At 42.1% G+C, this 144,179-nt stretch overlaps 1 protein-coding gene across 2 annotated transcripts; it reads right to left on the bottom strand.

The window, feature by feature from the left end:
- Nucleotides 1-98,514: 98,514 nt before the first annotated feature.
- LONRF2 (LON peptidase N-terminal domain and ring finger 2) lies at nucleotides 98,515-132,254 on the bottom strand. 2 transcript variants are annotated; one of them, XM_041757298.1, is made up of 12 exons: nucleotides 131,555-132,254; nucleotides 122,223-122,341; nucleotides 116,986-117,108; nucleotides 114,657-114,815; nucleotides 113,907-114,132; nucleotides 113,416-113,515; nucleotides 113,026-113,140; nucleotides 109,416-109,537; nucleotides 107,999-108,157; nucleotides 104,721-104,883; nucleotides 102,110-102,259; nucleotides 98,515-100,289 (listed from the first exon to the last, which is right to left on the bottom strand). In XM_041757298.1, the coding sequence occupies exons 1-12, from the start codon at nucleotides 132,216-132,218 to the stop codon at nucleotides 100,095-100,097; spliced, it is 2,295 nt and encodes a 764-aa protein (XP_041613232.1). In that variant the 5' UTR covers nucleotides 132,219-132,254; the 3' UTR covers nucleotides 98,515-100,094. The 2 variants fall into 2 exon arrangements, with proteins under 2 accessions (XP_041613232.1, XP_041613233.1); XM_041757299.1 differs by having other exon boundaries at nucleotides 113,907-114,108.
- Between the last annotated feature and the right edge of the window lie 11,925 nt (nucleotides 132,255-144,179).

Here is a 144,179-nt window from a genome sequence, read left to right as displayed (position 1 = left end):
GATTTGGTTCCTGGGGGTGGAAGGGAGTGGGATGGGGCTGTTTTTGCAAGGAGCATTTGCTGCATGTATCACACAGCCTGTTAGACTGGAGGTTGGGGAGGTGAGCTGCTGGCATACTCTCCAGCTAGTGATGTCAACATCTTCTGGGTCTGAGACATTCTGGACTCTGCTTATCACTAAATCCAGCACACATGAGGAGACCTCTGGACTACAGACAACCTGAGCTGCAATACTTTTCTTCCATTCCAATTTTGGTGCCCTGATGCAGAAATATATGGGTGGAGCTCTCAAACCACAGTAACCTGAGGGTATTGTCAAGGGGATGTGGGTCTACTGAACCCTCAGTCTATTTCCCCTTCTTTCCCCCAACACATATGTAAAGTCTTTCTAGATTCTTGGCTGGGTTCTGTGGTTCCTCATGATGTGTGTCCTTTGGAAACTTTCACCTCTGAAGTCAGGAGCCTTCCTCTTCCCTGGTCACTTTCTCCCGCCCCATGCCTCTGCCCACTGGCCAGTGACATGGTGTGGCCCTTGTGCAACTTTAGATTTTACCATGACTTGACCTCCCTTGTTAGTGAAGTCTACGTAGTCACACCTCTGACTGCCAATGTTGGGCGCACCTCCTTTACTCTACCTGATCCCAGCCATACCACTTGGTAAGGCAAGGGCTCTCCATCTAATTGACTGATTAAAAAAAAAAAAATTAATCCTTAAATAGGAAGACTTCGAGCTTTACAGTGACTGACTCTTGTGCTACAGCTCTTCTTTATCTTCCATATCAGTATTGTTATCTCCCTTCCCTGCCACTTGGGCCTTCTTTAAATTCTTTATGGGCTGAGTTCAAGATGATCTCCTCTCATCTGTGCTGACTGGGTATCAAAATTGGCCTTTTCAGGCCCTCAATGGGCACTTTGCTGCCATCCTGTTTCTCCCAGGAAAGCTGGGGGGAAGCCCTTTCCTTCCCATCCCATCTGTATTGGAGGACCTCAGTTCTAGGGTTGCCATGACACCCAGGCTCCTATAAACCTCTTTCCACTTGGGGAACCTCGATACATTGTGTTGGACAAATATGCTGTCCTTTAAACTTATCCTGTAGATTTAACTTCAGACCAAGAAAAATATGGAGTTTTGAGCTCAAATGTATTAAAGGGATTTATGCGTGACTAAAAATAGAGAAAAATTCATTACATTCTTTTCTTGTAAGAAGCTGGATTTACTTTGCCAAATGTGTCTCAGAAAGTGCATGGTGTTGTTTTTTTTTTTTTTTTCTGTCAATAGTTATATTTGCTGCCATTCCCAGCAGGGCAGACTGTCCATTAAATAATCACAATATAAGGGAATCCTCAATAAAATACAATTTTAGCTCAGGGGGACATAGGTATGCCTTGCTTTAAAGAATAGAGATGTTCTTCAAAGTGACTTTTCGGTAAAGCAACTAAGAAATACCAGAAATGCACCAGAAGGGAAATAAAAAATGTGGCTCAGACTCCAGACAAGGAGGGGGGTTGCTGGCGGGAGGCAGGAGCAGGAGCCTGGGGGATGGGCACAGCTTGGCCTCAGCCCGGCTGGGGAAGGAAGTCTGCTACTCCTTGGCTGGAACTGCCTGTGGCCCCAGGAAGCCGAGACCACGCCTGCCCAAGGGGGCCACTGCCAGCAAAGCCAGGAGCTCTCAGCTCCTTCCCCCTCCTCCGCCTGCCTGCTTTGCACCATTATCAGCCCCAGGCAGAAACAGTGAGATGGGAGTCCGCCCTGCAGATGATCCTGGAGCCAATAGGAAAACAGCCTTTGCTTCATGGACAATTTACGGCAGCTGTCTGAAGCACGGTTGCTTCTCTGATGCAAGGTACAATGGGTACAGCTCCGAGGAAGGCATTTTATGTACTCGAGATGTTCTGTGCCTAGTTTGAAAAGCGCACAAATTGCTTATATAACCCAGATGTCAGCTGGGATCTCACTAACCTTGGAGTTGAGGTCACCTTAGCTCCCAAATCCTCCGAGGCCTGCCTCTGACTCCTGAACACCCCCAGATTTTCTCTCGGTCTGGGTCCTAAATGCCTCATCTGCATGTTCTCAGTCTTCGAGTGGGGTCAGATGGAAGCTCCTGGTGGGTCCCCCAGTGGAATCCACTTACGCAGAAGTAACATGAGCTGCCAAGAGGGACTGACTGGAGGTAGGGGTTGGAACACAGTTGGGGGGTTATATCATACACTTCACTGCTCACAATTTCAAAACCTCCCCTTACAAGATGTCCTTCGAGGGTAATGAAAATGTTCTGGAACTAGATACAGGCAATGGTTTCACAACATTGTGTACTAAATGCTACTTTAAAGCAGTTCGTGGTCTGTTCTGTGTATTTCATCCTACTAGAAAACAAAAACTCGACACCTCCCGTCCAGACCTCTCCTCCAGCAGAGCCCAGGCTCCCTCCCCTCAGTCCTCTGCCCCTCTCCCAGGCTGGCTAGCCCTCCCCTCTGTCTGGGGTGCCCACAAATGCCTGCACAAATGCCTCAAGGGCTTCAGCTTTATGGGCCTGGCCATAAACTGATCCACCTTCTGTAAAGGTCAGAGGAAAAGTGATATTTCTGTCTGTTCCATGGACTCAAGTGAGGAGGGGTGAGGAGCAGGTGATGTGCACGGGAAGACTTCTATTTTTTTTTTCCTTTTTAAAAATTTATTCACTCATGAGAGACACACAGAGAGAGAGAGATACAGGCAGAGGGAGAAGCAGGCTCCATGCAGGAAGCCTGATGTGGGACTTGATCCTGGGTCTCCAGGATCACGCCCTGGGCTGAAGGTGGTGCTAAACCACTGAGCCCCCCAGGCTGCCCAAGACTTCTATTTTAATGAGCCAGTAGCAACTGTGGCATCCCATCCCCTATATAACTGGGTCCCCATAAATAGGTTATACAGGTCCCCCCGCCCTACATAATTCCTCAAGCTTTCAGAGAGTAGACATAGGTCAGTGGTCAGGTGCAGGAACTCTGGAACTAGAACATACTGATCAGGAGACTGCCTTTGCCTCTTCCTTGCTCCACGGCCTTGGCTGACTGCTCAGCCTCTGTGCACTTTAGTCCCTTCACCTCTAAATGGGGATCATAACAGTATTTGCCTCGTCAGGCCATTGAAAGTGCTAGGTCATGAGAAGTGGCCAGCATGTAGTGAGTGACAGTAACAGTGAATGTTAGAGATCACAGTTCATGCCACCTCAGAGTATAGCCAGTAGACTTAGTCGTGTGGCCTTTTGGCTTGGCATTCCTGTAGTATTCGAAGCATATCGACCTTTATTCTTAGCATTCCCAGGGAACCTGCCTAATGTGGGCTCAGAAATCAGGGTTCCTGGGACTGCAAAGAGTAGGTGGAGAGTAGGTGGCTTGAGGTCCCTGTGCCTAGGCAAATGTGTGTTACAACTCAACTGGAATTTGCATGCTTATATTTATATTAATTACAGTTTACAAAACACTTCCACAATAATTTTCTCACTTGTTTTCACAACCACCACAGGAAGCAGATTTCATCCCCATCTTTAGAGATGAGAAAGCTGAGATTTGAAAAGGTTAGGTGACTTGTCTATTGTCACACAGCAAAGAGTGGAGCCAAGAGTCAAAAGCAAGGTTCTGATTCCTGTGTGATCTCCCAGGCAGGAGCTCTGTCCACAAAACCAAGGTCTTCCCCAGCTGAGCACTGCCTCGTGGCCAGCACTGGGCTGATGGTTTGTGGGAATAATAAAAGGAAGAGAGACACATATCCTGCCCCAGGGAGCTTAGTTTACTTGGGGACAGTCAAAGTGCTGTAGTTCCCTATCCAAATGGCCACCAACATATCTTTCTTAAAGCTCCATGGCATTTTGGAATGAATTAGTTTATTTTCTTCAAAACAAAATAATTCACAAATTATTGAACAAAATTATTTTGTTTTCTTCAAGGGCATGTTGTGATGTTGAGCTGTGCTCTCTGGTGAGCAGCATATGTCTGCAGTGAGAAAAAGGCTATGGCCGACTCTCAGCGTGATGAGGGAGGGAGCCCAGTAGAGAGGAGCCTTGTCCTTGGTAGAGTCAGGGGACCGGTCTCTGAACCACAGCTCAGTTTCCTCATCTGTCAAATGGGAATTGCCAGGGTACCTACCTCATGGGGTTCTTTTGAAAATTAAAAGAGAAGATGACAGATATTTAGCACAGTGACCATCATTATCATCCCCTCGAACAAGCTCTGTGCTACACATTGACCATCTTCAGTAATAGGCAAATTCAACATTAGCTGATCCTATGTTTTGTGCGATGATTGTGTCCCATGGGATTAACTGCAATTCACTCCCCAGAACTGGATGTCCTTTATTCTTTTGTATGCATCTTTACACAGACTAGAAATCTACAGAGCACTAAAAACCCCACCATAATGAATGGCAGATATAAAAATTATACCCTGAGAGTATTTTTCAACCTCAGCCACAGAAGAAATTCAGGCGAGAAAAATTCAATCACAAGACTTGTTTTTTTTAACATCTACTATTTCAGGTAAATGTCAGATTGGGGAATAGTCTTTAATTATAGTTTTTAATAAGTTTGCCTGACCTCTGTTTCATATACATGTATAGGAAGTTTTTATAAAAGCTACTAGAATACAATAAAATAGATGAAGAATGACATATTTCTTTTAAGAAAGGTTTTGAAGATTATGTAAGGAGTGACGATCTCCTCGCATTTTATTTATTATCCATATGTTTTCCAAACAAAAACAAAAACAACTGAAATAAGAAGATACCCATTAGTGGGTGCTCCTCAAACAAACACTGCAGGTAAACCACTTTTATGTGCAACGGCAAGTTAGATCAGTCACCGTTTTCAATAAAACTGATTAACAACTAAGTGTGAGCAAAATAGGGAAGTGAGTAATCAGGTGGAATTTATGTTATTCTAAAGCTGGAATAAAAGTCTATGGCATGGAAAAAAGCCTTTGGGGGCTTGGCCAAGTCCTTAAATAATCGGAAGGCTGAGCAGAGTGGCTGCTCTCAGGCATCAGCGTCCAGTTGCACAGACAGACGCTATTAAAAATTAACAAAATAGTTTGAGATTACTATTTTAAGCGTTATGATTCGGCAAACGGCAAATACCTCGCTGAACAGATGACTGGTTTTGGTTCTTAATAGCCAGTTGTAAAGGAAATGGACCACAACAGGCTCTCAGACATAGACGCAGCAGTCAGTGCAGGGACCGAGGCTGGAGGTCCATGTACGTGGAAGGATCAGCTATTCCCTGGGAGCAAGTGGGAAAAGCCAAGTCTTATTCCCCATCAATTGTTGAGCATTTTCTAGCAAATTAAGGATAAGTCTGGATGGAACTGGGTGGGTTGGAGTGGGTGCGAATGGGGATGGTCTCCATTGGAGTGGGTCTTAGGCATGCAGGAAGCTCACTAATAGGAGACTATTTAAGGCATTATTCAATAGTTTGAGGATGTAGGGGCAGGGCTTAAGACCATTGTATTAATCATGCTTTTGTTTTTGGTTTTTTTTTTAAGATTTTATTTATTTATTCATGAGAGACACATAGAGAGAAGCAGAGACACAGGCAGAGGGAGAAGCAGGCTCCATGCAGGGAGCCCCATGCAGTACTCCATCCCACGACCCCAGGATCACGACCTGAGCCAAAGGCAGATGCTCAACCACTAAGCCACCCAGATACCCCTAATCATGTTTTTTCTGTATTTCAGATGCTTTGATACCCTGGGACCTGGATGAGTCTGGAGAGAATGCCCTTCCTCAGGGTGAGACAATTCCTGGGCTGTGAGCAAGCCTTTTATATGAAAACTAACCTATCCAGAGCCTTTACCTCCAACCACCTCCTCTTACAGGCTCTTACACTTAAGACCACTAACCCCTTGCCCAAACAATAATTCCAGGGCCAACTCCCAGACTAGAATATAGCCCCGGTGGCCAAGAGCCTCTTGAAATTATTCAAACAACCAATCCAAAACTTGCTTATTCAGTTTACCTTGCCTCACCTGTTCCTTCTAATAGGAACCACAATAAAGGCTCTTGCCCACCTACATTTTCCCCCTCACTCCCTCCTCCTCCTGACCCACTCAGGCTTCCTCATGTGGTCCTACATAGCATGGCATGCCCCCTCCTCTCAGGAACAGAAATGAACTGCCTTTTTAAGGGGTCTCCTGACATGTTGGCCTCACCATACCTGAATAATAATAAAATCTTCATTTTAGAACAGTCCTGTCAAAAATCTCTGACATCAGAGTAGCCCCACAAAATGTCACGTACCCAGAAAAGGCAAGGGCTGAGAAGGTGAGTTTGAGCTTCATAATGCAGAGCCTCACATGCCTGCATGAGTAATGATTCCATCAGTCCATTGGCAGTGGGGAACCTCAGCAAACCCCTCAGCAAAAGGGAATGATCGTAGCTATACCTGAGACAGATAAATCTGGCCTCAGACTGACGGACTCACTGTGGAGGCAGGGAGACTGGTGAGGATCCCGGAGCAGCTGCCTAGACAAAAGGGCTGGGCCCAGGGAGGGAGTAAAAAGGTCACCATAGATCAGAAAGGGCAAGATTTGCCAGCTAATGGAGCATGGTGAGTAGAAGAAGAAAATGACCCAGAGCTTCCAAATGTTGGCCTCTCAACACAGAGGTTAACAAAAGCAGAGGAGGAGTGATGAAAAGATGTGAAGTTTGGAAGTAGGAGATCACTGACTTTTCAAAAAGATTTTTAGGGCAGCCCAGGGGTCTCCGCGGTTTAGCGCCACCTTCAGTCCAGGGCCTGATCCTGGAGACCTGAGATTGAGTCCCATGTCAGGCTCCTGGCATGGAGCCTGCTTCTCCCTCTGCCTGTGTCTCTGCCTCTCTCTCCCTGTGTGTCTCTCATGAATAAATAAATAAAATCTTTTAAAAAATAAAAATGAAAAGATTTTAAAAATTTATTTTAGATAGAGAGAAAGAGAGAGAGAATGAGCAAGGGGGGGGGGGGACGAAAGGGGCGGGGCGGGAAGAATGTAAAGTAGCGTCTTGCTGAGCATGGAGCCCGACATGGGGCTCCTGGAGGGCCTCAATCTCACAATCCTGAGATCATGACCTGGGCCAAAATCAAGAGTCAGATGCTTAACCAACTAAGTCAGCCAGGTGCCCAGATAACTGGCTTCTTCATTCCTTCTTCATTCAGGGCGCTAGTAATCATCACGGGTGCCTTCACCCAAGAAGTATTTATTTGCTGAGTGCCTCCCACACCCTGTCCTAAGTGCTGAGAGGGAAGGTGCAAACACACAGGACCTGCACAGAGCTTGTATCCCAGTGGGGAAGATGTTTCAAAGCACCTTGTTTTTTCTTTAAAGGGCCTTATAACTCAGGACTTGCAGGCCAAAGACTCACCCATGAGCCCTTCCCAGGCACTTGCTGTTCATTTCACCCCTGAACACACGCTCATCTTCCTCATCCATGTCATTCACGTGGACATGAAGATGGCATCGGGGCTTTTATTGGACAACCCGGAGTCAGTTACAACTAACTTGAAAATCCACATTTATTTATTTTTCTCTTCAGCTAATCAAATAAGTGTTAAGAAAAAGAGATGGAGTCACATGGGTACCAGATGTGTGTGAGTGAGTGGCCCCGCACAGGGAGAGCAAGTCCTCAGTGGTCCCCCCCCTTTCCTGGCCGAGGGCCATCTCACCTAACCGGAGGACCCCTCCCCTCATTCACATGGTGCATGCTCTTGCTTTTGTTTCCCTTCTGCCTATGGAATCATCATTTTGTTTCTGATTCCTTCTCTGACCCAGAACCTGGTGGTACAGACCAATCACAGCAAAACCGCAGGTTAGGAACAGAGAATTGCACTCAGGCAAAACCACGCAAAGCAGGCCGACAATAGCATGAGAGCTCTTCCAACTGTCCATCTCACCTCTGCTTTCCCATGTCTTCCACCAGCTGTGGATAAAAACTGCAGTATTTGTCTGTCTTACTCAGCCTGGGCTGCTATAACTAATAGCAGTTTAAACAACAGACATTTATTTCTCAGTTTAGGAAGCTGACTGACAAGTCCAAGATCAAGACGCCTAGCCGGCCAGTTTGTTTCCTGGCGACAACCTATTTCCTGGCTTGCAGATGGCTGCCTTCTTGTTGTGTTGGATCCTCACAGGACAGAGAGGGAGATTGTCTCCCTCCTTTGTCTTATAAAGCACTAATCCCATCACGAGGGCTCCACCCTGGTGACCTACTCACCTCCTAAAGGCCCCACCTCCTAATACCATCACACTGGGTATTAGGGCTTTGACGTAGGAATTTTGGAAAGACATGAACATTGAGTCCATACTACCTTCATTGGCCAAAGTGACATAAATGGGTCTTCCAGATTGTCTCATTAGAAATGAATTTGGGTAGATTAAAGATTAAAAAAAAAAAAAAGCCAAGGAGAACCTAAAAGTTTTTCATCACTTAATAATGCCAATTTTATCATCACTTAGCATAACTCCTTTCTGACAATTTTATCATCACTTACAATAACTTCCATTAGGGTAATAAGGCATTAAGTAGATGTTGATTGCAAGTAATCTGGTTACATTCACTAATTATATGGAGACTGATTTTTTTTTCCTGTTTAAAATGTAATTTTAAAACATCACTATTTCCTAAAAACAAGACATATCAAAGTAAGGAGACACACAGGCTGTAGAGATAGAAAATGAGATTTTTGTGTATTTGGCAAGTGCCTGATGATAAGATGAACATAAATGAAGGGTTCCTCTTCAGAAATAAAGAATGTAAATGGCTTGCTCTAGTTGATTTACTCTCACCTTCTTTCCCTTGGGGTCAAATTAATTTGTTTACTGTGGAAAAGCCATTTTCTACAGCTGAATATGTTGATGCTCAAATGCCATCTCATGGAATGTGGATCTCCCCTGAACACAGAATCTTTGTAGAGATTAAGTATAAATTGCCAGGCTCTGAATTTTATGAGTCTTCCATAGCTGGAGTGCTAGTTTAAGTAAGGGGTAGAGAGGCTTTGGATATATTGTATTATTATTTAGGGCTGCTATAAAGTTTTGTAAGGCTGTCCATTATAACTCTGGCTTTCAGGGGGCTGTTGTAACTCAATAGAAATACTGATACTACCATTCTACTGCTACCCCTACTCCAACAACTACTAGCAAATTGTTACAATCCTGGCATGTATGAACTAGATTAAATTATTTGTTTCCAATTGATAAAGCATTCTTTAGTTATTTTCAGATTTATAACATTATAAATGTCTATAAATGTCCTGAGCATCCAAACAAGAGCTGAATTGTCAGAGCTGTGCATTTTGGTTCTTCTGGAACTGAACATGATTTTCTTTACTTCACAGACATTTTTTGAACCTATTTCTCATTAATATGTTTAGGTCTTTTTAGCTTAGAAAGAGTAAGAAACAACTCAGATTTCAATATAAAAATGACAATGACAATTTGTTCTGTGCAGTGTTTTCAACTACTTAAAAACAATTTTATTTTCTTATTCTCTCTTTAAGAGATTAGGAGACCATGTGTTGTTACACTTTGTAGATTAGGCAGCTATTTGCCCCATTTTACAGATAAGGAAGTGAGGTTTAGAGAGACCACATGGCTTGTTCAAGGTCATGTGTCTACAATAAGATTAGAAGGATCCAGGTGTCATAAACAACAACCTTTGTACCAGAAGCATGAAATGACTATAATGGAAAGTGTACATTATTCTAGTCACGAATTTAAAAAAAAAAACAAAAAACAAAAAACCCAACACTTTCATCACAATCTCTCTGAAAACTAGTCTTACATAAGCCCACAATGATTAGTGCTAGATCTGGCCAGCTTGGGCCAAAGCAAAGGGCTTAGCTCGTTGTACAGTGTCTATTTTTTGCGTAGTTACCATCTGATGAATGTGAAGAGATGACTGAGACAGGCAAACTGTGCTGCCCCAATGCTTGGTGCATGGGACACCAGCTCTACCCCCGCCCTCCAATGTTTTGAAGGCCATCTACTCACTGAATCTGAGCCAAGAGGTACCTTTCAAAAAGTTTAGTGACTCTGGTTTTCTTTTCTAAAAGCAGTTAAAGGTGGGTATAAGTTCTGTCTCACAGAATGCTTCCAAAAAGCAAGTAAATAGTCTAGAACAATTCAAAACCTAAAGTCCACTAAGATCTGAGCTAGTATATATCTTTTTCAGATTTTATTTATTTATTTTGAAAGAGAGTGAGAGATAGCATGAGAGTAGGGTGAGGGCCAAAGGGAGAAACAGACTACCCACTGAGCAGGGAGCCCGTTGCAGGGCTTGATCCTGGGACTCTAGGATCATGACCTGAGCCACAGGCAGACACCTAACGGACTGAGCCACCAAGGCACCCCAAGCTCATATATTCTGATTACAAACTGCTACCCCAAGGACATATTAATTTCCCATCAACATCCTGCTCCTACACTTGATATTTTATTTGGGGAAGAAAAGGTCAAGAAAATTTAGGTCCAAAAGTTTCTAGTCCAAGAAGGTCAAGAAACGAAATAGGGTTTTTCTTTAATTGCAGTCTCTTCCATCTATATGTACACCTTATAATTAGAATCCTAGAAACCTAAGTCCCCAGGCAGATCCAGAGCCTAAAGAAGCAAAATTTCTTTATATATTGCTAGGAAGAATGCTCTTGGTCTGAATTTTAAGATGCTTTCTGCCGTAATATTCTCCTCCTTTAGAATGCAATTCTCATTTCTTAAACTATATAGATAGGAACCGCTTGGCTTCCTTAAAGGTAAAATCACTCAGGTGAGTTCTTTTTTCTTGCTACATGTTGTCTTTGGTAGTTTAAAGGTTGTGGCAACACCCCCACCATCGTATTTATTGGGTGTCCTTTGCAAGGGTTCATATGAACCAATATGAACCCAGCAGTCCCAACACTGATGACAATCTTTATATTAACAAGAACATGGGTCTAATTATTCTAAATTCTGCTAAAATAAAGCCCAAATGTTCAATTCTCCATGTGTTCCTCTTAATTAAAAATGAAATGAAAGAGAAAAAGAAACCATCAAAATTATATAAATAAAAGCAGATGGAATGCAGCATTGGAAGCTCTCTTTTATAATAACATTCCTTTTAATAAAATTCATTGGTTAATTTGGTTGATAAAAGCAGCGTTAAAATTAAATAAGAATTAACATACACTCGGGTAAATATTTGTAGTTTCCTTCGTGTGCTACCATGATAAAGGTAATTTAGCTTAAAAGCAGTCATCATCTTTCTTCATAACTGATAAAGCATTACTAATTGTGTGTGTTAATATGGTACAATATGGGATTGAATAGAGATTTTATCTTAATAACATCTCCATTAAATTAAAGACAGTGTTGTATGACAGGAAAGATAAGCCTGTTTATTCTGAACTAGCACATCAAAAGAACAACTGTGGGAGCTGGTGCAGTAGCTCACATTTTCTATACAATTCAAACTGGCAATGTTACATTTATAGTCCCTGTTGTAAACATCGTGTTTTTTTTTTTTTTTTGAGGAATAATCTACAGATAATGTTTCATTGAGAAAAGTAATATGTTAATTATGGTGCAAAAGATATCTATCTTTTCCTTCCTGTGTCTGATAGGATATTTCTTTTTTTTTTTTTTTTTTTTTTTTTTTTTTTTTTTTTTTTATGATAGTCACAGAGAGAGAGAGGCAGAGACACAGGCTGAGGAAGAAGCAGGCTCCATGCACCGGGAGCCTGATGTGGGATTCGATCCCGGGTCTCCAGGATCGCGCCCTGGGCCAAAGGCAGGCGCCAAACCGTTGCGCCACCCAGGGATCCCTGATAGGATATTTCTATAAACAAAATGCTAGGTAGAAAATGACCCAATTCTGTTGCGATGAAATAATCTTCCTTTTCAGATATTTCACCAATCCTGAGCCCCTGTTAGCATGACATGAGTGGCCAGGGTTTGCTACAAAGAGAACTCTCAAGCTTGTAAGGACTGAATAGTAGTGATTTAATTGTAAGAATGCTAGTGTCATGGTTCTAGTTCTTTCCTCCAGACCCCTAGAGGGCTGTCACTGATGTGGTTAGAATGTGCAAGACTGCACTTTTGTTCCATGGTACTCTTAGCTGTGTCCCTGCCAGGTTGGAAGGGCAGGATGCTCTGGAGACTGCTAGCCAGCTCAAAGCCTGAGAAGGTCAGCATCCTTTTCCACATGGGCCTGAGCAGGTTCACCCTGATAAACACATCACTGCCACACCACTGCCTGCCCTGGAGGACCAGTAGACATTTTGAATCTCGGCTATTTTGTCTGTTAATGTGTTTGTTTTCAAAAGCACATGCCACAAACTGTCGACTCAGAGGCTATGGATTTGCTATGGAAGGTGAGACCTTGTACTCTGCTATGTGGACATGCTCCCATGTCACCTTGTTGCTTCTGGGGGCAGATAACCTAGCCTCCAACACCTGTGCAGAGCCTTGGAAGACATATCTTTTTACTGCTGAATTTGAGGACACACATCACACAGACGAGTCTCATGCGAGATGGCATGAGTGTGAACAGCCAGAGTAGATATCAAGTACTGGCTAAGGAAGTAAGCAGTTTGGGAATAATTACAAACCTCTTCCAAAATATGCTGTTCAAAAAATCAGTCTGCAAAGTAGATGCCAACCCTATTTTTATACCAACCCGGCTGAATTCTTAAAGCCCAGCAAAAAAGAAAATCATAGTTTAACATAAAATGGGAGATGTAATAAATAATGAACTGCACTAACAGCTTAGCATCATAAGGAGACAGATGGAAAACTTCTCTCCCGAGATCGCTGCTTCCAGAATTAGAGAAAAGGGCTTCTGGACGTGTTCAGGGTGGATAGTTCAAGCCGGAATTTCAATGAAGTGAGAATACTTTTTAGTATAACGCAAGATTTTCATATCTCCCTTTCAGAAAACACAGAAATTATGGCATTCATCTGCTTCACCCAGGACATGAAAGGCAAAACAGTGAATCTCAGGCTTTTCTAGAATGTTGGATTCAATTAAACACAGGAAGATGCTGCTGGGCTTTGTTTCCTACAGAAGTGTTACGATGCCATCATCTGTCCAGGAAAAGAAAGGAACACCCATCCATATGTAAAAGTTATCAGAAAACTGGTGCATTGGGAATAAAAGAATTATTTCCATGAGAAAAGCACAGCCAGCCATTGGCTTATAATGGGCTAAAAGGCCAATGACCCTTTCTCAGAGACTCCCAAGCCCTGGTGTCCAAGACCCACAGCTGCAGCTGAGTCAGCACAGTGCAGATCAAAGAGCAGGGGTGAGGCTGGGCAATGTTGACCAGCTATTTCTGCTCTGGATCACCTGCGAGTGCCACAGATTCAGTTCATTTTCATCGCCATCCTAGGAAACAGGCCCATGCACATAGGGACACACCAATGCACAAGTAATCTTGGGGAAGCTCATTTACCACAAATCCTGGTCTATCCAGCTCTCTAGAATCCCTCCTTCCCTAGACACCATCTTCACTGAGGTTATTTGACTATACTTCTTTTTGAAAGGCGCACGAGATATGCCTGGGTGGCTCAGCAGTTGGGCTTCTGCCTTTGGCTCAGGGCGTGATCCTGGGATGACTGGATTGAGTCCCACATTGGGCTCTCTGCATGGAGCCTGCTTCACCCTTTGCCTGTGTCTCTGCCTCTCACTGTGTCTCTCATGAATAAATAAATAAAATCTTAAAAAAAAAAGGAAGGGTGCACAAGTGCCTCTGGCATCCATCTACTGGTCAGGAAACTCTATGTCTGGGCTCAGCTCCCTTTGCCTCAATTCCAATGACAAAAGGGATTCTTCTTAGATTTTCACTTCTCAGTTGTTTCAAATGACCTCTGCTGGTATCATCATCATCTTGCCAGTAAGGCTTTCCTATTAGAATGGCTCTAAGAAGTCTTCAAGAGCAAAATTTGCATAATAGTGTATCAAAAAATACTCTGATTGGTGTTTGGGGACCATCCAGAGCATGTCTGGCAGAGGATGGCTTCCCCTGGGAGACCTGAGCCAGTAGGTGGCCTGAACCTTCCCCATAATTATAGGCCATTGCATTAAATAGCCCAATTCTGCAAAACCCAACTGACTCTTTATAAAAACCATGCATTTAAAAACAATGAATGAATACTCTTTTCTCTTTGAAACATTGAAAATAATGGGGTGTTCCAGCCTCAGATGAACTTTTCAACCCGTGACCCTTAAACACAAATGAATAGTAGCATGGACAGTCAAGGAAAACTCAAGTTCAAAATGTCAGAAAATAGGAAATCAGAATAAGATTAATTTACCTCTTAACTGCAGGAAAGGATAGGAAATGATGAGATCAAAGGCATGTTTTTCAAAACCATGGCAGCTTGCTTCTTCAAAACCGGCAAGGGAGTGCAAGACTCCAGCAAGATGGGGCTACAGTCCTATGTAATGCAACTGTGTGATCATGGGCCTGTAATCATGGACCTCCAGTCACCTTTATTATATGGTGGTGGTTAGAAATAGGTCATAGGTCCTGCTCAATCTCAAAGGGAGACTATCATAAAAAGCAAGAACATAAGAAGTAAGAATCATGGGGACCACCTATGTGTCTGTCTGCCGTAAGATACCATTACCAAATTCAGGAAGTTTAGTATTGCTACTGTCCTGCTCAGTGTCAGTTTATCCCATTGGTGGTGATTTGAACTCTGATCATTTGGTGGAGAAAGCATCTTCTAGATTTCTCATCTGTAGTAAATTTACCAATGTTCCCTCTGTAATTATTAAGTCATAGCCTGTTATTCATCAAATTTTCACCCAATAATTTTAACAAAATTGGTGATTCTTTGCCTGCATCAATAATTACCATGATTTTTGCAAGATGGTGGCTTTGTAAATTCCATCATTCTTTCCACTTTTATTAGTTGGCATTATTCTGCTGTAAGAAAGAACTTGCCCTCTTCCCTATATGTATGTGGGTAGGTATGTAGGTTTGTATGTGGTTATGTATTTATATAGGTACAGACTCATGGATTCCAATTATCTTAAGGGTTTAAAATTTATTACCGTCCTTACTTATTCTGATGCTCAAACTATCCAAGATTTAGTCAGCCTTTGAACACTTTCAAGGTGGCTCCTGTTTCCTGAGTCCTTTTAACATGTCCCCTTACTTTTTGGCATAACAAGATGATGGTTCATTGTGTACTTTCCTGCCTCAGCCCTAGAATCAGTCATTTTTCCAAGGAGTCTTGGTTCCTTGTGTCAGAGAATGGCATTTAGAAACCAAGACCAGTGTGCATGAGTCTTTAAACAAAGATGTGGGCAACAGAACTTAGGCCACTGCAGTGGATGGGACAATGTATGGCAGCTGTATTGTAGGTTCTTTAGAGGCTGAGAGGCCAACTGTAGGCAGAGTTTCTCCTAAATGCCTGGTGTTTAAAACGATCCTAGACCCTTAATAGTTCCTCTATAAATACCTAGTTGGTTGATTCATTCACTCATTGACATATTTATTGTTCAATAATAAAGCCAAAGTTAGCTTATTAGATGCCTTTTCACGGACTTTTCTAATAGGTAAAATAAAGTGCAAGCACAGCTTGGAGATCATACAGGCCATTTGGTTAATGAGGTCTCTTCGACTTGAGCGAGGGGCCTGCCATCTCGGGTTCACACACTTGGCCAGCAGCAGAGCCAGGCCTGGACTCCAGCCCTCACAGCTCAGAGCCCACTACATCATATAGCTTTCACCAGGACCATTTGTAATAAGATGCCAAAAAGAATCCTTGCCTCTTAACAGAAGAGGCTTTCCAAAGCTTTACTCATGACTTCCCTAGTGTGGCTTGGCCTGGGAACCATGCATTCCGCCCAAGCCCACACCGGCATGCTTTCCCAGGACCACGACTCACAGGTTTTACTACAAGCCTTTCAGCTCCATGTTGCCAGATGGTGGCTCTGGGTTAGCAGTCACACCCTGCTACAGGCTCTGTAAATTCTGAGCATGCACACTACTGACTCCAGGCCAATCTGTAAGCTTCTTGACCATTGAGACTATCAGCAGGACACTATGTTCTAGAGGCTGCAGTGATGCAGGGAGGGGCAAGGTCCCCATCCTCCAGGTCCCCTGAAGTCCTCAGTGTCTATTTCACAGTAAGGTAAGCAGCCTTACTCCTTGCTCATTAAAAAAATAATAAATACAATGTCCTAAAGAGCTCATTGCAAGTGTAGCTGACGGGTTACTGAAACCTTGCTCAATGCCCAATCTCTTGCACACTTCCTCTATAATCATCACCACCACCTTGCAAAGAAGCTATAGTTATCTTCCATTTTTCAGTGGGAAATCATGGCACAAAAGAGATAAGCAGTGTTACCTCAAATCTCACTCAGGGTGTGGAAGTGAGAGAGCTAGAGCTGCACCCCGACCCACTGACCCTGAAGAAAGAATTTCTCCTCTGCTGGGACTCCAAGGATATTGACAGACCAAAAGGCTGAGGGGAAGGGGGTTGTGCACTCCTTCTGCTCCCATCATCCCATTGTTTTCCTGCTCCCATCACTTGGGTTGGCGTGTGTTCTTAGGGTAGGGGCATTCTCCTGGCCCTTCACAGACTTCCTTCCTCCCCCAGCAGCCAGCCCTGGACGGCTCCTCAGGCAGGGCCTTGGGCTTCCCGCTGGCCAGCAGAGGCATCTTCACTGGCTTCTTGCCTCCCTAAAAGGACTTAGTTCCAGTTCTCAGCTTTTAAATCCCAGAAAATCTTCTGGCAGGGCTAGCTCATAAGTGTCCCTAGCTTGGCTGGAGGCAACAGTAAGCCACACCAGAGGTTTCCCTCTGCACGCTTTGCTTTGGAGTTTTGCCTGGGGCTGCTTTCTAAAGGAAGGCTTTAGAGTGTAGACATGAGCTTTGCGCTGTAGCAGATGTTTTTTGGCATCTTTCCTGGGAAACACCTCTGGGACTATACCTAGGGTGGAAATAGAAATTAAACTCGGGACTTAACTCAGGAACGTTCATCTGAAACTCTGTGAACAGGCAATAATTTCCACTTGTGGGACCAACAGTCATATAAGAACATTTCAATGATTCAAAATAGGGCAGACACCAGTGTTTCCAATTGTGATTACAAGGTTATGGAGTTAGATCTGGAATCCCACACTAGTTCTACTCATTAGTAGACCTAGGACCTCGGGCAGTTACTTAGCCTGATGAGAAACTAAATGTTATCCCCTCCCAAGAGCTAGTCTTTCCTGAATTAGTGAAGCTTAAGGTTTTACAAGTTTTGTGTATCATTTATTTGCAAAGGCACCCTCAAATTGCATGAGGTCCAAAGATGTGGATTCTTTTCTGCTCCTTTTTATGGGCCAGCTACTTGTTTGAAGGGACAGTCCCTTCTTCTTCCCTGAAGATGAAGTGCTAGCAGTAGAATTGAAAGCACTCTGGAACCTGAAGCCCAAGGCAGAGGCTCAGACTCTTTGGAATGGAAACACCACTGACAGACTGGCCTTCAGGCCTTTGTTCCAGCTCCTGCCTCTCTGTCTATCTGTCTGGAGCTCTTGAAACCATGTAGGTGAAAGTGCTTGGAATAGAAAAGGCCTATTCAAATGTCAGAGGTAAATAGGCCCTGCCTTTTCCAGACCCTGAGCCTTAGCATAGCAGATCCCCACCTCGTACACATTGGAATCAGGGGAGAGCTTTGGAGAAATACAAATAAATATCTGGGCTCTACCCCAAGCCAGTTAAGTCAGAGTCCCTGGGGGTGAGGCTAAGGTATTGGCACTCTTTTTAGGTTCCTCAGATGATGCTACTGTGGGAACCACTGCCTTAGGAAGCCATCCTGGGCCTCCCAGGTCTTGTGCTTCTAGAATATTAATCCTGGAATACTAATCTTTGCCATTCATTCAATGCTAAGCATTTGCTTTCTTGTAATGCCATTTGCTGTTTTATTTCTCCTTCCCAGGGTAGGTGGTGAGTACCTTCACACCCTCTCTATCTACCCCCAAAGAGCACTCCTCTGGCTCTGGACATTTAAGCAAATTGTGGGCAGGAGCCGGTGGCTAACTGCCTACTGTACACGCAGGTACAGCTAATCTCACTGGAAGATACGAGGATAGTAACCACTTGTTCGGCCTTTTGTGTGCTAGGAGATTCCATGCTAGGAGCCCCACAAGAAATCTGCCAAGGAAAGAGCTTTTAAGCCCCATTTTTATAGGCAAGCAGGGGTGAGAATCAGAGAGGGGCAACACCTGACCTGGGGTCACAGGGCTACCCAGTGCTGGACCTGGATGCCTGCACTGGTCTGTGTGCTTTTCTCTGAGCATGTACCCTGACTATGGTCTCATTGAAGTAAGGACAGATCAGAGAGATGTTTGGGTGCAAGCCTGCAGGGCAGCTCAAGAGGTGACTAAGAGAACTGTAAAACTGACATTTGAATTTTTCACTGTTCGAGTTCCTGATATGATTCATACTCATTTTGTGTGGCCAGGCTTAGAACTGAATGACTAGCTCAGCTATAAAATTTGGGTGCTTTCCTGAGTTCCTGCTGAAATAAATTAATAATAAGGTGACCTATAAATATTTAATAGTCGATTAGAGGTTTTTCCTTTTTTGGATCGGAATCAACATCCTTTGATAATTGCATTTGAATGTTGCAAATAATCTCTGACCCTCATGCTTTTCAATATAACCTGTGTAAATTACCTCTTCAAAAAAAAATCTATTTGGAGTAAAAGGCCTGGCAGGAAATATGAACAGCAAAACCATTCAAACCTGGAGGTCATTTCATTCTGATGATGTGAGGACAGCCTGCTGGGCCAAAAAAGAGGTAAGCTGTGGGTGCTGACATTCCTTCAAACAAGGGTTGAATTTGTGAAAGGTTTATGTCCAGGCTGGTCCCTGTCATTTTTCTTTATGCCCAGAAAGGCAACCACCAAATTCCACACTGGCCTCAGACAACTGGGCACTTTCTGCCTTTTCATACATGTTGCTGGAGCCAGGAATATAAGGTCCACCTTCCAAGGCAGTTGTTCTCCCTCATGGTTGGAAGGATAATCCTGGAGCTTGTTAAAAATGTAGTCCAGTGGGTCTGATTCAGTGGGTCTGAGCAGGGGCCAAGGCAGGGCTCAGGAGCCTGCCATATTAGTGAGCATCCCACACTACTCAGGGCTGGGAATCATGTTTTGTGAACTGCAGACTCGCCGTCACAGATTTAGGACACCTCAAAAGTCATTCAGTCCAGCCTCCTCCTTTTTGTCTGATCCCCCATCCCAGCCCCCTATCAAGGATCCTCTGTGCTCTTCTCTGGGCTCCTAGGATCAATACCTGCGTGGAAGGGCAAAGCAGGGCAGGGCAGGAGAAAGGACTGAGTAGGGTGGGAAGCTGGGCTCCGAGGCAGTCTCAATGAAGGCCTTAGCCAGCCCCACAGGGAGCCCTGGAGCAGGGATGGCTCTTTTGAGGTGTCCCAGGTCTGGCGAGAGAACAGACCTGAACCTTTGTAGTGCTGCACTAATTAGTTGTTATTCCTAAAGAGGGCTGACAGCCCAGGGCCATCTTCTAGCAGTGCTCTGGCACTTTGTTCCTGAAGGGGATCTGTGTGGCCCCTCATGGTACCCACCAAAGTTCTCATGACAACCAGCTCTCATCCCCGTCCACAACTCTTCACAACTAAATACTAGAACCTCTTCTGTGTGCAAGGGACCATTCAGCCGAGGAAACCCATAGCCCTTCCCCTGGCGTCATATCTGCACTGAAGGCATACAGGTGTCCAAGCTGGGCCCTGTCATTTTCCTTTATGCCCACAAAAGCAAGCTCCAAATCCCACACTGGCCTCAGATGACTCAGCACTTTCCGCCACGTTGTACCTGTTGCTGGAGCCAAGAGCATAAAGGCCACCGGTAAGGTTCTCCCATGTAATGGTCACCCAAATGTTTGAAGGCAGTGACCTTCGTACGAGGCCAAAGCTACAGTGTGCCACATGTAGTCCTGTGGGCTTCTCCAAGGTCACTGTTATGACTATCATCCACTGAAAAAATTTCTGTATGTCAGGCCCTCTGCTGAGAAAGTTTCCAGGTACTTAACCCTCACTGCAAACCCATGAAGTAGAATCTACAAAATCTTTATTCTTGTTTTACAGATAAAGAGATTTTGAGTTGCTCAGAGAAACGAAGTAAGTTGCCTGATGGCCCCATGCAGTGGGTGGTGGGGCCTGAAGGCAAACTTGGGCCCATCTGACCTGCTGCTCATCAGCGTTAGAAATATTCACTTGGAAAGCTGGGTCTTGGGTCCCATCTGTGTAAGGGAGACCAGGTACAGAGAAGCAAGCACTCCTTCTGGAACTGGCCTTAGAGGAACCCTGTATCAGCCATCCTGATGTCAGAGAGTCTGCTAACATGCAGAGTCCTCTCTGTAATCTTATGTGCATCTTCATTGGAAGGGCTTGGCCATTCCCTCCCTGACATCCTCACACACCAGGCTTTCCTAAGCAGAAGAGGGTTTTCAGGGAATCTGCCAGATATTACATCAACCAGCCTAAATATTCCTCATTTTACTGATGAAGAAATTGAGGAAATGAAGTCACAAAGCCAAGATTACATGATTTGTTCTTTTCCACCCCTTGGAAGTCTGACTCTTTTCAGGTATATATTTTAAAAATACCCAGATGCTTCAATAAAAACAATGCCATACATATCTCTTTGTTTTCCAGAACAGCTTTCCTCTAACTTGAAAATTTTAATAAAGGCAGACAGGAAACCCCAAGATCACAGAAAGCCTAATTAGCAGGCATGGAGGGGACATCCTTCCCCTCCATCTGGTATCCTCATCACCAGAGTCCTAACTGGGACTAACCTGAGTCCACCCAGGTTTCACCTCGGGGCTCCAATGTACAGAGGTGTAGGGATTCTAAATTGCATTGCTAAATGACCACAGAGCCCAGTTCATCCCTTAGTGGCACGCCTCAAACTCAATGCACTCCTCTCTAGGTTCAGAGGCCCCCTGGAGGCCACCCTGCCCCCTTGCCAGCCAAAGGAAAAGGATGGAGGTGACCAGGGACTCCTGAGATGAGGGTGTGGTTTGTATTTGCTCATGAAGGCTTAAGAGGTTCTGTTTCATCCAAGTGCCTGTGCTGGGGACCCTGTGTGTCTCAAGGCTGCTGCTTATCAGGAGGAGGACCTGGACAGGCATGCACTTCCTTCTTTTATTTCTCCCATCCTACGCCACTGCATGCCACCCACTACAACAAATGCAGTTGCTTGCTCAGCCACCAAACCCCTGTGTAACAGAAGCACACACAATTCCGATTCTTGCAGCTTCAATATCAACTGAGCCCTTAGGTAGGCAATGACCTACATAGTGTTTAATATGGAAATATAAGAAATTTTATCTTAAAAAAAAATCCCTGACCCACTTTCGGGCCACTGACACAGGTACTCCTGGGTAAGCCAGATTCCTGTTGACTCTGAATAGCACAAATGCTAATATCATTAGCGTTTCTCCTAGGACTGATAGTAATTCAATCAAAGCCCCTCCCAGCAAGGGCCAGTTCTGAAACATGCCTTAATTCACTTGTCAGAACATGGCTCTGTTGCATCTAGGGCCTGAATTAAACAGCAAATTCTCGAACACAGGCTCGTGGCATAACGATTTTATACATCCTTCACAGGATGTGGTCTTTTGGGGCAAAAAGTGGCTGAAGCATTCTAGTGATGAATTCATAAAAGGAATACTGTCGTTTTTCTTTCCCTTCATTTTCCAGTCGATCTAAAAAACTCCTTTAAAAGTATTTTTTTTAAAGAACTATTAAGTTGTATTAAGGAGTACTAGCTATAATTTAAAATCTTTGGAGAACAGTAGAGTAGGCTCTTTCCACATCACTGTAATTGAAAGAGCACATGATCTCGAGTTCAGAGACCTGGGTTTAAGTCCTGACTCTGCCCTGAATGGCAGGGTGGCCTTGGGTGGCCATTACATTTTATGTTCTACTTTCGTCCCCTGAAAATGGGAATCACATTCATGCTTCTTTACTGACTTATTTATAAAGACCAAATGAGATCAAGCACATACTTTATCAACTATAAAACTTTATCCAAGGATAAGGGATCTTCCTTTATTTTTTATTCATTAGTAGAAAGGTCAAAGTGAACACTGAGTATCAAGTTTGTTTTTATCATACTTTGCTTCCCAGTTTATTTTTTAGTCCTCGGAGACAGCCAATCTCTTTCCATTTTCATCTCTGCATTTAAGCATAAAATGAATCATAAACTCATTCATACTAAGGTATAAATGTCTTTTAAAAAACATTTTTGGGGGAATCCCTGGGTGGCTCAGCAGTTTAGCGCCTGCCTTTGGCCCAGGGCGTGATCCTGGAGTCCCGGGATCGAGTCCTGCATCAGGCTCCCGGCATGGAGCCTGCTTCTCCCTCTGCCTGTGTCTCTGCCTCTCTGTCTCTCTCATGAATAAATAAATAAAATCCTTAAAAATAAATAAATAAAATGAAATAAAAAATAAACATTTTTCTTAGTCACAGGAATCAAGACTTTATACTGGTAAAATAATTTGGGGGTAGTGAGGCATACTGGATTCTCCAAATTCTACTGATAGGTAATTGCATGCTTGTGAATATTTAAGGACATAGCTATGGGTGACAAGATTATGATCTGAAAGTTTTCACAAGAACACAGAGTAACTCTCACAATCTTTGAACCTATCCCACCTCACACCCGCTAAAAATATCACCTTACTGGTGCCACTTGCTGCTGTGGTCTTGACTGAGGCTCCTGACCCTAATGTTAACATTCAAACTCTGAAAAAAATATTTGGAAGCTTTTCTTTTTTTTTTTTTTTTTTTTTTGGAAGCTTTTCTTTTTGATGCTACTACAAATGGAATTATTTTCAGAATTTTAGTTTTAGGTTGTTTATTGCAAGTGTCTACAAATAACAACTGATTTTTACAGATTGATCTTTTATCCTGCAACCTTGCTGAACTCATTAGCTTTCATGACCTTTTAGTGGACTCCTTAGGGTTTCCTATATACAACATCATGTCATCTACAAATAGACATGTTTAACTTCTTCCTTTCCAATCTGATGCCTTTTATTTCTTTTTCTTGCCCAATTGTCTTGACTAGAACCTCTAGTACAACGTTGAATAGAAGTGGTATAAGCGAGCATCCTTGTCTTTCTCCCTGATCTCAGGGGGGAGATCATTCAGTCTTTTACCAAGTATGATGTTTGTGGGGGTTTCTTATAGATGCCCTTCATCGGGTTGAAGAAGTTCTCATCTTATTCTAGTTTGCCAAATGTTTTTATAGTAAAAGGGTGTTGAATTTTGTCAGATGTATTCCTCACCTCCATTGATATGTCAGGAGGTTTTGTCCTTTATTCTATTAATACGATATATGACATCAATCAAATTTTGGATGATAAATCAACCTTGCATTCCTATGATAAGCCATAGTATAGAATCCTTTTTTATATGTTGCTGGATTTGATCAGCTAGTATTTTGTTGAAGACTTTTGCATCTGTATTCTGAAGATGTATTGATCTGTAACTTTCTTTTCTTGTGATATCACAGTCTGGTTTTGATATTAGGATTATACAGGCCTCATAGAATGAGTTGGGAAGTGTTCCTTCCTTTTCTGCTTTTTGGAAGAGCTCATTAAGAATTGGCATTAATTCTTCTTCAAATGTTTGGTAGAATTTATTTTACCAGGGAAGCCATTTGGGCATGGGTAGTTTTCTCTTTACTAATCCAATCCTTCTGCATGTCATAGGTCTGAATATTCAGGTTTCCTTGTTCCTTTTTTCTCAATTTGGGAGCTCTTAAAAAAAAATCAAGTCATCCCTCAGAGACTTCACAGAGTTGATACTTGCAACTGAGTCCTTTTCTTTCTTCAAAGTAACTAGATTGTAGTCTCAGCATCTAGAAACTTTTCAACTTAAAATAGTGTTTTTTTTTCTTCAGCAAGTTTAACTCCTTGAACCATTTGATCCAAAATACAGTCTTGTGAATGAGCATGTGCATATCTTTTCCAAATCGTTTATAATGAGCATATATTTCTTCTGTCTCAACTAAATAAACACATAAAGAAAAGCACCACGGTTCTCTGAGGCTTCATTTGCATACATTTGCATACCATTCCATCAATGCCATCCACCTTTTCTTTTAAAAAGTATGATGAAATTAATTCCCATTATTTTGTAGCCCAATATGAAATGTAGCAGGTATTAACTGAAATACCCTTATAGCTCTCCTTTAAATCTGGAAAGGCTGGGTGACATTACATGGCTCAGCCCTTGGGAAAAGCATATAGAAATGCTCTTATTTTCTATTCCTCTTGGATAGCCTAGCAGTCTCTGGAGAGTTATCATCAACAAAAAGAACCCCTCCTAACCCATAGCCCCAGAGCCCTTCAGAGTCATCACTATGGATCCAGTTCCTTGCAATTTTTTTTCCAGTCCAGCTTGGCTGCAAGGAAGTTACACTTTCCTTGACTTCTTCATTTTTTTTGCCCTGAGAGGCATTTTAATTTTTATTACTAATCATCACCTGGAAATGGAATGAAGGCATAAAGCCAATACATATGGAGAAGTTGCAAGATTCAAGAAATCCAACCAAGTTGGATTGACTTCCTTCCTTCCCGGGTCCCAGGGGCTCTTAGTTTTTATTTGTTTTCCATCTTTATTCCTGAGAGAAGAGCTTGTCAAACTGCCCCAAATAATTAGATTCCCCTTGTCTTTCAGGCATAATGGCCTCTTCCTTCATGCAGTCTGCAAAGGTAGAAAGAGAACTGCACAAGAGGAGTAAACAGCTGTCATGTCTTCCTCCCTGGGCAGAGCCACCATCACCTCCAGTCTGGGGGTCTCCAGGAGCTTTCTTGCTGCTTAACCTGCTTCTGCCCTCAGCCCCTACACCTATCTTCATCACAGGAGCCAGTGCTCTTGTTAAAATATAAGTCAGATCCTGTTGTTGCTCTGCTAAGATTAGCCCAACTGCTTCCTGTCTCAGAATAAAAGCCAGCCTTTACTGTGTTCTGTGAGGCTCTCCCTGATGTGGCTCCCCACCTGTCTTTCTGCTCTCACATCTTTCCACTCTCTAACCTCTCCACCTGCTTCAATTTCTCCCTAAACATATCACGCCATTTGCTATTCTCTCTGCCTGGAACAGTCTTCCTCCAGATAGTCACAGGTTCACGTTGTCTTCAAGTTTTTAGACAAACATTACATTCAAAGCGAGTCTGTTCTCAACCACTCTATTTAAAATTTAACTTTCACTCTTACCCTTAAAACTTCTGTCCTCTTAATTTCTTTACATTTTACTTATCAATTCTGTTATTGTTTTTTTCCCCTGTAGACTGTGAGCTACATGAGGGCAGAAGTTTTGCTATTTCTTCACTGAAGGGGTCAGGCATTGAGTGACATCTTTTACCACTGTCTGACATGCTGCCACTCAGTCATACCTAAAGACCTGGTTAATCCTGTAACAGGGTTTCTCCTGGGTTTATTTAACTAGCTGCATGAGGCCAGGGCCACCATATTGGCCGGACAACTTCAAGGGAAATTTTTTCTCCTTATTTCCGAGAGTAGGGAAATAACAAAATTCCCTGCCCAGACTATTACCACCTTTCCTTTTAAAAAGCATGATTCCCGAAAGATGCTTTAGCAAAGTTCAGGCTTTCCTGAATCAAGTTAATAAATTACTTTGGAGTTAACCATTAAGGTCATTCATTTTCCAAATTATCTCCCTTCTTAAAATCTCCTAGGGTTTAAGCTTCTTTAAAGGGATTGCTCTGATTCACCTAAAAATGGGAATATGGAAGAAGCAATGTTCATGAAGATCACAATAGATCCTTTATATTTTTGCCTCTTTCTTGACCAGGCTTAGATTCTCATGGGACCTATCATTTCCTTTGCCGGTATCACTCCACTGACAGCTCTAGTTAAGGTCCCTACTGACATCCCCAACCAAACCTAACTCTCAGTACCTAGCCCTCATCTTATTCACCATCTCTTCCTTGAAACATTTTATTTACCTAGTTTCCAGAAAACCAACCTCTCTCCTCTCTCCTTTTACTTCAATGTGCCTTCTTGGACTCTTAGTTGATTTTTTTTTTTTACCAATCCAAACTGGAGTGCCCAAAGCTTGGTTCTAAGGTCTCTGCTTCCCTCTTTCTACACCCACTCCCTGTTAGGAATCATTACTTCTAATTGTTCATGACCACTGAATTTATACTTCCTGCCCAGGACTCTTCCAGGAGTGGCAGACTCATGGCCAACTGCCTACTTGATATCTGCCTCTAGATGACACACCTTCTCAGTCTTACCCATCCAAATACAACTCTGACAGTTTTTTGAATCATCCTTGACTTCTCTCTTTCTCTCACATGTCACAATCAACCATCAGTCAATGCTCCAGATTGTCTAAAATCCAACTAGTTTTTTCACCATTACATCATAGCCTAACCCAGAATATTGCAATGGCCTGACTTGTCTCTTCTTGCTTCCTCTTTGCCTGTCTATAATTTATTCTCTATTCAGTAGCCAGAGTGGACCTTTACAAAATATAAAAGGTCTATCATCTACATCATTCACTTCTATGCTCCAGGTCCTACAATGGCTTTCCATATTATTTATAGTAAAATCTGGTTGCTGGCACTCTCTATGACTTCATCTCTCCTCATCCTCTCCTAACATGCTACATACCAGCCATGTTTGCCTCCTTGACCTTTTTCTAATACCTGCCTCAGGTCCTTTGCATTTGCTATACTCTCTAACTGGTATACTTTCTGCCAGACATCTGCCGGGCTGCTCCCCTACTTCTTCCTGTCTCATTAGTCAGAACTTCTCTAAAACACTGTAAAATAGCATAATTCCACCTACCTAGCCCCCCTCTATTCCTCTTACCCTGTTTACTTTTCTTCATAGTACTTTGGTCCTGCTGACATATCATATGCTTATCTGTTTAGAGTCTCTCTTATGTACCTGTAGGGGAATGTAAGCTCCTTGAAAGTAATCCCTTTGTCTGACTGGTGCACTGCTATATGAACAGTGACTAACAACATAGAAGCCACCCTTTTAACATCTTCTGCATGAATAAAATAATTAATTTATAATAGACGTAAATTACTTGTGTCCAACAGCAGAAAAATGATTACGTAAATCACAGTTTTACTTCTCAATGGAATTTTACATAGTCAATAAAATTGATGGAATCACTCACAGGTATTACCCAAAGGACATGAACAATTTTCAGAAAGACTCCAAATTGTTAACAGACACACAGGGGAAAAGTATTATCCACCTAGCAAGCAAGGAAAAGCAATTTAAAAGAACTACAGGATACCATTTTCCCGTTACTAAATTAACACATGTTTCTCTTTAAACGAATACCGCCAGATTCTGGAAAGGCTTTCCGGTGCTCTTCTAGGGAATATAAATTTAAAGAACACCTTTGGAAAAAAAATTGTACAAAAATGCATAATATTACATCAAGATGTTCATTCTTTTTCATCTGGTAATTCTTTTGGGAGTATTGCATAAGAACATAATAAATACTATGGAAATATATGTATTTATCAAATAATATATATCAGATAACATGTCAGATAATATATCAGATATATGTATCAGATAGTCTGCATGTCTCATGGTTAAGAAAATGATGTATCTACTCTATTGAACATTATAAAGTTGCTAAAATGATATTTAATAAGGGCTTTTTATTGACTTGGAAAAATGTTTACAATATAATATGATACTAAATTTTAAAACATCAGCCCTGGAGAAGACATTAGGTTATCTAGATAAGGAGTGAAATCATCCACAGAGACTCTATAGGAAACTGGAGAATTTTTACTTTTGCTCAAAATTACTGATTTGATATTTTCTATTTGTGTTTCCAAAAGCTAAATTAGGGATGCCTGAGTGGCTCAATGGTTGAGCATCTGCCTTCAGCTCAGGGCGCGATTCTGGGGTCCCGGGATTGAGTCCTGGGATTGAGTCCCACATCGTGCTTCCTGCATGGAGCCTATGTCTCTGCCTCTCTCTCTGTGTCTCTCATGAGTAAATAAATAAAATCCTTTAAAAAAAAGTTAAGTGTATATTCACATAATGTTTTGCCTGAGCTCTTTTTAGTTACAAATAAAAGATAATGTACTCCCTACTGCTATGCTTCTCCATTAGTACTACATATAAATATTTGTTAATCATGTCAGAGGTTTCATGCTTAATTTTTAAATTGTAAAGAATTATTAGCACTTTAGTAAGTAATAATATTTCACATCTATAAATGAACATTGAAATATATAAACTTTGATTTTTTTTATAATATACCTATTTAAAGTATTACCTCCAGGAAAAGCCTCATCTAGAACAAGTTCTCTCTTTTTAGGATTGATAACTGATTGTTGTGTGTATGGGCTGTTGGAATCAGTGGTATTTGGAAGGCAGCTATGCTTACCACTATACCACCAACACTGGAATCAATCGTATTTGGAAGGGGAGGAGCGACAAAGGCATGTTTTATCATATGTTCTTATTTCCTACCACTTAGAATCCAGCAGGAATTGAAGGGACAACAGAGTTGCCGGGTAGCCAGAAGGAATCCCAAAATTATAGATACTAAACTTTGTTTAGTTTGTTCTCTATTGTTTGTTCTTTGTTCTCTATTGCACACACACCCCTGTACACCGAGCCCGGCTTCAGTTCATCCAAAAAAGTGAATGGATCACTGACTTTTAAAAAAACAATTTTAAAATTTTGACATAATTTTAGATTCACTTCAAAGTCACACAGAAAGATGCCTTCATTGAGTTTCCTCCAGTGGTAAATTCTGCAATACTATAGTAGAATGCCACAGTCAAGGTATTGATGTTGATACACTCCAATCTTATTCAGATTGCCCAGTTTTACATGTACTCGTGTGTTTTGTGTGTGTGTTGAGTTCTATGCAATTTTATCAGACATGTAGGTTCATGTTTTCACTACCAAAGTCAAGACACAGAACAGCTCCCTCACCACAAGGATCCCATTATTGATCTGTTATAGACACACCCACTTCCTTCCCCTGACTCAACTGTCCCTAACCTCTAGCAACCACTAGTCTGTTTTCCATTTCTAATTTTTTTCTTTTCAACAAAATTCTATAAATGGAATTATATAATGTGTAACATTTTGAGATTTGCTTTTTTTTTTCCCACTCAGATCCAAGGGATTCATCTGAGTTCCTGTATTTATCAATATTTGGGTACTATTTATGTAGTAGTATTTTATGGCATGGATGCACCATGGTTTATTTAACCACTCACCCACTGAGGGGCTTTGGGTTATTTTTAGTACTTGGCTGTTATAAAGAACGCTGCTACAAACATCCATGAGAAGGTTCCTCTTTGAGCATAAATTTTCATTTTGCTGGGGTAAATGTCTGAGTGCAATTGCTAGATCATATAGTAACTGCATGTTTAGTTGTATAAGAAACTGCCAAACTATTTTCTAGCGTGACTGGACCATTTTATATTCTCACCAGCAATGTATGAATGATCCAGTTTCTCCACATTCTTACTGGCATTTGGCGGTGTTACTATCTTTAATTTTAGCCGTTTGGATAGGTTTGTAGTAGTGTTAATTTGCATTTTCCTGAAAGTCAATGATGTTGAACATCTTTTCGTGTTTTTTTTTTTTTTCATCTGTATATCTTTTGGTGAAATATCTTTTCAGGTCTTTTACTCACTTTCTGATTGAATTTACTTATTTATTGCTATCGAAGGTTTTGGTGGTTTTGTTTTTTGTTTTTTGTTTTGTTTTGTTTTTAGTAGATTTAATTTTTTTCAGAGCAGTTTTAGGTTCATAGAAGTTTGAGAAGAAAGTACATAGTTCCCATATACCTCTGTCCCTACTGACTCACAGACTCCCTCACTATCACCCTCCACTGCAGTGGTACATTTGTTACAATCCATGAGCCTACACTGACACATTATCATCCAAGGTCCATGGCTTACATTAGGGATCACTCTTGGTGTTGTACATTCTATGGATTTGAATAAATGTATACTGACCTGTATCTACCACTGTAGTATCATACAGAAAAATTTCACTGCCCTAAAAATCTTCTTGAGCTCTGCCTATCAATCCCTCATCTACCTTAACTTCTGGCAACTACTGATCTTTCTACTATCTCCACAGTTGTACCTTTTTAGAATGCCATATAGTTGGAATCATACACTATGTAGCCTTTCCAAATTGGTTCCTTTCACTTAGTAATATGCATCTAGAGGTTCCTCCATGTCTTTTCATGATTTGATAGTTCATTGCTTTTTATTTTATTTTTTTTAAGATTTTATTTATTTATTCATGAGAGCCAGAGAGAGAGAGAGAGAGAGAGAGAGAGAGGCAGAGACACAGGCAGAGGGAGAAGCAGGCTCCATGCAGGGAGCCCGACGGGGGACTGGATCCTGGGACTCCAGGATCGCGCCCTGGACCAAAGGCAGGCGCTAAAACGCTGAGCCACCAGGGATCCCCAGTTCATTGCTTTTTAGTGCTGAATACTATTCCATTGTCTGGTTGAGCCATAATTTATTTATCTATTAACCTACTAAAGGACTATTTGGTTGTTTCCAAGTTTTGGCAATTATCAGTGAAGCTCCTATAAACATCTGTATGCAAGTTTTTGCATGGATGTAAGTTTCCAATTCATTTGGGTAAATACCAAGGAGTAGGATTGCTGGAACATATGGTAAGAGTATGTTTAACTTTCTAAGAAGTTGCCAAGCTGTCTTCTAAGGTGGCTGTACCAGTTTGCATTCCCATCAACAATGAATGATACTTCTGTCATTCTACTTCCTCACCAGCATTAGGTATAGTCAATGATTTGGATTTTGACCATTCTCTAGGTGTGTGATAATATCTCACTGTTGTTTTAATTTGCAATTCTCTGATGACATATTATGTAGAGCATCTTTTCATATGCTTACTTGCCATCTGTGTATTTTCTTTGGTGAGGTATCTGTTCAGGTCTTTGCCCATTTTTTATTCAGTTGCTTATTTTCTTATCATTAGGTTTTAAGAGTTCTTTGTATGTTTTGGATAATGGTATTTTATCAAATGTGAATTTCACAAATATTCTCTCCCAGTCTGTGGCTTGTCTTCTCACTCTCTTGACACTATTGAATTTTGAGATACTACTGTTTCATTGGATGTGTGGTTTGGAAATATTTTCTCCCAGTCTGTAGTTTTTTTTTTTTTTCATCCTCTTCATTGGGTCTTTCATAGAACAAAAGTTTTTAATTTTGATGACTCACCTTATCAATTGGACTATACTTTTGGTGTCAAGTCTAAAGAACCCTGCTTGGTGTAGGTCCAAAATATTTTCTCTTCAATGTCAGAGGCAACCAAAGAAGAGTATGGAAAAAAAGAAAGATAAACTGAAAGGTAGAAAGAGAAAGATAAACTTATTAGAGACTGAGAACTAAGAGAGCAACAGGCTATGTATTTTCTTTTGTTTTTTTTTTTTCCACATCCCTCCACCCACTAGGAAAAAATGACTCAAGTCCATGTTTCAGATCATTCTTCCCTTGGACTGAAGAAAAGACCCGTCTAACTGTGCTGAGAGGGAGGGTCAGGAGCCCTGGTGACAAAACATGGCCAGAAGAAGTGCTTTTTCCCCTACAGACTTGAGAAGCAACTCCTCTATTGAAAGACACTGGGAAGCTTAACCGTACTGGCAAGAGGGATCTTGCTATAGGAAGGCTTGAGTCCAGGAATTCTCTCTATCTTCAGGGTTTGAGATTCCTTTCTCCCACCCAGAATCACCAGGTGGCAAGGTGGCATCAGTGAGGGGGATCCTGCCCAGAAAGCATGCTTTATTTCTAGGGTTTGGAGGTTCCTTCTGTAATCTAGAGGCATTTAGTGAAATATTCCCTCTGGCAGCACCACGAGGGACCACTGAGAGCCTCAACAGCATCAGAGAAACCAAATAGATCAAAATAGCACCATGAAGACTGAAAAAATTAAATGGTCTTTGTAATCACAGACCACAAAAAGTAGCCTGGATGCTAAACATAAAATGATAGTCTGCAAATAATATCTAAAAATTCCAAGATACAATAAAAAAAATTACCAGGTACACCATAAGCCAGGAAAATCACAACCTGAGTAAAAAGAGACAATCAACTGATGCCAATACTAAGAATCAGATGTTGGAATTATTTAACAAGGATTTCAAAGCAGTCATTATAAAAACGCTTCAGCGATCAATTACAAATTCTGTTGACACAAATGAAAAAATAAAAATATCTCAGCAAAGAAACAGAAGCTATGAAAAAGAACCAGTGGGAAATTACAGAACTGAAAAATCCAATATTTAACCCAAATGCATATAAATAAATATAAATCCAAAAGAATTTTTTAAAGTAGTAGAGCTTAATAGTAGAGTGAAGATGCAAGAAGATATAATCAGTAAACTTGAGGAAATATAGATTTTTTTCAACAGAGAGAAAAATAATCGAAAAAGAAGGAACAAGTGAAGCTTCAAAGACCTGTATGACAATAACAAAAGATCCAAAATTTGTAACATCAGAGTCCCAGAGAAGAGGAGAAATATCATGGCTGAAAGATAATTCAAAGAAACAATGGAGGAAAACTCCCCAAATTTGGCAAAGGACATCAACCTACAAATTCAAAAAGCTGAGTGAATTTCCAAACAGGACATATCCAAAAAGATCCATGCTAAGACATACTATAATTAAGCTTTTGAAAAATAAAGACAAAAAAAACTTGAAAACAGCCAGAGATGACATATTACCTACAGGGGAACACGTTTGTATGATATATTGTGGATTTGTTTTCATCTGAAACCATAGAAGAAAGTGGCAAATTTTTCAAGTGCTAAAAAAAAAAAAAGAATTGCCAACCACAAATTCTCTATCTGGCAAAGTATACCTCAGGAATAAAGAGAAAATAAACATAAAATCTGACACTAGAATACAAAAAGTATTTGCAGTTAGCTTACCTACCCTTAAAGAATGGTTGAAGCAAGGTACCTGGGTGGCTCAGTCAGTTAAGTGACCAACTCTTGATTTTGGCTCAGGTCATGATCTCAGGGTAGTGAGATTAAGTCCCATGTTAGGCTCCACACTGAGTGTGGAGCCTCCCCAGGATTCTACCCTTCTTTCCCCTCTCCCCCAGCTTGCAGGTGTTCTCTCTTACTCTAAAATAAATAAATAAATCTTTTAAAAAGATGGTTGAAGCAATTTCTTAAAACAGAAGGTAAAAATAAAAGAAAGAACTTGGACTATCAGGAAGGCAGAAAAAGCAATGGAAAGAGAACATATAAGGGTATATAAGATAGACTACCCTTCTCCATATGAGTTTCATAAATCATAGTTGATTATGGAAATAAAAATGACACCATATGATACTTAAGTCAATATGGGGAAGATAGGGACCTCAATGGAAGTAGGGTTTCCACATTGCACTTTGAATAGTAAAATGTTGATAATAGTACACTACGATAAGTCACATAAGCTTCACCAGAAGCAAAGAGGCACATTACACTACAATAAAAGGATCAGTCTACTGGGAAAAAAATAATGATTCTAAAGAGTACACACACACCAAATAACAGAGATCCATGGGGATCCCTGGGTGGCGCAGCGGTTTGGTGCCTGCCTTTGGACCGGGGCGCGATCCTGGAGACCCGGGATCGAATCCCACGTCGGGCTCCCGGTGCATGGAGCCTGCTTCTCCCTCCGCCTGTGTCTCTGCCTCTCTCTCTCTCTCTGTGACTATCATAAATAAATAAAAATTAAAAAAAAAAAAAAACAGAGATCCATGAAGCAAGTGCTGAAGGGAAAAATTGACAAATCCACAGCCATAGTTGGAGTCTTCAACACTTTCCTGTCTTCAACACTTTCCTCTCAGTAACTGATAGAATTTCTAGAATGCAAATCAGCAAGAATAGAGAAGATCTAAACTATGCAGTCAGCCAATGTAACCTAATTGACACATATAGAATATTCCATTTCATGACAGCAAACTTTTTTTTTTTTTCACGTGCTCATGGAACATTTACCAAGACCTACCATATCCTGGGCCAAAAACAAACCTCAAAAAATTTAAAGGCATTAAAATTTTACAGGTTACATTCTCTGACCATAATGAAATCAAATTAGAACTCAATAAGATAAAGAAAACAGGAAAAATATCTAAACAGTTGTAAATTAAACAACACACTTTTAAACAATTTATTGGTCAAAAAAGAAGCCTCACAGAAAAATTTAAGATATACATAGATCTGCATGAAAGCACCTCTTGTGTTGGTAAATTGAACACCAACAAAAAATAAATTTATTATAAAAAAATAAATAAAAAAATAAAGCACCTCTTGAAAATAGTTTTTATTATGTAGTTATAAAATAAGTTCAATATATTTTATTATGTAATTTAAACACTAGATTGTCAGTACATACCCCATTATCTTTTTAAATCAAAATTGTAGAATACTGCTTTGACTGCCACACTTTTAGGAGGATATAGGTTGGTTTTGCAATGTATTTCTTAAAAAAAAATATAGGATAACTGATAAGAGAACCAATCTCCTATTTCACATATCCCCCAGACTGTTAGTGTGGGTCAGGGAGCATATGGTTGGAGAAAGAAGCAAGAAGCTCCTCTTCTTCTGCTCAGTTTCTAAAAGTTAAGGTAACTTCTTGCAGGGCCTTTCTCTTCTCCGTGTCATACTCTCTCCTCAAGTGATATCATCCAGTTCCACAACTATAAATATTGTCCCTGTGACAATAATTCTCAATTAGGCAACTCTGGCTCTAGACTCCAGACTCATTCATCAAACCGCAAACCTGCCATGTCCACCTGGATGTCTAGTTGTCACCTTGCCCATCTCTAACAGGACTCTTGACTTTACTTCAAATCTGCTTTCCTCAAGTCTTCTCCCGAAATCAGCACCCTCACTCACCCATTCAAGTCAGAACCCCAGCAGCCAATCTGGGCTCCTCCTTTTGCCTCATACCCCTAATATACATCCATGACACACATCAGCAAGCTCCACAGACCCAACTGCCTGAACATTCCTCTCCTCTCCATCTCTGCCACCATCTTGCTCATCTAGATGACTGCAACGACTTCCTACCTGCTCTCTTTGTTTCTGGTCTTCTCTCACTATGATTCATTCTCCACGTGGAAGGAAATCATTTTTAAAAATATAAATCAGATTATGCTACCCCCTGCTCACAGATTTCTAGTGACTTCCCATCACCCTTAACATTTGTTTGCTTATCTACAGCATCTCCTCCAAATAGAATATGTATTTTATGGGAGACAAAAATCTCTCTGTCTTATTCACTGCAGTATTTTCAAGACCTAACACGGGACTCCGTAAATATCTGTTGAACGAACAAATAAACGAACAGAGTTTGAAGACGGCAACAGCAGCCATAATCATGAAACAAATTGTCTTGGGAATCTAGATCAGAGTACACAGATATGACTCTGTTATAAATGCATATTATCTGATCACAACAATGAAAAAAGCATGTGTGTACAGAAGACTAGTTGAAACAAAGAAAAATGTTAAAATGTCATCTTTAGGTGGTGGTTCATGGATACTTTTCTTCCTCCTTCAAATTTTCTTCTCTAAAATTAGCATGAATAATTATATACTGGAGAGAACTTAAATGAGTGTTATTTGCTTAAGTCACCCATTGGGGCCTTTCTTCCTCAAGTTTAATTATTCAGTGTCTCACCATTTTATCTTCTTACCCCTCAATCATCTTTTAGGCCCTTTGCAACACACTCTCTCCTCATCAATCACAACCCTCAACAAGTTCTCATTCATATTATAGTTCACAATATTTTGTGTAGGCATGAAAATTTAAGGAAAGGAATTTTTCCTTTCCTAGAAGGTGTCAGAGAGCCAGTGTGCTCAAAAATGTTAATAAAGTCCTCATTTTAGGAATGGCTTCTAAAGAGAGCTGCAACGGTTCTAATGGGGTATAAAATCTGGCAATTAATTCCTGAAAGAATGCCTGAGAAACTCTAATGAGCTTTGCATATGTTTCCTCTTTTTATAAGTGGGATTGAATGAGTTATGTTATTCACACTTTTCAAGTGTGAATCTTAGCTAAAGTAGGTTTAATTATGTTTAGCCCAAGTACTATGAAAGCAACATGGAACTTAAAAACTAATCTTCACAAATTAAAGAAATGTACGTGGTGCAATAAATGTGAACATTTTTCTTTTTTTTAAAAAAAAAAAAGTCAGATATAGTTGCAAGTACATGAGTATATCCAGTTTTGTCTTCCATCAGGCAGTGACCCTAACGAGGGTGGTGACATGCTAATTTCAGGAATATGTGTCTGAGATAAGAAACATAGAACATGTTTCATAAAAAGTTTCACTTGGGGCAGAGGTCTAAGCTGGCTTTGGGGGTGGTCTTATGGCCACCTGGACAAGTCAGGTTTCTTGCCATTTCTGGAACTGGCTCATTTCCAGGCCTCATTAGATGAGGTTAAATTAGAGCCAGTGAGAGGGAGGGCAGATCAAACTGTCTGGGGAATCTGGACAAAGTGGGCCCCCAAGCACACCAGAGCCCTCAGATCCAAAATAGAGTTAGAACTCATCCACCCCACAGCTTCTTTGTCATCACCACTGGTATCCACCACAGGTGAAGTTTGCTGGGATTGGCTAGCTGCTGACTGAAGATAAGATCTGGTCTCTGCTCTCAAGAATTTTAGTCTTCTTGTGGAGGTAGGACCCACAGCTGACAAAGGAAACGAGTCAGCACATGCCGAATGCTGAGATGAGAAGTCATTCAATAGGTCGGAGGTGGGGAACGAACTGTACAGGACACTTGGCAGTGGTCTAGCGGGGCTGACTCTCCATGCCCATGCTCCTTCCCACTAGTTTAACCTGATATGGGACATCATCCTTTGAATGCTTGTTGGAACGGCTGCCTGACTGGCTGGAGAAAAGACACCTTCATATGAAACAGAACCACCCTTAGTGCTCCCATCCCCTCTACTGTCATTCCCATTTGTGGCAAAGCACCAGAAAGCATCTTAGTGATGAGCTATAAAGCTGGTTTAGTGTCTTGTAGCTGGGCTAACAGAAGCAGGAGGTAGTACCTCTAGCCTGAGAGTCATTTAATCTCTGTTTTGGACTGTAGGGTATGAATTTGAATCAGATTTGCCTTTCTGATGAGGCTTTGCTGAAGCTTCTATTAAAAATTCACAGGCAGTTCCCATATATGTTCCCAACATTCACATATATATGTTAAGGGATGAGAAAAGAGGTACTCTTTTTCCCTCAAGAAGCAGGTACTGGCCAGGAGGAAGAAACCAGACCTTGCCTGGGAAGCCCCTGTCACAGCTTTCCTGAGGAGATAATCCAGATATGCAAATTAAGCTACAATGACTTGTTTCATTTATCAGATTGGCTCTGCTAAATATGGGCTGATGAAGTTCAGCATTGGTGAGGGTGTAGGAAATAAATGGGTGCTTTGGGCATTTTGGTGGTACAAGTGTAACTCTGTATATCTTTTTCTTGCAACTTAGCAGTATCTACTGAAATGTTTAAAGTTGATGCTTTTTAAAAAAGATTTTACTTATTAACTTGAGAGAGAGTGAGTGAGAAAGTGAAAGAGCATGAGCAGTGCGGAGGGAGTAGAGGGAGAAACAGACTCCCTGCTGAGCAGGGAGTCCCAGGCCGGTATGGTCCCAGGACTCTGGGTTTGTGACCTGAACCAAAGGCAGATGCTTAACCGATTGAGCCACCCAGGGGCCCCTAAAGTTGATACTTTTGAACCACTTTTTCTACTTCTAAGATCTATGTCTCCAAAACCCTTCTGTAAGTGCTCAAAGTACTCAATATGTTCCTTATGGCTTTGTCTAAAAATGCAAAAGTATTACAAACATGTAAATAACCCAAATGAACTCCAAAGAAGATTAAATAAATATTGGGACATCCACATAGTGGAATACTATACATGACTTAAGAATGCATTAGATTTCTCTGTACTGATGTGGAAAGTGAAACATGCAAGCTCCAGGGCAGCATTAATGATATGAGTTCATATCCAAAATAATCAACATCAAGAGTTAATATTAGTGTAAAAAAGAAGATGGAGAATTTTGTACCAATTTTTGACAGCATGTCTCTAGAAGTGAGATTATGTACCTTCTGTTACAGTTTGGAATTTTACATAAATATGCCCATTTATTCAGAAAAGAAAGAAGTGAAGCCCATCTTAGAGTAGTTCTGAAACTTAGTTCCATTCAATGAATATTTGCAGGAATTATTCATAACATTTGTAAACATGTGGGCATATGAAGTGATACTTCATAGAGGCTTTAGGACACTAATTCCCAGTGTGAATAAACAAGGAGAGATATGGGCAAGTCTATGTAGCAAGGTTTATTTAGATCCCCACATCAAGAATTGCACTTGTTGTGGGTCTTTGAACAAGTAATTTTTAAGTCTCTTCAAGTCTTAGTTTCCTTATCGGTAACTTGCAGATGGGCAAAGTGTCCTTTAAAGGTCTAGTTGAGAAGGACTCAGCAGACAGGTAAGTGGAGGGTGGGCAAATGATTCCTCCTAGCAATGGCAGCTACGTGCTGCTCATGTTACTCAGACCAGTGAGAGCTGAGAGACCTCCTCTAAGTTAGCTAAACACAGAGCTTTCTAGCATAACCTCAGTGGCCTTTTCCACTCCAGTACTTTCTCTCTTATTCATCCCAGGCCTTCTGATTCCCCATCTACTCTGATTGAAGAAAATTCAAGAGACAGAAACACACACACACACACACACACACACACACACACACGCACGCACAGAGACAGAGAGAAACAGAGAAATGTGTTAGGAAGAAAAAATATAAAGGAGAAAGGAACTGAGTCATTAGGAAGGAGGGCAGTTAAGATGAGTTACTAGAGGCGTAAATCACACAAACAAAAGTTTGTAAAACAAACCAAGGCCCAACGAGGTGATGACTGACACACAGCTCCAGAGCCCCACGTTCCAGGCCACCCTGGAGGGCCTACTCCACAACGTGGCCATTGATGCAGCCCAGGTGTGCACAGCCTTGGCCACTCTCATTTCCCCTTCCTGCCCATGGCCCCCCTGTTGTTCAGGAAGCTGTGCGGTCCTGGTTGTGCATGCAGAACTCCACAGCAGCTCAGGAGCCCTGGGAGCCAGGGGCTCCAGGCCCATTCTCACTGTAAGAACAGCATTTGTAGCAGAGACAAGTTCACAGCCACTGAGTGAACCTGGAACAGTCTTGCAGAGCTCACACTTTTACTGCCAGCCAGGGCTGGACCCAGAGAGTGATGCAGTCAACGACATTAGAGCCATTGTAATGGATGTTGTAGACATTCTGTGCCAGCCTGACCCTCATCACAACTCCATGAGGCAGGCATTACAATGTGCATTGAATGGATGAGGAGGTCATGGCTGGTCAGAGAGATCAGATGTCCAAAGTCATCCAGCCAGAAAGAAACTGGGTCAGGGCTCAAACTCTGATCCACCTGGCTCCTCTTGCTCTCATATTGCTGCCTTTGATTTTTGGCTCTTTCCAGGCATGTCTCCCATCCCTTCCTGTGTCCCACATCATTCTCTTATACTTATGAGCCAACCACTAAGAAAGCTGGACCTGCCCAAAGCAGGCTTTCTCCATCTATCTTTGTTTGTGATGTCCTTTTGCATACGTTAGAAGGTTAATCTTAATTAGTATTCAAAAATCAATTAGAAACCTAAGCGATAATTATAAAGCAATCACACTACAATGTCACACTGTTTCCCAAAACCTAAAAGAGCATCTCTGATCATATCAGATTCAGCCCCACATCCCTGTGTGAGTGGGACCATCCACACTCCAAACTCCCTCAGTCTACACTGAGGAAGTGGAGCCTGCCTAACCTTACCTCCTACATCTCAGCCCTTACTCACTGCAGATGATGCTGGCTCTCAGCACAGCTCATGGTCCCACCAACCCAACCCCTTTTGAGACACAGCAGGGCGATAGAATGAACACATAGTTTTGTAAAAATCCACACACTGGGGGTGGGTGAGTGGCTCAATCAGTTAAGTGTTTGCTTTTGGCTCAGGTTATGATCCCAGGAAGTCTGCTTCTCCCTCTCTGCCTCTCCTCCCACTTTCATTCACTCTCTTTCTCAAATAAATTTTTAAAAAATCTTTTTTTTTTTTTATGATAGTCACACAGAGAGAGAGAGAGGGGCAGAGACACAGGCAGAGGGAGAAGCAGGCTCCATGCACCAGGAGCCCGACGTGGGATTCGATCCCGGGTCTCCAGGATCGCGCCCCGGGCCAAAGGCAGGCGCCAAACCACTGCGCCACCCAGGGATCCCCTAAAAAATCTTTTTAATTTTTTAAAAAATATTTTATCTATTTATTCATGAGAGACATGGAGAGAGAGGCAGAGATGTAGGCCGAGGGAGAAGCAGGCTCCCTGTGGGGAGCCTGATGTAGAACTTGATTCCAGGACCCCGGGATCACACCGTAAGTCAAAGGAAGACACTCAACCACTGAACCTCTGGCCCACCCCCCCGCCAAAATCTTTTTTAAAAATCCACATGCTGGTCAGAATTTGGCAATGAAGGTTTCAGCCACACAATTTGAGAGCCAATGTGCTAAAGAGTTAAATGAGAGCAATTTTTTCTACCTCTTTTGGGCATAACTACCTCTGGGTGAGATCCCTGAAGATTAAGTCATCTTCAAGACGTAAATGAACAAGACTCTAAGACTGTTTCAGACACCCATGGGGAAAGGCTTGGGATCAAGCAAGGAGAGGCCATGGAGAAGAGGGGGTGGGTGGAGGGGGCTTCTCAGTCACTTAAATCATGTGGCATAGGCAGACCTCTTCATAACCCTTATAAGTTGAAGTGTGCTGCCCCCATTCATGGTAAAGCCCCCAGTTCCTAAGAATGTGAATTTATTTGGAAATAGATTCCTTGCTGACATAATTACTTTAGATGAAGACATACTGGAGTACAATGGGCCTTAGTCCAATATGACTGGTGTTCCTATAAAATAGGGAAAATTGGAAACAGACACAGATACAAGGAGAACGTCATGTGAACATGAAGATGGTCACCTACAAGCCAAGGAGAGGCCTGGAGCAGATTCTTCCCTCAGAGTCTCAGAAAGTATCAACCCTGCAGACACCTAGATTTCAGACTTCCAGCCTCCACAGCTGTGAGAGAACATATTTCTCTGGTTTGAGCAGCCCAGTTTGGGGTAATTTGTTCTGGCAGTCCTACAAACTGAAATACAACAGCTCAATTTCAAAGCTCTGCTAAGAAAACCTACACAGTAGACCACAGTTCTCAGGTATAAAGCTACGCACTAAAATACACCAAAGGCAGGGGCACCTGGGTGGCTCAGTTGGTTAAGTGTCTGATTCTTGATTTTGCCTCAGGTCAGGATCCCAGATTTGTGAGACCAATCCCCAAGTTGGGAATCCATGCTCAGTGGGGAGTCTGCTTGATATTCTCTCTCTCCCTCTCCCTCTGCTCATGCTTTCTCTCTCTCTCTCTCTCTCTCTCTCTCTCTCTTTCTCTCTCAAATAAATAAATCTTTAAATCTCTCTCTCTCTCAAATAAATAAATCTTTAAAATACAATAAGGGCAGAGTTATGTGCTTTCAACCCAAAATAGGACCATGGGCCTTCCATGACATTTCCCTCACTTCTTAGGAAGGCTTCCAAGAACCATCTATACATCAAGAGTAGCATTATGTCACCTACAGGAGAGATCTGAGTCTTAAGTGACATATTTTAAATAAAAACAAAAAGACAGGTTGCTGATACCTGAAGCATAAAGTCTCAAATATTAGATGAGATAATTAGATTGAGTGTATATGGGTCATAGTTAGCCATGTTTCAGTCCTCCATATAAATGCCAATTAAAAATCTATACATCTGGCAAAATGATCTAATTTTTCCACTTACCATTCTTACGTTTTTATACCATACTGAAAACAATAATTCTTTAGAAAATGGGCTTCAAAACAAAAGGAATCAAACCAAGATGTTCTTTGTTTAAGGAATGCATCCTGAATTAGGGCCATGAGAACATTCACAATTTTGTGGCCATTTTGTACAATAGGATTTACCTTGATGACTTCATAAAACTTTGTGCTATAATTTTACCCAGAGACATTTTAATTCTTCTGCAATCTGATATGCATGTTGCTGGCTGAAAGGATAAACATGAATTCCTTTTTTGTATTTTTTCCATCACTGGTACATGTTATCCAACACCTGACAGGCTGTCAGGACACGAGCTCACTAAAAATTGAGGCTAGTGTTTAATTTGCTTCATGAAGCACAAGTATGGCACAGAGCCACACACATGGACACCGCATATTTCATTCATTCATTCAACAAACAAGCCCTCTGTTACTGGGCTGGGCTGTATGATGAAGAATCCTGCAGGACCGAATAAACAAATCCAAGAAGTAGAGCTATTTTTCTATCTATGCAGATGTAGTCTACATATGTGTAGATTCACCTCCTCATTTAAGATTATTTGGGAACACACCCAACAGGCCAGTTTTCTTTTTGTTCTTTGAGAGCCCTGCAAGGTCTGGTACGATGGCCATGGTACACAATCAGGGCTTGTCGGCTCTTTCATCAGGTTCCTGACCCTAGGACAGAAAGAACTGTAATACGGAACGTCTTTCCTAGTTTACTGCTTTTGACTAAAATAATAATATTCGCTCTGACATAATGACTGTACCAATTAGACTTAGGCAAATAAAAAATTCTGATGGAATAAATTTAGATGTGGGAATGGAAACCTCTCCAGAGGTCCCCGCAGTAATCATCTGTATTCTTCTGGGGGCTGGGAGACAGGCATAGGGCAGGCCTGAAGTCCATGGGGAGGCCCCAGCTTCACTGAGGAGAGGGCCTCCAAACTCCTCGCTGGGCAATCCACCTCCCTTCCTGTTTGCACCCCCAGCACAACCTGCTGGAGAGGGGAGGTTAACAAGGGTTACTGAACACCAGGACCTGGGCAGCAAGAAGCACCCGAATGATCTTTAGGCTGAAGCTTCCAGACTCTTGCCTTGAATCGGAAGCCCTGAGGGCAGGGTCTCAATCCATCCAGGTGTGCACACAGCAAATATATACTGAATGAAAGAATGGCTAGATCTAATTTCACGGACATTAAAATAAAAACCATCCTTACAACAGCTCAGGTCCTTCCTCCAGGTGTTTGCACACACTGGAGTTTCCTCCAGTGCAATGCTCTTTGTCTATTAGACCTAGAGTGGGATACAAGGCTGTTGTCACAGTCTCTTAGGGCACTGAGTTACAAATCAATAGAGGTCAGGCATTTTCTGGAGTGACTTTAAAAGCAAACAAAATAAAAATGGAGACTCCATAGAAAGTAATCTTGAGTAATTGCTTAAAAAAATACAAACGTCATTCCACTATGTCCAACAGAAACAAGTGCTTATTCTGTTTTGTTTTTCCAAATGAAACTCCCAGCCCCACTGAAAAATCCTTTTTATCCCAGCTGCTGCCTATGAGGATGAGCAAGGCAAGCTGTGCATCCGTGGAGGACACTTGGAAAACTGTAGCCCCTCCCTGGGGATGTTATTAGTGTCTGGGGTTCTTGTAAAGACAGGGAGACATGAGAATCTGATTACTATTCAGATCAGCAGCGAGGCCCAGGCTGTCTGGAACTGACATCTCCAGGTAAATAAAAGGGCATTTACTGTAGACTACGCATGTTCTTGTGTCCCGCCTTAGGAAAAGTGCATGCCTGCACCCACAGCATTCATAGCCATCTTGTGGAAAATGTCTCTAGCCCCCCAGATGCAGGGGTACACTTTGTGCACAATGCAATTTATTATTTTATGTCATTTAGCACTTCTTCTACCCCCAACACCAGACACCTGGCCCATTTGGACTCTAGCACTAGGTGGGGATTGGTACTTGCCTGGGGTCTCTTTCTTGGTTCCTCTCTTCATATCCAAGTATGTGACACTGTCCACTTGTCAAAACTGACTCGTATCAAGCAACAACAGTAAAGCCATTGGCCTTGTGGCTTGAATGAGTTGACGACTTCATTGTAATTGCTAACAGTCATTGACATCTTCCTCTGTGCCAGGGACTGTGCTTAATATCCACTATGTTACAACGACCCCATGACATTATTATCCTCATCTCCGGGGTTAAGGAAACCTGAGCACAGGAAGGGTAAGTCACCTACCCAGGTCACACAACCAGTAACTGAGGTAGCCAGGACTCCAGTCTGGTTTGTTTCTGACTCCAAGGCCAAGCTTGTCACTGCTCTAGCATTGGGGAGGACAAAGCATCTGAAACTGCAGGCTGCAGGTTGGGTTCTTTCATCCCTCCTCCACCCCCACCCCCCATAAGAGTTCGAGCAATCCATCAAGCTGTATAAAGTGGTTTCTCAATCACACACAAATTTGATTTTCCCTAAGTATCAACCCAACTTTATCTAAAAACCCATCTTAAAGTTAACTTGCAGCCGAGGGGCTGGGGTGACGCGGGTGTTCAGGGCCTCTCGGGAACGTCTGTGGTAAGTCTACACCCGCCATATAAATCTTGTCCAGGAAAAGAAAAGAAGCTGGGTTGTGCAGGGTAGAGTTACTCCAGCTGCCTGGACCCCCTGCTCCCAGACTGGGGAGATCAGAAGGGAGCCAGGCCAATTTGATTGCAGGCCCAGAAAGCCGTGTTTGAAGCGAACCCTCTCAAGTTTCCAAGGAGGGAAGGTTTGCTGGGGAGCTGGGAGCGTGGACCGAGGAAGGAATTCCAGGCTCTGTGGCTCCTTAGAGAAGCCGAGGACGGCACACTGGATAAGGAACCAGTCTCCTTTCTACCTCAGATAAGATCGACGCCTCTGTCTCTGAAGGTGGTATGAATACTCTGCCGGTTCTAAAGGAGCTAGTGCTGTTCTTTTCCTACAGGGAGAGTCAGAAGAGACAGGGACTTCCCCAAGGCAGGATGACCCCAAGGTTATAAACCCAAGGAGGGAGGTCCCACGGGGGCCTCTGGGGAGATGGGTCGGGCTCCAGCTCTGCAGCAAGGCTGCTAGAGCAGCTCTCTTACTCACTATGTAATCACATTTAATAAAAAAAATGACTATTGTACAATAAAGACTGCATTTTCATAGATCTGTTTGTGAGATCAAGCGGTATGCCTGAAAATATGAAATATGCATCAAAATCTATTACAGCCTCCTCTGGGCACTTTATATAAATCTTTACCTGTGAGAACATTTCAGAGATAGAATCTAGACTCTACGGAACACCCAAAGCTTTTCTTCTGCTGCAGTGAGATATCAGCATAACGTTTTTAAAAATTCAAGTTAACCTTTGGGATTCACATGCCCTGCATCGTCCCCCTAAGAAACAGGTTTCGGTTCACATGAACAATGACTGCACTTGCCCTGCCTCACCTGGCAGGCACCAGCCAAGCTTTGTGCGCCCACAGCGCCCCCTAGCACCAGTGACTACAGCTGGCTCCTCACTGCTTCCCTGCTTTCTTGGGGGGGGGGGGGGGGCGGTCCATATACACCACACACCTCTCTCCACTGTGGCCCTTGGGTCTTTAAGCATACAGTAAATAATTATCTAGAACTAGTTAACTTCTCATGGACATTCTCCATCTCACATGCCCATCCATCTTCTCTAGAACCTCTTCCTCCTCATTCTCCTGCAACTCTGAGTTTCTGTATTAGAAAATCTCTATCCACTTTCTAATCCTCTCTCCCTTCTATTTGGGAACCAAATAGTAACCAAAATTAGGGGCGAACGACATAAAAGTAGTGTTGATAATCCGAGTGCATCCAGGGAAGGGACACGTCTACATTTGCCATGGAGGTAAATGCAGTGACACACTAGTGCTGTTTCTAAAGCTCTGAAAAGTACCCAGAAGCACCTGTCAATCTCCATGAGTCTCTAACTACCTCATTCTATCTCACCAAGGAAACCTGCTTTCCTCAAGCACTAACATGCCAGACAACTTCAAAAATACTATTTTACTCACTATGATTATTTTTCTGTTGTCTTCCATAGTAAAAGCCTTGAGGTTACATTTCCCTGTGCAATGAGTTCATCCAGATTGCAGTTTGTTTGTGAGCTGGCCCACAGGGTCAGGCCACCACTTATTTGTAATGCTTTCAATGGAGAAGTGTGGTCAGAATGCCACCGATCACCCTATACTGATCAGGCCCGTGGCTATGAGGGGGCCACCTTTTGTGCATCACCTCTCCTCCCGTCAGCCTCACCTCTTACAGCCACTGCTGTAGAAACCAGGACCCCGCAGGTTGCAACCAGTTTCCCACAGGTCTGAACTGCCAGCTTCTTCCCTTACCACACATTACATTACATGGAGAACCAGGTAGGAATGTGGCTTCTTAGAGTGACATTTTATAAGCATGACTGGTGGCTCCTCTGGATGCTCGAACCAAAGACATATTTGTGACAAATCCTGTAAGAGCTTCAATGAACATGGGTTCCATAAGGACTCTAAAGGACCAGCTGCTCTTTGCTCTAGAATGTGCATTAGTTTCTTACACAGTTAACTTAAACATAGTCACATAAAACTATCTGTAGGTAATATAAAAAGATTCTGATATTAATTTTCAATTCCTCATGCATGAGAACCTCTTTAGCCTCATGTGGAGAAAATACTGTATCTGCTCTGGGCTTGTCCAGATTTCTTGGCTTTTTTCATTGGCCAGTCCTGTATTTTCTCTTCTCTGGATTTTGCTTGTCCTACAAAGTTTGTGTTAGGATGTCATTTCTAGGATCCAGTACAAAGCTGAGCCACAGTGGTTTTATTGGCAGGACTGTAAAAAAAGGCTTCATTCTATGCAGTACTCTGCAAAGTGCCTTCCTCTGTTTGGAGTGTCCATGCTGGTACCCTCTCTACAGCCTGTAGAGCCCTGGGCTTGCCCAGAGTCTGATGATCTCTGGTCCCTGCTCTGTGAGCTGACCTGTTGCTGAGACTAGAGGGGAGAGCCATCCTTGTCTCTGCAGAGAAGAGGCACTTCCTGACGGGTATGAGCTGAAAGGGGGCTCACAGGGCAGAAAGAGTGTCCTCTCACTTCCTGAACTCAAAACACCCTTCCCTGAGCAGCACTGTGGGCTCACTAACTACTTCCTGTCTGAAGCAGTGTGAGCTACAAGAAGGTGGAGCACCCCAGTCGGCTGTGTGTGGTTGGGTGCTCAGACCTCTGGGAAGCAGGTGAATGTGACCTGTTGGAAAGGATGTGAGGTGCCGACAGAAGGGAATAAAATAGGGAGGAAGCTGGCAATCCTTCTTGGCTCTGGAAAGAGCCTTTTGCCCAGGTGTTAGAAAATGTGACAGGGTGGGAAAAGGAAAGCAAATGCTGGACAGGCTTGGCCCTGTTATAAATGTTCTAGTTCCTCTGGCTAGAAAAGAGTATAAGATGTGAATTATCTTACTTCAGGAAGAGAAAACCCCAAAGGCAAAACTTCAGTCAGAGACCCTGCCTGGACGAGGCAGGATGCCTTCCTAACTTCTTCTCTCCTCACTTCTGGAAAGCATGGCTTGGAGTTTCCTAATAGCCACAGGACTGGCTTAGCCCCCAGGTTCTCTGGGAGACCCTGTCTGAGGCCTGACGGGGATCACCAGGCCACTTCCCCCCATATAGAGGCAGGATGGTGGCTGCAGAGTGCCACCTAGAGGCAGCAGTGGCTAAATATTCAGAGGGACTCGGGCCACAGCAAGCACCAAGCCAAATGCGGTCCACTCTCCCCACCTTCATTCCCCAGCCTTGAGCCCCCAGCCCTCAATCCCCAGCCCTGGACAGGCTCAGGCACAGCCAGGGCCTCTCGCTCCCAAAGCCCCAAGGGCAATCTGGACCCAGGGAGAGGCCAGCAGACGCCAGAGCTCTGTCAGCTTCCCTTGGATTTGAGGGTTTTGTTCTTTTCTTCACATTTAGTCTCACCAAATGTATTCTAACCCTACAGACTCAAAGAAATCAGAGGGAATGTTTATTTTTATAAACTAAGTCAGCTCAGAAGACGTGTAAAGCACATACTTCCTGGCCCAAACGCTGTTCCTTCCCTTGATTCTTCTTTTAAAGAATCTACTTTGTACCCAGCTAGGAGTGTGTCTTATTAGTTCCCACCGTAACCGGGGCTGGCTTAGAAAACACTGTTTTTAAAATCTGAAACACCACCCCTACTTCTTAGAGTTCCCAGACTCCTTTTAAATCTGGTGGGCCCTCTGCCCAGAAGACATTTAATGCACCCGTACCCAAGCTAATTTAGCCATAGTCTCTAGGGTGTGTGAATCACTCCTCTCCCCAGTCCATCTATGGATGGATTAAAAATCCCTCTGTATCTGTCCTATGCCTGGGGACAAATCTCATACTGCAACTGGTCCTGCAGGGGTGGTTCTAAGATTTTTTAAAATGCCTTATTCTCCTCTGAAAGTCTAAGGCCACAGAATCTTGGCCTTTTCACATGCTATTCCTCTGTCCAGAACTCCCCACCACCCCTAGTATCCAGCTATCCATAGCTGCATAACAAATCACCCCAAAACTCAATGGGTTAAGTCAATAGCTTGTTAGTTTTTTTTGACAATTCTACGGGTGACCAAACTCTTTTGGGCAATTCTTACTCTGTTACAGTCAGATAATGGCTGAGGCTAGAATCATCAAAAGGCTCCTTTACTCACGTGCCTAGGACTGCTGGGATGGCTGGAAAAGCCAGGGGCTGATTGGGTATCTCCTTCCATGCTGCTCTTTTATGAGGCTAGCTGGTCTTCCTCACAGCATGGCAGTCTCAGTAATTGTACTTTTTTTTTTTTTAAAGATTTTATTTATTTATATATTTATGGTAGAGAGAGAGAGAGAGAGAGAGAGAGGCAGAGACACAGGAGGAGGGAGAAGCAGGCTCCATGCAGGGAGCCCGATGTGGGACTCGATCCCAGGACTCTAGGATTGCGCGCTGGGCCAAAAGCAGGCGCTAAACCACTGAGCCACCCAGGGATCCCCCTCAGTAATTGTACTTCTTACATGGCACCTGCCTTTCCCCCGGACAAATGTTCTAAAAGATCTAGGTAGAAGCTGAAGGCTTCTTACGACCTAGCTCAGAAGATCCAGAACATCACTTCTGCCACATTTTATAGGTCAAGCTAAGGCCAGTTCAGATTCAAGGAGAGAAGAATTAGACCCCACATATCAGGGCGAGGAGGAATAAAGAATTTGTGACCATTTAAACCACCTACCCTGTTTGTCTGGCCAAATACTACTGGATGCTTTCAGCTTCATATTAATGCCATGCTCTTTGGGAAGTCTTTTCTAACCCCCTAGACTAGGTTAATCATTTTTTTTGTACATGCTTCTATAGTGCACGCTCTCTCTCTCACACACACACACACACCTTTTTCATATTTTCACAATATTTATCTTACCCATAGACTAAATTCCTCAAGGGTACAGGCCATGTCTTTTATTCTCTACTGGTCGCAGGCACTTAAACAATGTCTGGCATCATGTTCCACTTCAGAATTGAACTAAATTGATGTTAGGTTTTCAGTTGATTAAGGAAAGGAACACAGAGAGATTTGCAGGAAGGTTGAAACTAACTTAGGTGTGTCTTCATGCAGCTCCCTCTCCCTGTAGCCCTACTTGTCGTCAGTTTGATCATGCCCATCCTTGAACTCTCTAAAAGAAAGGCCTTCATGTTTCAGGACCCTGACAGTCATGTAGTTTGAGCCCTGGAATGTGGGGGCGGACTTAGAACTTTGGATGGGGCAGATCATAGGGGTGTATCTACACCTAGAAGGAATCTGGCCTCCCAGGCAGCATGTGGCAGTTGCTGTGTGGGCACAGACAAGAGGTGGTCAGTCATTGAGCCCAGCTGTCAGGTCAGCAGGCTCTGCGCAGTCACAGGTGTCCTGACAGCTGGGCAGAGCCCCCAAACGGGTAATTTAGAGCAGATCCTCATCAGAAATTGCATCTTAAAAAAAAAAAAAAGAAATTGCATCTTGAGGGGCCTTAGGGTCAGCAGATGGTGAGACCTCATCTCTCAGTTGCTCAGCCAGGGGGTGGCTCTTTGGAACTCCAGGCTCTGGGAGTCCCTACTCTTAGAGAGACTGGAGCTCTAAATGGGGCACTGAAACAGAGCCAGGGGCACAGGATACAAGCCAGGCAGCCATTTTCCACCAACAAGGTATGAGGGAGGGCTTGGGCATGAGGCAGATCCAGGCCCCCAGTCAATACCACACGTCAGGAAGAACAACTTTTTTGTTTAAATACCTCCTGCTAAGCCCTGGCTGCACATTTGTGGTAGCCACTGTAGCCTTTGCCAAACATTTTTGCTTTCCACCTTCTGAGGACACGGTAGGGCTGTATTTCCTGTCCCCCTTGTGGTTGGATGGAGTCATGTGACCAGTCTAACGAGTCATGAGAGCCAGTGACATGTGTTCCTTCTGCCAGAGCCTGGAATTACTTGGTGTAAGACCCTGGGAGATCTCCTTCACCAACCCTGGAGACGGCTGCCCCAACCAGGCTGGGTTTCTGAGTCACTTAGGATGAACAGCAAGCCCTTGCCTCCCATAATACCTGTGTAGCTGGAAGGGCATAAAAATCTGTCTTAAGTACCTGAGACTTTACAGCTATTTGTTGCTATAGAACAAACTGGCCTGAAGTTTCTCACTTTGTCTGTAAATCAAAATCATCAAGGGTTTTTAAAAAAGTCCTAATGCCCACTCCCATGCCAGAAATTCTGATTTCACTGGTACTAGTATGCTGGGAATCAGGACTTTTTTAAAACTGAACTTTTTGTTTTGGAAAATTTTACATTTATAGGAAATTTGAGAAAGTAATAGAGTTCCTATATGCTCCTCACAGAAGATACCCATTCAAATGAAGGTTTTTGTTTTTTGTTGTTTGTGCAACAATTTGTAAGTACTATTTACACCAATGTTTCCCAGAGTTAAAGAATCTTAGCAGAATTTACATCTGGTGCTGCTGCTAGAATTCTCTCTGCCTATCCCCAACCCCCTATACTGCCGCTCTGGAGCTCAGTCCTTCTCTCGACATCCAGAAAATATGAAAGGTGGAGAAAGTATATTCTCAAGGCACTGTCAGCTCAGGATCTACCCCCGAGGCAGGGGTGAACCCAAGACACTGAGGTGACTATTTTCTTTCTAGGACCAGGAAGAAAACTCTAATCTGATTTGAGGTGTGTGTGTGTGTATGTGTGTGTGTGTGTGTGTGTGAGAGAGAGAGAGAGAGAGAGAGAGAGAGAGAGAATACATGAGCACCTGTGAGCATGTGAAAGTATGTGTGAGTGTGTGCAAACTGTGAGTGTATATAAATCCAGGTGAATGTGTGTGGTTGAGAGTAAGTGTGCAAGTGTGTGTGAATGTGGTATATAAATTTGAGATGGTGTGTGTGAATGAATGTGAGTGTGCATGAATGGGAATGGGCATGAAACGCTGTGAGCAGGGGGGCAGGCACAGGTCCCAGTGACACGAGCCCCCCAGCCATCCTCATTCCTCATACCATCTCGAACTCCCAGCTGACTGTGTCTGCTCCAAACTCACAGGAAGGGGGGACCAGGGTGCAGTGTGTGGCACATTGCCAAACCTTGTCTCTCGCCCCCTCCTGAGAACCGGGGTGCAGCACAAAACAGTCAAATATTTTCCTCTTCTGTCATCACTAACTATAGCTCCACAAGTTCTCAGATCGCTGTGCTAGCTCATTGCCATAATTAGCAATTTTCTGATATCATACTAACACTAGTTAATTATTCCCCCAGAGACAAAGCAAATTCATGGGATGCCGAGGTTAAGTGGATAAATTCTGCTCCAGAGAGAAGCACAAGCACTTGTTGTAGGTTAGTCATACTGCAGTGTGGTCTCAGAAAGGGCTCAGTGACCTGGAGCGGGGCCATGGATGAGGACCTGCAGGAAGCCTGGGTGGTTGTTACACTGGTGTCCACTGGCCCTGCTCCCCCTCCACCTCACAAACACTGGAAAATTTGGGAGCCTTCACTGATGTTGTGACTAGCCCACCACAGCCTGGCCTGGGGCCCTGGTGTGAAGAAGGAAGTTTGTCATCACCACCTTCCTCAAGCTGCCTATGCACCCCAGTGTCACTCACCCTGTGTTCCAGAAAAATTAACCTATCCTCATCTTACCCTTAGGGCCCTGCTTTGTGTCTGCTTCTCCCCTCGGGGACACAGACCTTAACAACAAGGCAGCTTGTGATCCCCTTCTGCAGGCAGGGCTTCCTGAAGGGGTCTTAGATGCTGAGGAGGGGCAAGAAGAGAGGGGTGTAGGCACAGCTGTGGCTCCTGGGGCACGGGAGCAGTGCCACTTCTCCTCCCCAGGGACACTGAAAAAGAGAACTGAGAGTTCTCGAGGGCACATCATTACGTGGGACACACCACAAGCCCTTCAAAGGTCCATTCAGTGAAAAGAAGTAAAGCCACCCACAAGGCTATTTTTGCCTGTTATTCTATTGACTGAGGCAGACATTGGGTTTTCTTGCCTATATTACTCAAATAACAACCCCAGTGGTGTCTTCCTTTCATAAGTGAGAAAGTCCCTTCTTGGTGGAAAATTTAGGCTTGAGATCTTTTACCTGGGGCTTCTTCTCAATTCCCAAAACACAGTGGGGGCTGCAGGGTGTCGTTACAGTGTGTCCAGGGCAGTCCCTGGCTGCCCCTAGCAAAGGGCTTTGTGAGATCCTCACAAATCTCACAAGGTGAGAGAGGCCTTGTTGGACTATAGTTCGATATGTTCTATGGGCCTAGGCACCTGGCTGCCCAGGGACAGTCTCCGATGACACTTCTTGTCCTGGACCAGTAGCTTTCCCTAGACAGTCTCCATCTAGATAAAAACTATGATCACCCTACTTTGTAAATAAGATTAGGCCCAGCACCATCTCCTTGGCCTCAGTCTGAAGCATCTCCATCCCTGTTGGTGAGGGGTAAGCTTGCTTCCTGAAGCTCTGGAAAAACCAGAGGAAGGGGAGGTAGAGTGAAGAGGTACTGCTAGAGGGAACCAGCTGCCCTGTCCACGTGTAGAGACTTAAAAGGCTTGTGCTGCACACCCAGGTCTGTTAAAATCCAGCCCAACTCTTTAAGTGCCTCCAGTGTCCTGAAGCCTTTCTGCATGTCTTCGACCAGAGGTATCCTCTCTCTTTGAACCCTTAGATCCACCCCGAGCATCTTTTACCTCCTTTAGCACATTCCTTCTGACATGTTGGAGAGCAGCATTGAGCAAGGCTCAGGAGTATATTAGCCTCAGCTCAAGTCCCAGCTCTAACACAGAGTAGCTCTGTGACCTTGGGCAAGTCACTTCACTGCCATAGGCCTCAGTTTCCCCATCTGTAAAATGAGAATAAGAGAGGCAGCCTCATAGAGAGGAGTAAATGAGTGAATACATGTGATACACTTGGAGCAGAGTCTAACACCTCTAAGCATTAGCTATTAAGTACTACATCTTACCTTCCTTTCTAGACTGTGAGCATTCTTCCTTTAGGTAGCAAAATTCAAAGTGATTTGTTGAGTAACGATTACATGCCAGGTACTTTCACAATCATTGTGTCACCAATCCTGGAGCCAACTCTGGTTGCTGGGGGTTACTGATCACTAGTCACTCCCCTTTTATAGGTGGAGAAGAAGAGGTTCAGAGAGGTTAATTAATTAGCCCCGGACACAGAGCTTAGTAATGAAAAGATCAGAGATAATTTAGAACACAGGTCCTTCCTCCAGCTTGTCAAACAATAACCCTCCATCTCCCTCCACAAAAATCTCACAATAACAAATAAGTCTTTGTTCCAACATACACTGCGGTTTAGCTACAGAGGTTTACAAAATATGACATTTAAAATCAGTTGTGCTCTTCAAGAAAAGTCAAATGGGTTCCAGGCATCAATTTAAGAGAAGGACAATCATTTACACGGGCCAGGAAGCATTAAGAGCTTCAGCCAAAATCAATATGTTCCTGCTCCCTATACTCTTTCCTGAATATGTGCCAGGGTCTGCTCACGGACTTGACTTCTGGATTGAAGAAAAGATGCTCAAACAAGGTTTGTCATTTGCAGACAGAGCAAGTGAATGTTGTTTCCAGGTATAAGATTTATTTCTGAAAAGAGGAAGTATCACCAGCCTCTCCTGGCCTCTGTCACTTCCCCTCTTGGGGCCTCAACATCCTCCTTTGCACAATGGGACTGTATTGGGGCTTCTCTAGGACCCCAGCCGTTCTGTGACTCAGTTCTGAGGGGTCTCTGAGTCACATATCTTAGATGCTTCAGGTTACATCTGCTTTCTAGAAGGTTTGCCTGAGCAAGTAGTATAGTAGGTTGAGTGGTGGCTCCTCCAGGATATGTCCACATCCTTATCCCCAGGACCTGTGAATATGACTTTAAAAAAAAAAGTCTTTGCGGAGGAACTTAATTTAAGGATTTTGAGGTGAGATCATTCTGGATTACCTAAGTGAGTCCTAAATCTAATGACAAGCATGTCTTTTAGGAGACACACAGAGGAGACACACAGACACATAGCAGAGAATCCCATGTGAAGACAGAGGCAGAGACCTGGGTGAGATGTGGCCACAAGTCAAGGAAGGCCAACCACCGCCAGAAGCTGAAAGAGGCCGAGAACACATTCTCTCCTATTGCCTCCAAGAGGAGCCCAGCCCCACAACCCCTAGAATTTGCCCTCCTGGCATCCAGAACTGTGAAAGAATAAATTCCTGTTGTTTTAAGCCACTCATTTTGTGGTAATTTGTTCTGGTAGCCATTCAGGAAACAAATATAAATAGTTTTATATGAACACAAAGTGGCGATACAGATGTTCACTTTTAAAGCACAAGTTGGCTTCATCTGTAAATGTTTCTAAAAGAAACTATTCAGTGGAATTACTGTGACTGAAATCAAGATTAGCCCCCGTCTGTTAGAACACCTGAAAATTATTTCCAGTGAAAGGAAGAGGTGCCTGGGAAACTGGCTGGACAAACCCCTCCGGCTGGTGGGGTACTTCACACCTTTACCAAATGTTTCCTTTTTTGGGCCATTCTGCTGATAGGACATTCTCATCATTGAATATCTCTTTATCATGTCAGAGACAGATAGGCACCAGGGAGCCTAAAAACCACCCATCCCATGTCCAATTTGGTACCCACAGCATAATGGGGTCTCCTTGGCAGCTGCATCTAGAGTCTGGATGTTGCTCTGTAAAGACCTTCAATCAATTTTTTTTTTTTTTGGAGACAAACAAAATCACAGTTATTTGCTGTAGGAATAGCTGACAGCACTGTTATAACAACAATATCTCCCCCCACGGCGGACGGTACATGATCCAGGAGTGCACAGTGGCTTTAAAATGTTGCTCCAAACCAAACAGTCAATAGGCCCATCTGATCCTTCTCTTATACAGTCTGGTTCATTTTTCTCACTGTGCTCCCCGGAGGGTCCATCTCCAGTCCCACAGCCTGCCTTGCATCCAGCCACAACCACTCAAATGGAGAGAACAGAGGCCCAGGGTGAGTGTCCTCAATTTCCTCGGCTCCCTCCACCTGGCAAACAGTCCTTCCTTCCTCCCTTCCTGGCAGAGGAATGTTCCTCTCCCCAAAGTCTAATCTCCCTCCCAGGTTCTGGGTCCCATCTGCTCCTCCTCAGGATCTCTGTTTCACCCTTAGCCAGTAATCGCTCCCTCTCTACAGTGCCTTCCCCTGGGACAGAAACACAATGGATAGACACTCTCTTACATGAAGAAACTATCTGTACCAAGGGCATACAGTCAGCTCGGAGAAGAAAGTAGTATGATCAATAGCACATGAAATGATCCTCAACCTCACCAGAAGCGGGGGAATGCAAATTAAAACCACAGCGAGGCACCATTTCAATCACGTCAGATCACCTGAAATTAAAAGCAATGCCCAGTGCTGGTAAATAATGTTAATCATAGGTTTGTTTAGTACAGAAATGGAAAAAACCTAAATGTACACCAGAGGGGGATGGATCTGTATATTGAGGCACAGTCACACAATATGAATTCTCCACAAAGCTGAGCATGGCAGCGTGTTGCCGAGGGAAATGTACAGGACAATGGGGAAGGTGGTCTAGGTTTGAGGACACGTGCTTGGTACAGGCTACTTTCTTTTGTTTTACTGAAGAACAGCAAACAGTGCAAAAGATGTGCCCAAGTTTGAGGACAAAGTGAATGGTCAAAGGAACCTCACCTTCAATGGTCTCAGTACCCTGCACAGAATACAGAGTTGACCAGGCTAGAGAAGGAGAAGGTCAGATCCTAGCACTCACTTCTGGAGTGTGTGAGTGTGTGTGAGTGTGTGTGTGTGTGTGTGTATGTGCATGCGAATGCATGCGAGGGAAGCAAGCTAGAGCTGAAACAGTAGAAACTCCTCAGCTGCTGGATCATTCGGTGACAAGACAAGCCATGGGCCTGTCTCTTCTCTCTGGCTGGCCTCCTGAGACTATCTGTTCCTCCTGGCCAACTCTTCACCCCGGTCAGGCTTCACTCCAGCCCAGTCAGGCTCTGCCCACCGCCTCATGAGGGCTGCTCTAACCCAAGCCTTCGGTGACCTTCTGTGTCAAGAGTCCACAGACCCTGTCCAGTCCTGCATGACTGGAGTTCTCTTGATACAATTGATCCCTCCTCTTTCCTAAAACCTTCTCAAGGTCTGGAGGGTGCAAACCTCCTCAGGCTCCCTGCTTACCTTTCTTCAATATCCTTCCCAGTTTCCCCCTCTCTTTTCTTCTCCCGGCGCGGTCCTCTGCCCAGCCTCAGACTCCCCTGGTGTAATATCATGAGGATTTTTGTATGTTAACTTGACTAGGACACAGGGTGTCCAGACATTTGGTCAAACATTATTCTCAGTGCATGTGTGAGGGTGTTTCTGGATCCAATTAGCATTTGAATCGGTAGACTTGAGTAAAGCAGATTGCCATCCCCAGTGTAGGTGTAGGTGGGCATCGTCCAAACATTTGAAGGCCTGTATCAAACAGATAGCAGAGGCAGGGAGAATTTGTCCCTATACTAAGTGACTGCTTAAGCTGAGACATCAGTCTTCTTCTGCTCTTGGACTCAGACTTATACCAACAACTCTCCTAGTTCTCAGGTCTTTGGACTTGGGTTGCATCATACCACTCAGCCATCTTGATCCTCCAGCTTTCAGACAGCAGATTAGGAGATTTTTCAGCCTCTATAATTGCATAAGCCAATTATATATATATATTTTTTTTCCTGGAGATCACTAATACAAGTAGTCAGTAAAATATGGATTCTTCAGCCCTGTCCCAGACCTAATGAATCAGAATTTTGGAGGACCCCAGGAATCTGCACCTTATAGGCACCATGGGGGGGCGGGGAGTGAGGGGAAAGTTCTTGTTCTTCTGTGAATGAGAACACCTGCTCTTCTCTGAGATTTGTGGCCAGCAGAGAGCTTTCATGGCCTTTTTTGGCCAGCAGGATCATAGGTCCCTCATTCCCTCTTCCTCCTTCCCCTCAAAGACAGTAGAATGAGAACCTTCAGAAAAACAGCCTCTGGGTTTGGCCTGGGCAGGCCAGCCCCCAGTGGGGGTCTGCAGAGCAGGCTCTACATTCAAGCGGGTTCTCTCCAGTGGAAAGGAAACAAATGGCTTATCTCCGAAACTAAAGTACTGCAGCAACTCCCAGAAAGACTGCTTTCTTATGGTTTAATAGAATCTGTCGTGATTAAAATCAACCTTCCAGGAATGCTCAACCCAGTAGTAACTATCAAAATGTGAGGCATATCCTTCCATGTTGGTTCTTAGTGTTTGGTTTACCAAGGGTAATGTTGTCACTTCTCCTGAATGATGTCACATGCTCACAGGTGAGACCACCACCCACAGGCTTATGATACCCACATCCAGACCGACAGGCCAGGTTTTCCTCCTAATGTCCAGGCCGTATTTCTGATGCTCCCTAGATACCCTCCACCTGGATGCCTTTCACTCAGCACATCCAGAACCACTTCATCATTTCCCTCCGTACTTCCTCTACTTCCTTCCTCTTCCCTAGTCCTTACCTTAGTTAATGGCAACAGTGCTCACCTAGCTGTTCAAGTTAAAAATTCTGCTGTTATACTCCCTCCTCCTCTCCCTTACTTCCCACAATCAGCCGGTTATGGCTCTTCTCTGAGGCTATTTCCTCATTACTGCTTCCTTCCTCCCTATCCCCTTATCACGGCCTCTCTTGGTTTGGGCCCCATCACTTTCTGCCTGGACTTCTATAAGAAAGGAGAGGGCTTTTAGAGCTTATAGGGAAATTCAGAGTTCTAGAGTCAGACTAACGTAGGTTCAAATCCCTGCTTTGCTATCTACTAGCTGAGTGACTTTAGGTAAGTCATTCATCTGCTCTAAATCACAACAGTTTCCTTGTGTGTAATAAGGAGTAATGATGTCTATCTCATAGGGTTCTAATGAGGATCAAATGAGGTCATGCTTAGCACAGTGACTGCACAGTGTACTTATTCAGTGAATATTAGCTCTCAATTAGTATCAATTTTGGTGGATAGACAAGGCCTTCCGTGACCTTTCAGGCTCTGTCTGTGCCCTCATACATTTTCCTCATGCTTTTTTTTTTTTTAAGATTTTATTTATTTATTCATGATAGACACACAGAGAGAGAGAGAGGCAGAGACACAGGCAGAGGGAGAAGCAGGCTCCACGCAGGGAGCCCGACACAGACTCGATCCCAGGACTCCAGGATCACGCCCTGGGCCAAAGGCAGGCGCTAAACTGCTGAGCCACCCAGGGATCCCCTTCTCATGCTTTTCTCTCTGCCTGGAATGTTCCTTCTTTTGTCCATCAAGTTAACCCATGCTTATACTTCAAAAGTGAGCTTGGGTGTCACTTCTCTGTGACAAGTCAGTAACTTGAAATCACCCATAGTGGGAGTACTTAACACTCAGGAAATTGGCAAATACTGTGAACCAAGGATTGGTTTATTATTCTGATGATTGTCTAGACTTGACAAAGTGATGAAGAAAAAGTTAACAATGAAGATTAAACTTAAAAGTGTGTTGAGCCTTTTGCTATTACAACTGCAAAATTGTTCCTCTAGTATTTGAAAACTATTATCTAATTTAGCAAAGAAGTTGCTCACATTGACAAGTGAACTTCCAATATACGTCTTTGTTGTTTCACCTTCTTATTAATATAAACAAATATAGGGGCACCTGGGTGGCTTAACAGGTGAAGCATCTGACTTGATTTCAGCTCAGGTCATGATCTCAGTGTTATGAGATCAAGCCCCGAGTCACGCTCTGCATTCAGTATGGCATCTGCTTGAGATTCTCTCTCTCCCTCTGCCCCTTTTCCCCACCCTGACATGCTCCTCTTGTGCTTTTTTTTTTTTTTTTTTTCTTTCTCTGACAGAGACAGAGGCAGAGGGAGAAGCAGGCTCTGTGCAGGGAGCCCGACATGGGACTCGATCCGGGGTCTCCAGGATCACACCCTGGGCTGAAAGCAGGTGCTAAGCCGCTGAGCCACCCGGGCTGCCCAGCTATATATAATTTACAATAAAGAATATTATATGTTTTATCATTGTAAGTTCTGTGCTACATATCCTTTATATCAGTAAATTCTATAACCAACTTATTTATGTGCCCTTAGGGAGCCAGCAGTTGATCCTTGAGCCCGCAGGGCTGCGGCGGCCGCTCTGCGCCCCTGCCCTGTCGGAGCTCGGAGCTCGCAGCGCAGAATGGAGGATGCGGAGGTGGCGCTGTCACGAGGGGAGACCTGTAGGTCACGAGACAGGTAGGAGCGGTCTGGGTCTGCCGCAGGAAGCCCGGAAGTGAGCCCAGCCGCCAGGCCTTGTTCCTGGCCGCACGCGTTCCTCCCGCGCCTGTGAACTCTGAATTGAGGGGAAACGCAGGGACCGCGGGGACCCTGGAGTCCGCGCATCTTGGGCTCACCCTCGTCAGGTGCCCGTCCGCTCGCTCCGCCGCGTGTTCTGCGGCCCCGGGACGGACCCGAGCCAGGTCCGAGGCCCAGGGAGGAATCTCCCAGACCCCCCGCAGCGAGCGGCGGGGGGGGGGGGGGGGGGAACCTCCTCTGCCTCTGTCAAGGGTTCTCCCCAAAGGAGGGCGTAGGGCCCTCTCCCCGGGGTAGGGGGGAGGCGTGGGACAGGGACAGGGGTGGGGGTGGGGGGGAGGCGCGGGACAGGGGTGGGGGTGGGGGGGAGGGGGGAGGCGTGGGACAGGGACAGGGGTGGGGGTGGGGGGGAGGCGCGGGACAGGGACAGGGGTGGGGGGGAGGTGGGACAGGGGTGGGGGTGGGGGGGAGGCGCGGGACAGGGACAGGGGTGGGGGGGAGGTGGGACAGGGGTGGGGGTGGGGGGGAGGCGCGGGACAGGGACAGGGGTGGGGGGGAGGTGGGACAGGGGTGGGGGTGGGGGGGAGGCGCGGGACAGGGACAGGGGTGGGGGTGGGGGGGAGGCGCGGGACAGGGACAGGGGTGGGGGGGAGGGGGGAGGCGCGGGACAGGGACAGGGCTGCGCGGGAGCCACGGGGAGGGCCGGGCGGGGCTCCCCTCCCGCAGCTCGGGCGTGAGCCTCCTGGGCCCCGCCCCCGCCGGTCCACGTTGCGGGAGGAGGTGGCCAGGCCAGGCTTCGTGGGCGCATAAGGGCCGGGACGAGGGCCCCGGGAGCCGCTGGGGTGCGTCCTGCACGGCTGCCGGGGGGCGGGAGGCGGGCCGCCTGCAGGGGCGAGGGCGGCGAGGCACGACCGGACTGTCCCGTGGGGGCCAGCAGGCCTGGGTCGCGTGGTCCCGCCGGCTCCGCGAGCCCTCGCCACGCAGGTCGCCAGGCTCGGGCCGGCCTCGCTTTCCTCCTCCTCCTCCTCCTCCTCCCCCTCCCCCTCCTCCCCCTCCTCCCCCTCCTCCTCCTCCCCCTCCTCCCCCCCCCACGAAGGGGAGCTGAGGCCAGGCACGCGTTGGGGCCGGGGCCCTTTCCGGCCCAGCGCCGACCCGACCCCGACCCGGCGCCCTCCACACCGGGTCCTTTACCAGAACCAAGGAGCGTTGGCCTGGAAGGGAGCGGGCCCCGCCGACGTGGGACAGCAGGGACAGCAGGGACAGCAGGGACAGCAGGGACCAGGCCGCGGTGGGCAGAGGAGCGGGGAGCCGGTGACCGGCCCGTGACCCGCTGGGGACCGGCCTCCCGAAGGCCCTTCTGGGCCCTTGGCTGCCTGTGACTGATGGGTGGGGCGGTGACAGGGGGCAAGCACCTCTTCGCTCAGCAGCTCCTCCTCTGCCTTCCAAAGGCCGCATTCCCCTCCTGCTGCAGACATGGGCAGAATTGCCCCCCCCCCCCAGGTGGCTGCACGCAGGTGGCACGGAGACCTAAGTGACACGTGCCTGCTGACTGGGGGATGATCCTATTGAAATAATAAAAAGCAGACAAAACACTGCCAAGCGACTAACGTGTTCTGAGTGGACACATCTCTAGAGTCATTTTCTCACCGGGGCAGGGCTGCCAGGTGTGCCCTCTGGTGGGGGAGCCCCTCCACACCCGTGGCTATTGAACGGGAAAGGTGGCCCCCAAACTGAGACGGGGGCTGCCTTTAAACCCCACCCTGGATTTCCAAGAGAATAGAAAAGGCGAATAGGGATCTCTGGGTGGCGTAGCGGTTTGGCGCCTGCCTTTGGCCCAGGGCATGATCCTGGAGACCCGGGATCGAATCCCACGTCGGGCTCCCGGTGCATGGAGCCTGCTTCTCCCTCTGCCTGTGTCTCTGCCTCTCTCTCTGTGTGTGTGTGACTATCATAAATAAATAAAAATGTTTAAAAAAGGCAAATAGCCCATTAATCACTTCATATGGAATTAACATTAGGTATTGAATTAACATGCTAGTTTAATCATTACGTATTGAATTAACATGCTAGTTTAAATAAAATATTGTTAACATTTATATCTCAGCTGTTTCTTTTTTTCTTTTTTTTTTTAAGATTATTTATTTATGATAGACAGAGAGAGAGAGAGAGGGGCAGAGACACAGGCAGAGGGAGAAGCAGGCTCCATGCACCACCGGGAGCCTGACGTGGAACTCGATCCGGGACTCCAGGATCGCGCCCTGGGCTAAAGGCAGGCACCAAACCGCTGAGCCACCCAGGGATCCCCAGCTGTTTCATTTCATTGTTGAAAATAGGACACTAGATCACCAGTGTGACTCGAATACGTGGCTAACATTATACTTCGATTGTTTTGAGGGAATATCTACCTATATATATCTAAGGGAATCCAGGTTTTTAAAAAACAACCAAAATCACAAACACTTGGCTTCCATGACTCAGTTATTCCAAGGGTTTCCTACCAAGGGTGGTGGGAGTGGCTGCTCTGGCGTGGGCAGTAAGGGATGGGATGTCTGTAGAGAATTTAAAAACAATAAAACTCAACCAAAAGTCAGTCTGCTTTTTATTATCACCGAGTTGCTACTATAAACAACTTCAGGGTTGAATAGCACCTTCTTGCCCGGGGGGGAATGGCTCCTACAGCCCCCCACCCTTCAGATGCACACTGACTCCCCCACCTTAGTTTCTCATTAACTCCCGCCTCACCCCAGGTGCCCACTGACCACCGCACCCCAGGTGCACGCTGACTTCCCCTGACCCCAGGCGTCCACCAATCCCACCCCCAAAATGCCTTCATTGCCCCCACCATGGGCTTGGTGCTACACTAAGCACCCTGGGGCTGCAAAAAGCATAGAATTTAGGAAAGGCTCCTGTATTAGGGTTCTCCAGAGAAACAGAATCAATAAGATGTGTAGAAATAGAAAAGGATTTATTATAAGGAATTGGCTCATGCGATCATGGAGGTTGGCAGCTCCCAAATCTGCTGACCCAATGCCCCTGTTCCAAGTCCAAAGGCCAGCAGCTGTGTAGAACCAGGAAGATGCCCCATTTCAAAGGCTAGCAGGTTGGAGGAATTCTCTTTTACTTGGAGGCTCCATCTTTTCTTCTCTTCAGGCCTGCAACTGACTGGTGGAGGCCCACCCACATTATGGAGGTAGTCTCAAAGGCTACCAGTTCAAACACTAATCTCACCCAAAATACTCTCAACTCACCCAAAATAATGTTTGGCCAAATATCTGGGCACCATGGCCCAGCCGAGTTGACACATAAAATTAACCTTCACAGCTCCTCACAGGCTAGCCCCAGGGAAGAGGTAGGAAAAGGAAGAGTCTACTGTATCTGGGCTCCAGCGCTTAGCTGCCCCACTGCATGCTGCACAGTCCTGAGCAGCTCATTTGGCCTCTCTGTGCCCATGTCCCCTTCAATGCACTGGGGACAGTGATCATATCCATCCGGAGGCAACACATGTGTAAAGTGCTCAGGCCCATGCCTGGCATCCTCGGTGCCACCATTGTTAGTCTTCTAGTGTGGCTGGGACTATGACCAGAGGAGCTGGGAGCAAAGAAAGAGAGGTAACCAGGGAGGCCCCTCAGGGGAGGGGGAGATTCTGATTAAGCTCATGATCACTTCCTGTGGCTTTGCAGCTCCTTTCATTGCATTTTAGCTTTTGGATCCAGGGCCCTTTGAAGGTAGATTTTCATCAGCTTGCAAAAATGTGTCCAAAACCTGCTTTTTCCTGGCTTAAGTGCACACATGTGCGTCAGATACCCAGGAGGCCTGGAACCACTTCCTCTGCAAGGCACAGGCATTCCTTATGCTCCTGCACCTCCTGGGTCCTAGGTTCTTCGAAACCCTGTATTTAGATGCTGAGCCTGGCTCATCCCCCTACTCCCCCCAACCCCGACCCCTGCCCCATCCTTTAATCTGAACTCCTCCTAGCTGAGTGTCTGAAGTGAATCAATAGTGCTGCTGTGTGGGAGAACTGAGGCTAAAAATAGGCACCTTTTCATGGCAGGAGAAAGCAGAGTCTTTAGTAACCAGGACCTCAGGAAAAACGGAGGGAGTGACCCAGACCCTGGGGGCCTCAGGTAGATGAGCAATCATGGGTCCATTATGTACTTACTGCACATAGGGTACCCGGTGGGGCCTTCTCGCTTTTCTCATGGCTCAGAGAGAAGGGAATCTCCCATACTATCTCACACCAGGGGTGGGGGCGGGGCTCATCTGACTGGTAAGAACTTGAATCCACTGGGTCCCATCCACTGGGGAGCACTACGCTCCCTTCCCATCTCCTACTCTTGGATCCATGCTCATTGTGCCCTCAGGGGCCCAGGGCCAGTTTTCCCTGCAGAGGAGAGGAGCTGGGACTTCTTTCTCAGCTGTCCTTCCACCCACAAGGCAGTGTGTTAAGGAAACAGAGTAGGCAAATGGGATGGCTTTAGTGCAGGTTCAGAACCATCTTCCTCTTTCTTGCTGCCTGCCACAGCCTTTCTCTGGCACTGGGGTCCTTCCAGTTGTAGGCACCCCACATTATCGTGCTGAAACACTACTCTGGGTGTAGTGTAGCTGAAAAAGACAGATTCAGAGGGGCCCAGGAGAGGCCAATGTCCTCCACTCCAGCGTGGGTGACTACAACAATATCAGTGCTTTGTTCCCAGAGTGGCTGGTAAAACTTTGGTATTTATGTCCTCCAGTTGAAGCTCTGGAGGTCTGTCAGAGTTGATTGTAATCTAAGCCCATGTATTAAGCACTCCCAGGGAGCAAAGAGTGACCTGGACAGGAGTCCATCTCAGCAATGTATGGGCCTGGCTTGGGACCCTCACCCAGGAGCTTGCATTCACTTTTTTTTTTAAGATTTTATTTATTAATGAGAGACACAGAGAGAGAGGCAGAGACACAGGCAGAGGGAGAAGCAGGCTCCCTGCAGGGAGCCCAATGTGGGACTCGATCCCACGCCCTGAGTCCAAGGCAGACGCTCAACCAGTGAGCCACCCCGGTGCCCGAGCTTGCACTCAATTTAACGAGGACATGGTAAGTGCCATGAGGCAGGTGTGAAATGTGTGCTTGGAGCTGAATTTTATGCAGAGGATACCGAGAACGATCTCCCCATTCCCTACGCTGAGCTCTTTGAGGAGAAGGATGGACAGAGTGACAGGGCCGAGATGTTCAGGTGGGCCCACACAGGTTCCTTAGCACCCAGATGAGGGCAAGTATGTCTCTGGGGTCTGGCCAACCCCTCACCCCAGGCAGTGGGCATGGGGGCTGTGGGAGGAAATTCGGAAGGAGGAAGGGGGCCCCTGGGGTAGGCACCCAGATTTGGATTTCACGGACTAGTCACATTCCAGAAATATCTGGGGAGGTAGGCCTAGGGTTGCTAACTTTTTCATTTCACCAAATAAGGAGGTTAAAATAGAAAACTACCATCGATTATCAGCAATGCTTCATGAGGGAAAGGGCATTTTCAACACCAAAATGTAGTAACAATTTTCTAAAATAGAATAAAGGGCTATGTTTCCTTTGAAAAGTGTGTGTAGGGGGGTGCCTGAGTGGCACAGTCACTTGGGCATCAAACTTCTGAATTCAGCTCAGGTCATGATCTCAGGGTACTTGAGTTTGATCCCTGCACTGGGCTCCATGCTCAGCAAGGAGTCTGCTTGGGATTCTCTCCCTCTCCCTCTGTTCTCCACCTTCCCCCCCAGCTCATGCTCTTTCTAAGAAAAAAAGAAAGAAAAGTGTGTGTGTGTATTAATATATAATTATATATAGCTAGTATAATTGTATATAACATATAATTATACATAACTATATTATACATTTATTATGTTTTATTTATAATATTTTTTATCCCTCTTTTCCTCTTTTGCATGCATTTATAATGGTATCTATTTTTTTCTTATTTACTTATTCTGCAATAAACACCCTCCTGGCACTTGGAAAACTCACAAGAACACTCAGTAGTGCTGGGACATATTTTCACTTCATTTATAGAGTCATGGTTTACAAGATCTGCTGTATCATCTATTCTGAGTAGACGTACTTTTGGCTCTGTTTAGGAACATTCCACTTGTAAACTCCATCAGATTGTGCTCAACTTGTATTTATTTAGAACACCTGAGATGGTCACCAGCACCTGCACCTGGTCAGAACCACCTGTCCCTGTGGCCATGTCTGTCTAGACTCCCTCGATCCAGCCAGTGGAGAGTGAGGCTCCAGCTTCACATGGCCACACCCCAGCAGGTATGTTCATAGTGATCACCGCCATGAAACAAACAGGGCCTCAGCTAGCTTCCTGAGTGGATGATGCATTGCTCCACAAGCCACCTCGGTATATTGAAAAGTGATCCACCTAAGTCAGTGACTGGTACTAAATCCCAGCACTGTACCCAACCCAGAAAAGCATATGATGAGATGAGGAATTTGGAATCAGATTTTGCAAAAGGGCAAGGGCAGATGCCCAAGAGCAGTTGGACATCTCCTGCAGTGTTACCAGGCCACAGCTGTGGCTGGGGAGGCAGGGTTCCACACTACAGGCTGCAAAGCTTAGGGGCTCAGCTTCCAGGGCATGGTTTTTTGGGTTTTTTTTTCCCCAGACATCACTGATCTTCATGAACTCTCTTCCTGGATTGCTTGGTGAATACAATAAAGCTGTAAATGGAAGACACTTGCAGTTGGAAGAGCAAATGAGTGAATAAAGAGAGTGAATAAAGAGCAATTGGCACCAAGAAAGTGCCCACAAAGTATCTCCCCAAGGTCTGGGGTAAATCCAGGGGAGTCAGGGCCTGCCCTGCACAGAGCAAGTACACTCAACCCACTTCTACCTGTGGTTCTTCGCACCAGCCCACCACTGCCCTCTCCCTAGTCTTCCCTGCCCTGAGCCCCCAAGACATGAAGCCAGAATGAAGGCTGTCACCAAACAAGTGTAGGAGCTCCTGGAAGGGCTTTGCTCTCAGGACTTCTGGTGGCTGGAACCTCTGATGCAGGATGACTGGCTCAGGGAGATGGAGGAGGATTGACTGTCTGGTTTGCTGCTTGTGCATAGTCACAGCTAGACGCCTTGTTCCGTGCTGAATGCTTCACGTATGTTCCTGCATCAGATCCTCACAGCAACACCAGAAAGCAGGTACTATTCTCATCCCGATTTTACAGGGGAAAACTCAGGTACAAGGAGGTTAAGAAGCTGTCCTGAGTGTGCCTCCCAAGTGCAACAGTCATGCCTGTGCTTTGATTCATCATAGTCACTGCCTCCCAAAATGACATGGAAATTTTGAACCCCCAGCGTCTCAGATCTCCTTGATCTGATAATGTGAGGAGGATGTTCAGTTGACAGGAGTACCTGGGTAATTTGAGAGGTGTAGACATGCTCAGTCACAATAAGTTGTCCTATAATTACTGTCTCCTCAGATCTTCATGCAGCCCAGTGGGCAGAGAGCTGGGGTGAGGAGTCCATGGGGGGCAGGGGTCACCCTAGCTGGGCTGCAAAGGCTGCTCCCCCACTTAACCAGGTGTGTGAATGCAGGCCAGGTCACTTCTCTGAGCCTCTCTTCTCTCCTGGGTAAAGTGGGATAACGTTTCTGAGAACCTCGTGGTTTGTTAGGAGAAGCCAGTAAGTTGGTGTAGAACAGTGGCTGGCATCCAGAAAGTGCCCGCAAATGTCAGCCGCTGGGGCTGTTTTTGTTGGCTTGTTATCATTACTGCTATTATTCCTTGTGCAACCAACAGTGACCATTACCATTAGCCATTTAAACAGTGTCAGAAGGCCACAAAATATCCCAGCATCCACATCTAGCCCTGCGGTTACTATTTTCTCTTTTTTAGGATTCTTAAGGAAGCATGCATTGTTGCAGGTGGAAATCGGGGAGGGAACTTCATTACTCACTTTATGGGACCAGGAGAAATGGGTGTGCCTGGCTAGCCCTTCGCTATTCCCTGCTAGGTGCCAGGCCGGGGGGCTGAAAGATGCAGGAGCAATGCCTGGAGTCTGATGAGGGGCAGGGGAAAGGGTGGGGGCTGGGATGCCAAACAGGAAAGAGCCACTTAGGAGAATGACACCAGAAGCACATCTGCCAGCACAAGGATGGCGGGAGCATGGGCACTGTGCCCACACTTCCTTTGTATCAGTGCTTCTCAGACTTTATTTACATTGATGTCACCTGCAGGGCTTGTTAAGGCCCCACTTGCAGGTTTCCACCTGTTTCTGATACTTAGGTCTGGGTAGGGCCCAAGATTTCGCCTGTCTGGCAAATTCCCAGGCGGTGCTGGTGTTGCCGATCTGGGAATGTACCTGGAGAACTACTGCTTCAAACCAATGATCTTCAAATGTTTTAAAGCCAGGGAACCCTTTGATCAAATGAAATCTCTTAGGTGCAAAAATAAGGAGCAAGGTGATGGCATGGGGTCAGGGGTGCCCTGCTAGACACTTCCTAAGGCACGATTCAAACCGACTAGAAATTCTCAAATTCACTTTTGGCTTTAGGCCAGCCACCAGAGAAGGACCAGTCCAGGCCTCGTGTTGTGAACCCTGAAAATAGCTGGTTACAAATTGCATGGTACTTGGGGTTGGCTGTCCCAACAACCCTGTGTTTTAACAGCCTTCCAGATGCTTCTGAACTTGTGGAAGTTTGAGAACCACTGGCCCACACCACTTGCGGTGATGTTAGTTACTTGGGGATGGCTCTACCTCTGCGTCATTCTAGAGAAGAGACCCAGCTGTCCTGAGCTCCCTGTCTGCTGCTCCTCCACCTGCCCCTCCCAGAACACTGCAAACGCATCCAAACGTATGTCTGAACCCACCACCCTCTCCCCCAGCCTGTCTGCTTCCTGCGCTCCCTACTTTGGGAGCAACATGGTCATGTTGATTGCTCACCCTGTGCCCAGCTCAGACAGGAGCTCTATGCACATTAACTCCAAACCAAGGTATATATTAGATTTCTCACTTTATAAGTAAGAAAATAAAGATTCCAGGAAGTGAAGCATCTCACCCAAGGTCACCCAGCCAGCATGAGATTCAAACCTATGTCTGGAGCTGGCATAGCAATTGTTTTACACCACCACACCACCTGTTCTTTTCCGCCAAAACCAATCACCCAGCAGACAAAACTAGACACTCACATCAGGACGCTTTACAAAGGCTTTGGCCTTGATTTATTTTAGTGGGCATTTGACCTCTTTAGAGAAAAGACTTACAGCTTTTATCAGCTGTGAGACAAAAAAAGATCACAAAGGAATTCCAAAATCCCATAACAATGAACATAAAAAAAGAGTAATATTCCACAAGCCTGTTTTCTAAACTAAGACTTTAGGAGAGGCTCAAATGTGTCTTGGTCAGTTCAGCTTTGCAGAAAGGGAGCATCTTCATCCCTTCCAAGGGCAGCTCCTTTCTTAAATTCAGCTGTGTCTGATAGGCCCCTCACTGCTGTCCCTTCATTCCTGAGTGTGCAGTGACCCCACGTGGCCATTTCCCAGTGCAACCACTTGCTGATAGTTCATTATTTTAAAAAATCATCAGATTGATGTCTTTTGTTAGAGAAGGCAGGCAAAACAAGCAGCTCTGAGTGATAGGCTGAACTTGTGGGAAAAAATGTCCTTCCAGCCAGCTGACCACAAGATCCTTAGAGCTCAGGAAGTGGGCTCGAGCATCCCCTTAAGGCAGTATTTGAAAGACAGCAACACAGTGATACAGTGATCAGGACAGCTAACCCCAAGTCCATTTCCACCCTCTCTGCACCTGCCCCTGGCTCCTTCCTCCACAGCACCACCAGCCCTCCCCTGCTCCCCAAGCCAACCTGCTGCATCCTAGAGGAAGATGAAAGCAGGCAGGCACAACCAGGAAACTGCTCTGGCATAACCTCCAGACTTAGGAAGTGGAGATGGGGGCCTATGATGTGAGAGTTGGGAAGGCCCGTGGGGGTGATCTAAGCTCCCCTTTATTTAATAAATAAAAGTAAGGGCCAGAAGTCTTAGAAAGTCTCTCCTTAAAGGCACCCAGCAAGGATTTGCATATGGCTACTAACACAGGTCAAGTCATGGTGATTTAAAGAAGGTAGGGGTTGTTTTCTCTCATATTGAGGCAGGGAAACAGAAAGGGACTCCATTTTTAGAAAGGCTCAATCTCTGCTGTTTTTCTGCTGGGCCCTATTTACTCATGTTCTATGTTTTGTATCTGAATAAACCAAAGAAGCCATGTTCCCATTTCAAGGGGGAAGCAAGCAAGTTAATCACTTTCTGAGTTTTGTCCTAGGCCCTTCAACATTTGATAAACATCTAAGAAGAGCTGGATCCCAAACATTATCCGGGATATCAGTTTCAAACAAAACTTGGCTGATACTTGCACCCATACCCCCTGCCGTTGATGATTTGTGAAATAACACCTATCATTCACTTGTCACTTGCCTTTGATGGGACCCTACCCTGGATTCCTGAAGGAACACATACCCTGGACCCCTTTCCAATGTAAACCCCTAATCAGTGACCAGGAGACTCATTCTTCTGAGTCTCTTAGACATTATGTCTGATACATCTTATCATCAAACAATAAATTCTGTTTTCACTTTCTCCAACTTACATCTCATTTCTATCCTGTGCAAAGCCAAGACCCTCTTGGCTGGTCCTTCAGGAACCCCCTCTGGGTCTTCAGACTCAGCCTAAGTCAATATTAACTAAAGTCCCTCTGAGGTAGGTGGCCCAGATGCTATATCATCTGAGACCACAGCTCTTCTACCCTCTGCTTCATCAGCCCTGAAGAATAAATTCCATCCACAAGGTTACATTGTGATCACAATATGGTTGCTAGAGACTCACCTGTTGATTCTGAGTTCCATGCAGAAAAAAGAAAAGAGCAAGAGAAAAAACTCTCTTGCCAGAGTTGAAAAGCTCCTTTTAAATAGCTTTTCCCATTTTCCAATAACTTCCCTTATTTCTTATTTGGCCATCCCTCTCTGTAAAAAGAGGTTTGGAATTGTAGTTTTGTAAGCTGGGCACATTGCTAAGAAAGAAAGGGCAGAGGCGCCTGGTGGCTCAGTTAAGCGCCTGCCTCTTGATTTTGGTCATGATCCTCGGGTCCTGGGATCCAGCTCTGTGTTGGGCTCCACACTCAGCATGGAGTCGCGTAAGGATTATCCCTCTCCCTCTGCTCCTCCACCTGGTCACTCTCTCTCTCTTTCTAACATAAATAAATAAATCTTTAAGAAAAAGAAAGGACAGGGAGAATGAAGACACAGACAACTAGAAGCTTCCTCTGTAACTAGTGGTGATTACAATGCCTACTATTTCTTTAGTGTCTACTGCGTTTACATGCACTGTCTCATTTACCCGCAGAGTAACCTGCCAGAATCTGTTATTCTACTTCACAGGGGAGAAAAACGAAGCTGAGCGAGGTTGTCCCCTGCACTACGGCCAGTGAGAGATGGGACAAAATCTGAACCTGGATCTTACTCCAAATTTCACACTCTTGAAACTGTGCATCATAGGGTTGATGAGGTTGAAACCAGCACAAAGTTTAAAGCTTGTTTTTCAGAGAATTGTTCCCCCTAATCAGCTACGGTGTCTTTCCAGACCCCACTAACAAGTCCGCCAGCTGTCTCTGCAGAATCCTGGACTCAAGGTCAGCTGATAATGGTTCCAGCCTGGCAACAGGCAAGGCCCCCGTGTTCCTTACCCAAGATAACAAGCCCAGGATCCCATCCAGGTCCTTGAAGAATGCCCATGGCCTCTGTGCTTGTTCTAAGAGAAACTCTTGATGTCAGCAGCTGAATTCCACCTTATTCTGACTCAAGTCTCCACCCCAAAGTGAACATGGGATGCATGTTGACTTTATGTTTGCTCAATGCGCATGCTCCATCCTTCCTCGTGATTAATCATAAGCTTTCCCGCTCTTCTCATCAATACCTATTCAATCTCCTACCCTGAATTTCCCCTTTAAAAAAGCCCACTCCTTAACCCAGAACCCAAGAGATGGTCTTTGGACGTCAGTCCGCCATCTCCCCAGTTTGCTGGCCTCCTGAATAAAGCAATTTTCCTCTCAACCAACACTTGTCTCTGGAGTATTGGTTTTTGAGCAGTGAGCAGCTGAACTCGGGTTTCGGTAACAGTCCTAACATTACAGCACCAGGAGCAGGGGAAGAACCGCAGGACTCCTCCAGGTATTTTACCATAAGGGCTCCATACCAAAGCTGCTCCCTGAGCATTTATCACTGATCTATCCTTGGGAGTTATCATTGGTCCCTCATGGTAAGTGGTGAGAAACAACACTAAAACATTCTTTTTCAGGAGTAGGACCTTTCTGCGCCACCGCCCCTGTTGTAAAGGGCAGAGCGTTCAATGCAACAGTCTGGTCTAAATAAGCAAGTTTGCCCACGTGCATTTCTCCCAGACCCTTCCTCTGTTTTCTGCCTGGCTGCTGACCTTGTAATCGCAGTGAAATCTTCCACAGGTCTCTTGACTATTTCGGTTTGAAGTCTGTCATCTTTTACTATTTGCGTACTTGAGTCCAGAATTGTAAAAAAATCATTGAAATGTAGAAAATAGACCAATCCTTTTGGTTGTAAAAAAGGCTCTTGGCTTCAGAACAGAACTCCTTCCAGGGTTCCTTTAACTGGAGGTCTCCCGTATTTTTGAGTATACAATATTTTTAGGTATTAACTAGCTGGCAAAATCGCCTACGGACAGAGAAACTTAAAACGAGATTGTGTGACACACTGCCAAGTAACGATCATACGGGAATCACGAGACAGCACAGTATAGATCAGTGGGAAAATGGAGTTGCATTTATAACCAGAATTTTCCCACTAGTCTCTCCTATAAAGCAAAGTCCAACTCTGCCTAGGATTTCTGATAATGAAGAGAAATGTTGACAGTCGGGCCTCTGGAAGCACTCTGCTCCACGATCAATTGCCTGGGCAATGGTGTTTGTGCTTTGTTCTCCTAAAGCCATTTGTCATGGGATCCCACTTTAGGCTTTTATTATTTGGGTGAAGTTCTTTGGAAAACCATCAGACACAGGCAGCAGGCCCGTTGGGAATCCCTGCGGGCAGCACACTCAAGCATTGGCAGGACCGCAGCACGTCCAGCAGATGGCGCAAAACATCTCTTGTCCTTCCGAGGGGATGGTTCCCGAACCTGGCTGCTTCCTCCCTCCTTCCCTCCCTCCTGTTTTCTCCATCCCTTCTCTGTCCCTCCCTTTCTCCTTTTATTCATTGATTCATCAAATATCTATGAAAGCTTAAAGCTGGGCTCTGTGCAAGATAGTGGGGAAATGCATTAGGACAAGGTCCTTGTCTTTGAGGAGCCCAGGGCATATGAAGAAAAATACAACAGACAATTGAGGCTGACAGGTTGCTAAGGGAGTAGCGTCATCCTTGAGCTTAGCCTATAGGTTTTGCAGTTAGACCTGCCTTGTCTGTCTTCAAGTCCCAACTGCATGCTTACTGTGACTTTGTGCAAGTGCCTTAATCTCTCAAAGCCTCAGTCTCCTTCTCCACAGAATGGGGACACAGTAGATCACCCCATGAGGTTTCCATACCGTTGGAGTACATGAGTTGATATGAAACACTTAACACATAAAAATCCCCAAAATGTTATTTAACACATGTAACTCATTCTTTCATGCACGCATTTATTCCATAGGCATTTGTCATACGTAGCCACGTTAAAAAGACCATCCTTGTTTTGAGAGGCACGTTATAGGTCGAAGGAACCCTTTGTGCTCTGGGGAGTTGTGCTTATGTGGATACTTGTTCAACATATTTCTGAATTCCTTCCCCAGTGAAAGAGTAAAAATCTGCCAAAACTAAAATTGTAAAATCAGCTTACTGTAAAGAGAAAAAAGCAGCCCCGATGTTAGCCAGGCTTGGGAGGACAGACTCAGAGCCAGTGGCAGGGTTCCAGGAAATAGCACTTCTCCCAAAGGTCAGGCTGCAGCAGGAAAATACCACCATGACCGCCTCTTTGAGTGACCAGTGCCTTCTAACCCCTGATGTCACAGACCCATTTTGCTCCTTTTCTCCTTTACTAGGGACACCAAAACACAGAACCACTGTCGCTTGGGAGGGCACCATACATTGAGCTAATCTAGTCCATATCTCCTCCTCCTGCCCCAGAAGCAGCAGCCAGCGCACCACTGACCCATTTCCAGGAGTATCCTTGGGCTAGTAATTGTGTTTGCTCACAGATGGTGGCACAGATGCCTCAGGCCAGACCCCATTCCCCCTTCCCTTAGGTTGATGACTATTCCCTCCAGGCCCAGTGACGGTAGGGCAATCCACCAGTGGAATGGGCTCTGGGGCAGATGATACCTGTGCAGTCTTAAACATGGGTTTGAGGGCATGCCAATGTTCCATTTTTGGGACCTGGGCCAACTAGTGAGTCTGGCCCTTTGCAGCCTGTGGGGCTGCTAATTCTGGCTCAGTGGCTGGTGGCTCAGTTGTTTGGCCAGGCAGTGCTAACTGCCCTTCTGAGGCACAGAGTGTGTCCCCAGTGCCATATTAGGGCATAACGGTCTATGGGATATCAGGGCCCTCAGTCTCCTTGAGTACACAGGGGTGAGAGATGCGGCCCCTTCCTGGCCAGGCGGAACATTGGGGCCTCTGTCTCATCATCTAGAAGTGAAGCACAGCATGCATGGTGCTGGGGTGAGAGCCCCTACTTCAAGACTGGGAGGAAGAAGAAAAGTGGGTCCCAAGAAAGGAAATCTGGCATGAGTATCCAGGAGGACAAGTTGTGAGTGTGATGAAATGTGTGGGCCCCCCACGTGCACAGCCCTGCCCCTCTCCTCCTCCTCCAGGCCTGGCACCGTGTAGATGCCTGAGCAACATCCCTCCCCTGCTGTCCACCCCACTTATTGAGTGCCAACCATATGCCAGGCGCTCATTCCACAGATTCTGTTCTTAGTCTCCTAGATCCTGCCCTGCATGGCATAGCTGGTGCTCCAGCCTTTGGAGACCATGTTTTCTGGCTCTGTGTTAAGAGCAGGGGCTGATGTCAAGTTAATCAGATGAAGTGATCTTGCTGAAACTGAGGTCAGGCCAGAGGCAAGGATCTGGGAGGCCTGAATTAGCCTGTGGCCATAGCATTTCACTGTACTACTCTGGGTTGAAGCGTGAGGTTGGGCTCCAGCAAGGAGTTCCAAATTTTGAGTTGTAGCCCTCCCCTAGCCATTCAGAACTACGTTTCACATGACAACCTACGCCATGCTGAGAACTATAGCACGTGTTCTTACTGTGTGCAGTGAGTTCTGCAGTTTTCTATTTTATTTTGTTTTATTTCGTTGCTTTGAAATGATGTTCACAACCCACTAAATTGACATCACAACACACTAACGACCCTGGGCTACCTGTCAGTGATGCTCCACAATGAACTGATGCCTGCCTTGTGCCAATGGCTCCACGTTTCCATTGGCTAAAGTGCCCCAGATCCAATGGAGCTCTAGGAGGGGCATTTTTGGTTACACAGGGGCTTAGGATCCCTTTCTTCCCACTAATCTGGGTGTGGTAATTTCCAGGGAAAACTCAGAATCCTCAAGTGGTTTCAAGAGAGCACTGAGCTGGGGGGCTTTCTGCCCAGCCTAAGGCCTTCTTCCCACCAGCAGGATATGGGGACCTAGACACTACTGGACCTGGGTTAGTCACTTAGCTGGGGTGAACACCTAAGAGTGACTTGTCCCTGAGCTCCTTTTCCTCTTGGCTTTACTGATGCATCTTGCCCTGACTCGGGTTGAGGCATCACAGTGCGCTTTGCTAGCTCATCTCCTGTGGGCTCTGCAGCTCTCCCCTCACTAATATGCACAGAAATGGCTCAATATGGCACATGTTAAGGAATAGTCCAGTAACATAATTTATTTGGGTGCTATATTTTGCTTTTATGTAACTTGATTCATGTGTTGACTTCAATTGCAGCAGCTACCTAGGGCCTGGGGGCCTCTCAGGGCCTGTTCTCCTGTAAACAGTGGCTAGGGATAGGCAGGGGTCCTGCTTTGTCTGGAGGTGGGCTGCAGGAAGAGAGCACCATAGAGCCAGCTCTGGGTACAAACCAGGTATCCCCAATCTAAGTCCCCCCTCCCTTCCTGTAGCTCCAAGGCCTTGGCTCCAGTCAGTCACATTGGTTGTACTCTTCTGGAAAACAAAACACCAAAAAAAAAAAAAAAAAAAAAAAACCATTACATTCCCCAGGAGCAATCTAATAGCCCTGGTTGTGAGCTGAGCTTTTAAGGGTCTGCTGTTTCTTTCCAGGGCTTGTTTATGCTAATTGCTAGGCTCTGCTCCTCAGGCTCCTACTGGAAATAAGACCTTTTCACAAAAATGCATTTCTGAAAGTCCTGAAGTGGTGAAGAAGCAAAGGAAGAGTGATCTGGAAACAGAGCCTGGACCTGCTCTCCTGTGCTGCCGCCCCTGTGTTGGTTCCATCCCTGGGAAGCCTGAGCATTTAGCATCTACCCATAGCTTTATCGTCTGTCTGGGGGGAGTTGCTGACACTGTTGCTGCAAGGGGAAGAAATCTGCTGCCTGTTTCTGTTTCCTGTGCAAGCCTCTCCATTTCTTTTTTTCCCCTTCTTTCTGAAACAACGAACTGTTTCTGTTTTTTTCCAAAGTCAGCTTCTAAGGTTTCATAAGGAATACAGAGCTCTGACAATGCCAGGCAGTGTATCTCTGGGGCAGTCCTAGGTTTGAAAAGCCAAGGAAGTAAGAAGTCCCTTTTTCTTTGACAGAGCTGTCTCACCCTTCCTGCAAAAGGGATTGGCAAAGGGGGTGGGCCAGGCCCTGGAAAGAGCCTTTCTGGAGTATATGGGTTTCCTGCTGCTGGTGGCGCAAATGACCACAAGTTAGTTATCTTTTGGTTCTTTTGGAGGTCTTTTATCTTTTATCTTTTGGAGGTCAAAAGTCTGACACAGGTCTCACTGGGCCCATATCGAGGTGTCCTCAGGGCTGCCTTCATTCTGGAGCATCTGGGGGGGAAAATCCATTTTTCCAACTTCAGGTTTGCCCTTGCCAGGCTGCCCACATTCTGTGCCTCGATTCTCTTTCATTTTCAACGCCCACAACTGCATCACTCTGACTTCTGCTTCTGTCATCCCATCTCCTCCTCTGACTTTCCTGCCTCCCTCTCTCACACTTTTAAGGACCCTTATGATTATATTGGGCCCGCTCAGATAAGCCAGATAGTCTCCTCTCAGAATCTTTAATTCATTCAAGTCTGCAAAGTCCCTTAGGTATGTAAGTTAACATATGCACGGGTCTTGAAATGAGGACCTGGACATCTATAGGGGCTCATTATTTTGCCTACCTCATGGGGTCTCAACAGCCTGTGGGCACTTAGCCAGGCACTGCCTTTCAGGGTGCCACCAATGAGAAGCATGGGAACCTGAGTAAGGCTTTCTTGCATGGCTCAGTCTGGGTTTGGAGGAATTGTTGTTACCAAGAGAAGTCCATCCAGTCCTTGCCTTGCACCCTTATTCTGTCCCTCTCTGCTGACAGCCCCATACTTCTGATTTGGTCACAGACACAGGCTTTTGTCCTTAACACATTCTGCAGCCAGTGTGTTTCCCTGCTGGGAGTGATGCTGCAGTCTGGGTTCTGGGAAACGGACTCCAGATGGGCTGTGGTGTGCATAACGTTTATTAAGGAATGTACCCGGAATCAACACCTGCAGAAGGCAAAGGAAAGCAGACCGAAGTGGGCAGAGAGAGAAGCCGAACCCAATGACAGCCTGGGTTGACTCCCCTGGAGAGCTCTGGAGCCGGAATGATCCTTGAGAGATGTCCAAGTCTAGCAGAGAGGGCCAGGACTTTGCACCTCCAAATTGGTCAGTCATGGGATGTAGGCTCCTTGGGAAGTCTCTGCACCTGAGACAATTCTGGAAGGGTCAGAGGGCTGTAGGCCACATGCTGCCAATGTGCTCAGCCACTACAGGGACTAGTCTCCACAGAAAGGGGTCTGGGCAGCACATCACAATGCTCACTACAGCCCAAACCTAGTGCCTGTCAGACATAATGTGTATGGGAAGCAGATCCTTCAGGATTCTGGTGGGCCTCTTTTCCTGGAGGAAACTTCAAACAAGATCAGTAGGATGCTCTCCAGCTCCTGCCTCTGTTGCTCGTCTCAGGCCTCAGCTGATGAGCACCATCTCCCCACTGCACCATTCATTCCATTTCATTCTCCCTCATCTAAGTGAGCACCTCTGCTGGCCTCAGTGCCTTAACCAGACCCTCATCTCTGAGAAGTATGCACCCCTGCTCTACACACCCTTCTTAGGCTTGGGTTGCTGCATTTTTCCCATCTTCAATTGAAACTGAGCAAAGGAGTGCCAAGGGGCACCTACATGGATCACCCAGGTTTCACACACAGTCCTCCCTTCCCCAGTGTGCAACAGACTTGCCTCCTCCTTCCGAGGTCAACTACCCCCCAAACAGGATGGGGACTCTCTTCCTACTTGCTAGTCACTTTGACGTGTCTAGATGCAACTGCAGTTTGTAATCCAGCAAGTCTGATCGTGTTCCCAGGCAGAAATCTGCCTTTGGGAACCAAGACATCTGAACCTACAGAGCTCAAAACGAGGCTATGGGAAGTACAGATGCTCCAGGTGGCTCACTGGGAGTCACGGTAAGCAGCCCTTGGTTCCCAGACCTCTGTATTCTTCCTCCTGGGAACACAGTCCTGCATAAGGGGGCTGGATCCAATGTGTATCCTGCATCCTGGGGGATGGCATCCCGTTCTTGTAAAGCAGGGCCTCTGAGATGGCACTATTCCTTAACAGGCCATAGCAAGTCACCATCAGTGGCTCAGTATGTGATAGGAACCCATGGCCACAGGCCACTCCTGCCTTTTTGCCATGAAGAGGATCTCTTGAGCTTCCATGATATGTGACTCCCCATGCTGTGAATCAAACACTCCCTACACACGTTAATAGTGGTTCTGTTGGTGGGAAAGGTAAATTGATACCCAGAGTGTCTATTTCTGTCAGAGAAAATTACTGGCCCTTTCAGGGTAAAAGGGGTCTGATGTAGTCAGCATGCTGCCAAGTCTCCTGGAGGGATGAGGACATGTCACAGACTCGGCTTGTGTCTTGGCTTGTGTCTCTGTAGATGGCAGATTGGACATTTGGTAGCAGCAGTAGCTACATCAGCTTTGATAAGTGGAAGCCCATGCTGCCAGGCCTGTCCACAGCCTCCATCCCTGCCACCATGTCAGCACTAGGATGATCAGTGTCAGAGCCTGGCTGCATCATTTTGTCCCCCCTGGAAGCTCAGAGCTTCTACTGGGTGAATGCTCTGCAGTTAACACTAACAGGTGACATGAGTCTCCTCACCCTCTGCCCACCTTCCCCATATGCCCACCCACATGCCTCTAGCAGACCCTGTCCCACACCTTCCAATCGTCTTCCTTCCAGGATCTTGAAGCCAGACAAGCCACTTGTCACTGCCTGTTGAGTCCATATATATTCCAATTTTGGCCCACTTTTCTTTTCACCCAAAATGGACAACCAGGTGCCCTGCCCCAAATCTGCCCATTGAGAGGTTCTCCCCTCCCTATGCTTTTTTTTCTTAAAGATTTTATTTATTTATTCATAATTGACATAGAGAGAGAGAGAGAGAGGCAGAGACACAGGCAGAGAGAGAGAAGGCTCCATGCCAGGAACCCGACGTGGGACTGGATCCCAGGACTCCAGGATCATGCCCTGGGCCAAAGGCAGGCACTAAACTGCTGAGCCACCCAGGGATCCCCTCCTCCCTATGCTTTTGAGACCACCCTTGGTTGAGGCTGTAGACAGCTGCCACCTCTTTTCTGCTTATACAACCATATCAAGCCTACCTGACCATAAACTAAGGTTGGACTTTTTCTTCCTCCTTCATCCAGCCATACAGAATCCCCAAGGCAGATGTAGGTAGGAGCTGTGAAGGTGCACTGATGCAAGATTGGTGGATGGGGAAGAGATCTCGGCTACTGGCTGTCATCTGCTGTGCCCTCTGCTCTTGTTTGTGTGTGACTGTAGGTATACCACTTCCATCTTAAAATGGATTCTTGCCAGTGGGCACCTGGATGGCTGAAATGGTTAAGTGTTTGCCTTTGGCTCAGGTCATGATCCCAGGATCCTGGGATAGAGCCCTGCATCGGGCTCCCTGCTCAGTGGGGAGCCTACTTCTCCCTGTCCTGCTACCCCTGCTTGTGCTTTCTAATGAATAAATAAAATCTTTTAAAAAAAATGGATTCTTGCCAGCCCACCCAACCTTATGATGTGGGTCTGTCAGAACCCAGCTCATCGTGGGCACTTGTGGCTGCATGGTCACCTTATACCCCATGGTCAAGAGTTCTGTCTCTGCCAGGGCACACTAGCATACCAGGAATGTCTTTTAAAAATATATAAACTGGAAATGGCACAGTGTTGCTCTCCAGAGGCCAAAGGGGTGAATGTGCTACAATTCTCTTACTGTGGTCTGCCATAAATTCTGCTCAACATCTTGCCCACCAATGGTCTATCTGCCTGGTTATATGGTCTCAATGTTAGGGATCCTTGCAGGAGCCTTCCCTGTCCCCTTGGGCCCCATCCAAAACTAGCAGCTCTTGATTCACTTTGCATGTGGGTTAGATATGCAACATGGTGCCTCTAAAATCTAAAGAGGCTTTCAAGATGCCATGCTTTTTTCTTCACTGTGGGAGGTGCAAATGATTTGTCCTTTACTTTGGATAGGATATCCTGTATGCTTCTCATTACTGAACTCCCTCCAAATTCCACTGATGTGGCAAGCCCTGAGTCTTTGTAGAGCTTCTTTCCCATGTTTTGGAGTGCATGTGTTTTACCTGGGCCTTCCATGGGCTAGCTACTTCTTGCTCATCCAGTTTGACTGGGATCAGCTCAGTAGTTCAGTGGACTGTTCTGCAGAACTGGATGGTCCAGACCTCCTCAGACTATTATGACAAAGAGCAGAAGGTCAACACTGGTCCAGAGGAAAGACTGTAAATGTATACATGTGAACGCAAAGTGCCTCTTTTCTGATAGGAAACACATTTGCCGAATCAGTATCTATATACCATTTGCCTCAGCAAAAGTCAATATGTCCTAGCAAAGACAGAACATCTGGCATCGCAGGCTGCAGTCAGGGCTAATCCTAAATTGAGTTTAGAGGAGTCTGCTCTCATTTGCCAGGCTCCACCAGGATTTTTCAAGGGCTAGACTAGTAAGTTAAATGGAGAAATGATGGAACCACTATCTCTATATCCTTTAATTTAATAGTGGCACAAATTTCTGCCATCCTGCTGGGACTGGATATTGTTTTCATTTGCTATCTTGGCTGAGAGAGTGGGGGAATAGTTTCAGAGGCTTTCGCTTGCCCCTCCCTACTAGGATAGCTCTCACCTCATAGGCCAAGGGCACTAAAGTGTGTCTATTCTGTTTATACACTCAGCCACCAGAGAAATGGCCACTGGCGGAGGGCGGGGGTGTCTGTGAAGCAACCGACCCACAGTGACTTGGATCCTGACCCACACTGCATTTACTCCCTCTGGTCTTCATATGCTTCACTCCAGAAGGGGTACCACAATGGTGCTTTGTGGACTTGGATAACAATATGGACTTGCATCCTCTGTCCAAGAGTCCTTGATATGTGAACTATTTCTCTTCCCCTGGTGCGTTGTGGGCTGAACGAATGTCCAAAGGTGTCTTTGGAGAAAGGCCAGGAGAGATTTATCAAGGTGTTACAGTCCCCTTCCAACGTGGAGAGCTGGTTATCTTCTTCACTCAATAGATTCCGGGTCTGAAACGGACTCAGATACGGAAGTTGGCAAAGGACTGTGAATTTGTATTGGGGCAACTCTCCTTCACCTCTGGACTTCTTAATATATATTCTCAGCAGTAGATTGAATAGCTCCCTCATTGGCTATTCATCTATTTTGCCCCGGGATACCTTGTTTTAATATCCATCCTTGTGTGTATGGTCAACAGCATCTCTCCCTTTACAGCTGGGGCACTGCTACACAGTACAATAACTATTCACCTGGCTTCTGGCTGTTCTATGTTGTCATGTTGCTGCTATTGCTTTCGAAGTCCAAAATCCAAAAAACCATCAGTGGACTGGGTTCTGTAACACCCTTCCCCTATCATCAGCTCTGGCTGGATTTTAGGGCTGCTGGGACTCCTTTTACTGGGGCACTCTCCCAACTCTTGGGGTCCTTGTTAGCATGTTAAAGAAATCCTGAGTCCTAGGAGGCTGCTTCCAAATTGATCAGTTCTCTTTTAAGCAGGTTATATTCCAATCGTGTTGAGAACATCCCAGAATCCTACCCCACGAAGTCTCCTGCCTTCTGCTGGTACAAATGGGGTAGGTCTATTCCTTTGGGATACAATACTCTCCCCAACCCCTTTATCAGGCTCAGAATATCCCCAGGAGAATTTCACTGTGATTTAACCCTATTATAGGCTTAGTAACCTTTGCATTATCTCTATGCTACTTCTGTGGATAGGTCATGTAATTAAAAAATAAATCTTTACCATTTGAAGACCATGAGATTGAGAGGATGCTTGTTACTGTAGCATCATATAGCCTATCCTGACTGATACATCTGATTGCATTCTGAAAGAAGGGAAAGACATCTTTCAAGTGTCAAGGACATAAAAAGGAACATTTTTCCCAGAATAGTATGCCTTTTCTTTTTAAAACATGTTGATTCAATAATCATTCTGAGCATATGTAAGTAGATGAGACAGACAATTTTTTTCATATCTCCATGTCCTTGGTTAGTTTCACCAAATTCACTGGCTTGGGCCCTGATTTGCTAACATGGTCACTGGGCCTGGAGGGAAGCCCAGAAGAGGGTACTGAGGTGGGCCACAGGGCTGGGAGTGGGCAGATTTCTGGGCAAAAAGCCAAGTTTAAAACTGAGTTAAATAAAAAATTTAGCTTCTCAGCCACATCAACCACAGCTTAAGTGCTTAACAGCCACCTATGGGTACTGGTGACCATACTGGACTGCACAAATAGACATTCCCATCATTTCAGATAATTCTGTGATGTAGTGCTAAAGGATTTAAGGTTAGGCACTCCATGAAATACCTTGAAAATGCTCATGGGGATCCCTGGGTGGCGCAGCGGTTTGGCGCCTGCCTTTGGCCCAGGGCGCGATCCTGGAGACCCGGGATCGAGTCCCACGTCGGGCTCCCGGTGCATGGAGCCTGCTTCTCCCTCTGCCTGTGTCTCTGCCTCTCTATTTCTCTGTGACTATCATAAATAAATAAAAATTTAAAAAAAAGAAAGAAAATGCTCATGTATAAAAGAATACCAGTTTAGGTTTTCCCAAATTTAGCAACAATCCTCATAAATGGTATAACCAACAACTTGTGGAAACTAAAAGAAACTTCTAAATCATAAAGTTCTTTCAACAACCACAGAGAAGTAGAATTTAAATATCATTCTCTCTTGAGAAACTAATACAAAATTATCATAGGAAGAGGCGATCAAAGTGAATGCAACCAAAAAAAAAAAAAAAAGAGGAGGAAATGTATCATAAAGGTGTCAGGCTATTAATAAAAACAGTTTTTAGTATTTTGCAATGAGTGTGGTATATCCATTTTCAAAATTTTTAACTTACTCCTTTTAAAATTCTAAATATACATTTTTATAACCTAACTCTGTATTTGCAATTTTATATTCCTTTTCTCATGAAGTCCTACTCCACTCACTTATTCCCCAAAAACTGCATAAGCCTCAGTTCTTATAAAATCTTATATGCCTTGGATAGAACTATTCTTAAAAAAGTAATTTTTGTTTTTAAGGCAAAGCCACTGACAGCCTCTTCCCTTATTTTTCTAATACTGAATTAAGCTGGAATAGTTCTACATCTGTACTGGGTTAAATGGTGTTCCTCCAAAATTCATATCCAACTAGAACTGTGAATATGACTTTCTTTGGGGATAATTTTTGCAGAGGTAATCAAGATCATGCTGGATTAGGGTGGGCTCTAAATCCAATGACTGGTGTTCTTACACAGGAGGAGGGAGACATGGACACACACAGGGAAGAAGGCCACGTGATGACAGAGACAGATTTGCTGTTAAGTTGCCACAAGCCAAGGACTGCTGGCAACCACCATGAGGTAGAAGAGCCAGGGAAGAATTCTTTTTAGGGCCTTTGGAGGAAGTGTAGCCATGCTGATGCCATGATTTGGGGCTTCTAATCTCCAGAGCTGTGAAACAATAGATGTCTGTTGCTTTAAGCCACTAAGTTCGTGGTAATTGGTTGGAGCAGCCATAGGAAATGAACACAATATTCTATGCATTAAACTGATCTAAATTCCAGTCGTTGTACCCTATTATTTGGGTGCAATTATTTATTAAAGAGCATTTACAACACTGTATGTTTTATTTACTTCAAATATCACATCTTAGATATAGAATTCCAATGAATGAAAAGAACAGTACAAGAATACATGAAGTAAATACTGCAACATTTAAGACTGGCCTCACTTAAGCAACAGGAAATGCCAAATACTTATTACATCTTTAACCACTGACTTAATCTTAAAAAATAAAAGGCCAGAATAATCTACATTAATGAATGTGATAACACATTGCCTATCTCTAAACAGATAAAAGCATAATTTTTAAGTTTATCTACTTTGACTTAATAGTTCAAACCTGCTCTTCTAATTAAGAAAAAAAATACACGTTAAATTTTTAACTGGTAAAATCATTTCACAGCTATAAAAGATACTAATGACACCATCCTCTACTAGCAAAGAACAATATACAAATAGAGCTTTCCGACCTATTAACAATTTTTTTTTCCAGAGTTCAGTGGAAAACTGTGTGTATGGGTTGGGGGGATAGAGGGTGAGTAGTATGAGAGGTAAGATAAGCCAGTCACTGATCAAACTGTTAGCTTACAAAATTTGACCAAACCATTCAAGCTAAAAGACAAATAAATGACAAAGGTCCCAATGCAATGTTTCAAATGATCTCAAGAGTAAAAGGTTAGAGATAATCCATGTTGCAAATGCTGTTTTTGTCCTCAAGAGCCATACAGACCAACTCAGCTTTATGAGTTGGGCAGACTCCCTCAACAGATTCTGTTGTTACCCGGGCTCACGCTCTTTCCCCGGGACTGTCTTACGCTGAGAGGCCTCCCTGCTCTGCAGAGCTGCCCTCTGCCGCACAACTACAACAGTGGTTCTGCTGCTGAGCTCTGCACACACGAAGGCCTGTGCCCATGGGCCCAGGCCCCACTTCTGTAGAGAAATGCCTACTCGTCGGAGAATACATCTACCTCTCTTTTACAGGGACTGTAGTCAGAAATGCTAGTAGAGCTTCTTTAATCATTTTTTAAAAGATTTTGTGACATTTCAGCAATGTGGGGGCCTCCCTGATTGTGAAGAAACTGCTCTTCCTGGTCTGGCCAATTCTTAGAGACAACAAAAGACCCACCACTGAGCATACCCTTCCTATGAAGACCAGCCAATCCACAGCCCACACTCTCAGCTGCTTTCTCTATCTGGCTCTTATGCTCTGGAAGGCAATATTCCTCTGCCCTAATCACCCAGAGTCAGCACCACACAAATAGAGGTCAATCTGGCTTATAGCCCAGAGCCCTCTGACATTATCCAAGCTAGCCAATCCTAAGATGTTCGTCTGCCCTGCCTGGCCTTTCCTGCAAAAACACTCCATTCTTTCCCAGCCCTCCTGTTTCTTCCTCCTCAGTGGCTCTGGTGTGTTTCCCTGTGGCTTTTGGCATGGCATTAGCTTTTCCATGTTGTCACTCGATTGCCTCCATAAATAAAATCCTCTGGGTATATTTTAACACAACTGATGCAGCAAGAAGGCTGACAGTTTTGTCAGAGGGGCAAGCCTCTTCACTGCTCCTGACTTGCTAAATAGATTCACTAAGTAGCCTGCACTGCCTATGAAAGCACAGCCAGCTGTTGGCATGCTTGTACTCTGGCAGCTACACTTATGCTGCACCTGCCATATGGTGACATGGTGTTCCAGCCTAACTTGTAGGAAGACCTCAAAGGCGTGTGTGTCTATGGTCCTCATTTACTCTTAAGCGCTGTAGCCTAGGCTGATGGGAATCCAAGTTCCCTACCGGGATAAATTACTGGACTCATAGCTCCCACATGATTGCTTACCCTGATATGCCTAATTTCTGGACTAATGACCCTCATGGATTAGGATAACTGGAAAACACACAAGGCACACATGGACTTGCTGTAGCTGTGACACTTATGTCTGAGCTACTGGCATTTGCAGAGCTCTCATAGGCAAGAGGCTTTTCCCAACCGGGACCGAGAGTGGCTTCCTCTAACAGACTGTTGAGATGTAAGCCTGACTGACTAAGCCAGCAATGCCAAAGCCAGTCAGGCCTGCTCGACTGAGTTAGCTCTCTCCTCATTCTGTGACCAACTTATCCCATCACACTGATGCCAACTTCCTCCAGAATATCTTCCTTTTAGAAAGTGTCTCTGGGGATCCCTGGGTGGCGCAGCGGTTTGGCGCCTGCCTTTGGCCCAGGGCGCGATCCTGGAGACCTGGGATCGAATCCCATGTCGGGCTCCCGGTGCATGGAGCTTGCTTCTCCCTCTGCCTTTATCTCTGCCTTGTCTCTACCTCTCTCTATATATATGACTATCATAAATAAATAATAAAAAAAAAAATTAAAAAAAAAAAAAAAAAAAAGAAAGTGTCTCTGGCAGAAGTCCAAGTGTTAGTCCCCAGGACACTACAGTGATCCATCAGTAACATGACGTGAGAGCCCTCCTCATGGAAACCACGGATCCCAAAAGGCTTAAGATGTTGCTTCAAGGGGTGCCTGGGTGGCTCAGTTGGTTAAGGCTTTGACTCTTGGCTTTAGGTCAGGTCATGATCTCTGGGTCATGAGATCAAGCCCCGCTTTGTGTTTTGCCTGGGTCCTCTGTAGCAAAGGCTGTAAATGTCCATTGCTGGGGGTCCCTGCTCTCCTTTCTCTGTGGGATACAATCCCTCTGAGGGGATCCCTCTTGGTACTGAGCTCCTCTGGACTGAGGGTTGGGGCTAATGTGTCTCAGGACCCAGGACGATGGCAGTTCTGCATGCAACCCATCCCTGGAGCACAGCTCCACTGAGGATCAGTGTACTGACTTGGTGCCAGCAGGGATGCTCTCAGCTAGAACTTCCTTCCATGGACAACAAAGGAGAACAAGAGAACCTCAGCACCTTCACCACCAAGGACTGCAGTAGCCCTAGTCAATTATTGCCACCAGCAAGCCCTCCATCGTTTGGGCCACCAAAGATCTCCACAGCCTTTACTGACACTGAGCTCATCTAACAGGCCTGCATGGAGACCATGTCACTGTACTCTCCCCACAAGAAATGTACCCTACTCAGACAGTGCCCTCACAGCCCACCTTCAGATAAAAGTCTTTCCCCATCAAAGCCAGTCTGAAAAGGCTGGAGGTGGTAAATTCTCCCTCAAATGCTCAGACATCAATATAAACCCACTAGAAACACACAAAAAAGCAAGGACACATGACATGACAAAAGGGAACACAATAACTTCCAGCAACTGACCCCAAAGAATTGGAACTCTGTGTGAGTTACCTGAAAAAGAATTCAAAATAATTATTTCAAGGAAGCTCAGTGAAATTTAAGAAAACACAAGTCAGTGAATTCAGGAAAATAATGCATGAATAAAACAAAAAGTTCAGCAAAAAAATTAGAAATCATAAAAAATAACCACACAGAAATGCTAGAGGTGAAAAATACAATAAATTAGATGAAAAATGCAACAAAAAGTTTCAGTGAAGCTGGCTCAACAAGCTGAAGAAAGAATCTTCATGGGGTAGGTGAACATAAAGACAGAGAACTGGTATTATCTAATCAGAGGCCAAAAAAGAAAAAGAGTGGAGAAAACCTATGTGAGTTACTGGACATAAGCAAGCAAAAAAAAATTCGTATCATGAATGTCATAGAAGGAGAAGAGAGAGAGAGAGATAGAAAATCAATTTAAGAAATAATGGAAGAAAATCCCCAAACTGGGGAGAGATATGGATCATCCAGGCATATGAAGCTCAAAGTTTCCCAAACAGATTCATCTTGGACAGATCTTCACCAAGACACAGTATAGGGAAACTCTCAAAACTCAAAGACAAAGATGGGATCCTGGGTGGCTCTGTCAGTTAAGCATCTGACTCCTGATTTCGGCTCAGGTCATGATCTCAGGGTTGTAAGACTGAGCCCCATGTCACAATCCATGCTCAGCAGGGAGTCCCCTTAAGATTCTCTCTCCTGGGGTGCCTGGGTGGCTCAGCTGGTTATACCTCCAACCCATGATTTCAGCTCAGGTCATGATCTCATGGGTCCTAAAATGAAGCTCTATGTGGGGCTCCACATTCAGTGGGGAGTTTTCTTGAGATTCTCTCTCTCTCTGCTCCTCCCCAACACTTGTGCATGTGTGCATGCTCTAAAATAAATAAATCTTAACAAAAAAAATATTTTCTCTCCCTTTTCTCCACACCTCTTGCTCTCTTTCCCTCTCTAAAACAACCAATCAATCTATCAAAATGAGAAGTCTGAAAACAGCCAAAGAGAAAAAAGACATCACATACAAGGAAACCTCAGAAGCCTATCAGCAGATTTCTCTGCAGAAACCTTGCAGACCAGGAGAAAATGGGATGAAGAAAAAAAACTGCCAAACAAAAATGTTTTGCCCAGCAAAATTGTCCTTCAGAAGGAAATAAGAAATAAAGACTTTCCCAGATACACAAAAGCTGAGGGAAATCACCACTAGACCTGCCTTACAAGAAATGCTAAAAGAAGTTCAAACTAAAACTAAAACTAAAGGATGCTAATTAGTAAATTAAAGCATAGAATATAAAATTCACTGGTAAAGATAAATATATAGTCAAATTCAAAATACTCTTAATCAAATCTCTTTGAACTCTAGCATCTAGGTTAAAAGACAAAAGTGTTAAAAAGAACTACAGCTACAATATTTTGTTCATGGACACACAATATAAAAACAGGGAAACTGACAGCAACAACATAAAATGTATGGGACAAGTAAATGTGTAGAACTTTTAATGCAAATTAAAGTTAACTTGTTATTAGCTTAAATAGACTATTAAAACTGTAAGATATGTTATGAAAGACTCATGGAAATCATACAGCAAAAACCTATTAACAGATACATCTATGATAAAGAGAAAAAAATTCAAAGCATACGACTATAAAAACTAATTCAGGGGATCCCTGGGTGGCGCAGCGGTTTGGCGCCTGCCTTTGGCCCGGGGCACGATCCTGGAGACCCGGGATCGAATCCCACATCAGGCTTCCGGTGCATGGAGCCTGCTTCTCCCTCTGCCTGTGTCTCTGCCTCTCTCTCTCTCTCTCTCTGTGACTATTATAAATAAATTTAAAAAAAAAATTAAAAAAAAAAACTAATTCAGAAAGACAGACAGTAATAGAAGAAAAAAAAAGGAACACTAACTATAAAATAATAATAATTCACAAAATGGTGATAGTCACTGCCTATTAATAATTACTCTAAGGTAAATGGTTTAAATTCTTCAATTAAATGACATAAAGTGGCTAAGGATAAAAAAAATTAAGACTCAACTGTATGCTGCCCACGGGGACTCAATTAAGCTTTAATGACATTCGCGGGCTAAAAGTAAAGACACAGAACAGGATATTCCATGCAAATGAAAACCAAAAGAAAGCAGAGGTAGCTATACTTAATGTCAAATAAAACAGACTTTTAGTCAAAAGCTGTAACAAGAGGGCACCCAGTTGGTTCAGTGGTTTAGTGCCACCTTCAGCCCAGGATGTAATCCTGGAGACCCAGGATTGACTCCCATGTTGGGCTCCCTGCATGGAGCCTCCTTCTCCCTCTGCCTCTCTCTCTCTCTCTCTCTCTCTCTCTCTCTCTCTCTCTCTCCCCCCCCTCTCTATCTCTGTCATGAATAAATAAATAAACAAATAAATAATCTAAAATAAAAAGCTGTAACAAGAAACAAGGTCATTATGCAAAGACAAAGGGATCATCAATTCACCAAGAGGATATAACAACTGTATATATAGATACCACATATCAGGTACCACATACCTGAATATTTAAAAAAATTATTACCAGATCTGAAACTAGAAACAGACAGCAATGCAAGAGGGGACTCTAACCCCATTTTCAGCAAGGATTTCATCTAGAGGAAAATCAACTAGAAAATAATGGGCTTGAACTATACTTTATACCAAATGGGTCTAACAGACATACTGAATATTCTACCCAACATCAGCATAACATACATTCTTCTCAAGTGTATATGAAATATTTTCCAGGACAGATCATGTATAGGTCACAAAACCAGTCTTAAGAAACTTAAAAGATGAAATGTTATGAATTATCTTTTCCTAACACAATGATAGGAAGCTAGAAATCAATAACAGGAAGAAAGTTACAATATTCACAAATATGGAGAAATTAACATACTTTTGAACAATCAATGTATCAAAAAAGAAATCAAAAAGGTTTATCTTGAGACAAATGAAATGGAAACATAGCATATTAAAACTTACAGAATGTAGCAAAAGCAGTTCTAAAATGGAAGTTTATAGCAATAAATGCCTACATTAAGAATAAAGAAAGATATCAAATAAACCTAATTTAAACTTTAAAGAACTACGAAAAGAAGAACAAACTATGTCCAAGGTTTTCAGAAGGAAGGAAATAATAAAACTTTACAGAACTAGGAAAAGAAGAACAAACTATGTCCAAAGTTTTCAGAAGGAAGGAAATAATAAAAATAAGAGAAATAAATGAAATAGACACTAGAAAGACAATGGAAAGGATCAATTAAGAGGTTTTTTTTAAAAAAGATAAAATTGACAATTCATTAACCAGACTAAGAAAAAAGTGAGAAAGAGGAAACACCACATATAATACTATAGACATACAAAGGACTGTAGGGGAGACTACTGTGCTGTGAGCATTTATGTCAAATGACAGGACTTAGAAGAAATGGATAAATTCAAAGAAATATACAAATTACCAATACCAAATCATGAAGTAATAGAAAATCTGAGTAAGTCAATAACAAACAAGGAGATTAAATATGTAATCAAAAATTTCCTAAAAGGAAAAGCCTAGAATCAGATGGCTTCACTTGCAAATTATATCAATCATTTAAATAATACCAATCCTTCTCAAACCATCTCAAAAAAATGGAAAAGTGCATATTTCCAAACTTACTTTACAAGGTCATTATTGCCCTTACACAAAACCAGGTAATGGACACTACAAGAAAAGAAAATTACAGACCAATATCCCTGATGAAGACAGACTTACAAAATCCTCAACTAAATACCAGTCAGCCAAATTCAAGAGCATATAGAAAAGATTTACCCTTTATTTACATCATGATTTACATCATGATCAAGAGGGATTTACCCTTGGGATGCAAGGAAGGTTCAACATATGCAAATCAACCAATATGACATCCACATTATCAGAATGAGCTTTTCAATAATGAAGAAAAATATATGACAAAATTCAACAACTTTTCATGATAAAAACTCTCAATAAGTTAAGTGTAGAATGAATGTTAATGTCATAAAGACTACGTATGATAAGCCCATAGCTAACATCATACTTAACAGTAATAAGTTAAAAGTCTTTCCTCTAAGGTCATGAGTAAGACAAAGATGTCCACATTCACCACTTTTATTAAAGATGGTACTGGAAATCCTAGCCACAGCAATTGAGCAATAAAAAGAAATAAAAAGCATTCAAACGGGACAAGAAGTCAAATTATCTCTTATAAATAGAAAACCCCAAAGGTCCCACCAAAAAACTGTTAGAACTAATCAATGAATTCAGTAAAGTCACATGATACAAAATCAATTGTATTTCTATACACTAACAACAAATTATCAGAAAGAGGAATTAAGAAAACAATCCCATTTACAATTGCATCAAAAAACAATAAAATACATAGAAATAAGTTTATTCCAGGAGATGAAAGACTTGTACATTGAAAACTATGAGACACGGATGAAAGAAAATGATGACACAAATAAATGGAAAGATATCTTACGTTCTTAGATTGGAAGAATTGATATTGTTACAATGCCCATATTACCCAAAGTAATCTACAGATTCAATGTGATCTCTATCAAGATTCCAATGGAATTTTTCACAGAAATAGAAAAAAGTCCTAAAATTCTTATGGAAGCACAAAAGACCCTAATAGCCAAAGCAATCTTAAGAAAGATGAATAAAGTTGGTAGCATCACATTTCCTGATTTCAAACAAAATTATCAAGTTACGGTAATTAAAACAGTGTCATGCTGGCATAAAAAGGCACACAGACCAGTAGAACAGAACAGACAGCACCAAAATAAACCCATGCAGACATGGTCAAGTAACCCTGACAAGGGAGCCAAGAAAACACAATGGGAAAAAGATAGTCTCTTCAATAAATGGTATTAGGAAAGTTGGGTATCCAAATGCAAAAGAATGAAAATGGACATCTATCTTATACCTATAAAAATTAACTCAAATTTGGTTAAAGACTTAAATGTAAGACTTGAAACTGTAAAACTCCTAGAAGAAAATGAAGAAAAGAAACTCCTTGATACTGGTATTAGCAATGATTTCTTTTGGGGTAAGATGCCCAAAGCACGGGCAAGAAAAGCTAAAATAAACAAGGAGGACCACAAAGTACTAAAGTATTTTTGTACAACAAAGAAAATGATTAATAAATTGAAAAGGCAATCTATAGAATGGGAAAAAATATTTGAACCATACAGGAAATGAAATGAACTCATATAAGGAATGAAATTAGGATTTCGAAATCTCTGCACCCTCTGTTCACTGCAGCTTCTTCACAATAGTCAAGATAGGGAAATCTTAATGTGTTTCAATGGGTGACTGGATAAAGAAAATCTCTCTCTCTCTCTCTCTCTCTCTCTCTCTCACACACACACACACACACACACACACAGTGGAATATTATTCTGCCTTAAAAAGAAGGAAATCTTATCATTTGTGACAACAGGGATAAATTATGCTAAGTGAAGTAAGCCAGACACAGAAAGACAAATACCATATGGTAACACTACATATGGAATCTTTAAAAAAAAAAAAAAAAAAGAAAAAAAAAAAAGCTGATTTGATAGAAATAAGGAATAGAATGGTGGTTGCTAGGGGCTGGGGAGAGGGGGAAATGGGAGATGTAGGTCAGAAGGTACAAACTTTCAGTTATAAGAAGAGTTGGTTCAGAGGATCTAATGCACAGCATAGGGACTAGAGTTAATTATACAGTATCATGTTCTTAAAAGCTGCTGAGAATAGATTTTATACATTCTCATTACACATACACTGTAAAGTGACGGCTGTGTTATCTCAATGTACATGTACATCAAATCTTCATGTTGTACACTTTGAATATACATAATTATATTCATTCATTTTTAATAAAGCTGGGGAGAAATTTCTGATTGTCCTCCATTTAAAGGGAGATACGTGTTCAGATGGCTAACAGATACATGAAAGATGCTCAACACCACCCATCAGGGAAATACAAACCAAAATCATGATGAGATACCATCTCACACCTGTAAAGATGGCTAAAATTAACAACACAAGAAATAATAGGTGTTGGCGAAGATGTGGAGAAAGGGAATCCTCCTGTATTGTTGGTGGGAATGCAAACTGGTGCAGCTACTCCGAAGAACAGTACTGAGGTACCTCAAAATGTTAAAAATAGAAACTACACTACAATCCAGCAATTACACTATTAGGATTTACCCAAAGGATATAAAAATACAGATTTGTAGGGGTACATGCACCCCAGTGTTTATAGCAGCATTATCTACAATAGCCAAACTATGGAGAGAGTCTAAATGTCCATCAACTGATGAATGGATAAGAAAGATGTGATATATATACATACAGGATGGATATTATTCAGCCATCAAAAAGAATGAAACCTGTCATTTGCAACGACATGGATGGAGCTAGAGTGTATTATGCCAAGTGAAATAAGTCACTCAGAGAAAGACAAATACCATATGATTTCACTGATGTGAAATTTAATAACTAAAATAGATGAATATATGGGAAGGGGGAAAAGAAAAAAGGAGAGAGGAAAACAAGCTATAAGAAACTCTTAATGATAGAATAAACTGAGGGTTGATGGAAGGAGGTGGGTGGAGGATGTGCTAGATGGGTGATAGGGTAACAAGGAGGGCACTTGTGGGGATGAGCACTGGGTATTGTATATAAATGATGAATCACTGAATTCTATTCCAGAAACCAATATCACACTATATGTCAGGTACCTAAAATTTAAGTAAAAAAAAATAAATGGGGGTGTGTTGCCCTCATGTACATTAAAAATTCATTACATGTTAGGCCCTTTAACAAGTTTTCCCCCTCCCTTTATAAATTTTTCTATCTTGCCCTCATCCCACAAGGGATATAGGCCAGATTGAGGGCACATACTTTCTTGGGACCCATTAATCACAGACATTCCCACAGGCCAGGTGGCTGCTCAACTGTTAAGAGACCCAAGTGAACCTAAACCAAAAATCAAAAGCAAAAACTGCCCAGTGTAGCTGCCCACCGTTCCACTGACCGTTGGTCTTATTACTGCTGGTCTGGTTGCTTTCATTGGTTTGCAAACACCTCAAGTAAACCACTGTTTCAAGCAAACATATCAAACCCACACCAACCTGGGTGGGTACCCACTTAAAATGGATAGATACTCCATGTCTCACACCCCAGACAACATCACTCTGGTCAGAAGCTCACTACTCAGATAACATCTCCCAGACCATAAGCTTGCCACTGGAGACAACTCTACCTTGGACACTAGAATTTATGCCCATGGACTACCTTTGCTAAGTCACAAATTAGACACAGGGCATTTTTAGTTCTCTTCCTTCTATATTAAGAATTCTATTATGTTTCTGAGCTTCCTGCCTGTTTAGTGCATTGCCCTGGTATATTCCTTGCTCTCTGCCAAAACACACACTCCTACACTCTCATGCCTAAAGTGAAATCTGATAGAAGTTACTATCTGTACAGTATTCCAAAAAATGAATGGTGATTATTACTTTCCCCAGGAACTCTCAGTCAACCCCTGAAGTCTCTGGGAGAGGACCACTCACTCACTGTCCACTGCCTTCTCCTACTGCCCTCTCCAGCTTTCCACCAGAACCTCCTGCCCCATGTCTCCAATCATAATACTCCTTTCCCTTGGTTACACATACTCACTGCTTAATCATTAATTTATTTACTAAATTATCACAGGCTCCAATAGCATAACTGCTGGACCTGCCATCTTGACTCAAGAAACATATCAAGATATTATTACCACACTCACTTTTCATATAGTTTACAACTCCACCCAGATAGTGTTGAAGACCCCCCAAGATTCCAGATCTATGATCCTGGCTAATGTGTATAAATGGGAACCTTAGTTATAGACCAGCCTCAAGGACTCCCTACACCCCTGCCTATGCTTCTCCTTTCTACTCTCATAATAAAATGCTTTCTGTTCTGTTTAAGCTAACATATGCCTTACTCATTTATGTCTCCATTCTTATCACTCCAAAGATTCCTTAATATGATGTCACATCAGAGGGCCAATTGTATTAATCATGTGTTTAAGAAGTATGATATTTTGACAGCTTGGGGGCCTCACCGGCTGAGGAGACCAAGGGCTGGTCTTAGGCTGGTCTTGGTCTTGGGCTGGTCATTCAGAAGAAGCAAAGGGCCCACAAGCATACCTTTCATATGAGAATTAACCAGTCCAGAGCCTAAACTCTGAGCCACCTTCTTTGTCTGGCTCTTACAGTCTAGGAGAAAAGAGTCCTTGGCCTTAATCACCCAGGGCTCACTACCAGACAAGTAGATCCCACCCTTATAATCCAGAGTCCACCACCATCATCCAAACTAGACAGTCCTAAGCTGTTTCCACTGCCCTGCCTGGTGTTTCCTGCCAAAACACAGTAAGGGCTCTTCCCCTCACTCCTGCCTCTGCCTTGTGGCTCTGGTGTTTCCCCATGCGGCCCTAAGTGCATGCCTGTCATTTCTAGGGGAAATATGAGTAGCAATGAATTTTCCTTTCAATGCCATGGACCTCTCTGGCAACTTTAGAAGTTAAGTCTTGGGCACAAATCGGAGCTAATGTCCCAACTAGTCCACCCACCATGGGGGCACTTGAATTTCTTCAGTAGTTTATGCTACTGCAATATTCTAATTCAATATGCTAATGTTCACCCAAAAGCCGATACACTACTAAAAGCTATTTGACTAAAAGCAGATTTGGGTACATTTTTTTTAGCAGTTGAAAGGCCAAAGTTAAGGTGAAGTTAAGGCAAGGAGCTGCAAAGTGGAAAGATCTCCCACAAGTCAGAAGGCAATGCCTCAGAATGAAACATTAGTCCTAGTAGGGATGAGGTGATACTGGGCAACAATCAGGGTTCAATTTTTCCCACATGACTTGCATAGCTCACCCTACTCATTCAGATCTAGCCTCCCTGGTTTTAGTTTTGATGAACTATAGAATCAGAACAGGGTCTTTTAGTAGGGGCAGAGCTACAGACAAATAACTTTTTTTCTGCAAGCTGCCACTGGCATCCATGCTGAGAATGAAGATGGGGACCTCTCTACCCTATTCCATAGGGGTATTTAGAAAAAATAAAAACCCATGCCTTAAACAAACAAAAACCACTCACATTTATTTTCCCTCCTAATGCTTTTTCTTCCTCATATCTGTCACATTATTTGACAGATAGCATCTAAATTTTAAGGAGTGGTATCTACCAAAGTAGATACATAAAAGGAGAAAGGAAGAAGAAACAGATGAGTACAATGTAAAAGCCATAATGACTTCTATGTAATACAGCCAGGTCAGGCAATGGAGTATTTTGATTGTAACAACTGCCAGTTTTCAAATAATTTTAGGACAAAATGATAATATCACAGTTCATGGTAATTCTACCATCTATAATTTTGTTCCCTGATGATTCAAAAGTCCTGTAGTAAGACCTGATATGTGTTACTAGTTGAGATACAATTCACTAAACAATCTTGGTGTCTTTTGATATGGGAGGTAGGGGGGTGATGCTTAAGAGAAGAAAGGACACCTTTAGGGTTATAAAATGGGATAACACTTCCAAAAGTTGGCACATGAACTGGTTATGAACCACTTATTGTGGTTGCATGGATAAATCTTAAAATTTTTAAAAAATTTAATTCAGAACTTTAAAAAGTATTCTAACATTCTGAAGATGAGCAAACACAGGGAATGTGATACCCTAAAAATCTCATGAGCTTTCAGCATACTGCCCATCAGGATATCAGCTGTATTTCAGAGACGTAGGCAGGGATGGAATTATGAGTCAAGCCACTTAGGAGACTGAAATGGAAAAATACCTAACAGAGTGTACAGAATGTACTTCAAGTACTATACTTAAAGAAGAAAAATTACTCCTCCACACTGTTATTATTACTCTAAGTAGATTCTGTTTTTATTCTGATGCAACTAGACCGTTAGTGTTGGAACATTTTCAGTAAAATTAAACTTGAATGTTCTGACTCTGAATGAGATCTTATTTTCTGAGAAATATTAGACATGACATCTCCATGACAGAAAAGAGGTGTGTGTGTGGAGGGGAGCTGTTCTACTGCTTTAGCTAAATTAGTAGCAAAATGAGCAAACTAGAGTTTAGGCTTCCTTAAATTTGTAAAAGGAAGCTTCTCTCATAATATGACTTGAGATATTATTTCCCTGGTCCAACTTCCTGAGAAAGAATGTCATCTGAGAGGTACCTGGGTGGCTCAGTCAGTTAAGTGTCTGCCTTAGGCTCAGGTCATAATCCCAGGGTCCTGGCATCGAGCCCTACAATGGGCTCCCTGTTCAGGGAGAGTCTGCTTCTCCCTCTCTCCTTATCTCCCTGCTCACGCTCTCGTGCACACATATTCTCTCTCAAAGAAATAAATAAAATCTTTTTAAAAAAGAATGCCATCTAAGTGCTCACGAAGTAGCCATCTGCTCCTGCTCTGCTTTAGGTAGACACTAGATGCTCAACAGAGCATGAAGTAGTCACAGTCCATTCCCTTGGGTGTCAAAAGACAAAGACAACAGAAAGTTTTGCTGCTCTATTTACATCATTACTGACAAACAGGCTTTTACACCAGAATACTCAGAATGAGAAGACAACTCAGAAAGAGGCAGACATAATTAGGAAGAGATACGTTATAGCTCTGGTCAGAGATCTGTGCCAGTTATGACATATCAGGAGTAAGACTGAGAAAGTAACAGCATCCAATGGGTACAGGAGAAGCCCTGGTACTCTGAGCACAGAGACTTAACTTCAGGAAAGCTCCTGGAGAAACTATGATTACAATGTGGTTATTTTACATATTCCCAGATGGAAACAGCAATGATATGGTTTCAGGGTAGGAAAGATTCTCCAAAAGAAAAAGAAAGAGAATGGTCAGTACATACCTATTTTCATGAACCATTCCTAAGAAAGGTCCTCTCACATATTAGATACAGTTTTGCTTTCTTTTAGATGATCAGCTTAGGATACACAGCCTAAAACTGCTGGATATTGTCATTAACACATGAATCAATAAAATAGTTTAAAAATCACTTGGCCAAACAGCTTTTAAACCATGTTCAAGATGAAATTTGAGATTTGCAATAAGTGAGGCACTAGAAACATCTGACTGGAAATACTTTCACATTTTCTCTTTATGACTAAGTTACACAAGAATAGTATTTTCTCACTCCCATAATGGAACTGAGCTTTAGCTTGAAAACTCCAATGAAAACAAAATACAATCATAGAGTCTTTCTAATAAAATGCTTGATGGATTGATAAACAACCAACTTTTGACATTATGAAATATATTTGTTAAAATTCAAATATCATATACCTTGAATGAATAAAGAGAAACTTAAAACTGTGATTTATTCCCTGGTCTGGTTCTCATCATCTTTTAGTTAAGACAATCCACAGCATATACCAAGAAGCCAACTCAACACACCAGCTGGTTAGGCCAGTGAGGACAATTCAGTATCTCAGGTTCAAGTGGTTATTTCAATTAATACTACCAACATCTGTTAGAGGTTGAAGTTGTCATTATATGGTTCTTTAACAGATAACACCAGGTCTTATCACTTCTACAACTTCTTTTCAAAAGACACAAAGCCAATTTTTAGGTTGAGGATGGAGGAAAAACTTGCCGAATATTTACATTCCATAACCATCTCCCTCTTCTTGCATATTGTCCTGATAGGTTTTCCTGGAATAGATAAATTCCCATTCCACATGAGCTTTTTAATATCTTCATATATGAGTGGGTGGATGGTAAACTCAAATTACTGATGGGCCTAATTTCCAATGCAAATCCATTAGAAAGAGGGCTATTTTCTCAATGCTTTCTATCTACCAATTTTTTTTTTTTTGTATCTACCAATTTAATGAGATAGGGTTATGCTTTCAAGGAGGTTTTTATTTTTTTTTGCACTAATTTGACTATGTTTGACATCCTAATGCATGTACAGTTTTAGCTAACTTTTGCTCACTCTTCATTGAGTGTGTATAAATATGTATCCTTAAGTCACCATACTGTTCTCAGATTTTCTATATCCAAGGTACACCTTTGTGTATTCTGACGTTCATTTGATTACAACATGCAATGTATAACACCTGAACTACTGCAGGACACAAAACACAGTTCTATCCGGCAGCTACTACTTCTTGGGTGAGGACTAATTTTGGCTCCTGCACTGGACAACAGTTTGATTCCTCAATTTCACAGACAACTTCACAGTGACACACAAAGCCTAAGTGCATTTTCCGTTAGCCTGTGCACTGAGAAATCTGCTTCTAGATAAAAATGTGGTTTCCCCCTTACTGTCTAGCCACTAAAGCATGCTGTTTCCATCTGGTGTAGCAAAATACTTTACTGGGGAGGGAGTCCTTCTTTCTTGCAAAACCTAAACCACTCCTCAACCATCTGTGGTGTTCTCTGCTGTTAGCGAACTACAAAGTAGAGCATCTGCTTCAAAGAGATTCTCTTAGGTTCTTTTCCAACCAAAGGCTCTGTTCAAACTTCACACTAACCTTGTACACAGTCAGGTTCCACCAGGCACAGACTTTTAACATTTCAGTAGGAGTCAATGTTTGCTAAATGTTCCATTTTGCAACCCTATCAACAAGCACATTACAAAGCATGATGAATGGGATGCTACTCGTCCATGCCTAGCACTCCTCAAAAATGTACAAGGGCTCCCAGAAAAAATCAATTATTTCTCTCCCTGCTATTAACCAGCTCCTGCCGACTATTCATCTTACGAGTGATGATGACCAATATTCGCCGAATGGCAAGCAGACGCTCTTTAAGTGAGATCATGCCAAGAATAGCCAGCTGAGCCTTGCGCTCCAATGGCAACACTGCCAGGATCCACCAGGACCATGCAGGACCACTAGGGTTACTCTGAAAAAGAAATGAAAGCAAAACAAAATTATCATCTAAAATACAAGTCTCTTCCCCGATACTGTCCTTGTGTTTCACCAAAAAGTTATGAGGAAGAATTAAATGCCACTTTGTCTTTTAGGTCAACTTTCCATCCATTCAGCCCTTGACATACAAAGTTTACATTCCTGTTACACATTTAAATATGGGAGAAGTCAAAATATACAGCTTGCAATGAGAAGTATCTTCCACAGGGAAATTTCACGAATTATTTGCTTCTGTTCTCTCAAAGCTCTAGTTGTGAGTATATATCAGTCAGAAGAGGACACCATACATTTTCACCTCTATTTCCAATGTTCTGTGTTATTGTTTTTTAAGTTTTAAATGCACTTTAGAAAGTTCAATATTAGGAAGGCAAAAAATATGTGTATAAGTCTGGGTATTATAATGCTTCCAATATCTATGTGATGAATGTACACATATAGATGCAACATCTATGTATGAATTATTGTTAATCACCATGAATTAACTATATAAGAGTTATTAAGCTGACAGCCTTAATTTCACATACCAAAACACACAATTCTGGATTGAGCTCTAAGCAAAGTTGGTCATAAAGTTGTTCTCAGTATTCCTGGCATTAAGAACCACAATATCCAGGCCTCCCTGTTTCCTGTCTTGGATTCTCCTCCAATTCCACCCCAAAGGTATACAGAATCCCACTGGGAACTACAGAGGGTGGACTCTGGAGTCACCTTAGCTTAAGAGGAGAAAGATTCTACTGAAAGATTGGGAGTATCATATTTGGGACAATTTTTGGCTTCAAGGACAGGACAGTCATGAGTTTGGAAGATACATAATTCGGATGGGGGGCGGGGACAAGACAGAAGTCCTCGAGAGACAGAAAAAGAACCTAAAAATGGATGGGAGAAATATAAAGGACATTTCACCTTCCCCCCGATCTGCTGAAAGCTGGTCCTCCAGCTCTGCTTTCTCTATGAGACAGGTGAGCATGTATAGTAGAAGGAACTACATACTCTCAGCTATGAGCCTAAGCCATTCCTGCCTGGCGGTCATCTGGAGGAGGAGGGGATTCATTTGCACTTAGAACTGCTTCACAGCCTGAAGCCACACTCTGCCTGAAGAGCCAGCTTCACTAAAAGCATCCTTGCAGAGCACCCAAGGAGGCCACATTGGACAGAGGGCAGGAAGGCTTCTCGTTTACCCAGAGCTAGATTTTTCTCTTCATTTATTCAACACCTGTTTCTTAGGCACAAGGCAATATTATGTGTAAAACATAGAGCATTCATGCTAATGTACAAAGATTATTACTCTCTAAATCAGAAGATTTATTTTGTTAAGATTTTATTTATTTATTCATGAGAGACACAGAGAAAGAGACTGAGACACAGGGAGAAGCAGGGAGCTTGATGCAGGACTAGATCCCAGGACCTCCAGGATCATGACTGAGCCGAAGGCAGATGCTCAACCACTGAGCCACCCAGGCATCCCTAAATTATAAGATTTAAACAGCTGACTGAAATAGTTGGTGAGAGAAGTGAAAGTACTAAAGGTAACAGCCAATCAGAACAAATTCATTTCCGATAGAAAAGAAATTACTTTTATGCAGTACATTAATCAGAAAGCACTGACTGTTTTGCTCAAAAAGGCACATGCTACTCTGTTAGGTGCTTCTCTGGGCTCTCGATGAATGAATCGGTTCATAAGTGAGCATAATGGAGTATGCGGCATAGTACTGCCTAATTTTCCAGCAGAATAGTATGTCTTAACACATTACAGCAGCAAATAAGAGCATTATAAAATAAATAAGGAGAATATACCTGAGGTTCAGATTCCCTGTCTGGCATTAACCCAAAATGGCTTAAAATTTGTTCTTTCATGTGATCCTGAAGTGAAGTAAACCAGGAAACTGACTGTTGGTAAACAGAATCGTGAAGACTGGTGAGTTCTTCATATGCTGGTCCTTCCACCTGATCAAGGAGAAAGGAATCCACTCTTACATGTGAACGTACTGATGTCTGCTGCATTTGCTATGTGAACTCGTGGCATTTAGATGATTCATTTGTGTTTTAGAACATACTATATGCCCAACCACACAAATCTCTACTTCTCTTACATAGGGAAGATCTATCCACCCCGTCTATATCACCCTGATTTTTCTCTTAACCACGTATACATAAATCCCATGTTACTATGACTAATTTTCACTGGCTACATGCAAATCTATATTTGAGAATTTACTCCACCATTCAGATAAGATCTATTTAAAAATAACACAGCAATATAAGTATTTATGCAAAAGTGAGTGTTTTTTAAGAAATTTTGGTGGTGGTGGTAAGAGAAGGGGCTATCATTCCCTCAGGATAGTTTCCTAGAAGAAGAATTGCCAAATTAAAGAGTGAGACATTTAAAATATTGTATTCCATATCATCAAACTATATTCCAAAAAACATGTTACCGTCACCACACATTCCCTACATTAGCCTTATGCAGCAGGAAGCCCTGCCGCTTTAGATTTACCATGCTTTGCTTCTCGGTGCCAAGTCACTCAGTTTAAGTATGTCCCAGTCCTACTCAGGAACACCGAGTGGGAAAAGCACTGGGTTGGGGAAGCCAGGGATCCAGGTGTGTTCTGGCTTCACTGCTGATTCTCATGAGCCAGTCACACAGCCCCCTGAGGGTAGAGTTTTTTCATCTATAAAATGGGGATAAACCATTCTGGTCCTTTCTGGTTATAAAATTCCAGGATCTCTGAAAACTAGGGTAAACTGAGGAATTCGATGATAATGCATACAACCATTCTCAATTTGACTTATACAAATTAAATACAAGTAGTAGAGAATTTTCTGTTTTTTAAAAAACACCAAAATTATTTCATGTTGTAGCCATGTAAGCTCTCATTTTAAACATATATACCACTAACAATCACCATCCAAATCAAGAGTCAGTAAACCCTCTTATCAGCAGAGAGACCCTGAGAACAATCCCATTCTGTCACACTCTTTACACTCCCCTCCCTGGTCCTGAGGATGACCAGGAGCCAGAACCAGCAGCCAGAAAAGAGACAGTGCTGGCGCTGCTGCGGGGTAGCTCTCCTCAGGGGCATCACGAATGGACATCACTGTCCCCACAGCGACTTCCAGTGTGATGTCAGACAGCTGAAGACTCACTTTCCATCTTTCTAAATGTGAACCAAAGAATTCAAAAGAGGGATACAGTAATTCCAAGGATTTCCTCTTTCTAAATGGTGGTAATGTTTTTCTTGCAAGATAATTTACATACAGAAAATGCATAGATCTTAATGGTTGGCTTAAAGTACTGTCAGCCGTACACACTAGTGGGATCACGATCCTAAACAGGAGAGAGAATATTTCCATCACCCACAATAGCCCTCCCATCCCCTCTCTAGTCAGTTACAACATCCCCACCCCCAGCCAGTGTCTGCCCTCCAACACCAGAGACAAGTGATGCCTGGTCCTGGAGTATATAAATGGAGCCACATATCATGTGAGGTTGTGAGTCTGGCTCCCTTGGCTTGGCATCACGCTAAGACAGGTGTTCACTGAGAGACCTAGAAGATTGTTCCACGTTGTACTATGTCAGCAGTTCCTTCGTTTTTACTGCCAAGTAGTATTCCATTGTATAAATACACTACAGTTTGTTTATCCATTCCTCTGCTGATGAGCATCTGCACTATTTCTTGGTCTTGGCCACTAATGAATATGTCTGCTAGGGACATCTTTGTACCCGTCTTTTCAAGAATCCCTTGAAAACATTTTGTTAATCTGTCAAAATATGGGTTCTGATATTTCCATTAGGCATATCAATATTTCTTAAGGGGTAAGAGATCCAAACCTTTTATATTGGGCTTAAGAAGCTATTTTTAAGCACCATTTTTTGTACTATATCTCATTCTGCACTAATACGAGTATCTAGAACAGGGATGGACTACTACCCACAAGTCAAATCCTGTTCATTGTATGTTTATGTAAGTAGCGTTTCACTGGAAACCAATTATGCCAACTAATTTACATAATGCCTATGGCTGCTTCAGTGCTACAATGGCAGGGCTGAGTAGTTGCAACAGGGGCTGTATGACCTGCAAAGTCTATAGTATTGACTATATGGCCCTCTGCAGATAGTTTGCAGATAGTTTGTATGGCCCTCTGCAGATAGTCTGCAGATAGAACACCAAGACAACAAATCACAAAGGCATTTCAAATGTGCAGCAGTAAGGTAATTTTTTTTTAGGAGATGTTTCCACCAGCTCCAACTCAGGTGAAAAATCCAGTGAGGTAATAAGTAACAAAATGCTGAATTGGGGAGGATGTAAGTAATACTGTCAATAAAAATCCGACCAAGTTTTTCCACTACGCAGAGGGAACCAAGGTGAGTGACCTCTAAACAATGCAGCAGTAAAATAAACCTCACCTTTTCATCTTCAAGATATTCAATGTCGGCTGTGTTATAGCCATCTCTGTGACGGTGGCTTAGGACTCTGAATCGACTTATTCCAATGGCATCCACAACCGAACTCCCATCAGGAAATGTTCTGACATCCTTAATCTCCAGCATGCAGCCATACTCTGAAATTCTGACAGGACAATTGGGAGAAATGACTGATTTGAAAAATGCAGAAGATCCAAAAAAAAAAAACAAAAACAAATGGTTGTCTCCACATGAGACCAGCAAGCTTATTTTGTCTAAGAGACACTGGCAGAGGTTCCTTCTGTTAATGTGAAACATAGGGTGTGCAAGGGCTGCAGAGGGAGGGCTGGACGGGAAAGGCCCTTGTGCCTTGGTTGCTCAAACAAGCTAGTGGTTTGGAAAGACTCAAGAGGTGGAGAAAGAATCATCGTGGTCTGGGCACCAGCAGGGGGTACACACAGCACAAGGTATATCCAAGCTCCCATATCATTCACAGATTCTGCTCCCTCCTCCCCCATTTCCACTGCTGCTGGCCAACTCTGTCCTCCCTAGCAACCGCTATGGAAAGTCATCTACAGTCACTGCTTCATCTTCTGCTTCCCATCAGGCCTCTGACTCTACCACTGGAAGTCACAAATAACCCTGCCATGAGCCTGCTGATCTGTCACTGAGTCAACCCCCACTGCTGCTCTCTGCCGTTCTCTCTGATCAGCTGTGACCAGCTCTTCACAGCTTGCCTCCCTCCTCCACATGTCCCTCACACACAGAGGTCACCCAGGGTGGCATCCTCACTCCCAAACTATTCCATGTGATCTTACCCACTCTTGCTCTCTGAACTCTTGTCTGCTTCCTGAGGACACTGATCGTGCCTATTACATGTCAAGCACCACGTGGAGTTTATAGTATGTACTCAGTCAAGCTCCTCCAAAACAGGAAGGTTTAAAAAAAGTCAAATAACTTATGTAAGGCCACAGTAAGATTTCGAGCTGAGACCTGAGCCTAACCCTATCTAATTTTAAAGTGAATGAACAACTTCATTACTTACTTCAAGCTAACTTTAAGTGACAGTTCTCAAGTCACACACAGGCCTGTAAGGCTGGACACCTCTACCTGGATCTCTCCGAAAACTCTCTTTCTGCTTATTGAACGGGGCTATCTTACCCATAACCAGGGCATGGGCGGAGGTACCCTGAAGATCTTCAAAGGAAGACTTACTGCCCCAGCTATCGGCAGACAAATGCCTTCAAATGGTTGCTCCTTCAAAGCCTGGCTCAGCTGTGGAAACTGTCTTTCCAAAGAGCATACTGTCCTGTCTATGGACAAGAACTTGTGAATGAATGCAAATTTCCTTTACAGCTATAACTCTCAGGACATCTGGACTCTCATGAGGCCATCAGAACATGGCCCCAAAAAATTAGCTGAATTCTTCCTACACACTTGCATGTCTCCTTCTCCTGGCCTTTGCCACAGGTGAGCCATGCTTTTGTCTACTGTTCTCCATGGTAGGACTTGCCTTTCCTCACTTACTCTGAGCAACCTCTGCTCACCAACAAGTTGAAGAGACTTATGTTCTATAGTTTATCTGGATAATGCCCTTCTTAGTGTTCTGTATCCTTCATGGAAGCAGAATTTCTGGAACTTGGTTTCTCACTCTGCTTTTGATGAATCAAATTTTAATACATTAAAATTTATTAATCTCTTCCTCTATGTGATGCACTCTCAGAATCTTGTATTTAAAAAAATCTCTTCCAGGCAGCCCTGGTGGCTCAGCAGTTTAGCGCCGCCTGCAGCTCAGGGTGTGATCCTGGAGACCCGGGATCGAGTCTCACATCAGGCTCCCTGCATGGAGCCTGCTTCTCCCTCTGCCTGTGTCTCTGCCTCTCTCTCTCTCTCTCTCCTCTCTGTGTATTCTCATGAATAAATAAATAAAATCTTTAAAAAAAAAAAAACTTTTCCTTTTCCTAATTATAGTTTCCAGTGTTTTCTCGTAAAAATTTTATAGATTGTTTTTCACATAGAGAATGTAAATAACATGTGTTAATTTGTGTATATGGTACAAGGCAGAGAAAATATTGTATCACTTGGGCTGCCCACAAATTTTCTAAAGTGAGCAGCTTGCTTTTTCTCACAAACTTGTATGTAAATATGGGTCCATATATGAGTGGTTCTGTTTTGTATCTCCCTATTCTGTTTCAGTGGTCTACTTATTAGGGCTTCTGAGTTTATTACAGCAGTGTTCTCCCATCTTACTGCTGATTTCTTCAAAACTATCGTGACCTCGGTCTTTTGTTTTTCCGTAATTATAAAATCAGCTTAAACAATTTCATGAAAAAATCCCTCTTGTAATGTTGACTGAAAACTACTTTAGATTTGTAGATGTATTTGGGTAAAACTGACATTTCTGTGACATGGAAGTCAATGCATCCATCCATGGATATGGTATTTCTCTCTATTTATTTAGATCTTCCTGAATATTTTTCAATAAAGCTGTAGAATTTTTTCCATGAAGGTCCTGCACATATCTTTAAAAAGATGTGTTCCTAAGTATATATGGTAGAAACTAGTGGATGGTCCCACATGTCCATTCTCCCTTCCTTCCTGGGCACATCCGTGGGCTACAATTTCCAGCCTTCTTTGCAGTAGGTATGAGCAATAGTGATGTGTATCTGTTTTTCCAGAATCCTTTTAGAGCATTTGTGCCTCTTCCACCAGCTAGAACTTGCATGTAGTGACCTCATCATAACCAAGCAGTAATGACAGCCCTAGAGGATAAGGAAGCCCACAGATGGGAAGGACCCAGAGTCCCCAGAGTCCCCAGAGCAGCCATGGAGGGGAGCCACCTGCCAATCTGATGTAAAATGAAAAGAGGTAAAAACTTAGGGCTGTGGTTTTTATAAGATTGAAATTTGGCTGTGTAGATGGAGGTTTTTTTTATTTTTTTAGCAAATTTTTTAGACTTTAAAAGTTAGACTAGATTTGTTTGTATGATGATGAACTAGAAGGGAATTATAGGCAGAGAGAAGCATGGAAGTATGAATATGAATTGTATTTAGAGAAAGGCAAATAATATGGTATGGGCTAGCAAGTATAATGTCTGAAACAAAGGAACAGGAGGTGAGACTAGAAAGAAGTCTGGAGTCACATCAAGGATGGCCTCAGACTTATACCTCGTCATGTAATGGGAGCCACTGGAAGTTTTCAACATCATCTTAAATTATTCTTTGAGAAAAGTAACAAGTCATGTATTTACTTAGGACCCTCTGAATGCTGACAATTCTTACCCTGCATGCTCAGCAGAGAGACACATGCCAAACCGTTTGGTGCCAGTTTCCATGCATCTTCTTATCATAAGCCGATAGCGGGGCTCAAAGACATGAAGTGGACACGGGACGGTAGGGAAGGCCATGGCACACACAAAGATGGGGACATCTCTGGTCAGACTGTTGGGTGAAGGAAAATGTAAACTTAGGAGGAGGAGCAGTTAGAAGCAGAAAGCAATATTAGTCCCTATAAAATAGCAAAAGCCAACCTCAATTCTGTCATTTACAAAATAAAACCCTCAGGCCTGTCTTGGTCTTTAGTGGGAAAAGGAAACCAAGGACCACCTTAAGAAAAAGTTCTCAGCTCACCAGGTTTCCTGCCAAGCCTGTCTTATTTAATTTGATGAAACAGAACTGCTGAATTGTATTCATGGACTTAGAAAAAGTGATAGCTTAGGACCATGCTAAGAAAAAATTCTGATGACCCTGAGGGCACTATGCTAAGTGAGATAAAAAGACTGTTGGTTGCCAGAGGCTGAGGTGGGGGTGGTGGTGGATGAATTGGGTGAAGGGGGTGGAAAGTACAAGCTTCCAGCTGCAAAATAAATATAAGTCCTGGGGATATAACACACAGCATGGTGACAATAGTTAATAATACTGCATTGCATATTTGAAAGATGCTAAGAGAACAGATCTTAAAAGTTCTTTTTCTAACAAAAGAAAAAAATTGTTAACTATGTATAGTAATGGATGTTAAGACTTATTGTGGTGATCATTTTGCAATATATAGAAATATCAAATATAATGTTATGCATCAATTTTACCTCAAAAAATATAAAAGGAAAAGGAGAAAAAAGTTCTGACAAAAGCAAAAATTACACAGTAATCAAAGGAAGTGAGAGGAAAAGAGTGGAAGAATTATAAGACCTTAATAGTTAAAGGTTGCTACAACACACAATTTTGCTCATTTTAAAAGATAAAAGCAACTGTCAAGCCTACCTCCAGAGGTAAACCTGTTCTCCCTCCTGTTTCCATATACTGTGCCTTTTCAACTCTGAAAAATTTAGTACCACTTATTCCAATACAAAAAGCAACTACCTAATCCTCTGAAGACACATTTTTTTAAAGTGGTCTCCATACTCAGCATGGGGCCCAACATGGGGATTGAACTCATGACCCCGAGATCTAGACCCAAGCTGAGATCAAGAGTCACACACTTAACCAACCGAGCCACCCAAGGGCCCCATGAAGACACACTTTTGAAATACTTCTTATTACCCCTTTCAATTAAATTTCCATAAACTCCACAATTAATTTTTTTTCTTTTTTAAGTACTAATTTCTCTGCCAAGGGGGGAAAAACCTGAGATAAAGCTATGAATGCAAGTATTTCCTTTAATCTGAACTTAAGACCAAGTACGTACCACATGAGGACTTACTTTGACAGTTCTGTCATTTCTTCATCATAAATTCTCTTCCTATCAGAGAGCTCATCAGACAAATATCGAAATATTAACTCTTCAGCCAGAATAGTTATATTAAAATTTCTGCTTGCCAACAACTGTAAACAAAAGGAAATGTTAAATAATACCACGTGGTAATTAATTCTAGAGGACAAAATACTCTCTCCCCAGTAGAAAAGGCCAACAAGGAGGGTGAAGGGTGGGGGGTCTCCGGGAAGACCAAAGGATGGGGATGGAAAGCTCAGAGGTCAGCCAGCCTGGCATAGGGACAAGATCAGGGCAGCTCCTTCCCTCTGAGAAAAGGCACGAGAAGGTGTTCACCTAGAGGAAGATGAATGAATTCCAGCCTTTTCGGCCTCTGTATTTGCAATCAAGTGTCATAAATTCAGGGAGATGAGAGGGAGTAGGATATGTTGCAAAAGAGAAATATGAAGTAATCATCCAGAAAAGTGAATAATTGAAGCTACGAGAGAAGCACAGTGAGAATGACTGTGCCTACTAGAGTTTCAAGTCTAAGATTTAAGACTATCAATTTAAACTGAAACCAATCTTCCCAATTTTGTGGCTTTTCTCTAGCTTTGCTTCGTTACTTATACGGACATGTGCAAGAGGCAGCGCTGACTATATCTGGATTGGGAAAGGGACTGAGGAACCAAGGAATTACAGTTGGATGTGAAGGGAAGGAAACAGGTGAAAACTGCATTAAAATGTGTTAGGATTAGTATGAGTGGAAGGGTCCTATGTAGCTGAAGATCCATTATTCTATGTGTGTGCACTGCTTTTATCTTACGCGTGTGAATTTGCACATGCGTTTGTTGTTGTTTTTCACTAATATCCTAACATGTATCAGGAACCAATTGCAGATGCTTCATGTAAATTAAGTTAGGTCTTAAAATAGCACTATCCCATAGGTATTCTCTACAATGCACTCATAAGGAAGATGGGACTCAGAAAGGTTAAAGGGTGAGTGTAGAGCCACCATGGCACAGCAAGGACCTCAGGGCTGGTAGGTTTCAATGGGCTGTTGCTTCTTTGTTAACTTGCTGCATTTCTGGGCTTAGGCTGCTTTACCTATTTCTAACAGTTACATCTGGGTGAGTCCTAGACATACTGCCAAGTTTCCCTTTAGCTTCTATGAAACAAGCTACATGTGTTGCTGTAATTGACTAAGAACTAGGAATTCAACCTCAAGGACATGACTGTGCTTGAGACCCTCAGTAACAGAATAACTAGCAGAAACAAGTTTAACTTAATTCACAATTAGCATTATTAATGACATCAGTATTTTATACTGCTATGGCACCATCCTGTTGAAGAGTAATACCATAAAATTTGCTTTACTTGGCATTACGTTAAAAAGACTTCTGAAAAAAAAAAAAAAAAGACTTCTGTGCATACATAGATAATTGATGATTCATGTTTATACTAATGTATGTGACAAAGTCAAAGCTCATGAAGGGATTTCTGCATTGAAGAAAGATCAAATTGTGGTTTTTAAATTTTAATTGGTTTTGTTATAATTTCTAATTTCTGCAACACTGGCAGTCTATGCAGAGCTTACACTTTACCATTCACTCATTTAATCATTCATTCATTTAATCATTCATTCAACATGGATTTCCTGAACCTCTTAGAGTATGTTCTGGCCCCTGGAGATAGAGTGAAAACAAGACAGAAGTCTTCTCTATCCCTATGGAGCTTATATTACTGTGCTAACCTCAGCATACTGCTTCATCACACAGCCCCCTACCAGACAGCACTGAACAAAAGTGGACAAACAGTGGTCACAAAGACATGCGTTTCACTGTCTTAGAATAAACAAGCTGCCTCCAGACCCACTGGCCCCAACAAGCATAGGCCCAACAGGGCAGCAGGCCAGATGCTGTGTCACTGTTAGCAAGCAAAGAAAGCAAACACAGTGCAGTAGACCCGCACAGGAACTGCCAAAGAGAAGTGCTACACAGACTCAAGAAGCATCCACTGTCATGACACATGGTGCACAGTACAATGAGCAGTATTCATGAGGAGAACCCTAAATAACCTAGATTCAGGATGTATGCAATTTAAAAAAGCAAGTATGAACATATAATGATATAGAAAAGTCTAATTATAATAACTTAGTTCAACAAGTTTTAGCAGTAAACTAAGTTATAATTATTCAAAAATTCATGTAAGTATAGTATCTTCTTTACCATATCAAATTCAAAAATAAATTTGAATTTTTAAAATTTTACCAGACATCTGTTTCAAAAAACCACTTTATCCTGGGGTGCCTAGGTGGCTCAGTCGGTTACTTGTCTGACTCTGATTTCAGCTCAGGTCATGATCTCAGGGTCTTGAGATCAAGCCCAGCATCTGGCTCCACCCTCAGCAAAGAGTTTGCTTGAGATTCTCTCCCTCTCCCTCTCTCTCTTGCTCTGTCCTCCTCCCCCTGGCTCACACATGCACCCCCCCCTACACACACACACATATACACACATGCTTTCTTTCTCTCTAAAAAACAGATAAATCTGGGCACCCCGGGTGGCTCAGCGGTTTAGTGCAGCCTTCAGCCTAGGGCCTAATCCTGGAGACCCGGGATCGAGTCCCACGTCGGGCTTCCTGCATGGAGCCTGCTTCTCCCTCTGCCTGTATCTCTGCCTCTCTCTCTCTCTCCTCTCTCTGTGTGTCTCTCATGAATAAATAATAAATAAAATCTGAAAAAATAAAGAAATAAAAATAAAAAATAGATAAATCTTTAAAAAAAAACACGTTATCCTACTTAAATTAAAATGCATTAAGTAAGCTTAATCCCCAGAAGTAATTAAGGCAAATATTATTAGTATCATTTTAATGATTTAAAAAACCCCTCTCCTACCCCAGGAAGTTAAATAGTTTGCTTCATGGAAGGTTAGTGGCACCAGAGCCCAAGAGAGTTGATACATATTCACAATTTGAAAAGTTGATCAGAAAGCCTTTAAAAGCTTTTAAGTGGTGTTTATTATATTTACCATACCCAATATATAGACTTAACAGTTTATTTTTGAGTTAGACATAATTAAATAGCTTCCCTTCATGAAGTTTTAAATATTACTGGCTTTGATTACAGACAGAAGACACAACTGACAGCACACCAAAGGGATTTCCAGTAGTCAAAAATGATCAAGTCTTCAATCCTATGCAAAACTGAGTATTACAATGTGACTTCACCTTTAGATGGGGAAAAGGACAGAATTCTTGGCACATATTAAGTGCACCATAATGTTATCTCAACCCTTTATGATTAACATATGGTGAGGACTCAGTACTGTTATCTCAACTATTTATAATAAACACATAGTAAGAGCTCCAATTATATTACCTGTTTTCAGTATACCTCGACTATAATTTATGCCTAAAAATTTTCCTGAAGTTTAATTGTTTCTGTATCTAAATTTCTCTTGTGTATTTTTTGAGAAATCATATAAGAAAAAGACCTACCTTTGACTAGAGAAATCCAACTTTCTTTAATAAATGGGTAGTAGAAGCAAAGCCAACCCAAGAAATGGGCGTCTACTGAGGGATGAGAAGAGGAGCTGAATAATCTTGTTTCAGAAGAGATACTTACTTCTGACAGTTTTTCTTTACACAGCGGACAATGAGGGGCATGGTCGAGGCAGCGCTCAAGGCATTTCAGGCAAAATGTATGTCCACATGGTGTAGTGACAGGCTCAAAGAGCAACCTGGAAAATATATCTGAGCTTTTAGCCAAAAATATCCAGAAGAGATTTTCAAATAAACTATTTATTTTCTAAGAATTGCTTACAATTCCCTTACGGCTGCAGAAATCACTGATATCCATTCCCACTGAGATCTTCTTTATCAAAGTTTTAGAAAATAAATCACTTATTACTAAGGTATACATAATTTCTCTGGTAATAAAAAGCCCATTATATTTAGGGTATCAAATTCAGAAACGAGTTTTTCAGAGAGTTGCACAGATTCTCTGTCATCCTACCTCATGCAAAGGGCACACTCGAAGTCAGTTACATCTATGGAGAGCTCTGGACTTTCTCCTGTGTTGGAGGTCATGTTCCTTTGAGGTGAGGAATCCACCTCTGAAAAAAGGTTACAATGCTATAATTAAAATTGCTCATTTGGACAAAAGCATGCAGTAACTGCACTTATTCTGGCTAAAGTGTGTTTTGCCAATTTCACAAACCATGCTGGGCAGGAATAGTTCCTATCGGATTGACGATAGATAGCAATAATTTATCTGGACAGTGAGCACAAATGGGAGTTAAAGTTATAACAAAATCTTCCCTATTTCTGACAATGAAGTCTTCACAGGATTAACTACTTAAACTATTCTATAACAGTAAAGCTAATATATTCTTTTATTAATAATTTTTAAAAACCATGTAAAATTTTTTTTAAAAATATCTTGAATATAGCTAACTTCCTATCACTCTGGAGTCACATAGCTCCATGACAAAAGAGCTTACTGACCTTTCTTGGGAATTTTCCCAGGGCCATTCAGGTCATGCACATCCTCCAAATCATTTGGAAATTGTCTCTTTAAACCAGTGCTGGGTGCCACTGGAAGGATACTCTCTAACACTTCTTTATCCTCTTCAAAGTGCAGACCCAGTATAAAATACAAAACGGAAGAACTGGTATTTCTAAACACATCAGATTTCTCAGATGGATTCTGGTCAAGTAGGAAAAAAGAATCCTGAATATTAAAGAAATCATAGCATAAGAGAAAACAATATTCATGCAGTGGTCTTTCTTAGAAAATTCTGGAAAAAAGGACTTATACTCTTCCTTCACAACTGGTGTCATCTAACAACTTCTAGATGAACTTTATGCTTTCCATGGTAAGATACAGAATAATTATTTTTGAGACAGATCAATGGAACATCAACCTGCATATATTCAAATCATCCCTCTCTTTCTTTTCTCCAAGCCAAAACCAATTCAAGTTTCCTGATACTTGGGATGTGATGTGTGAAGTTCTAAATGTTTCTATATGATGTCCTAAATGTTTCTATATGTTTTTTTTTTTTTTTTGATCATGTTCATTACTTCCACCAACTTCCTTTAAAAGGATCAACTTTCAGTTTGAGGAGCTGGAACCAGTCTTGAGAAGTATTTCCAACTAACATAATGCCACAGTCTGAATAACTTATGTTCAAATTTTAAGGAATTACATAAAGCTTAATCAAGATAACACTGACAAACACATGCACTTCATACCTTAGAACTCCCTGCACTGTCCCCTTCTTCCAGAGGCTCGGTGTTCACATGGCTAGCACACTGAGCCTTCAACCTGCTGTTTAATATCCTGCTTTGGATGGAAGATGTCAAATTCTGATGCACATTTTCTGAAGCTGGAAAAAACACCTCACACATTACCTACAAAATTTCCGAGAAGAAAAAAAAATTTTTAAAACACTCTTGAAAAATAAATAATATGCCTGAAAGATCCAAAGGAAACTATAAGGCCAAATAGGCCTAAAAGATTGAAAAGAATAATTATCGTATTTCAATTGCCACTATTTCAAAACTCAAGTTTCTGAAACCAAAATCAATGCTTTAGGCATTTTAGCTACCAGTCCCTTTCCAGCTTGGTCTCACCAATTACAAAATATGAGTATTACCTTTTTTTTTTTGTCTGGTCCTTAGACATCTGTTACAGAAGATCACCCCTAAAAGTCTCATGGTTAAGAGAGCAAAGTAGAGTGTAGAGGTTGCAGGGACCCTAAATTAAATCCAAGCTGTGATCACCCACAGGACTGAGATATTTCTAGAGGACTACTCAACTTACAAGAGAACCAGAAAGAGCTGCCTTGGATGGAATTTTAAAGGAAAACCAAGGGAATGGCCATAATTCTAATTCAAAAGCCATGGGCCAGCCTTTGTTGATGGTGGGAAGTGACTGCCAGTCACTCGATGGTCCTGCCAAACCTCATGGACTCAGTTGAATTCAAGGGCTGAAAGAGAGGTACAAAGGAGTGACCAAGACCCAATAAAGAACCCATCACTGTTCCTCATGTGACAGGTCAATGCACCAGAACCAATGACCCTTCTATCAAGAAGGAACAGTACTTGGCAGGGACACTGGTGTCCTCTGAGCTGGCTCTGAGAGGCTTCAGTAAAGCAGCAGAAGGCTGCCCAGTAGATTACTATATTTCACAGGCATTGACAGGCTGGCACTGTTTTGACCCTGAGACAGAAGACATCTACCTCTCACAGAATGCTACAGGGAAAAGCATCATAATTTAAATAGCACCTGACAGACATGAAGCACCACAAGTACCACAAGACCTAGATGCTGGTCCTTGGACCTCTGTAAATATGCTTAATTTTGAGCTCAGGCTGAATTTCTTATGATGCTGTTGTAAAGAGCAGTTGAGTTATGTTTTAAGGTTCTTGTGAAATTTGCAGGTGGGACAGAACAGGCAGGGATAGTCAGAAGAGCCAATGTTAAGATTCACTATTATTTTGAGAAGTTGAAACAATGGCCAAAACCTGTAAGTGATATTTGACAGCATTAATGAAGACCAATCCACTGCACAATAAAAGGACGAAAAATATTGCTAGAAGGTTCTCACTAAAAACAAAGATCTAGGTATTTGGGCTAACTATGGTTCTAATAGGAGCCAACAGTGTGATGGTATTAGGCTAAAAATAAACAAACATGCCTCATGATATGAACACAAGAGAAGGTCAAAGTTCCCCACCTGTAGCTGTCAGATATGGAGGTACACTAGAATGCATCCAGAGTAGGAAACCCTACAACCTTATTCCATGAGAAAAGGATGTTGTTGGGTCCAAAGACGTAAGGCAAAGATAACAGCCAATCTCAAATATCTAAGGTAGTTTAAAATGGAAGAGGAAGAATGGATTCATTTTCTCTTGCTCCAGAAAATAAAACTAGACTCTAAAGTCAAAATTACAAGGTAAATGTATGATAGAAGTCAGCAATGAATAGTGCTAAAATAGGGAAACACTGACATAAAAACAAGAACTGTGGTCACTGGAAGTGCTAAGATTGTAACAATTGCACAGGCTCTTATAGGGTGGATTCCCACAGTAACTGTGACTCAGTGACCTCTAAACAAGATTGGGCTAAGGACCCAATAAGAGAAAAGATCTTTCTGCATTGTGCCATTAAAGCTTTTCTAAAAATTTTAAGTTAACACCAGCTGAACCTGTATATTTTATATATTATCACAATGTCTTTCATAGAATTCCTATACAAACTATAATGCTTGAAATTACAACTCTAAGAAAATTTGCTTTGCCTCCCCAGTCTCACACACTGACCCTGCCTCCTTAGCCCTTGTCACTATCTCAGCAGAACTGAGCCGCACAAACGCCATCTCATGAAACATTGTGCTTTATCGTTGGATAAAAGGTGTCAAACATGTGAAACTCATTATTATTCCTGTATTTTTAACTACATTGTCACGAATACTCAGGATTATATTTCTTCTTTATGCTCCATGTAGGAGCTACTCAGCATGGACATAAAGGCTATAAATGAGACCTAAAAAAGAAAGTGGTTTAAAGAAAATCACACCTTCTGTACTTCTTTCTTCACTGAGTTACATTCCGGATTTAAAGCAAGGCAGTAGAGAAACTCCTTTAACACTTCCTTACTTCTTCCCAATGCAGAAAGAGCCTGAGCCTTCACATGATGCCCCTGGATTCATCAAAAGACAAGACATGCATTTTAAAAAGTGTGATCATATACTTGCATACAAAGAGGCTTGATAAAAAAAATCATTAGAACTACTTAATTTTCATATTAGCTAGAATAAACAAAACCCAACCTAGGATGACACTAGCTCTACTACCTTGGAACCTGAGCAAATCTGAATACCTCATAAACACAATCTACAATCAGAACACAGCAGTCACCAGACTAGGAATATGAACCCAAGGTGGGTTTCAAGGGACATGCTAAGTAAGAGAGAAGTGGTATCTACCAAGTTTAAATACATTCAGTCATCACAGATCATAACTATGTTCCTGTCTTTAAGGAGCATACAATCTTGTGAGAGAAGACAGATATGACCAGAAATACCTAGAACACAAAGCAAAACATACAAAATACTACAACAGAAATATACAAAGTGCAATATGAATCAGTATTTTCACTAGCATTTTTTTGTGCCTGTAGTATTTTCTCAAATCATAGTAAACACTGTAATTTGTTTTATCAGTTCACATATTATGTTTCCATTGGGGTCAGGTGTCCTGATCATTCATATTAGTCTCTTTCTTCTTTATTTCATTGAATTTTTTCTTGTTAATCCCTGTTTCTTCATTCATATTTTAAAAAGATGTACTAGGGGTGTCTCGGTGGCTCAGTTAAGTGTCTGTCTTCACCTCAGGTCATGATCTCAGGGTCCTGGGATCCAGCCGTGCCTTGGGCTCTCTGCTCAGCGGAGAGTCTGCTTCTCCCTTTCCCTCTGCCCCTCCCCCTGCATGCTCTTTCTCTGTCTCATAAATAAAAAATCTAAAAAAATAATAAAAATAAAAAATATGTACTGTTTCAACTGATTTTCATCCATGTTGAGTCAGACTCCTGACTTCATAGACTTCACTGCTGAATGGAAGGCTCTTTGGGTCCTTCATCTACATGTGGGAGATCTATTTGAGATGTTTTATTTTCAGGTGTGTGTGGTAGAGAAGCCAGGCCTTAGGCTGAGAACCTCATGTACCAGGATTTAGAGGGGTTTACTCAGGGGTGGGGGGCCCTGTTGGCAGCCACAACTTTCCCCAAGCAGTCTGTCCAAATTCTTTGCAGGAGGTGGAGGTGGGGGGGCTAGGATTTTTCCCCTACTACTACTCTGCATGGTGGAGTGAACTGTACCATCAAACAAACCTTTCTTATTCCTTTCCTAAGAGCTTAAATTGAATCTTCTCTGGAGTTTGTATTATGACATGAGCTCAGATCCCATTTGAACTATCATGATCTCCGCTTTTTCATCCATTCACCTGCATTTTAAAAATTTGCTGAGATTCCCTTCAGTGATGGACTTATACTTGTTTATGCTTTCTTGCTGCCACAGTTCTATGGAGTTATAACTTATACCTAGTAAAATTCATCAATTGTAAATGTATAATATAGGACTTTTGACAAATGCATGCAGTGTGTAACTGCAACCACAATCATGATGTAGCACATTTCCATCACCCCAGAGAGTTCTCTCATGCCCCTTCAAAGTCAATCCTCTTCTCTCTCCTAGTCCAGGAACCACTGATCTGCCACTACTGTTTTGCCTTTTTGAGAATTTCATATAAATGAAATCACACATTTATTTGTGTGCCTTCCTTCAGTTTAATGTGATGCTTCTGAGGTTCATCCACCTTACTGAATGGATCAATTGACACTCCATTACTCCCTATCACCAGGTTGGGTTCATTCCACTGAGTGTTTAGTTATTTATATTTTTTAATTTTTAAAAAGAAATGTTATTAGTGTCACAGTATTTCATTTAGGCAAGTAAATCATACAATGACCCTGTGTCTGCCTGGGTCTCTCCCTCTCTTTCTCTTCTTCTCTGTCTCTCATGAATAAATAAAACATTTTATATATATATATATATATATATATATATATATATATATATATATATGCCTTTTATTTATTTATTTATTTCCTTTTTTTTTTTTTTTGCCTTACCAGACTGGCTAGGACCTCCAATACCATACTGGTAAGTGCTAAAAGCAAACGCCTCTTATTTTTCATGGTCTTAGCAGAAAGTCCCCCCAGTAAGTATGATAGTCATTATCAGATTGAGGAAATCCCTTGCTATTCCTAGTTCATTCGAAGTTTTTAACATGAAGAGTGTTCAATTTTATCAAATGCTTTATCTCCATTTATTGCATTTTTTTCAGTCTGTCAATACAAACTAATTTTCAAATGAGATAGAGATACTAGTTTGAAGTTTGTTTTTTAATGTTTTTACCTAGTTTTGTTATCAATAATAATACTGTTCTCATAAAATAAGTATTCCCTCCTTTTCTGTTTTCCAAAAGAATCTTGAAAGATTGGCATTATTTCTTCCTTAAATTTATGATAGAATTCACCAGTAATTCTATCAGGTCCTGATAAATTGGGGGGGAGGGTGGTCAACTATAATTTCAATTTCACTAAATAGAGATAGGGCTATTGAGGCTCTCTATTTTTCCTTGAATGAACATTGGTAGTTTGTGTTTTTTAAGGAGTTAACTTCTAGGTTGTTGAATGTATTGGTATAACGTTGTTCATAAAATTGTTCTTTTTTATCCTTTTTTTTAAAAAAAAGATTTTCTTTATTTATTCATGAGAGAGACACAAAGAGAGAGAGAGAGTCACAGACACAGGCAGAGGGAGAAGCAGGCTCCACGCAGGGAGCCTAATGTGGGACTCAATCCTGGGTCTCCAGGATCACACCCTGGGCCGAAGGCAGGCGCCAAACCTCTGAGCCACCTGGGCTGCTCCTTTTTTATCCTTTTAATGTGGGATCTATAGTGGTATCAACTCTTTCATTCTTGCTATTAGTAATCTGTACCTTTTCTCTTTTTTCCTGATTAGACTGGTGAGGTATATCAATTTCATTTATCCTTGCAAAACAACAAGTTTTGTTTCATCGACTTTTCTCTATTGTTTTTTCCTATTTTATTGATTCCCTGTTTCTTATAGTTCTTCTTTTCTTTCTGTTTATCTTTGTTTTAATTTGCTCTTCTTGTCTTAGTATTTTAAGGAGGAAACATCACTCTTCTGAGACCTTATTTCTTTAATAATTTACTAATATTATAAATTTCCCTCAAAGAATAGCTTTAGCTGCATATGATGAATTAGATGTAATATGCTTTTATTATCAACGATTTAAAAATAGTTCTTAATTTCCTTTGTGATATCATCTTTGTTCCACGGACTGTTCAGAAGTAATATAATTAAATAAGAGATATTTAAGGATTTCCTGGATATTTTATTATCATTGATTACTCTTTTCATTCTATTGTCAGAGAGCAGACTCTTCAAGATTTCAGCAATTTGAAATTTATTGAGATTTAATTTACCAGCATAGGAATCTATGAGCATTAAAAAGCACAAGCATGCTTACCCATTTGATAAGGTCAAACTTTCACATGCCTATTTATAGTTCTGTATATGGGCAAATATTTTGTTTGCATTGGCTTATCTCCATTTGCACCAAAAATTATGAATCAGCATCAGCCATGACAGATGGCTTGAAAGAATAGTTTTGCCTGGAAAAAACACACTGGTATAGTAGTCCCCAACTGAAAACTCGAAGTTGGTTCTAAAGTGCTTCCATCTCATCTCAGCCACAGTTGCACAACATCATCCTTCCCTCAGTCCTTTCAACTTACTTTCCAATATTGCTTCTGCCCTAATCCTTTAGTTATAATATTAACCTGGAAATACATTTCTATCCTTCATTATCTTAAACTGATTTATCAGGGTATACTTCCACTGAAGCTGTTCTTCTCTAGGCATTTATCAAAAATTGAGGTCCACAGATTTGCAATAAATCCTAAAGATATAACCCAAATCCCAAAAGCTAATGATTCATTTGCTGGCTTTCTTACAGTTAAAATTATCTCCATAACTTTGCAGTAACAGAGTCTGTCTTTCTTCAAAGACACACTGCCAACTTACCAAGTTTTTAGCTCAAAAATCAATACTGTAGAGAAGAAACTAGCTTCACAGGACAACACAGGTCTACTGTCATTCAGAAATCCTAAACTTATAATTCATAACAATTAAGGCTCAATCATTACTGACAGAAATTCCCTCAGAAGATTAAGAGATTTAGGGATAGGAGAAAAGTCATCAGAAAGAGGAGGAGAAAATGTTTTATAGTGAAACAAGCAAGCAAAAAAATAGATTTCTGGGCTTAGTCCAACAAACATTTGTTTCCCACCCTTATACTCATCCCCAGTTTCGATTTAACACTCAATCTGATATAAAAACATTTTGTTTTAAAGAATGGAAGGTTGAACGGAAGAAAGGAAAGAAGGGCATCTTTTCTATTAACATGGGTTAATGCCTCTTCAATGCTTCTAAAACAAAAATGATAAAAAGTAATATAGAAGGACAAAAATATTTGTATTTACTAGCTATAGAGCATGTGATCCATGTTAATTTCATTACAAGTTCTTTAAAACTTTAAAATCTCTTTTGGGTTTTAAAATCCAGAGATTCATGCAAAAGCTACAACTTTTATTGTCTGGCTTCTTAATCTTCAAGGATAACTTAAGCTATTATTTTTAATTAACAAAGCTTATTTTGTATCATCACAGGAAGAAATATTAGACCTTTCTAACACAGACTAAAGTTATTCCAAAATAAATAGAAAACATTAGTCCTTTCACTAACAAAGGCATATAACATTTATATGCTACACGCATATTAGGGGACAACTGTTAATCATGAATATTATATAATCCTCCTATTTAAAGTGTGGTTTTAAACATTCTCCCTTTACTCACAAATTTATATAACTTTATCATTATTGCTTATATATTTATTTAGTATATAAGGCATACTATATAAGGCAGCTGAATATCTCCTAAAAGTAATCTGAATTAGTGTTTCTTAACTAAATCCATTTAGGAGACTTTTTGGTCTTTTAAACAGAGTTGGTTTATTATGAAGTGGATTGCTACATTTAGACTACTATCATGAGGAAAATGTACGCTGTGTTAGGCACCTAATCACAATCATCTTAGTTTATTCTTAAGGAAGTCCCATGAACTTAACATTTATCTCCAAAGACAACCAATACCTTAGTCAAATACCTTAGTCAAGAGAGGTTCATTCTGACAAACTGCATTAGCATCCTGTAGAGCCTGCTCATAGTTCTTCAGAGTTAAATATAACTCTGCTCGCAGCAGCAATAATGAGTTATCTCTAGGAGCTGAAAGACATGGAGAATAAAAAAAAAATTAAATGATTACATTTAAAAATCAATCTTCGGGATCCCTGGGTGGCGCAGCGGTTTGGCGCCTGCCTTTGGCCCAGGGCGCGATCCTGGAGACCCGGGATCGAATCCCACGTCGGGCTCCGGTGCATGGAGCCTGCTTCTCTCTCTGCCTGTGTCTCTACCTCTCTCTCTCTCTGTGACTATCATAAATAAAAAAAAATAAATAAATAAATAAAAAGAAATTTGCCTTTAAAAAAAAAATAAAAAATAAAAATCAATCTTCAAGTCACTAAAAACATTAAATTGGAAAATAAACATAAAGGCAAAATAAACACTTCCTCCCTCAAATCACATGTGGTTTGGTAGCTTGGTAAGTATATTTTAAAAGACCTCTCTCAGGAAAACAGAAAGAAAATTAACAAGACTTCAAAATCAAGAAAAACAGACTGCTGAATACACACTAGGTTTAACACAATCTGCAATAATAATGAGTAAATGCTGAATCATCTTAATGCTGTAACTAGGTATTAAAAATGAAAAGATTTAAAATAACTTTCTTGAAGTACACAAGGAGATTCATGCTAGAAACAAAAGAATGCATAACTTGCCCTCTAATACAACTGCATGGATGTGAACTTATCATCATAATTGTACCTACAGTAGTATATTCTCTTAAGTGAGAAAAGAAGGGGGAAAAAATCTTTCTCAAACAGAAGAAAGGTTGAGAACTGCTCATATTAGACTATGGACATAAGCCTAGCTATGCAGAAGCCAAGATAGACTCTCTAATGTGTAGTATGTTTAGTCCTTGACCTGGAAAGGTACCATGGAAAAGTGACAGAACCATCACAGCCATTTTCATACTTCTGGACCTGGTTCACTCTACCTATACTCATTGCAGGATCTTTGAAAGAGAGCTACAATATGCATTTTAATTGATAATAAATATTGTAAGTACTTAAAATGTGGTCTCATTTCTCTACCCAATACCCATTTAAGTTTGCTCCAAATCCTAGACTTTGACTCTCAAGCTAGCCACCTTTCCAAACGTGACTACATCTCCTCTTAGCTAATGTAGGAAACTGAGCAAGAGTGCATAATAGAACTCATGCAGAAAGACATCATATCAAGATGATGAGGCTACTTATAACTGTGTTACTGCTACATATGTTTAATGTAGAAAAGGTATGACAAGGAAAAAAAGTGTGGAAAAGAGGAAAGAAATGGCAGGAATGGAGAATCTAACAATAAAAGCAATAACAAAACAATGTCTTTTAAAATGACTGACTGGTTAGATTAGAAATCAACAACTTTTTTCTGTAAAAAGCTGAAGAGTAAATATTTTAGGTTTTGCAGGCCAGAAAGAAATTTGAGAATATTGTACAGGTACTTAAATAACAAGAGAGAAAACAAACTTTCAGATTTTTTTTTGATAAAATTTAAAAAAAACATTAATAATTTAGTACTTTTTTTGTGACAAAGGTCTACTAATTCGAAGAATGGAATTCTTTGGGGGGAAGGGATAACATTTTCCTTAAAGTTCAAAGTTAATGTTCCCTATCATCAAAATAAATTGAAAATGTTCGTGTTGGTTATGATCTGTAATGAAACTTTGTTTTTCATCTTGGAATATGAAATACAGATGTCAATCCACTAGGGTAGGATTTTAAATTGAGCATTTTATTGCTTAGAAGTTCTTTATCGAATCCTATCAGATCCTCCTATCTGTCTCCATAGTGTGTCATACAGGAAATATAATTACAGATTAATCATTTCCAACTGAAGATTAAGTGAAAATTCCTCAACTACACAATTAAATACATTTTCAAATACAGAAATAATCTTTGGAGATTTTGGAAATCTCAAAAAGAAAATGCCACTGAAACTATAGCTGGAGCTTGAGAAATACACCTGCTGCAAATGTGGGTGAGAATGAAGATCTCCCACTTTGTTCCCACTTTGCCAGAGTTGATTCTCTTGAATCTTCTAAGCAAACATATCATGTGCAATCAGCTTTGATTCTGGAAAGCTAGTTTTTATTCCTTGTGTTTCTTTTTACTCCACATTGCAGTAACAGTGGTGATAGCAGACATTTTCCTCTTATTTTTGAACTTAAAGAGGGATATGTGGAATGCTTTAACATGAACTATTACTATAAGCTCCTGAGTGAGAATATTTATCAAATTAGTCAAGCTTCTTTCTAGGGGATCCCTGGGTGGCGCAGCGGTTTGGCGCCTGCCTTTGGCCCAGGGCGCGATCCTGGAGACCTGGGATCGAATCCCACGTCAGGCTCCCGGTGCCTGGAGCCTGCTTCTCTCCCTCTGCCTATGTCTCTGCCTCTCTCTCTCTCTGTGACTATAATAAATAAATAAAAATTAAAAAAAAAAAAAAGCTTCTTTCTATTCCTCGTTTTCTATGAAGACATTATAAAAAGTGGGTGAATTTTATAGTATGCTCTTTCAGCATGTGAAAAATTACATGGAGTGTATCTCCTTAAATCTGTCCTTATAGTAACTACATTGAACAATTTGTCTAATACTTAATTATCCTTATTTTCTTGGGATAATCTCATCTTGGCCTTGAGTCTTACTATATTGCTAGATTCAAATACTAAGAGATTTAACTAAGATTTTGGCAGCTATGTACATATATAAGCCTATAAACTTCTTCCTAAGCTTTACTTGATTGTAGTATCAACACTACTCTCCTAAAATTAAATGAAAAATTTCTCATATCGCTGCATGATCTGAAATAAGATGAAAGTTAATACTCCTTCAAAGTTTGTTAAAACTTGCTTTTTCAAAAGAAAAGCCCTGAGTAGCACTTCTATTTTATGATTATTGGTCAGTGTCAAGTTTTTACCTCTTCTTGGGTTAATTTTGATAATTTATAATTTCCTTAAAATTGTCCTTTTTATATAGACTCTAAAATCTGTTATGTTCCTTTATATCTGCAATTATGTTGCCTTTTTCATTCCTGATCCTGTGTTTTCCTTTTTCTTCATCACATTTGCCGAACATTTGTTTCTTTTATTGGTCTCTGTAATGAACCTGCTTCTGACTTAGCGAAATCAATTTTTTTTTTCCTGTTTCACTAATGTTTTCTTCATTATCTCTTTGCTTACACTTGTGTTAGTTTCATTATCTTGACAAAGTTTTTGGAGTTAAAAATACTCTTCATTTACATTTATTTTTAATCATTCTTTTCTAATGAATGCATTTAAGCCTCTACTCCTCACAGTCTAAAAGCTTTTACTGAAGTCCAAAAAAGTCATTTCTCAGCCAAGACACTGAGTAAATTAAACGGTTTTCTTTGTTGACTTCCACCATTTGTAATCCACTTATGAAGCCAGAACTTCAAAATTTAATCTTTTAAAACATTTCAAATAAATCTCTACACATTTCCTAAATATTAAGCCTTAAGCTTAATAAAACTGAGAGAATTTATGGAGGAATCACTAAAAAATCGAAGAGGAAAAGCAACTTAAAAATTATTTGTGTGAAGACAGCTTATGGAAGAAAAAGACATGTGTGCACCTTCCAAGAAATTGACACAAATATGCAAACAGTTTATAAATTAACCCTTGTACGGGAAATGAGCCAAAAAGAGTACAGTCTGAGAATCAGGCTTTGTGAGGAAGAGACAGTCTACTCTCTACATTTGCATTTAGGGTTAATCAAAGACTGTTCTCTTCCAACTGCAACCCAGAGTTGTCATTGTGCTGGGAGCTAGTGTTACCACCGTAAGATCTGTCAAATGAGTGGGCAGTGGTGAGAAGTAGAGAACTGTACAAGTGTTATTTAGGAAGAGCTGAATGAATTGATACATAAAGCAATGACAGCTAAGTAGTGGTCCTGGTTAATATAAAGAATCAACAGCAATACTCCTCATGGGTTATTTGTTTGAAGTGATGTAAGGACTTATAAAGTGAAGGCTACAACTTTTAAGTGTGTATCTTGAATTTTTATATACTATACACCTAAGTCATCGTGACCCAGATCAGGACCTAAGAAGGCTCCTTTGTGCACTTTCTCAGGTAGTACACCTTTTCTAAAGGTAACCAGCATTCTGACTTCCATCACCATGGATTACTTTCACCTGTTTCTGAACTTATACATGGGGCTATATGAATAGAATGTACTCTTGTATCTGTCACTATCATTCTGTGAAATTCCTTCATACTGCTGTATGTCTGTTTCTTTAAGAGAATAAAAGACCTGCTGCATACTACACTGTATGATTTGATTTATATACTCATCCTACTGATGGGTTGTTATCCAAATGTTCTTGGCATTTATTTATATAAATAAATATAAAGCTGCTATGAACATTCTTGTATAGGTCTTTTGTTGGGCAAAAGCATTAATTTTTTTGTATATATTATTTTTATTGGAGTTTGATTTGCCAACATATAGCATAGCAGCCAGTGCTCATCCTGTCAAGTAAAAGCATTAATTTCTATTTGACATAGTCAAAAGTGTGAATACTGTGCCAGAAGTTATGTTACGTTTGGCTTTAGTAGGTACTCCTAAGTATATTTAACTTATACCAATTTCCACTTCAACTAGCAATGTAAGAGTTCCGATTGCTTCCAATACTTGCCAAAACCAGGTACTGTTACTTGTTTTCATTTTCAGGTATGTTCTAATATCTTTCTTTGGTTTTAAATTTGCATTTGATCAGTAATTACATTGGGCACCCCTTCATATATTTATTTTCCATTCTGAGATCTAGTTTTACAAAGCATCTGTTCAACTCTGCCTATTATTTAGACAGACTTCCTTTTTGGTTCTTGAGCTACAAGCATTATTTTCAATAGTCTGAATTAGCATTCTCATTTAGATACATATCACCAATACACATCATCTTTTCAGTCTTTTGTGGAGGTCTCTGAGGAACAAAAGTTATTAATTTTAATTGAATTTATCTATCTTTTCCTGCATGGTTATGCTTTTTGTGCCTTAAAAAGGATCACCTCCCCTAAATTCATGAAAATATTCTATGATTTCTTTTAGATATCTGATTATAATTTCCATGTATGATGTATGATGGGCATCTAGGTTCATTTTTTTTTTCCAAATGGATAAACAACAGACTTTGACTATTTAAAACACTCCCCCCTCCCCAACCATTTAACTCTATTGGCATCTTTGTAGCAAATCAAGTGACTGTACATGAGAGTCTGTTTCTATGTGTCTATATTTGGGCCAATACAACTCTGTGCTAATTACTGCAGCTGTATTATAATAAGTCTTGGTATCTTGCAAGTATCAGTTCTCCACTTTCATTATTTTTCTTCAGTATTGCCTTGGCCATTCATCAACTTCCACCAAAATCATTAGCTGAGATTTTGACTGAGAACGCACTGAATCTATAGTTCAATATGCCCAGAACTGACATCAATACTGAGTTTTACAATCTGTGAAAATCACGTACCTTTCCACTTACTCAATTTCTCCCAGAAATGTTTCATATTTCAGTGAAGAGGTCTTGAACTTTCAGGTATGTCAAGATTTACTCCAAAGACGTTTTTTGTTATTTAAATGGGTTTTCTATTTTATTTTTTGGTTTTTACTAAGTATATATAATCATCACTGATCTTGCTGTATTAATCTTATAGTCAACAATCTTGATAATTCACTTATAATTTCCAATAGTTCAAATATTCCTCTGGACTTCCTATGTACTCCACCATGCCATCTACAAATGTTTTATTTTTCCAATCTTAGTACTTTTTATTCTCTCTTCATTGCAGCACCTAGAATCTTAATATGATACAAAATGGCAGTAACGGCAGTTTACTTTTTCCCTCAATGGTAATACATTCAATATTTCATTATGATGATTGCTACAGATTTTTTAAAATTTTAAATTTTAAATTTTAAAATTTAAATTCAATGTAGTTAACATATAGTGTATTATTAGTTTCAGGGGTAGAATGTAGTGATTCATCAGTTGCAATATAACACCCAGTGCTCATTCCATCAAGTGTCCTCCTTAATGCCCATCACCCAGTTACCCCATCCCCCACTCACATCCCCTCCAGCAACTGTTTCCTAGAGTTAAATGAGTCTCTCATGGTTTGCTTTACCATTTTTATCTTACTTTTCCTTCTCTTCCCTACCTTTAACAGATAACAGACTTAATTTCTTGAATTCCACGAGTGAAATCCTATGGTACTTGTATTTCTAAGACTTATTTTGCTTAGCATAATACCCTCTATTGCCATCCACGTCATTATAAATAGGGAGATTTCATTCTTTCTGATGCCTTAGTACTGCATTGCGTGTGTGTGTGTGTGTGTGTGTGTGTGTATATATATATATATATATATATATATATATATATATATATATATATATATATAAAACCACATTTTTATCCATTCATCTGTCGATGGACGATGGATGTCTGGGCTCTTTCCAGAGTTTTGCTATTGTGGATATTGCTGCTATAAACATTGGGGTGCATGTGCCCTTTCGGATCACTATTTTTGTATCCTCTGGATACATACACAGTAGTGCAGTTGCTGGGTCATAAGGTGGTCCTATTTTTAACTTTTTGAGGAAGTTTTCCATGCTGTCTTCCAAAGTGGCTGCATCAGTTTGCATTCCCACCCACAGTGCAACAGTGCTTCCTTGCCAATATCTATTGTTTCCTGTGTTAATTTTAGCCATTCTCACAGGTGAGAGATGGTATCTTATTGTGGTTTTAATTTGTATTTCCCTGCTACAGATTTTTGTAGATACTCTTTAACATATTAAGAAAGTTCCCTTGTACTCCTACTTCCCTGAAAGATTTTAACACAGCTTATATGATTTTTCTCTATAGATGTAGTGAATTACATTAGTTGATACACAATGATTAAATGAAATAACATTTTACTTGATTGTGACCCGTTTTAAGTGTATCACTGGATTCAATCTGCTAATATTTTGTTTCCCAAAGGTAACCACTGCCCTTACCTACAACATGCTATAGTGATTTTGTCTGTTTGGATTTATAAATAGAATCATATGGTAAAAATGCTTTTGAGTCTGACTTCTTTCACCCAACATTATGTTTGTGATTTGTCCATGTTGTAGTGTGTAGTTGTAGCTGGTTTACTTTTTGTACAGTATTCCAAAAGGCATAATATATTTAGTCATTCATTCCATTTATTGGACATGTGTGTTGTTTCCACTTCAGGGGTATCTCTACATAAGGATATAAGCTCTTGCACATTCTTGTACATTCTTTCAGTGCACATATATATGTACCTTATTGAAACTGCTTGGCCAATATTATATTTAACACTTCAGATACTACCAATTTTCCAGGTGTATAATTTGCAGACCCATCTGCAACATATGATGGTTCTCATTTCCTCCATCTTCTCCAACAGCTGGTATTGTGATCTTCTACACTTCTAGCAGCTGTTTTTATTTCTGATTTATTTATTTGAAAGAAAGCATAAGCAGACAGAGGGAGGGTATGGCAGAGGGAGGGGGAAAGGGAGGGGGAGACTCCTGCTGAGCAGGGAGCCTGAAGCTGGGCTTGATCTCACAACCCCAGAGCTCATGACTTGAGTCAAAAGCAAGAGTCACCCAGGCACCCCAGCAACTGTTTCTATATGTTCCATACTTACTGAGACAATAGCCACTAGGGCAAATGAAATGGGGTTGGAATGACAAAGGAACTGAGATGCGGACTTTTTAAATTTAACTAACTGAAAGTTAATTTTAAAAGCTGATATTCTATTGACTAGTGGAAAGCTTTTAAGTTAATTTGGAACAATTTCAACATGCCAATCTACTTTTTCAACACTAAGTTTTATGAAACTGAAATATAAAGGAGGGATTTCTGATGAAAATTTTGTATCCAAATTGAAGTTGGCAGTACATGTAAAAATTACAATGCATTTGGAAGATCTGTTTGGGAAAAAAAGTAAAATCTCCATATTTTACATTGAAGATATGTTGAATAGTATTTTCGATATATAGGTTTAAAAATATTAAGATAAATGTTATCTGCTTCTGTTCATCTTTTACACGTGGCTACCAGAAATTTAAATATTACATATGTGGCTTACACAATTTTTCCACTGGATAGTGTTGCTCAACACTACATATATAAAACATGATAGATGAAAATACGAAAATATACAGCCTGTTAAAATATGGATACAAGCTGCAAAAATGGTACAGGATATTTGTTATATAATACAGTTTAACTGCTCTATCCAACAAAGAATCCCCCAAATTAAATACAAGTGTATCTTCTAAAAGGGAAAACCTTAACTCTAAATTTAAAATAAAATGCATAATGAGTACAGCACACAAGATTCTTTTAGTAACAAAAAAAAATAAGCGAAGTCTTCTTGGCTAGTGATTTAACTCGCACATAACCTGTAGCAAAACCAGGGAATCCGAATCACCCTCCACATAGACTTCACCACCCCCAAAAAATTGTCAATAGAGTATATGCAGTGGGAATCAAGTACAATGGCAGGAAGTTTGGTCTTTTTTTTTTTTTTTTTTTTTTTTTAGATTTTATTTATTCATTTATGAGAGAGAGAGAGGAGAGAGAGGGAGGGAGAAGCAGGCTCCATGCAGGGAGCCTGATGTGGGCCTCGATCTCAGGTCTCCAGGATCACGCCCTGGGCTGACGCCAGCGCTAAATCGCTGAGCCACCCGGGGATCCCCAAGTTTGGTCTTTTTAAATGACATATTCTTAACAGGTGGGAAGAAAATCAGAGAGCCTGCTGCTGGCCACGGATTTCAGCAACCTTTTAAAAATTAAACACACAACACTAGTTAGTATAACTACCTAATAAACCCGAACAACATCTAATGCCCTTTGAGAGAGACTGTGCAAGTAAGAAAAGCACAACGGAAAAGGGTCCTTCCTGGATTCTTTACCTGAAACCCCCCGAGCAAATCCCGCCCCAGCACCAGGCACTCCCCCGTTCGTGCGCCTCTGGGGTGTTGCATTTTCCTGCGGGGCAAATAACAACACCGGGTCATCCCGCCACTCCCGGACGGCTGAGACCCGGTGGAAGGCGGTGCGGGCCTCACGGCCACGGAGGAAGGCGGCGCAGGTCCGGCGAAGCACGACCGCTGGGCGCACCTGCCTCTGCCCCTGGCCCCGCGGGCGCCGGCTCGCCTTGCCCCCTTCGGAGGGGGGTCACCTGCGCGCGCCGGCGGGCAGCTCCGCAGAGCGACTTACCGAGCTCCAGCGCCTGGTCGCACCTGAGCAGCGCGGCGTCGGGCTGCTGCTGGCGCTGCAGGCTCCGCGCCTGGCCCGCCAGCCTGCGCACGCGGCACTCGGCCGGGAAGCACTTCTCCAGCAGGCCGCTCAGCACCACGTTGACCCGCCGCGCCTGCGGCCGCGCCGGCCCCGGCTCCACGCAGCGCTTGCACACCGTCAGCCCGCACGGCAGCGTCACCGGCTTGTGCAGCAGCCGCCGGCAGCGCGGACAGCCCAGCAGCTCCCGCGGCTCCCCGCGCGCCTCCCCGGGGGCGCCGCCCGGCCTCCCCGCCGGCAGCCGCCGCTCGCCCCGGCCCAGGGCGCGCGCGAGGCCGCCCGCCAGCTCCCCCAGCTCCTCGGGCCGCAGCGCGCCGAGCCGCGCGGCGCCGCGGAAGGCGCCCAGGGCCTCGGGGAGTCGGCCCGCGCGGGCCAGCGCGTCCCCCAGCCGCAGGCACAGGCCGCGCTCGGGCTGCGCCGGCCCCGCCGGCCCCGCCAGCGCGGAGCGGAGGAGCTCCGCGGCCGCCCCGTACTCGCCGGCGCGGAAGGCCTCGTCGGCCCTCTCCAGGCGCCGGGCGAGCGGCTCCCCGCAGTCGCAGCCGGGGCGCGGGGGCGGCGGCGGCGGCGGGACCGGCTCGGGACTCATCGCCGCGGGCTGGGGCGCCGCAGGCCCGACGCGAGCGGAGGCTCCGCCGCCGGCCGCCTTCCGCGAGAGCCCCGCGCCTGGGGGCGGGACGAGGCGGGGCGGGGCGGGGCCCCCCGCGGCGCGGGCGGCAGGTGCCGCGGGCCCACGCCCCGGGCCGGGCGGGCGCACGCCGCAGGCCGCGGCCCGAGTCCCGAGCCCCGAGCCCCGAGCCCCGCGCGCGAGGCGCCCCCGTCGCCGGCTCGCTCCCGTAGGCCAGGCGGCCCGTGAGAGCCCGGCGACCCTCCGCGGCCCGGCGCCTGCGTGCGTGCGCGTCCGCCTCCGCCGCCGCCGCCGCCGCCGCCGCCGCCGCCGCCGCCGCCGCCGCCGCCGCCGCCGCCTCCACGCCTCCACGCGCCCCTCGCCGCGCGCTCTCTTCCCGCCGCCGCCGCCGCCGCCCCCGCAGCCCAGGCCTGGCCGCCCCCACACCCCGCGGCCGCGGTTACGAAGGGAACCGGGGCGGGTGCGCAGCACGCAGCGAATTCGACTTAGGAGATTGTCTCAAGTGACGGGAGAGCCCGAAGTAGGCGCTGAGCGGGCCTCCGGGCAGCCTCCTTAAATTTTAGACCCAGACACTTTAGAAGTCTAATTTAGAACAGGAGTTTAGTAGAGACCGCAGAGACCGCGCTGGGTGCCGGGAGGAGGACGGCAGTTGCGCTGTGCTCTCGACTTAGAAAGCAGAAATCGAAGTTTTTAAAACGTCTCCCAACGTGGGGTTCTGCAGACAGAAGTTGCTGGAAGGAGGGAGTTAAAAGCTACATTGGTGTATGAGCGAGGACTAAATGTTCCCTTCTGTGCTCATTAACCAGTTTTTAGAATTCTTCGCTACATAAGGCCTATTGTCTCACCATTTATTTTATTCTGTGAATGCAATAAAATGCAATATTCCAGAATCTGTATGCTCATTGTGTCGAGTCGGAATGTCTCTGTTCTAAATTGGTGAGGTTTGACGTTAAGACTGATGACTAAAGAAAATGTAAAACAATCAAATCTGGCTTTGGGGAAGAGGAAATGCCTCCTCATTAGGTAAGGAGAGAAAAATTAGACTAATTAGCAATAGAAAAAAAAGACACAACCTTGGAGAACCTTCTAGTCCTGTGATCAATGTAGGGCAATCCCACCACCAGCCCTTTCCATGAATGATTTCCACCCCAGCTCTCTATTTTGACTGATAACATTTGTAGTCGAAGTAGGTTCTGATCTGTTTCTCATTACTGAATTATTCCAAACTCTCTCTCTAATCACTTTTGAGGGGTTTTTAAATATTTTATTTATTTGTGTGTGTGTGTGTGAGAGAGAGAGAGAGAGAGCGCACAAGCCAAGGGAAGGAACAGAGAAAGAGGGAGAAGCAAACTCCCCACTGAGCAGGGAGCAGGGGGCCTGTCCCAGGGCTCCATTCCAGATCCCTGGGATTATGACCCCAGCCAAGCAGATGCAGACGCTTAACTGACTGAGCCACCTAGGTGCCCCTCCTTTTGAATTTTTATCTACTTTCTCTATACAGTAATAATTCACTTACCCAAAGATTGTTTATTCAACAAATTCACAACCAGAAAGCTAGGAGAAAAAAGCTGAGTAAATTAGAGCTACAAAGACGATACGCTAAAGATTAACACATGTCTCTCCATTTGTTTAGGTCTTCTCTGATTTCTCTCAACGCTGTGCTTTTTCTCACGCTTATCCCTAAGTTTTTCATAATTTTTGACATAGTATAAATACTATTGTCTTTAGGTTTCAATTTTCACTTGTTGCTAGTATATAGAAATCTAATTATTCATTCCAATTATTCATTCTGTGGGTTACTTAGAGGTATGTTGTTCAGTTTCCAAATATTTGAGGATTTTCTGGATACTTTTCTATTACTGATTCCTATTTTCAATCCATTGTAGTCAAAGAACATACTTTGTATGATTTCTTGAATCTCTTAAAATTTATTGAGACTTGTTTGATGGTTCAAATATGTAGTATATTAGTAAATGTCCATGTGCAATTGAGAAGAATATGTATTCTGTTGATATGTATATGTATCCTTATTCTACAATAAGGATATAGAAGACCTGACCAGTATTACCAATCAGCTTGATTGGTAATATTCTCTTTTCAGCATACATATTCTTTTGATTTTTGGGAGAAGGATATTGAAATCTCCAGCTATAATTATGAACTTATTTCACCTTATGATTTTATCAATTTTTGCTTCAAATATTTTGAAGGATCTCCCCCAAATTGATCTATAAACCCAAAACTATCTAAATCAAAATCCCAGCATGTCTTTTTGTAGAAATTAGCAAGCTACATCTGAAACTCACATGAAAATGCACAATACCTAAAATATCCAAAATTACTTTTAAAAAAATGAACAAAGCAGAGTCTTCAAGACTCTACAATAAAAAGCAACAATAACCAACAGAGTATGGTTTTGGTTTCAAAATAAACAAGTAGATCCATGGAATAAGTTAGAGATTCCAAAAACAGACCCACATATATATATATTGGTAATTGATTCTTGGCAAAGCCTATACAGTGGAGAAGGGATAGTCTTTTCAACAAATACTGCTGGACTAATTGGTTATTTATAGGCAGAAAAAGAGGAAGAAAAGGAGGAGGAGAGGGAGAAATAGAAGAAGAAAAAACTTTGATCTATACCAAGCATCATATATGAAAATCAACTCAAAGATTATTGACCGGAGGGAATCCCTGGGTGGCTCAGCGATTTGGCGCCTGCCTTTGGCCCAGGGCGTGATCCTGGAGTCCTGGGATCAAGTCCCGCGTCGGGCTCCCGGCATGCTTCTCCCTCCTCCTGTGTCTGGAGGCTGCTTCTCCCTCCTCCTGTGTCTCTGCCTCTCTCTCTCTCTATCATAAATAAATAAATCTTTTGAAAAAAAAAGATTATTGACCTCAAAGTAAAACTACAGAACTTATAGGGGGAAAAATGCATAGAAGAGAAACTTTGTGACTCTGGGCATTATATTTAACAGCAAAATCATGATCCATAAAAGAAAGGAGTTTCTTACATCTGGTCTGACAGTGAGGCCTCAGTATTATTACAAAGCTAGCCTGCTGCACACAACTAGTTAATGTTACTCTCCTAATGGACATGAACAATCTCATAAAACACCAACATCAGACAAAGTCATCCTGAGACCATGATAAAGTGAAACAAAAACAAAGTCACTATTGGGTCACTATTGAATCAGAGGGTGGCTCAGTCAGTTAGGCAGCCAGCTCTTGATTTCAGCTCAGGTCATTATCTCAGGGTCCTGGGATCAACCCCTGTGTCAAGCTCTGTGCTCATTGGGGAGTGCTTGAGGATTGTCTATCCTTCTTCCTTTGCCCCTTCCCCACCCTGGTCACTTGCTCTAAAATAAGTAAATAAATCTTTAAAAAAACACAAAAACAAGGTTACTATGTAACTCACAAAATATTAACCATTCCCCTCTCCCAGCTAAAATGAATGATAACTACTTCTTTAGCAAGTGCAGCTTCATCCTCATTCTGGTGTGCTCTCCTTTTAAATAAGATTTAGTAAAACACAAATTACAGAATTTCACCTGCCAAAGCTAATATTACCCAACCAAACCCCAAGCCCCATAACAGATTCTAACATCCTTTCACCAAGACTACCTATGATTCCCCACAGTAAGTGTTCTCCCTCATTGCAATGAATAATAAACCAAAATATAAATTATAAAAATATAATATAATGCCTAGTGGTTTGGGGCATTCATTAATTAATAAATTGGATGTATGAAAATTGAGAACTTCTATTCTTTGAAAGAGACTGTTAAATATGCCCCCACACTTCCTGAAATCAATACTATACTATATGTTAACTAACTTGAATTAAAAAAAAAAATGCCCCAGACTTGAAGAAAAATTTTAAGTCATGTGTCTGATCAAGGACTTTAATCAAGTATATACAGAGAACACAGGAAACTCAATAATAGGAAAACATATAACTGACTTAAAAAGTAGACCAAAGATTTGAACAGTCAGCTACAGAAGATATATTGATAGCAAATAGATACATGAAAAGATGCTCAGACAGATTATAGCTGCCTGACACAGGTTATAAAATTCGGACAACTCAAAATTATCACAGAAGTGCAGTGTCTTGGCAGCTGCTCAAGTCTGCTCAAGTAGAATGTGATTTTAAGGTATTTTGTTTCTATTTTGTAAAAATCATTTTGAAAATTAAGGCGATAAGCAGGAACCTCTGCTCCGACCTCAGTTCTAGGAGGGACTATTTGGCAAAAGGGGAGTGATGTGAACTTGCAAGAATTGTTTGCTATGTTAGAGTGCATTATAGGCGAGGAATAAGAGGCTGGCATTACTTGGCATGTGCCCTAAATCTTAAAAAGTGTATTTCATAATTTCCAGAGAAAAGATAATCATGAATTATGATGAAACTTTATTAAAGAAAGAAAACTCACAAACATGAATTTCTGTCAATATATTATTAATTGTGGTCACAGTAGTAGTGGGCATAGGGAGTAATTTCTACCCAACTACACGGGATGTTGTAGACCTTAGTTTTCATTTTGAGTGAAGTGGGATGCTATTAGAGGGTTTTAAGCAGAGGGATGACATGATTTGATTTACATTTGAAAATGTTCACACTGGTTGTTATGTTAACCTATAGCAGATTATTATGTAATCTCAATAATAACTCAAGAAACTTACAACATACTTCTATTCTCCACCCCACCCTTGTGCTCTTCTGTCCTAGATATTTTATTCTGGAAAAAAATCTTCAATTCTTTTTAATTTTGAAAATTACGCTGGTGATCACAAAATTCTAAGTTGAAAGTTACTTTCTTTCTGCAATTTAAAGATGTCATTCCATTGCTCTGGTTTGCATAGTTTCTGATAAGAAGTCTATGATTATTTTTTGTTGCTCTTTAGGTTATATGTCTTTTTTCTTCTGATTGCTCTTAAGGTTTTCTGTTTAACACTTTTTTGACACTGAGGTGTCTTCATGTGTTTTGTTTTCACTTCTTGGGCTCATTGAGCTTCTTATACTCAATGAATGTATATAGTTTAGATCAAATTTGGGGATTTGGGGGCCATTATTCTTTCAAATATGTTTCTATCCCTCCTTTTATCCTTTGGGTAGTTCAATAACAGGTACACTAGTCTTCTTGATATTGTCCCATGGATCACTGAGGTCCTGGTCATTTATTTTCAATCTTGTGTATCTCTGTGCCTCAGTTTGGATAGTTTCTATTACTATCTATTGCTATGTCTTCACGTTCACTAACCTTTCCTTTTGCAGGATCTAATCTATACATTTTTTCCTATACAGTGAATTTTTTAATTTTCAGAGATTTTTTTTTTTACCCTTTAAAGGAATGTTATGCGCTTATTAGAAATAAGAATTACAAAAGACTTTTTTGTGATGTAGATAACTGCTTGTGAGATGATACACAATGAAATATATTCATTAAATGCATAAATTTAAAAAATAAAACCAAAATTATGGGGCATCTGGGTTGCTTAGTGGTTGAGTATCTGCCTTTGACTCAGATCATGATCCCAAGGTCCTGGGATCGAGTCCCACACTGGCCTCCCCACAGGGAGCCTGCTTCTTCCTCTGCCTATGTCTGCCTCTCTGTCTCTCATGAATAAATAAATAAAATCTTTTTAAAAATAAATAAAAAATAAAACCAAAATTACACAGTATGACCTCAAAATTTAATATGCATAGAAAAATGACCAGGAGAAAATATTTCAAATATTAAGAATAGTGTTGCTCCCAGGGAAGGGGATCATCTAAGTACTTTAATTGGTTGTTTGTTTGTGTTTTTTTTGTGTGTGTGTCTCCTTATACTGTTATTACTTCCAAAACTTCTATAGAGAGAATTATATTGGGCTCAAAGTAAAAGTGACAATCTCTTTCAAAAAGCAGGACAGGATTTCAAAGGAAGCTTTGAAATGAATGATTCTTATAAGATGTTCTTTTGTCATGTTTTGCTTAATGGATGAAAAGTTGATTTTGACAACCTAAATGGTCACCAAGAAAGCATTACTTTACTATATAACGGGAAGTCATGGATCAAGAAGTAGGCAGCCACTGAATGTCCCAAAGTACATGAAGTCCATTGACATGAGAAAGTTCTGTGAAATATTCTTAATGAAAGAAAGCAGGCTTCAAAATGCTTATGTAAAATCAAACCCATTGTTTAAACACAAAATTAGAAATAATTTTAAGCACAGAAAAAAGTGCCAGGTCACCCAATGGTTAATTATGGCTATTTGGAAGTAATTTAAATTTATTTTTTTTTTTTTTTTAAATTTATTTTTTTAAAGATTTTATTTATTTATTCATGACAGACACACACACACAGAGAAGCAGAGACATAGGCAGAAGGAGAAGCAGACTCCATGCAGGGAGCTGGATGTGAGACTCAATTCCGGATCTGGGGATCACGCCCTGAGTCACAGGCAGATGTTCAACTGTTGAGCCACCCAGACATCCTGGGAGTAATTTAAATTTAATAAAATTTAATTTACAGTTTTAATGTAAATGTTCTCAATTCTAATAATAGGGACTACAACTTTGAATGTTTTAAAATCCAATAGCAATTATTTTTATTAAGTTTATAATTTTAATTCCAGTATAGTTAACATATAGTGTTATATTCATTTCAGGTGTACAATATAGTGATTCAACAGTTTTAAACATTATTCAGTGCTCATCATAATAATTATACTCTTTAATCCCACCACCTTTTTCACCCATCCCGCTACTCATCTCCCCTCTGGTAACCATCAATTTGTTCCCTATAATTAAGGGCCTATTTCTTGGTTTCTCTCTCTCTCTCTCTCTCCTTTTCCTTTGCTCATTTGTTTTGTTTCTTAAATTCCACATATAAGTGAAGTCACATGGTCTTTGTCTTTCTCTGACTGACTTATTTTGTTTAGCATTATACTCTAGCTCCATCCAAGATTTTATTCTTTTTTTATGGCTAAATAATATTCAATTGTATCTATGTATCACGTTTTCTTTATTTACCTATGAATGGACACTTGGATGCTTCCATAGTTTGACTATTGTAAATAATGCAACAATGAACATAGCGGTTTAATTATCCCTTTAAATTAGTGTTTTTGTATTTGGGGGTTCAATACCCAGTAATGCAATTACTGGATTGTAGGATAGTTCTATTTTTAACCTTTTCAGGGACCTTCATACCGTTTTCCACAGTGGCTGCACCACTTTGCATTCCAACCAACAGTGCACAAGGGCTCCTTTTTCTCCACATCCTCACTAACATCTGTTGTTTCTTGTGTTATTGATTTTGGCCATTCTGACAGGTGTGAAGTGATATCTCATTATAGTTTTGATTTCCATTTCCCTGATGATGAATGATGTTGAGCATTTTTCATGTGTCTGTTGAACATCTGGATGTCTTTTTTGGAGAAAATTCTGTTCATGTCTTCTGCCCTTCTCTAATTGGATTATTTGGCTTTTGGGTGTTGAGTTGGTATAAGATCTTTTATATACTTTGAATGCTAACCCTGTATCAAATATGTCATTGGCAAATACCTTCTTTCATGCAGTAGGTTGTCTTTTGGTTTTGCTTCATTGTGCAGAAACATTTTATTTTGATGTAATCCAATAGTTTATTTTTGCTTTTATTTCCATTGCTTCAGGAGACATATCTTCAAAAAAAAAGAAAAAAAAACCAACATTGTTTTTGTTTTGTTTTCTTTTCTCTGATGTTAGAAAAATTACTGCCTGTGCTCTTCTAGGATTTTTATGGTTTCAGGTCTCATATTTAGCTTTTTAATCAATTTTTAGTTTATTTTTTTTAAAAGATTTATTTATTTATTCATGAGAGACACAGACTGAGAGAGAGAGAGGCAGAGAAACAGGCAGAGAGAAAGAAGCAAGCTCCTCGCAGGGAGCCTGATGCGGGACTTGATCCTGGATCCAGGGATAATGACCTGAGGTGATGGCAAGCACCCAACCGTTGAGCCAGCCAGGCGTCCCAATCAATTTTGAGTTTATTTTTGTGTGTGGTGTAAGAAAGTGGTCCAGCTTCATTCTTTTACATGTAGCTGTCCAGTTTTCCCAATACCATTTTTGTGGAGGTTGTCTTTTTTCCACTGGATATTCTTTCCTGCTTTGTCAAAGAATAATTGACCATGTAATTGTGGGTATATTTCTAGGTTTATCATTCTGTTCTATTGATATATGTGTATATATTTATGCCAGTATCATTACTGTTTTAATTACTACAGATTTGTAATATCATTTGAAGTCTAGAGTTTTGACACATTCAGTTTTCTCTTTTTCAAGATTATTTTGGCTATTTGAGGTCTTTGTGATTCTATACAAATTTCAGGATTGTTTGTTCTAGTTCTGTGAAAAATGATGTTGGTGTTTTAATAGGGATTGCATTAAATTTGTAGATTGCTTTGGGTAGTATAGACATTTTAACAATATTTGTTCTTCCAATCCATGAGCATTTCCATTTCTTTGTCTTGAATTTCTTTTGCCCATGTTTTTATAGTTTTCAAAGTACAGATCTGTCACCTCTTTGGTTGTTTATTCCTAGACATTTTATTCTTTTTGGTATAATTGTAAATGGGAATGTTTTCTTACTCTCCCTTTCTGTTGCTTTATTAGTGTAGGGGAATGCAATAGGTTTCTGTACATTGATTTTGTATGTTGTGACTTAACTGAATTCATTTGTCAGTTCTCATAGATTTTTTGGTGGAGTCTTTAGGTTTTTTATATATAATATATCATCTGAAAATAGTGACAGTTTAAATTCTTCTTTAGCAGTTTGGATGCCTTTTATTTCTTTTTGTTGTCCAGTTGCTGTGGCAAAGACTTCAAAGTACTATGTTGTATAAAAGTGGTGAGAGTGGACATCCTTGTCTTGTTCCTGACCTTAGGAAAAAAGCTCTAAAATTTTCCACATTGAGTATAATATTAGCTGTGGGTTTTTTCATATAAAGCCATTATTATGTTGAAGTATGTTCCCTCTAAGCCTACTTTCTTGAGATTTTTTTAACATGAATGGGTATTATACTTTGTCAAATGCTTTTTCTGCATCTAAATGGTCATGTGGTTTTTATCCTTTCTTTTATTGATGTGATGTATCATGTTGATTGATTTGTGAATATTGAACCATACTTTCATCCTGGGAATAAATCCCACATGACCATGGTGAATGATTTTTTTTTTTAATGTATTGCTGGATTTGGTTTGCTAGTATTTTGTTGAGGATTTTTTGCATCTCTGTTCATCAGAGATATTGACCAGTAGTTCTCTCTCTTTTTTGTAGTATGTTTATCTGGTTTTGGCATCAGGATGATGCTGGCCTCATATAATGAATTTGGAAGTTATTTTGTCTTTTATTTTTTGGAATAGCTTGAGAAGAATAAGGATTAACTCTTATTTAAATGTTTGGTAGAATTCTCCTGTAAAGGTATCTGGTCCTGGACTTTTATTTGTTGGGAGTTTTTTGATTACTGATTCAATTTCATTGCTGGTAATCAGTCTCTTCAGATGTTCTATTTCTCCCTACTTCAGTTTTGGTAGGTAGTATGTTTTGAGGAATTTACATATTCTTTCTATGTTGTCTGACTTGTTGAGATATAATTTTTCATAATATTCTCTTATAATATTTTGTATTTCTGTGGTGGCTATTGCTATTTCTCCTCTTTCATTTCTGATTTTGTTTATTTGGGTACCCCTCCCTCTCTTTTTGATGAGTCTGGCTTTGAACCTGAAACCTAGACTTATCAATTTTGTTGATCTTTTCAAGGAATCAGTTCAATCATTGATCTGTTCTACTCGTTTTTTTTTGTTGTTGTTGTTTTGTTTTGTTTTTAGTTTCTGTATCATTTCTTTCTTTCTAATCTTTATTATTCCCTGCCTTATACGGTTTTGGGTTTCATTTGTTCTTTTATTTGTTCTTTTCCTAGCTCCTTCAGGCATGAAGTTACATTGTTTATTTGTGACTTTTCTTGCGTCTTAAGGTAGGCCTCTATTGCTATAAACATCCTTCTTAGAACTGCTTTTGCTGCATCGCAAAGGTTGTGCATTATTGTGTTTTCATTTTCACATAATTTTTTATTTCTTCTTTGATTTCTTGGTTGACCCATTCATTGCTTGGTGGCATGCTATTTGACTTCCATGTATTTATGTTCTCTCCAGATTTTTTTCTTCTTGGAAACACTTGGTTTCATAGTGTTGTGGTCAGAAAAGATGCATGGTATGACTTTGATCTTTTTGAATTTTTTGAGACTTGTATTGTGGCCTAATTGTGATCTATTCTGGAGAATTTTCCATGTGCACTTGAAAAGAATGTGTATTCTACTGGTTGAGGATGGACTATTCTGAATATATCTGTTAAATCCATCTGACATCCATCTGGTGTGTCATCCAAAGCTACTGTTTCCTTGTTGATTTTCTGTTTGGGTGATCTGTTCATCCAGGTTAAGTGGATTATTAAAGTCCATTACTATTGTTTTATTACTCTCTATTAGTTCCTTTATATTTGTTTCTTAACTGTTTTATGTATTTGGGTGCTTCTGTGTTGGGTACATAAATATTTATAATTGTTACATCCTCTTGTTGGGTTTTCCTATTTATTATTATAGAGTATCCTTCTTTTTCTCTTGTTACAGTCTGTGTTTTATAGTATATTTTGTCTGATATAAGTATTGCAACCCCAGTTTTCATTTGACATCATTTGCATGATAATAGTTTCTCCATCCCCTCACTTTCAATCTGCAGGTGCCTTAGGTCTGAAATGAGTTTCTTATAGGCAGAATATAGATAAGTCTTATTTTTTTAAAATCTACTCTGTTATCCTATGTCTCTTGATTGGAGCATTTAGTTCATTTACATTCAAAGTAATTATTGAGTAATTACTCAATTACTTATTGAGTGACTATTACTCAATAAGTAATACTTATTATCCTCAATAATTTATTTATTATATAAATTTACATATAATATATACCTCAATGGTATTAATTGCCATTGTGTTACTTGTTTTGTGGTTGCTTTTGTAGTTTTTCTCTGATCCTTTCTTCTCTTGATCTCTTTCTTGGTTTATCGGCTTTCTTTAGTGTTATCCTTGGATTCCTTTCTCTTTATTCTTTGCATATCTATTACTGGTTTTTAATTTTTGGTGACCATAGGTTTGTATATAACATATTCTCCATATTACTGTCTATATTGATAGTTGCTCAAGTTTGAACCCAGTTTTTACTCTTCTCTCCCACCCTTGTTCTAGGTATATGAGTTTGGTATATGGTGCCATAGTTAACACCCTTTTATTTTATGAATCCCTTGACTGATTTTTACAGAAATACTTGTTTTTACTGCCTTTGTGTTTTTAACTTTTCATACTCTCACTTATGGTCTTTCCTTTCCATTTAAAAGTCCCCTTTAATATTTCATGTAGGGATGGTTAGCTTCTGTTTATCTAGGAACTTTTTATCTCTCCTTCTCTTCTGAATGATAGCCTTGCTGGATAGAGTATTCTTGGCTACAGAGTTTTCCCTTTTAGCACTCTGAATCTATCATGCTACTTTCTTCTGGCCTGCAAAGTTTCTGCTGAAAAATCTGCTGACAACCTTTGGGGTTTCCCTTGTGTGTAATTGTTTTCTTTTCTCTTGCTGCCTTCAAATTTTTTTCTTTATCACTACTTTTAATTACAGTGTGTCTTGTGGACCTCCTTGGGTTGATCTTTTTTAGGGGAAATCTCTGTGCCTCCTGGACCTGGATATCTGTTTCTTTCCCCAGATTAGGGAATTTTTCAGCTATTATTTCTTAAAATAAATTTTCAACCCACTTTTCTCTTCTTCTCCTAGGACTCCTATAATATGAATGTTATTATGTTTGATGGAGTCATGATTTCCCTAAGACTATTCTCAATTTGCATATTTTTTCCCTCT

The sequence above is a fragment of the Vulpes lagopus genome, chromosome 5 (assembly GCF_018345385.1).
Source record: "Vulpes lagopus strain Blue_001 chromosome 5, ASM1834538v1, whole genome shotgun sequence".
NCBI classification, from domain to species: domain Eukaryota; kingdom Metazoa; phylum Chordata; class Mammalia; order Carnivora; family Canidae; genus Vulpes; species Vulpes lagopus.
Note: the sequence above shows the minus strand (reverse complement) of the source record. Positions and strands in the feature narration are given on the sequence as shown.

What these genes read in the sequence shown, in the direction of transcription:
- LONRF2 (XM_041757298.1), bottom strand. Translation starts at nt 132,218, where the DNA reads ATGAGTCCCGAGCCGGTCCCGCCGCCGCCGCCGCCCCCGCGCCCCGGC. An exon ending in ACAGTGCAGGGAGTTCTAAG is followed by an intron (nt 114,133 to 114,656) that starts GTATGAAGTGCA and finishes TTTAATATTCAG; the next exon opens with GATTCTTTTTTCCTACTTGA. An exon ending in GTAAAGAAAAACTGTCAGAA is followed by an intron (nt 109,538 to 113,025) that starts GTAAGTATCTCT and finishes TTTTGTTTACAG; the next exon opens with TTGTTGGCAAGCAGAAATTT.